This window comes from Cibotium barometz, chromosome 37 (genome assembly GCF_041138505.1).
Source record: "Cibotium barometz isolate CiBa-2024 chromosome 37, ASM4113850v1, whole genome shotgun sequence".
NCBI lineage: Eukaryota > Viridiplantae > Streptophyta > Polypodiopsida > Cyatheales > Cibotiaceae > Cibotium > Cibotium barometz.
The window spans coordinates 5,984,280-6,128,458 of record NC_141082.1 but is presented as its reverse complement, the minus strand read 5'-3'; the positions used below and the strand labels follow the sequence as shown (position 1 = coordinate 6,128,458).

Sequence of the window (144,179 nt, the reverse complement as noted above, 5' to 3'; positions counted from 1 at the left end):
TCTTTTGGGTCTAGATGTAGGTGAGCTAGTGGTGTTAATATAGACAGGGTCATTTCAAAGCGAATGACCACTTACATATATCAGCTATACCATACGCTTGGAGAAGATTTCTTGGGGGATGATCCTAAGTGTTGGGCTATAGTTGGTGACTACATCTCTATTAGCAGGGATTTTTTGGGAGGAATGAAAAATCCAACATACACGAATATTCATGAGCATATGCAGAGGTGCCTGGGCTGCCGCAAGGTTGAGAGTTTGTTAGGAAGGGGAGGGCAACAGATTTTGTGTTTCTGGACCTCCCCTTTGGAGGTGTTCTTCATGGTGCCATGTCTAGGCCTCCATAGGACACTATCACATAGGACCATGTGTGATATAGAATTTCATGGTTGCATCGACACTCTTTGATTTAGGGTGGTTGTGGCATCCATAGGAGGTATTCTATGAACATTCTACCTATTTACTTTGAATTTTTTTTATTTGAAAAGGGAATGTAATGATTGTTTTTGCATTGGGTTGTCAGAGAGACTATTTTTTGGGTAGATCAGTACTGCCATATATCAAATTTGGAGGTATGGTGGTGGCAGATTGTTGGCATGCATCACTCCCCATATGGTCACCATTAGAGTGGTGGATTCCGGATAGAGGTACTATTTCTTGTTTTGCTTGGAACTTTGTGCTTAATGCGCGAATGACGCATTGTCTTTGGTTTTAGAGTTTGTCTTTCTTGATTTGCAGTATGCTTCCTCTATGCTCTTTGTGGCTCGTAGATGAGGTATGGTGCTTCATTTGTTTTTGAGCCTTGGAGAGGAGTGTTACATTTATGGCTTGCTTTCTTGAGTTATTATGTCATCATGGTGGTATTTGCCTTGAGTTGGGATGTGATACTACCCCTATTCTGAAGGCATGTTTGAAGATAGGTCCTATGTGTGCCTCAATGGACAGAGATTAGAGACTTATTGCATCATATGTGTAGCCCTTGCTTCTTTGCTAAGAAGCGGGAAGACATGGAGAGGCTAGTAGTTCACAGGCTATTGACAATGAAATTGACATGCATGTGGGATATAATCCGTACGACTAGTGAGCATTTGAACCTTCTTCTTAGTTTCAATGGGGTGACTATTTGTTTGTGTTTTTTGGATTGTTACTTGTCTTTTAAGGCTTTCACTTGCTATGGATTTCACATTAGGTTTACATTATGGTTTCCTATGATTTTGAATGTTACAATTTTGGTTGTGGATTCCAATGATTATTGTCTCACTTAATGGTCAACATTAGGTTTACATTATGGTTTCCTATGATTTTGAATGTTACAATTTTGGTTGTGGATTCCAATGATTATTGTCTCACTTAATGGTCAACATTGATGGCACAGTTGTGTGAGATAGGGATTGAAATGTTCAAACTTGTTTGTGATGCTTGAAACGTGTTTTTGTTTTGATTTTAATGTGAAGTTGGTTGCCCCGATATGCAAAGGCGATGGAAAGAACAATGGTTGAAGAACCAAGATTTGAGACGGAACATAAGGAGCGACGCCACATCCGCCATTTGTTTATTGATAATGAGTGTGACTCTACGTGACTACCTATCATTGAGCTTCTAGACATTTCCATCCACAGTTTTGCCAGCTACTTCAAAGGTTTCATGTGATTGTTCCCATTCATGAGCTTCCAAGGCCATTTTGGAAGTAGCTAAATTTTATGGCAAATTCTATTACAAAAATTGTATGGTGGCTACATTGGAATTGATTTTGAATGTCACAAATTGAAATTGAATGGAATAATGAGGAACCATTTCTAAATTGGTCTTCTTTTTGGGGTCTCCTTTGCCACGCCTCGCTCGATTTTTTGGTTCGCTCGGAAGAAGTCGCTCGAAGGATGGTAGAACCCATTGTATAGAATTCAAGATGACTTCATTTTTCTAATGATTCTAGGTATTGGGCAATAGTCTCATTTTAGGGAGTTTCTTACCAAAATATGGTTTAAGGATTTCACTATGATTTTCCCTTAATAAGTGATATGTGTTTGTCCTTTTGTCCAAACATGAAGCAAGAATTAGAGCAGCTTGAGGTTCTTTGGGATAAGTGAGGATGTTATTAGATTGGATGCCCCATTGATCCACCATCATAGAGGATCACAACAAGGACCTACTACTACTATTCAGAAGCCAATTATAGTGAATGGGCTATTTAAGAAACTGACAATAAGCTATCTAGGAATGTGACTGGGCTGAGTTGGCTATCTAAGAGACTTAGAACAAGCTATCTAGGAATGTGAATGGGCTGAAAGGCAAGCATTGCTTTGTCAAAGCCTTTTTCATTGCTTTTAGGTAGGTAAGGAGACGGGTAAAAAGCTTAGGCAGAAACCAATCACGCTTCTAGCTCCACATTATTAGGGATTGTTCCTTTAAGTTTGGGAGGGGGTATTCTATTTGGGTTAGGACTTATTCCATCAACTTTTATACTTATTCTATCATCAAGAGAGGTACCATAGGCACCACGTCGCACTCTTCACCTCAAGTGAATTTCTCCAAGTTTAAAGAAGAGCAGAAGGACGATCTGTATATACCTATGAATGTTGCATCATTTGAAACAATATGTATGGCTAATCAAAGGATATTAGAGAGGGAGAAGTTGGAGAAGCTTCCATGCACCTTCAAAGATGTTATAATGAATTTTTATGCTTAGTTTGTGTTAACTTATTTCAACCAATGAGCCTTTGAACAATGTTTTCTTGGAGAAGTTTCAAGCACTTAAAACATCCATACATCTACTTCACAAATTGCTGGCTGGTCCTTGTTAAAAATCAAGCTCAAGAGAGTGTGTGAATAAGTTTAAGACTATGTGGGATTAATATAATAAGTTAGATTTATTTTTAGAAAGGAAAGCGAGGAAAGAGATTTTCTTTTTTATAACTTGTATATATATGTTTGTTAAGTGCATAATAAAACAAGCATAGAAGTTACAAGCTACTCTTCCTCTTTATATAAATAACATTGGTATTAGAGCTAGTCTTGTAGAGCAAAGATCAGACGAGGAGAAGAAGAATGGCTCTATGTGTCATAGACAGTGCATATAAGCACTTTTGTCTGGCTATGTTGATAATGCTTGGTTATCTTGGCTAGCCCATGGACAAGTGATTGCTCTATTGGCCGATGCTTTCAAATCCTGTCTCGATACACTTTGTGCATCGAGACAGGATTGGTTATGGCTTGGTGGTTGGTTCCCATAGTTGGTGGGTGTGCCCACAATGTTGCTTGTAGCAGTGGGTGGGTCTATGTAACTACCATGCACAAATTTAATACGCCAGCTCAGGCCTCAATGTTGATCCACATGGCCGTTTTGTAATCTTTTATATAAATATTAGAAAAAATAATATTTTTAAAAAATATTAAAAATCTAGCAACTTCAAGCCTTATTTAAAAAGCATAAATAAACCTCAAGAAAGCCAGAAAAAGTACTACAAGAGAAGAAGCAACAAAAGCGTCTCACAAGGTGATTTGTTTTGATTTTTTTAAGTAAAGTTTTTTGGACATTTTGTTGCTTTTACATGACAAAATCCAAAATTCAAACCTCGTCAAACCCCTCTCATCCACCCTATAAACTTCTTCTTTAACCTTTCACTTTTATATCTCTCTACCTTGGTTGTTTTATCCTTGTCATCATGGAAAAAGTACAAATTAACACCATTAAAAATCTTGAAAAGAACAACTATCAAGCTTGGAGATTTAAAATCAAAATATTTTTCCAATATTATGATCTATGGGGTATACTCACTGGAGCTAACATAATGCCAAACATGCCTCTAAAGCTACTAGAAGTTAGTAGACGAAAGCCTGAAGAAAGAGATGATCAATTTTGTGAGGTAGACAGTATGAAATTGATGTCAAAGCATGTCAATGAAAGGGGAATAAGATGATGGGTATTATTGCTCAGACATTGAGTCAAGCAATAATTCCACACATCAAACATTATGTGGGAAACACTTTCAAGCATGTTTGAAAGTGTGTCAAAATCTTGCAAGATACAACTTAGAGGAGAGTTGCATACGATTGAGAAGAAGAACTTGTCAATATTGCAAAGATTAGAGGTACATGTGATCAATTGGCCATGATTGGTGAGCCAGTGTTGAGAAGATGAAGAGATATGTATTAAATGTCTTACAAGAGACTTCAAGATGTTTAGATCATCTATCTTGTCTCAAGATCGGTTGAGGAACTTGTGGGAAAGATAATTCTTGAGGAATAAATTCTTGGGGGAAGCTCATCAAAAGCAAATTAGAGTGATGAAAGTTCTCTATACTGGTCATGGGAAAGCTAGAGGAAGAGGCCAAGGACGAGGACGTCAAGCCAAAGAGGTGCAACTTTGGAAGAGGTTGAGGTAACAATATCCATGACAACTCTACAGATAGGGGGAGTCAAAGGAACACTTAAAGAGGACATGGCGAAAGATAATCCTTAAATCAAGGAGCCTATAATACTGAACGAGGAAAAAATAACAATGATTCTTACAACTATTGTGGTAGCAAGATGGGATATTGGGATCGAAATTGCTATTCAAAGAAAAGAGACATTAGGAATGATATTTTGAAAGCAAGGGAATTCTGCTTCAACAGAAGGAGAGAAAAGAGAAGAGGACAAACATAACTTGTTCGCTATGCGTCATTAGTCAATGGTAGAGTCTTTGGAAAAGGACAAATGGTATATAAATTTGGCATATACAAATCACTTGATTAGAAGAGAAGACTTGTTTACATCAAAATAAGAGGTCACTAAGAAGACAAGTGTATCCATGGGAGATGATACATCACATCTTGCTAATCATATTAGAAGTATACCTTTACAAATTCTCGAAGGAGGAGTTCAACATTTAAGTAATGTTCTTTATGTTCCAGGATTAGAAAGAACTTGCTATGTCAGTTGGGCGCCAGATTGTAGAGCAAAATATACAGGTAACAATGAATCCAGATGGATGTGTTGTGCAAGATTATAACACACTCAAGGTTTTAGCAAGAGGTTAAAAAGTTGAAAAGATGTTTATTTTGGATGCTATGCCTACATCAAAGACATGTGCTCATACAAGAAGCTCATCTATGTCAGCAGAAATTGAGCATTGGCACAAGAGACTTGGTCACATAAGTATCATCTCTCGATTGAAGGAGATAGCTTACAAAGATTTGGTAAAGGGATTGCCAACTCTCAAAGGACAAACGTTATTTGGATTATGTGAACCATGTGAAAAAGCAAAGTACTCAAGAAAGATTTTTAACATAAAAGGATATATTCATCAAAATCCTTTGGAGCTTATACATACAAATCTATAGGGTTCAACACAAACACACCAAGCATTGGAGGAGCAAGATTTTACATAACCTTCATTGATGACTATTCAAGGAAGTTTTGGATATATTTTTTGAAAGCTAAAAGTGAAGATTTTGATAAGTGTCAACAATTCAAAACAGGAGAAAAGTAAAGTGGTCTAAAGATCAAAATCTTTAACATAAAAGGATATATTCATCAAACTTGATCCTTTGGAGCTTATACATACAGATCTATAGGGTTCAACACAAACACAAAGCATTGGAGGAGCAAGATTTTACATAACCTTCATTGATGACTATTCAAGGAAGTTTTGGATAAATTTTTTGAAAGCTAAAAGTGAAGATTTTGATAAGTGTCAACAATTCAAAACAGAAGGAGAAAAGTAAAGTGGTCTAAAGATCAAAATCTTTAACATAAAAGGATATATTCATCAAAATCCTTTGGAGCTTATACATACAGATCTATAGGGTTCAACACAAACACAAAGCATTGGAGGAGCAAGATTTTACATAACCTTCATTGATGACTATTCAAGGAAGTTTTGGATAAATTTTTTGAAAGCTAAAAGTGAAGATTTTGATGTGTCAACAATTCAAAACAGAAGGAGAAAAGTAAAGTGGTCTGAAGATCAAAATCTTGAGAAGTGATAGTGGAGGAAAGTAAATATCATGTATAGGTTTCAATAATTCAAAGCAAAAGCAGAAATGCAAAGTGGTCTCAAGATCAAAATTTTGAGAAGTGATAGTGAAGGAGATTATGTGTCATGGGAGTTTAACATTAAAACGACACATATGCTTTGTGATATTTGTGTCCTTTCAATGATATATTTTGTAGCAAAGCTATATGACACTTACAAGTAAGTTGCTACCCTATATGACACTTACAAGTAAGTTGCTACCCTCTATAACTTAGTAAATAATTCTTTCAATATTTTTATGTAAGTTTTATCTTTTAGACAGTGATTGGAGCACCTTCCAAGTAAGCTTCTCATTCCTGTCCTTACAATAGTGATCATGCTTAAGTATTTATGCATAGAATTTCAAATCGTGTTACTATAAATTTTATTTCTTATAAGGTCATAATTTAATCTAACCTTAGTTACATTTGGAAGAATGAGTATATTTCAATCCATTTGCATTGCTTTCTCATTTTTTTCAATGTAGAGCATCATTATAATCGAATATATAAAAGGTATGACTCTTTTACACTTAACTCAACCTTATGATTATTACTAAGTTTCATAATTATTATTCAAGTTTATTTCAACTTCAAATGAAAATTAATCCTTTCATCATCTAGACTTGTTTATTTAATCAAGATTGTTAGAATTGTTACTAGTCATTAATATTTATATTTGTACTTAAACAATAGTGTGATGCGTTGACAATGCTAAGCTTTCAATTGGCTATCTATTTTCAACCAAGTGAAAAAGAAGATAAGGTTGCTATAATTATAATTAGTACTAATGATGGTGTTAATGCTTGCTAATGCTTAGTATTAGGAGTGAAGATGTGGTGCCTTGGCTCTGATACCATGTTGATAGATGTAGATTTGAAGAGAGTACGAGTGCATAACCAAAGAAAGTGAGAGCTATGGTGGATGGAAGATGGAAGAAGACATACTTAGAGCATAGTATTGACACTAATGAAGATAATCAAGATATGAATTAGGGCTAATCACATACTCACGTTTTTGCATTAAGAGAAGAGTTTATTACATCCATTATAGCTCTCATAGAGCTCTTCATTCACATGTTACATGCACCCTTGTGCCATCCATGTGTTCATAAATGCCCACATACCTTGTGCACCCTTGCACCTTCCATGTGCCTACTTTTTAACCATTGACTACCTTTTACATTCATCCATTCACATCTCCTAATAACCTTAGCTTGCATTTATTCTAATTTCATAACATCCTAAGCTCCATCTACCTTGCTCCCACATACCTGACGTGATGGGCACCATATTTCAACAGCTACTAGGGATTCACATAGGATAGGGAATATGTGGTTAAGAGGGTTTTGGAATTTGTGGAGTGGATTGGCAATGCCAAGCTCCACAAATTTGGGCCACAAGCGGGTAGTGAGGATAAGGTTCACTAATGAGGTGATTAGGAGCTAGTAAAATCAAATTAGTGAGATGTGAGACTTAAGCTAGTGAACATTAATGCTAAGCTAAGCACAACCCTAGCTCTCATACCATGTTAAAGTTGACCATAGATCTAGGGCTAGCTTATGCATAACTATGGTGGGTGTGTGTGAGTAGCATTCATCACATGAAGATAGTGGTAATTTTAATGCTTATGCACAACTATGGTAGGTGTGAGTGAGTAGCATTGTCACGACCTTAAGACACTTAGAAAAGGAAACTCTAAGTTCTCAACACAAAAATAAGAGCATAACATATACTTGCACAATTTTTTTTATTTTTTTCAGGACAGACTTTCATTAAGTATGAAAAAAGCATACAAAAATCATGGTTATAAGTCGGAATAGAATAGAATCACCCCAAAATGTAATGTGATCTCAACCTTGAGAAGCATCATGGTGCCATGAAAGACTTGTGGGACTAGAGGAAAAGAAAATGCCATGGTCCCAATCCCGCATAAATACAGCACACTTTGTCTGCGTAGAACGAGAGGACCCCCGAATACAAGCCCAAGTAGCCATGAGAGTATAGATGATATCACCCCATATAGTGCTAATGCACTAAGACTCAAAAATCTAGACACCCTCAATAGCCTCCGTGCAATAGGGGGTGTATAATGTGCTATGCTGTAATACTTACAACAACCTCCCAACTGGTGTTAATCCTCTATCTAGGGGGTGTATAATGTGAGTGAGGCACATCTTGCAACAAACCATGCTGGGCAATACCTTTACAAATGAAAATGGAAGTGTCTGTATCACTGCCCTCGTAGAAAAGCTACAGATGAGACTGGGAAAGCCAAGCAATGTCCCCCAAGTAACATGAATGGTGTGGCTACTCGATTTGCCCAGAAGTTGGGCTATAGAACCCCAAATACGTTGTGTAGTGCTGCATCTCCATAAACAATGTTGTATACTTAGAATTTGCCGCACATCTTGAGTAGATAGGTGCTACATCAAAAAGTGATCTCCACCACCACTGATTGGGGAGACCACCATGTAAAAATAACCAAAAGAAATGAGAGATCTCGCTCCTTCTATATGAATGCCAAAGCCTATGCAGTATCTACGTTGTATCACTGGAGAGATTTCATAACTCTTCCAATGAGGCCTGAGAGTAGGGATCCTATGTATTTGTCGAGTGATGAGAAGCCTGGCATTCCGGACTGTGAAACTGAAAAATGGAAGGCTTTTCAATGGATCAAAGGCATCAATCCACTCCTACTCACCTGGATCCCATTGAAGATATCTGATAGGACTGCCACCATATAGCCACAAACACCAAGAGCCATGAGTCACTATCTAAGGAGAAGGTTCAATGAACCAATGCTTCCCCAAATGACCAACAATTCTCACTGGACTAAGCCTAGTATATCTGGGATATCCCCTCCATAATATATCTCCTCAATCTCTTCCTAGGCATGATAGAATAGATGATGTAATCTATAGCCTCGTGTCCTGGGAGAGTAATGACCTATCCTAAAAAAAACTCCCAACCATCTCGGATGATAATCTCCATGAAAGGTCACAGAGAGCCAGCTACATCAATCTGATCAATATGTATGATATGCGAGAGCCCCTAAGATGTTGAATGGATGCAACTCTCTGATCCAAAGTATAAATCTTAATAAACCAAATAAAATAAACAAGACAGAAATAGAGTAGAGGTCATCACACGAGAGTGGGTTGAATCTCCCCTGGGTAGAGTGTGGCCCTTGTACCACTCACCCATATTTATATGTATTAAAAAAAGCACTTGCTTTCAAAAAAGATAATTCCAAAAGTGCTTTTTGAGTTTATGAGCATGCAATCTCTACAAAAATATAGCAAACATTAATATAAAATCTTGGGTCTACCAAAAGTATAAAATACTATTTGGTATGTACAAAGGTATGAGGATTTAGCTTTACAGAAATATACTGATACCTAAATATGAAACAATAAAAGTTATTCACGTATCTTTCAAAATATCCCATAGTGGTCTAACACATGTTCCACCCACGATTAACACATAATATGCCACTCAATCATTGCCTTTAAAACAATATTAGTCAGAGCACAGAGATGATTAAACACATTAACCCTAACCATATCATACCAGCGCACACGACTTGATTAAACATATTAATCCTGGTAGACATCACACAGCTTGATTAAACACATTAATCATGGTAGCTGATGTAAAAGGTATATCCAAAATAAAATATTCCAAAATAAAATAATGGGCATCCCAATAGAGGTTACATTCCCTCTTGCTCGGGTTGCAATTGGCCTCAATTACATGGATGATATGAGTGGATCAGATTTTGGTAAGAACGAAAAAACTTTTCTAGCATCAATTTGGCATGTTCAATAAAAAGATTCAAGATATTTGACATAAGTGTTTGCCTATACGTGTAGTGATGGTCTCATGGGTGGTCAATGATAAACTCAAGTATAAGATATTCTTCTTGTATAATCTTGGAAGGTCCATAAAATCAATGAGCTAATTTTAGTATATGTTACTTCCTTGTTCATTTGTTCTTTGATTTTTATTATATATTTATATATTTATTTATAGAAGCATATGAGGTGGAAGTATATTTTCAATAAGTTTAGGCATACCTGGATCATCAAAATACCTTGATAGAGAAGTCATCATCGTCATGGTTGACTAAAAGATATCAAAGAAGCATGAAATAAGAATCCTTTGTGCTTGTTGAAACCTTTGATTTATTATGATACCCATTGAGTGAAAAAAAACTTTGTCGTCCCACTTGATGCTGATAAGAAAATAGAATTTTGAAGCCAAGTGTAATTGAAAAATAAGATGTGAAAAATATCTCCTTGTTGGCACTCGGGCTTAGGGTCATTTACATGTGTACTTTTGGGGGTCTTGGGCTATATGACACATAGAGCTCATGGGCATTCAAACCTTTTTGATCATTTTGACTTTACCTTTCTTGGAGCTCTTATGCCCAAGCTTCTATGGTGTTCTTCTCCCTTAGAGATGAAGTTGGTGACTACACCCATGTTATCTACTCCATGTCATGAGTGGGTCTTTTGATTTCTTGCATTGGTATCAATGCTTTGATTTTGATCACTTTCTTGGAATTTTTTTTGAAAATTTCAGAGTTTTCTTGAATTTCTTGATTAAGAAATGGGGATATGGTGATCTTGCTTGAGTTGATTTGATCTTTTTTTATCTATTTCCTAAGCTTTTGGGGGCTATGGGTTATGGTGGACCAATTTTTTTGGGGGTGGCTTCATTAAATTTGAATTTCATGACCAAATTTGGGGAAGAGAGTCATTAATTAAAGTAATCAAGATTAATGTGGTTAATCAAAACATTTTTCTTTCATCCTCACCTTTGCTTGATTCTTGGAGCTATCATGCCTTCACATAGAGCACAATCAAGCTCATATTCATTGCCATTTTCTGGTCATAAGGGCATTTTTTGCAATTGCCGTTTTTTGCATACCTGCACGTTTTCATGAGGAGAATGAGCGCTTATGTGGCTAGTTAATAAAGCTTAGTCAAGCTTAGCTAAATCTAAAGGAAGCAAAATATGCACATTACATCTTGCAATGGAGTAGTTAATTGGCTATTTCTATTGTGAGGTTAACAGAGGGTGACATTCTTGAGCTTTAATGACTCTTAGTCCTTAGCAATGGTGCCACAATCAGGCTACAAGAAGCATTTGGAGGCATTTTTGGTGACTATGGAGCATGATGAGGAAGAGGCAAGCTGAAAAATCAAAGGCCACAAATGTTTAACAATAGGGCTTCTACTTCAACCATTGATAAGCATACAAGTTTCAAGAGACCAATGGTGAGTGGCTATTGACATTAGCTCTTTATCTTTCACATTTCTCCTTGATTTGGGAAGTGATTTAGGGTTTGAGATTTGAAAACCCTAATTCCTTGGCATTAGCCACTTCAACTTGCCATTAGCTTTGTCTAATCATCATTAGGTTCACTAATGGTGCCATTAAACAAGCCAATGCTTCAAATGGACCAATGATCAAGCCATTCTTCTTAAGTTTGGGAGTCATTGATCAATTCCTTATACCATTAGATGCCATTGGAATCATTTGATGCTTCTTCAATCATTGGTATGACATTCAAGCCATCTTTATGCTTTGGGAATGTCAAGATACATGCTAATCCATATGCTATTTGATTCACCTTGATTGTTGCATTGGTGTTGATATTGTTTGGACAATTAAGCTTGGGAAAGGAAAGTATAGCATGAGTACATGCTAATGAAATAATGAATTGAGCATGAGTTCATGATGCAAAGCATTGTAAGTCATCCTACCTACATCTTTGAGTTCAAATCACACCTATCACACCCCTTTGTATCCCACATTTCATCCAATTGAATGTAGAATGTGTGAGGGTACCTTGGTAATTGGTGGAGAAGCCAAGGGGAGCATGTCTTGAATCCGGTGTGCCATTAGTGCCTTGGAAAAATGGTACATTGGAGGATTAGGTACGTGAAGTGAAGACATGGCCTCAACTCTTGTCATTGGATTTTAAACTTTGGTTAGAGGGTGAGAAGGCTTGACTAGGAGATTAGCAAAAAACAAAGCCCTCTATCAACAAACAAAGTTCTTCATCAAAAATCAATCTTCATCGGCACAAAGGTTACATGCAATATGCCATTGGTCAATGTATGATGCAATGAGGATATGCCTTTGATACTATGCCAAATGCTAAGAGAACATTGATTGTGGATTGAGTACATAGGAAATTTGAGATTTGGTCACTAATACAAAGGAGACCATGCCAAATTTTTTCAAAAATTACATGCATGGTTTGGATTGAGGGAATTTGTGGGCACACATAAGGTGCTTTTGGATGCCAAAGTTGCTTGGAAAGCAAGGGTGGAACATGTGGAAAATGCGGAAGGCAAATGGGTACCAAAAGAGCTCTTGAGCAAAATCTGCAGATTCACAAAACCCTAATTCAGTAAAATCACATTACGTCTGGAGTTTTGGTGATTATATAGGCTCTTAGTACTCCCTTACACCTTCCCACAACAAGCCTTAAACCTCTCTGTTATCGACATCATTTGGATCCCCAACTTGCCATTTTTCATTGGAGGTCAAATTTGGACCTAGTAAAAAATAGTGCACTATTTGGATGCACATTATTAGGGTTTTTCAACAATCCATAGTACACACATGAATCTGATGTCGTTTGGAGGGTCAAACCTATATGGTTGACTTTGACTAAAAAGTCAAAACAGAGTATATCTGCACTTTGACTTTGGTTAGACCCTCTTAGGCATAGTTAGTACTTGTCATCACAAGCCCACACACCACATTTCATCTAAATCCAATGACTTTTGAGTATTGTATAGCCTAATTTCTATTTTTAGCAGTGTCGTAAAAAAACCCTAAAACAAAGAATATTAGGGCTATTCAAAAATCTTCTGTTCTTAAATATTTGAATACTACGCTACAAGATTTATCCATAGAGCCCTAGATCATCAAATTCCAACACCATTTAAGCCTTCTACTAGCCATTTTTCATTTTTAGCCATTATGCCAAGGGGGTGTCCATCTAATCAAGCGATGGAACTTCAATAGATAAGGGAAGACAGGGAAATGGTGAATGAGGATCATGTAGAGGAGATTAGTGAAGAGGGTATGAATTTACAAGATGACAACAACATTGCAAATGCGGCACATAAGACAAATCATGTGCAAATTGGGCCAAGTTTTGCAAATGTGGCCAGTACATCAAATCAATTGGGGGTAGCAAATGCACAAGCAATGGCCACTATGATAAATGACATGTCACAAATGATGATGATGAGATGCATAATGAAAAGCATGATTCAAACATTTGTGGAAACCATTATGCAAGAGCTTAGGGACATGTGTAATGAGATGAAGAGCAATGATGAAGACAAGGATGGACCATCTCACAATGTTCAACAAGCTCATGTTGAAGACAAAGAGAATCATCACTCAAGTTTTAATTCTACTTATGGTGCTATGTCCAACCCAATGTTTCCATACACACCCAATGAAGCCAAAGCAAGGGTTGTGCATCTCCCAATTAAGGCTTAAGATTCCCAAGGAGCGATGTTTATATTCCGTTCAAGAGAAATACTCATCGAGGTGGTGCTTCAAGACCTCATGTATTGAGGAAGATTGTCCCGGGATCTAAATTTCTAGGGAGATAGAAATCAAATAAATTTTTTAGTTGGAGCTCATGGCATACCATTGATGCAATGTTTCAACTTTAGCGATGCTATAACCAGTTATAAATTGAGCCATGCTTTAACATGTTGTTAGAAGGGCAAAAAACTAGCATGATTGAAGAGAAAAAAACCAGAATGACTCAAGTGGAAAAAAGACGCCATAGAAAATGAACATCGAGTCGACCGTAGCTTAAGTGAAAAAAAACTCCCTATGTGGAGGCCGCGCCGTACGCTCTCCTACAATGTCTTTTTTTGTGTGCTCTCTCTTCCTTGTTTTTGTTGTAGGTTATATTTTTACATGCTACTATTGCTTCATGTTAAAGACATGTGATCTAATAGAAACATGGCCATGGCTTTAACATGTATGCAAAACTTTTTTTTTTGGTAAAAAATGCCAAGCAAAAACTTAAAAAAATACCAGTAGAATCTTGAAGAAAACACACAACTGATGCCGGAAAAAAATGCGCAATGTTTCTATAATTAAATCGACCAGCAGATCTTGAATTGAAAATAAATGAGCAACATATCTTGAAGAAAAACAAACAAGGTTTCTGTGATTAAAACGACCCGCACCTAGATTGATTAAAATGTGACCCATATAGAGGCCGTGGCGGCACAGCCTCTTGCGTAGCTGTTTTCATTGGAGACAAGATGTAAGAAGAACATAGAAAGCGAACGTGGAAAGCACTTGGACGGAGCTCATGTGGCGGCTTCAACATGATGATGGAGGTCGTGGATCGCTCCGAGTTAAAGTTAGGGTAAGGATGAGCGATTAACGCTGAAGATGAAGCAATAGGGCAGTATATTTTGTTTAAAAAAACACAATAAATTTGTTTTGGCTACTCATGCATGATATTTAGGGGCTACTCATTTTTTGGATTAACTTTCCTTTATCAATGTATCCTCTCCTGTATTTTTTGTGATGATGGAAACGTAATCACGTGTGGTGGAGGTGCCCTGGAATATAGTATCTTTTAAGTTCCCTTGTTTTGTGGTGGGAGGGGTCATTAGTTGGATTAAATTCTCTTGTTTTTAACCAAAATATGCTAGCGTGTGCTTGTTTGGAATGTGATGCTATTCTTTGGAGTTATTTCAAGCACTTAGTGGGAGACGGTGCCATGTGCCAACATAATCCACGGATGTTGTTGATGTGGCTTTTTTGATGGCTTATACGATGGTCCTTTTTGTTATTAGCCTTGACTTGGGATCCATTCATAAACAAGGGGATCCTCACTCACTAGGCCTTTGACATAAACATAAACCTTAAGCTCAATAAATCCCTAAATAATAGATTGTCTGGTTAGAAGAGGTAATTCCTCAACCAACAATAGGTCCATATTAGGACCACGTCATTCTAGGTAAACCTATTACAGGATAAAGCAATATGAGAAAACGAATGGAATAAAGTTGCCAGAGCAAATGGATTAATGCTATTTGGACATAAACATAAACCTTAAGCTCAATAAATCCCTAAATAATAGATTGTCTGGTTAGAAGAGGTAATTCCTCAACCAACAATAGGTCCATATTAGGACCACGTCATTCTAGGTAAACCTATTACAGGATAAAGCAATATGAGAAAACGAATGGAATAAAGTTGCCAGAGCAAATGGATTAATGCTATTTGGGTTATATAATATCATGTTAAAGTATAAACACAAAGATATAGAGACCTGAGAAACTGTGTACTATATTACCATTCTCAACTAACTATAGTACTTAGTGTAGATTATATCTTATAAAGAGTTAAAATGAACAATCACAATGTGCCATTACATGTAGTTAGTCCTACAAATGTTGTATCTTTAAGGAATCTATGCTAATGTAATGGAAATGTGTGATTAAAGAATATTCGGGGATAACATTTGCAAAAAGGAGTTAATGATAGTTCAAGATAAATGAAATTTAGATCTTATACTTGACATGATTAAAGGATGGTTATATAGTTGAGATTAAAACACTATTATTAGGATTGATATCTCAGTATAAGGTATTATTTGAAGAGGTCATCAATGGACTTGAGATCTTGCATGAGTTGGATGAATCTAGAGGGATCAACTCTTTAAGGTAAAAAGTATGCTACATCCCTAGCATGAACATATGTTAATGTCCCATGGGCCAAGGGAGTGTCACACATAAGCAACTGGTTGAGAGAGCTAGATAATTATCCCATATGTATATGGGATAAAAATAGCACCAAAGTCTTATATAAGCATAAGAAGGGCTCATATAATTATCCCATATGTATATTAATAAAATAGCACCAAATTCCTATATAAGCATAAGAAGGGCTCATAACTCAACGTTGAGCATGCCTTTTGTGGATCTAGATCTAGACTAGCCCCTGAGGTAGGTAAACATGCTATCGAACATCTAGGTTGGTACCACAATGGTTTGGAATGCATGTGGTGGGTGGTAGACGAGTTATAAGGTGGTTTAGAGATATGAAGGCCTTATGATAAGGTGGTCTAGAGATAGAGTAGCCCCCAAAGTGGGTAAACATGGTACTGAACATCTAGGTTGGTACCACGATGGTATGGAATGCATGTGGTGGTAGACTAGTTTTATAAGGTGGTTTAGAGATATGAAGGCCTTATGATAAGGTGGTGCATGCATCTACCTCTCCTAAGCTCAGGGGTGGCTTGCTTCCACCTACTACTTTCTTTCTGTGCTTTATGCATGTGTGTGCACTCTGTAGGGATAATTACAGGTTGATGTCACAAGGATATCACACTAAGCTCAAGGGATACAACTCAACTTCTCAACTTGAATACTTTTTCCAACATTAACCATTTATATGTGTTGGGCCACAAGTTCTTTAACTTATAAGAAGGTATGTATATAAAATAAAAATGAGAGAGAATGCTCTACTTCAAATGTACACAAAAACAAAGAGAGAGAGAGGAAACACACTACTTCAAATGCGCATGTAAGCCCTAAAAGAGAGAGAGAGAGAGAGAGAGAGAGAGAGAGAGAGAGAGAGAGAGAGAGAGAGAGAGAGAGAGAGCACTACTTTAAATGTACAACATGGCAGCTATGTGGCCATTTGTAAAGTAATTTTTGGTAATTAGTGAGGGAAAGCTAGTACATCACATGTGACCATTTGTAAAGTAATTTTTGGTAATATATCTTCTATTACGAAAGAGAGAGAGAGAGAGAGAGAACACACTACTTCAACTGTACAACATATAAGCCAAAAAAAACAAGAGAGAGAGAGAGAGAGAGAGAGAGAGAGAGAGAGAGAGAGAGAGAGAGAGAGAGAGAGAGAACACACTACTTCAATTGTACAACATGTAAGCCTAAAAAAACAAAAGAGATAGAGAGAGAGAACACACTACTTCAAATGTACAACATGCAAGTATGAGAGAGAGAGAGAGAGAGAGAGAGAGCACTACTTCAAATGTATAAAAATGTACAACAAAGAGAGAGAAAGAACAAACTACTTTAAATGCACAACATGCAAAACCAAAAAACACATCGGTAATGGTGTTTCATTAACAATTACAACATTGAACAAATATCCAACGAAAGCAGTGTAGTAGTCTATAACATAACACCATGTGACGAGAGATAGCACCCACTTGTTCTGATGGTCATGTCTTTGTTTCCCCTGAATCCCCCTCTTGCCCCTTGCTTTATTAACTTTTTAATTTTCACCATTTCTGACCCTCACATTGCTCACTAACCTTTTCCCTTAAAACTTAAAATACTAGTGATCAATTGCTCCAAAAACACAAATCTACAATACTCATCAGCCCTCAAAAAAACAAAAAAGTAAAACAAAACACTTAAATTTATTAAAAAAAGTAACAGAGACATTAAAAGAGAAGATAAAAAATATTCTCAAAGAAAATGAGTATCAGCAGAGAGGTACAATGCACTTGTCAGTTTTGCATCAAGGCCTACCCTCACATAGATGAATTTAGGAGTACTTGTTTACTAGCACTCTGCTAACCCTTCATTGAAGTAACTTCTTTCCTTCACCACACTAACATCTCCACCCTATCCCTTCCAAAGGGATAATGGACATTTGAATAACTTCTCTCTACATCTGTAGTGCTTATAGTCAAGCCCGTCATCACCACCTCCTTACGGACCACAACTTTAATCCAATCTCGAGGATAGGATTGACATCACAAAGGGGGGCAACTTATCTAGTTTACATGGAGTGCTCAACCCCTTTGTGATGTCAATCTTGAGGATGGGATTGACATCACAAAGGGGGATAACTCATCTAGTTTACATGGAGTGCTCAACCCCTTTGTGATGTCAATCTTGAGGATGGGATTGACATCACAAAGGGGGGCAACTTATCTAGTTTACATGGAGTGCTCAACCCCTTTGTGATGTCAATCTTGAGGATGGGATTGACATCACAAAGGGGGATAACTCATCTAGTTTACATGGAGCGCTCAACTTATGGACATAATTGCCATGTCCCCATCACAATGTCTGGTCTAAATCCACCAAAAACTTCTTCATATGACTTCATTATAATGTAAAAGTGTCTTTACTATCTTGTAAGTGTTCTTGGGATGATCACACATCTTGGGTGTCAACCTTGTAACACAAGGAGATAAAAGGCCAATCATATGAAAAGTTTTAGAACTAGCAATGGTGGGGGCCCTTGAGTCACTTACTCCCAGATAACCTAGTGAGAGAAGACTTGTGAAGAGTATAAGTCAGCTTTCCTCATGTTGTAATAATCTTCCCATTCATGCAATAGATTGAGCGTTCTCTTTACTCTCTCCCTCGTGCAACTCTATACTAGTGTGTGTGTGGATAGGTTGATGCTTTAGAGTTTACACCATCCAATGAATCATGCACTCTTTGTCTTTTCTAGTCTCCTTTTTTCTATTCTTGTAGATATAGGCATTGCTAGCGATGGTGGATTGAGTGCTTCGGCGAGACCACCTAGTTTCACTGATTCATCATACCCATGACATGAGGACTTGGCGTGGTGCAATACTGCATGATGCAAGAGGACCACTTGAGGAGTGAACTCTCGTCAATATGAAGAGGGTGCAAGGGAAAGCACTGTGCAAGGACGTGCAAGAAGGGCAAAGAGGAAAAGGGAGCAAAAGAAACCGCCACAAGTGATTGGTGCCTTATCAATATTCCAAGCCCATTAGCATGTGCATGCCCCGAAAGATGGGATGGCACTATGATCGCTACAAGATGAGGTTGAGGACGAGGGTGCCAAGCAAGCCATTGAGGAAGATTCTGGTGGCGAGGTCATCACCAGTGGCATACATTCATTCCAAGATGCAGAGGAGGGACCATCAGTTGTGTAGGTGCACTGTGCCAGTAGGTGAGCAGCTATGCTATAACGTTACATTAATTAAATTGGTGAATGCAACTTTAAACGTTTTTTTTGTCATGTATTATTCCACATGTCATACTATGCAGGGCTATTTATACCAGGCAGGCTTCTTTTCATTTCAACCTAGAGGCCCATATAAAGCACAGCGGCCACCATATATATTGTCGGTTGTTGTGGCATTCTGCTGCCGTAATTCGAGCCGGGGACCTTTCACCTTCACCTTCACCTTCAAATCCTGCAAGCAAAAGATCTTGTTTCTCAGGATCCGTAAACCTTATCAGATAGTAGGTTGCAGAGAACCGCAACTCGAACCGAAGGCAGACCCGCTACGTGAAGCCCTAACCCTAGACCCATCTTATCACCACTCGGCAGCTTGATCGGAAACCTTACCCTAATTTATCTGCAGTTGCTGCGTTCTGTACACTGTCAGATTTGTTTGTGCATAACCTTTTACTGCTTTCCTGGCATTTAAAGATGGCCGAGATGGTTCTCGAAGGCAGCCAGCCAGTCGATCTTGCAAAGCATCCTTCCGGGATCGTGCCAACACTCCAGTAAGTTCATTCTACACTATGCCCTTCGTATGTGGGCAAAGGGTGCATTTACGGGCTTGGAAGGACTAGGGCTCACATGTGGTCGCTGACATCAGACTTTATGCATGTGGGGTCATCCAGAGGCCTAATGGTTATGAGATTAGGTTCAATATTTGTAATTATGGCAACTCGATTTGACAAGTCTAATGTCGATGACATTAAGCTTAGCTTCTGATTGGGTTTAAATGTTGACATTTGGCACGGGAGTGCATCTAGGTTATTGTTGTTGACATCAGTCCTAACATTTGATTCGTCTAATGTCGATGACACCCGGTTGATATGGAGGTTTAAATTTTGATGTGGCTAGGTAATAGGACTCATGCCAAAGACATTAGGCTGAACAGGTGTATTTCTCAAAGGGATTTGCCCTTTTTTTTTCCTTTTTTTTTTGGTAGGAGAGGCCTAGTTGTAGTTTTTTTTTTTTGTGTTTGGCCTAAAGCACATTTGGACTTGCACATATAGAGTATGGTTTTTCGTCGTAATGTGAGAGACACCACCATAGTTTATCATGGGCCTACATTCTTGTACGAATCTAATTTTTGTGCTGTTGTAAATCTTGGTTGTTTCATCAAGGGAGATAAACTCTTTTTCTGGAGCCTCAAAAGTTCCAGCCAAAATTTGGGAATATAAACCCTGGTTGCTCTACCGATGGAGGGATGAATTGATAAGTCCTTGATAGATGAGTTTACCAATTATTGTAGGAGTGTTTTTTTGTTGGTGAAAGTACATTTACTCCTCATGTGTAGTTTTGTGTAGGTTTGCATAATCTGAGTTCATTCCCCATTTTTCAAGACTTTGGAAACCCCTGTATAATATGCCACTTAAGCCAAGGGTCTTTTCTGACAATCTTTTTGGTGCTGCAGGAATATTGTCTCCACCGTTAACATGGATTGCAGGCTGGATTTGAAGACCATAGCTTTGCATGCAAGGAACGCTGAATACAACCCCAAGGTTGGTTTTTCCCATTTGGAATGCTTTGTTGTTTAATGCTTGCTTTTATCCTGTTGCATTGACTATGCCATCCACTTGATGTAGCGTTTTGCCGCTGTTATTATGCGAATAAGGGAACCGAAGACCACAGCTCTGATATTTGCATCGGGGAAAATGGTAAACATTTCACTGAATGCTGTAAAAGAATACTAAGCTATTTGTAAGAAAGTACAAGCTTGGTTGAAGTTTGATTTTAAGCCTGGAGTTTGACAGATTATTCAGCTGCTTGTTTTTTTGGGACAAAAGGGATTTGCCTGCGAGCTCTTGGAGAAAACATGGAAAAGGTTACGGAGACTTGGACCCATGTTGAGTAGGGGTACACATGACAAAAAGTGTCATCTCACATGCAGTGTTACCTTAAATAGTATTACAGAAATGGCACGAAACATGATGGCCAAGTTGAGGGTGAATATGGAACAGCAGTGTCAGTCACTTCCAGGTTGCTTAAAACTGTTTCGAAGTTGACACAAATTGGTTTTGTAGTGACGTCAAAATTTTCCTGTTGAGATATGGCTTCAAATGCCCAAGGCAAAAGGATGTAGAGGAAAATTAGTTTCTTTCAAGGGTCACCATAGGGCCATAGGAGAGGGGTGTGAGGTCTCAAATGGGAGTTAAGAGGCAGAGACATCTGCTTGTGCTTAAAATTATTTTGAAGTTATTCTTGTATTTCATGAAATGTTATGAGCCACCAAAACAGGTTCCATAGGCACAACTAGGTTTGCTGTCTAAACAAGGGCATTTACTCAGCCACCAGCGACTTCTGTATAGATTGAAATTATACTTTCAAATGTTGTCATCTTTTATATAAAATCAAGTCTCAGATCTCTCTCTCTCTCTCTCTCTCTCTCTTTCACACACGCGCACGCGCACAGAGAGAAGCGACTCCTTTATTTTGACCAGGAGTCATTTTCCATTTAAAATAAACTCTCTCTCTCTCTCTCTCTCTCTCTCTCTCTCTCTCTCTCTCTCTCCCCCTCCGCACGCCAGTCTGCCCCTGCAGGAGTGTTGCGTAGTGGTTTACACTTCGAGCTCCATACCAAGATATCCCCGGTTGAAGCCCCCTTTCCTGCACTTTATATGCATCATTGTGGTCTGATGGGTTGGCTGTGATGTTATAAGACTTGGTCTCATCACACCTCATTCCAGTTAAAACCTTTGTTTTTACAATTGTATATATATAAGTTCTTCTTTTGGCAGGTGTGCACTGGAGCTAAGAGTGAGCAGCAATCAAAGCTTGCAGCAAGGAAGGTATAATGCATACCCAACTATTGACGATGATATTCCAAGGTGCTTTTGTGCTATTGTGTGTTTGTGTGTCTTCATAAGGGAAGTCTTTATGATTGTATCAATATCTTAAAAAGTTTTTATTCCTGAAAGTAACAAATATTTGCTGCCATCCAAAAGCTTTTATATTCCTCTTTGGGCTGGTGTAGATCCAAATGACTGCCTTGACGTATAAAAACACGTGTAAATTGGGAGCCTTCGTTAATTTTAAACCTTAGTGTAAGGGTCAGCTAACCTAACTCTTATTCAATACACTGCTAACCACAGTTCCTTCTAGCCTGCATACAAGACATCAAGATTGTCTCACAATTGTTGAGGTTAAAAGGATGCAAGAGCTTACATTATCATGGCTAGGAACTTGCAGGAGATGCTGAGGAGCAGAGACATTGTCCTTGCTTTTTCAAAGCTTGCTTTGAAAGATGAAAAAGAAAGGTTTTATATATGGACATCGACACATGGAAAAAAGGTCTTGTGAGGCAGTTAGCCAGCCAACCAGTAGGATGTCACCCACCAGAGCAGCCAGACAGCATTAATACTCCCCTTCCCCCCTTTAACTAATTCTCAAATTAGTTAGCTCTGTTCTTGCACTTGGCCTTTGTAAGGCAACAATTCATTGAGTGCAGGTGTTAATACGGAGGTTTAATGCAATGATACAACTACTGCAAGCAAATGCTCTTCATACAATCCTTGAGGCTGAGAATTGAAGAGGAAAAGCCCAAGAACCAATTTCTCTGTGGAATCCAAGTTGACGCTGAGGGAAGAGGGTGAAACTTGCCGATTCCTACTGCATATCAGCACCCTGGAATCATCCTCGTGTAAGTCGGAAGGTGGCCAAGCTCTACATGGACAGGTGGTCTCCTTCAGACAGACAGAGAGAAGAGTGGGTAGCAGGGCAGACAGCAACATGTGAAGTAGTTCCTGCGGACAATTGGACCAATCAGGTGCTAGTAGGCTTGTATAGGCCAGCGGGGTGGTAGGCACTTGCATTTGAACATGGCAGGCCTGCCTGGCCACCTGTTGGACCACAAGATGGAGGGGTGTGTGTCGGCCTTACTCCTCCCTCCAGTTGGCTGTGCTGTTGCCCTACCTTTTGTTCAATTAGGCAAGATAATAAAGATTTTAAATATGCCTATATATAAATAGATAGATGGATTGATTTCAGATATGCCTACCTGTCAGCCATGGACTGTGCGTGTGCATGTAGAGGGTCAAATGGACTTTTTGTGTCGAAAAGTCTTTTTGCATGGGCTTCCTGCGGGGACGTTATTTTGTAGTGTTTGAATCTCTCTATAGTCTTTATCATAGCAGTCTTTTCTCAAGTTACAACTCTCTCTATTTCCGCTCAGGTTGAAGAGGAGGCAGCTTTTTCAGCTATTCAGAGCTTGTTGTGCTGGATTGCCTAAGGAGTGTGGCCGTCTTCTCTAAGTTTTTAAAGCGATGAATGTATGATTGTCACCTTGCATCACACCATTTTACATCACATCACATGGCTGATGGTGTTTCTATTATTGCTGCAAGCAGTGCCAGCATGTGCCCTGTTTTCACTTTGAATGGTTGCTCTAGGCAAATAAACTTGAATATGTAAAGTGATTGCTTTGAGGCCCTTCATTTCGGGGTCTGTGGGTGCACTCTTTGTTGTGTGTGTGTGTGTGTGTGTGAGAGAGAGAGAGAGAGAGAGAGAGAGAGAGAGAGAGAGATTAATACCTATGGCATGCAGTATGCACGTATAATTCAGAAGCTTGGCTTTCCCGCTCAGTTTAAGGTAAGGCACATAACAGCATATTTAGCACTTACATTAGCCCTTATCTTGTTTCAAATTTTCTTATGCGATGGAGTGTTTTTTTGCAGGACTTCAAAATTCAGAATATTGTGGGGTCATGTGATGTGAAGTTTCCCATAAGATTAGAAGGTCTCGCGTATGCCCACGGGCATTTCTCAAGTGTAAGTAATGTGGTGTTCATCCTGATCTTATTTGTATATCTTGCTCAGCACTACATTGCATTGGAGCTATCTTATCGATGATGTCCAGATTGATTGCAGTACGAGCCAGAACTATTTCCTGGACTTATTTATCGGATGAAGCAACCAAAAATTGTGCTGCTCATCTTTGTCTCCGGAAAGATTGTGTTGACAGGTGCAAAGGTATTGAGATGCACCTTTGTGCATGCAGTGTAAAGGCCCCCCCCTATGTAGTTTGATTGTTTTTAGTTGCCTTACAGTTACTGGTTTGAAATGTGTTCCAGATCAGGGATGAAATTTATGATGCATTTGAGAATATTTACCCCGTTTTGACTGAGTTCAGGAAAATTCAGCAATGGTACACCTCCTTAATTCTTTCCCATTGTATTGGGGTGCCGAATAGGACGAGACTTATTTATCTTGTTGGTTTTTCTATTTTTTGGGTGGTAGACCGCGCACTGGCATGGAGTGAACTTGTTACATGCAGTGCCTTGGAGCTGTTCAAGCACTATAAGCGGGTGTAGAAGGGTGGCACTGACGTAACACAGCAGTTGAAAGTGCCCCTATGACACGAGCAGGGAGATGATATCCTGTGGAAGGACATTCATTTTTTCTCTAGGCTTTGTTGCAAGAAGGGAGTTTGCAATTGATCCTACTTTTGCTAAAAACTCAGAAACTACATCGGAAGGTTTCTTTGTGTGGTTGGAACGGTTTGTGAATTATTGGAGTCCCATGCCATTAAAAATTACTCACTTTGTGGCTGTGCTTGTCAGCAAGCGTGTATTTTGTCGGTGAGGCTGTTCCGCATAGATTTTCAACTCATTTAAGAACTTCCAGACTTAAATATGAATGTTAATACACTCAAAATCTGTAAAAGCCCGGAAGTGTTCATGTGAAAACTTAAATTTTTTAACTTAAATTTTTTAAAATATAGTTTCTCAAGTTTTACTCGAAACAAAGATCCAATGAATGATTCAAGTTCCAAGGAAGTATGTAATTGGGGATCATGGAGAGGAAAGTTTAGGTCCAAAGTTTCAATGATTGTTTTAAGCTCTTAAGAAATAGGTAATTGGGGATCATGGAGAGGGATCCAATCAGATGCTATACATTGCAAAATTCTTTATATCTACATGTTGCAAGTTAGTGTGTCTATGAAGCCACACAGCTAGCAATCTAATTCAAGTCATCTGTATGGATGAAGAGTTTCCAATGTTGCAAGAGTTGGTACAATTGTGTATGGTTTCTTCTAGATTATTTACTATTTAGGGCAATGGACCAGTCCCTTGTAAAACTGTGACAAAACTTTTCAAGGTTATTGTCACTACAGATCAGATAGGTTATTGAATTGTATCATTCACTCAATTTCTCCAGATAATTGCTGTGCTTTTCCGAGGTGTTTTCATTCAGTTCTTCCAAACCTGCCTTATATTACAGCTGCTTGCTTCTAAGGTTCTTTGGCCATCACCGTGTCTGATCGACAGATTTTGTGCTCATAATAGAGGTGGTGACAGTGTGTACATACGTCTTGTAAGGACTTTTGCTAGCATGGCATGAAATTTTGTGTTGGTTAAGGAGCAATTGGTGGGGCGGGTAGGACTAATAATTGCCTTAGTGTTGGGAGCATAGGATAGTTGCCTTAGCGTTGGGAGCATAGGACGGTGTCAAGGTCCACGTTACAAGGTTTCCTTGGCACCAACAATGAGATGGTTCTCCTAGCGTTGGCAATGAGCACAAAAATTGTTGTGGTCTTGGCCTTACCATAGCAAGGATGAGCCAACCACAACCAAGACATCCTCACCTATTTTTGCAAAGGCGTATGGTTTGGTTCATAATATTTTGTCAAAATTAAACAAGCACTCATCTATGATCGTGTCCTTGATTGAAATCTATCTTGTGGCAGTTGTGCTCCTTTTCGAGATTTGGATGATGCGTCTCTGGTCTCCTAATTTGGGTGGTTGATTTTTGTGTCATGTCTTGCAAATTGTGTACTAGGTCAATAACCTTGCGAAAACACTAATCAAAGATGTAGTGCCTTGCCTTCATGAAGCCTCGTGCTCTTGAGACTAATCATGAATCGGTCAATGAGTGACTCATCATTGAGACTTTCTTGGGGATCGCATCTCACTTTTTCTTTTGCAATGTAGTCCCAAATGGGTTCTCCTTCATCTTGCTTGACATTATAGATTTGAGCGATGGGGACTCCATTTGGCTCCATGGGGTGAGAATTCAACCATGAAGGTGTTTACTTCTTTTCAAGCGGATTTTGAGACCTAAACCATTGGCATGCTTTGTTTAAGTAAAAGGATAAATGCATAGACCTTGATGGGATCATCAATTAAACTTGGTTGAACTTTTCTATGTATTGAATGGAATTTCCATTTCCATCAAACTAGATTAGTACGGGTCTCTATGCATGGTTGCCTCCCTTCCTACTTCTTTGTGCTATCCTTAGCATGTCTTCAATGTATTCGCACGATAGTGGGGACAATCCTTTTTACCTGTCTCTCTTATGCGTACTTTGTCCATAGTCCCTATATTTGTATATGTCCAATTTTTAACTCTTGTGGTCCATTGCTCTATTTCTAGTCATGTGCTGTGTACGTTGTGTGTGTTGTATTGTGTTGTGTGTGTGTGTGTGACTAACAAAAAAAAAGTGCGTGAGGTGCTATGTACGCTGTGTGTGTTGTGCGTGTGTGTGTGTGACTAAAAAAAGAAAGTGTGTGTGTGCACGCGTGAGAGAGAGAGAGAGAGAGAGAGAGAGAGAGCAATTGTAGTCTCTCCACCACATTTCTCCACTTGTCACTACATCTCTCCTCTCTATGGCTCAATCTTCTATAAGGTAAGTAGGTATAGGCGTGTGCATGAAGTAGCCCTTTCCCATGTTACTACTTGTCATAATATCTTATGAAGTAGGTCCTTTTCACCTTGCCACTTCTCATAATATCTCTATGTTCCATAGTGCATTATGGCCTACTTGAATCTCCTTTGTTCTTTAGTAGTCGACCTTTGCAAAGCAACTCACCAGTCATTTAAGTTTCTTTAAAGTATCCATGGCAGTGTGGTTTGATATGGGTGTATACATTTGTTACGGGACCCTTTAATCTTCTTGAAGAAATAATTAAATACTCACAAAATACATCAAAAAATTAAAACAAACACTTGAATTAAATTGAAATTAATTAACATAGCATAACACAAAAGCAAAGGAAAGAAAATAACATCACCATCACCACTTCCACGACATGAGTATTTAGAGAATTTTATTTCATAAAAATAGTCCAAGGAGCTAAGAATAGGTGAGCGTACAAATTGGGCTTCTTGTTCTCACTTTTGGTGTTGCTTTACACATTTTTAACCATATGAAGTCTCCTAAGGTTTATACATATAAAAATCTTTGCCCAAATAAAATTGGTAGTGGGTCTTGTTACATAAAATGACTATGTGCACATTTACACCTATACATTAATCTTGTGCCCATTTACATATTCCATTAAACTAAATCCTGTGTAAATTAAATTAAACATATTTTTGTAAGATTATTAATTCATAAAAATATGAATAAATATATCCTTCTGTTTGAGGAAGCAATTGTCCTCAATTGCGTAAAAGAAAATGCTACAACAACAAAAAAATCTCGTGCGATACCAAAATTGGTGATGCTTGCATCATCATCAAATCACAAATAATAAAAAATAATATGATATTGACAAGATCCCTTATGTGTAACACACACATTGCTCATCACTTATTTCTGTAAACATATCCCAATATGATACATCGACGATAGGCACAAACACATCATATATTCACCACTTGTTTCACTATGATGAGAGTATCAGGTTTTAGATGATTCACATCAAAAATGTAATTTTACTAATTAGATTATTAATATTTACAGGCCTTCTGATAGTCTGGAAGAATTTTGAAAAAGAGATCATTAAAAATTCAATCATTGGATTTGTAATTTTTACTAACCACCACATTCTACTAATGTCTCAGTGTCTACCCACTCTTTTGATCTACAAGATTGAGGATTTTAAGTGGTAGCTATTGTGGGTACAAAAAGTGGCGTATATTATAACACTTTAAAGACCTTGAAATATTTAAAGAAAATAGACAAATATCTTAAAATTTTTTCAAAAAATCAAGTTAAGCTCCATATTATGTGAAGATCTAAGGTATAAAGTGGGAATCTCATATGAGTTTATATGTAAAAGATATTAGCATTTTATGGAATCAGTTCAAATTTGGGACAGGGTGTATACATTGACTTTGTACCTAAGAAAATGAGGACTTTTGACTATCTAATGCTTAATCAAATTATGCAACTATATTTCCAACTTTGAATATGATGTTCCAACAAAAGAACTTGAAACAAAATTCCTTCATTTACTAGGAGAGATTAGCCACTAAATGTAAACAAATGCCTTTTTTTTACTGTTTACAGGGTGCCTGAGTGGACAAAACTGGGCACCCTGATCTTGCAACCACCCCTTGTTCCTTATTATGTACTAATTCCCTTTGAATTTTCTCCTTTTCCTGTTCCAACTGCGCTTTCAATTATGTATTTTCCTTGATTTTTTGCACCAAAGTTTGACTCAAAACAAGATTATTATTTTCGAGTGTTTGGTATCTAACTTCCTGCTCCTCAGCAACCTTTAAGCTTTTTAGGATTACATCCCTATGTGTTGCTTCTGTTGTTAGATGCTCTTGCAGTGTTTGAACTTACTGGTAGCCTCCTGGACCTGCTTCCATAGCATTGCATTTTTCTCATGAAGCATATGAGTTGTAAGAAGATGGCATTGCCATACTCTCTACTTTTGATCCCAAAGGGAAGCACTTGTGCTGCTGCTTCTTCCAATCCAGAGTGTGGCAATTGCAAGAGCCCTTCCAGGCCTTCCATAGTCTCATAAAAGAATTTTTTATAATCCATGTTATGGAGGAAATATGTCTCTAGAATCTCCTCTGCATCATCCAAACGTTGGCTTTCACTAGGGCTTCGTGTCTCTTCAGTCCTTTGTCGTTTCCCTGTATCTAGTGGCTCTTCGCGGAGTCCTTCTGGGAGTGATGTGGCTTTTTCGTGTCCTTGGTGCTCTACTTTTGGCAACGCTTCTTGTTGAGTCTCTTTATGTAGCTCAACAGAAGCAGGTGTATCTGACATTGTTAAATTTTTAAGAGGGAAAAGATTTTTGAAAATCAGTTGTGCCGAACTTGGAGGGGGGGGGTTTGATGATGTGTTTGTGTTGATGTCCCCCTCTGGAGGTGCTGACAAGATGAGACTTGCTGCTTCATGTTGCCCCAGTACTTCCTGGTATGACGCTATTTCCTGGGATAGCTCAGCCTCGATCCTTTGTGTTTCCTCAGCAACGTCAGGCATAATTCCTTTCATCTTCTTTTCAATCTTCTTATTTCTCCCTTTCTTGAGCTCCTTCATGATTTCTTTTGTTTCCATTAGTATGGCTCGTCCTTCTTGTATTTCTTTAGAGGTAAGTGGTGGTGGTGCTGTCTGTATTGCCAGTTGCATCCTTTCTTCTTTAGAGGTAAATGGTGGTGGTGCTGTCTGTATTGCATCCTTTCTTCTGGTTCCAGATCTAGAAGAGGCCACTGAGCTATGTGATTCAACACCTATGTCATCAAATAAGGGTTGCATATCTTTGACTAGTGTGCCTTTAGATAATTCTCCATTTCTCTATAAATGTAATAAGCCCAGTCATCTTCTTTTTCTTCATGTACTTTAGCTATCCTGTTAAGGGGCACCCTGTTATACCTGTCTTCTGGCTTTACTTGCATTATGAGTGACATTGCTCTGTAGGCCTTTTCTATCACTTCATCCTTGATGTTGTCATACTCGGCCCCATTGGAGTTATAAGAACTTTTCTTCAGCATGGCATTCAGGGGCACCTTTTCATAATTATGAGTGTGTATCTTAAGTGGTGGTGGTAATTGTAGAGCCTCCTGTATCAATTCTTTTGTGATTAAAACCTGCTATGTGGTGTCATTTGCTTTAGTCACCTTTCCCATCTTAGTGGCCTTGTCATATGTCTTGAGGTACTCTACACACAGCTTTGTATCAATTGTTCAGGGAGACATTCTGCCATCCGCCCCCTAGGCCAACTCTCTCTAGTTTTTCCCTGACTTCAGCATCCTCCAAAATATGCAAGCACTCAGGGCTGTGGTATTGCAGACTATCTTTCCATACCCAGTGTGGACATCCTTGCTTATGATTGCGCCATGGAATGCCTATGCATATACTGACCTAGATAGCTCGATTTCGGGTCCCTGTGTAGTGTACTTGTAATGGTGCATCTATGGAAAAATAAATTGGATCACTCTAAGTATGGAAAGATCATTTGTTTATCATTTCATCATATTTTTAATTAATTTTGATTAATTAGACTAATTTATAATAATTTAAGTTATATTAGGTTTATTTAAGGACAAGCGTATTTTCTATTATTTGCTTGATCTCATTTTAATTACCTTGCCCCCCCCCCAAAATTTGCTCTCCAAGCATTGTCCCAGTCGAGCATAAACTGGATAAAACTGGACACCCTGATCTTGCAACAACCCCAAGCAACTATCCAGGCTAAACAACTAAAGGAGCTACAACATACCTCCCAAGCTAAGGAAAAAGAACTACTAGGAAATATAAATTCACTATCCTCAACCTTGAAGGAAGCATAAAAAAGAGTGCTCCAACTCCAACAAGAAAGAGAACAAAGCAATAGAGAAAATGTAGAAAAAATATGAGCACTCAATGAGACCATCAACACAACAACTTAGAAATGCAAATGATGATGGATACACACAAAGAGGCAATGCTGCAAGTTACACATCAACTCCAAGAAAGTGAAGCCTTGGCTGCAAAAAGACTTCACAAGATTACAAAGGCTCAAGGAATAGAGGTTGCAGCTAGACAAGCACAGGAGGCAGCAACAAGGCGATTTGAAGAACTGGATGCCGTAAGGATTGTGCAAGAAACAAGTATATCAAATCTTCTCACCACCAAGGACTCGCACACACAAGAGTTGGAGCACTAGCTGGCATTCTAAGAACGCAGCCAAAGACAAGAACCAACCGACGAGATGCGACTAATCCTTGAGCAAGCCTCAGAGATAGGTTTGTTTGCCAGTAACTCCTCAGGCCCCTCCTTAAACTCTGACTCTCTTTTTGTCTACACTAACCCTCTCTTTACTACAATATGATATCAATATGTCTAATGATCTGAACCTAGGAAGAACTAACACTTATTAAACAATATCAATCTGTCTAATGATCTGAGCCTAACACTTATTAAACAAAATGCAGAGTGTGATGCAGACCCTACTGTCATCATGGGAATTTTTTTGGGGGACCTAGTACTAACTTATCCTAAAGATATTTTCTTCTATCCATTGCACCCCATTGTGCTCAACCTTCGTAGTTAGTGTTGGGTGCTACAAAACTCAAACATCCTGGACAACAGTGTCAATAAATTAGACCTATTTGTTCCAGATGATATTCCTGAAACACCGGCCAATTACAAGGTTGTAGCTCGCAGTTTACCAATGGATCATAAGAAATGGGTGGTTTTAGAAGTATATAATACTCACCAACATTTAAATCTTTGTGAGTGTACATTATATCATCCTTTTGGTATTCTTAAACTATATCAAAATATCCACAAACATCTAGAAGCCATGTTGACCACCGTACTTTACAATTTTGATAAAATATATATTGAGTATCCTAATATATCTCCGAAGGATATCACTGATCTGCAAGAATTTATGAAGCTCCACAAACCGAGCCACCCAACCCCTAGTTTTGGAGAGGGTCAAGAAGAAGCATCAAGTTCATATCACCTAATCCTACTTACCCTGTATATTCAAATGTTGTAAGTAAATTGCTTAATCCATATCCAAGTGCTCCACCTACTGACAAATCTCAGGCCGAGTGTATATTTTCTAGACTTCTTTCTCAACCCTTAGAATTTCCCACTAACACTCTCGCCCCCAAGGAGTTGCCGGCACCAGACCCATCCCCACTATCGCCAACTCAAGAGGTTAGTCACACTATACCACAAGATACACTTGAGCCATTTACTGATGATTCTATTCTTGAGTTTTTGTCTGCTAGCTGCAGAGTACAAAGGTTTAATAAGAACTGGGAATCCTCTACTCAAGCCAAAATTAATGTTCAAAGTGTTACTGCAAATAACACCTTTTGAACCTACTCGGCAGATTCTATGAGAGAAGCCTAATCAGATGTTACACCAACGAAGCAATCGTATGTACCATACCCTCTCTGAGCACCAAGACCAAAATTAGAAGAGCTATTGCCTTTGGCTAGAGAGGGCACGTTGAATGTGGCACGACATACAACGTTGGCAAACCCACACTTGGTAGATCTTCTAGAAATCAGAATTGTTACATTTATGATCAGTTACTGCTTTTCGCAGGTGGAGAAAGGCTAATCCAATCCACACAAGAGGGGGGTTATACAACCATTGTCACGGATGATGCCAACCCCAAACTGGAAGATTTTGGTATACAGCCATATTGGAGGAAAGAGTACCTTACCATTCTAGAATATAGCCATCAATATATGTGTGCACCACCAACACAAAGAGTGGACCCTTTGTACATATGCCACTGAAAAGAAGGTGCACACTGTTGGAATTTCAAGAGGAAAAGCAAATAGATTCACATGTCTACTACAAATTCCCTATATTCTTGCCAGCAACATTTATAGATACAGGAGAGCAAAGAAAGAAATTGCTAACTTGGATACATGCATGGCGCCGCATTCCGGACCCGACAATTGTAGCTAGTGTTCGGTTCCTGAAATTGATCATGTTTCTCCTCATAAATAAACCTAAAGAAAGATATGATGGATATGGTGTTGATCAACTGCAATTCAACATGAATCAAGGACCTAGTGATAGAGGCATGATGTTATATTATCATCGCCTAAGGTGTCTACTAGCATACATGCATGTCACATTCAAGGATATGGTTGACACTAGGTTCTGGAAATCACACGTTGCATTCAGAAGAACCCTTAAAAAGCTTCAGTCATGCCGAAACTTCTATCGTCACTCATCACGAGTTCGATGACCATGTCTTTAGACCTCGGTAACTCTGTGGACAAAACCTACATCAAGTAGGGGGGATGTTAATCCCATTTTGGATTAACAAATATGCTCCTCCATTTGAGGACATTAATAAGTGTCATGCAAAGGCACTATAAAAGCTATACATTATGAGATATTGGCCACCCAAGGCCGTAGTTAAGTTTTGGGTGCCCAAGTGTGAATAAAGGCCAATTGCATATAAGGCATTTTCTCTTAATGAATGGACACAATCCCCCTTTGTGCTATGAGAGTTCTTGCTTTTGTTGATAACCTGCTTAGGTGAGAGCTTTCACACTTATGCCACTGGCATGGTTGGTGAGATTTTGGGTGATACTAGAGTTATGGTATAGTTATAGTGCTAGCTCATGTAATAGGGTTCACCCTATGGACCGACCTTAATAAGAGAGTACTTTCCCTTATAGTTTGTATCTCTTTATATTATGGTTGTAAAGAAGAGAAGAGAGTAGAACAAAATTCAGCCATGTGGATGGCTTGATACTCACAGGTGATTGTGGAAATGATATAGCTAATGTGAAGGTATCATTGAGTAGCCAGTTTAACATAAAAGACTTGGGAGAATTAAGAATTTTTTTCGGCATTGAGGTTATCATGACATCACATAGTATGGTGGGTGCAAAGATAATATGCCTTGGATATATTAGTAAAGTATAGCATGACTGGATGCAAGCCTATGGTGACACCATTGGAGTAAAACATAAAGCTAAGGGCTAATTTTGGTGATGAGTTGGATGATGTTACCATGTATAGGAAGATGGTTGTGGGTAGCTTGATTTACTTGACTATCACTACTAGATCGGATTTATGTTATGTGGTGACTAGTTAGCCAGTTATGCAAAGTCCCAAACAAGAAGCCATGTTTGGATACTATGAGGAGGATTATGAGATATGTGAAGACCACTGTGCATTATAGTCTATTTTATGAGCATGAAAAGGATGTGATTTTGTATGGTTATAGGGATGCAAATTGGGCAGAAAGTGCTTATGATAAGAGTTCTATTATGTATTTAGCTTAGGAAGTGCTACTGTAAGTTGGAGTAGTTAGAAGCAACCCACAATTACATTATCTAGCACGGAGGCACAATATAAAGGAGAAATTATGGCTACACACATGAAGTGGTTTGGCTAAGGAAACCACTTAATGATTTGGTATAACATCATGATGGAGAAGTTGTCATACATTGTAACAACATGAGTAGTATTCAATTAGCTAGTAATCAGGTATATGCGAGGAACAAACACATAGAGGTCCGTTATCATTTCATTAGAGAAAAGGTGTTGGAGGGACACGTTGATTTAGCATATGTGAAGACTAAAGAACATGTTACCAACATCTTCACAAAGTTACTTGAAAGAGAAGTATGAGTACTTCAGAGATAGAGTTGAAAAACTATATGATGAACTTGAGGGGGGAGTGTTGAGATAGTAAGTTCATCCAAATAGTGTCGGTGTGACATGTGTGGTGTACATTAATGGTAGGAGTATGTGGACAATAATTTGCCATACCTAATAGCCAAGTGTATGGACATTTAGTGTTACATTAGTATAGTGTGAACTTATCATTGTGTATGTGTGGATTTTAGAAGATGGAGAGTGTGTGAAGGAGAATCAAATGAAATAATATCTTTTCCTATTCTTGTCTATGGTTGAGTGAGAGGTAATTAGGGTTTATACAAGTGTTATCCCCATTCTATTTACACAAAGAAGGCCTAAAACACGCGTAAATTGTCCGTATACAATAAGGTATTCTTTCTTTACCCAAGAGGATGCCTCAATCTAAGACAATAACTTCCCTATCTACATGTAGCTCTCATACCCAAATGTGTCGCTCTAAAATCAAAGAGGAAAAGAGATATAATTACCCTTACCCATGTGCCACTTCCTTGCTTTCCTCTTGAGCTCTTCACATAAACAGTCGCTCTGGTACCATGAGAAATATAAGGGGGAAAGGATGACCTTGAGCTCTTTGCACGCACACTTACACACAAAAGAGTAGATAAGCACACAAGAGAGATGGATTACTGAATTTTCTTATATTATCTTCTCTTCTCTACAACCATAACATAAAGAGATAAGAGTATACATTATAAGGAAAAGTACTCTCCTACTATAACTTATAAAGGTTGATTCAAGTGTGAAGCTGACTACATGACCTGGCACTATAATTATGCCACAACTCTAGTACACCAAAGTGGCTATCACATAGCCTATAAACCACTAGAGACATATCACCCATATCACCCATAATCTCACCAACCATGCCAATGGCATATGTACGAAAGCTATCACCCAGGTGGGTGATAGCTTATGCCAATGGCATAAGTACAAAAGCTATCACCCGGGCGGGTCATCAATGTCTATGCAACTCAATATCACAAACCCCGTGGTGGCTGGATCGACCCCATACTCTAAGCAGTAAAATAAGAATAAGAGGAGTGTGGTGGGTGACATACTGGCCTACAATTGGGTAGGCCAAGGCTTTCCTTTTCCATCCTATATGATGATAGAAAGTTCTTGTGTAAGAACCTTGTATAAGCATGTTATACAAAATAGAGCATATTTACATGGTGGTTTTCATTTTCCCTACTTGTGTGTATTCTATTATGTGATGAAAATGAATGGAATCAATGCTAATTAAGTTTTTGAAATTATATCCATGTGGATTCTTATGCTATATGCTACCTTAATCTCGGTAAATAGAATTTCAGGACCCAAGTGGAGACAACCCATGCATGACAAATGGTTATGGACCCAAGGGCATGTGGGTTGAGACCTCACTGGAATGGTATGTATCTAGTTTTCACTAAAAGGTGTAATAGGGAGGGATGTGATACATACATAATGTCCTCTTCTCCCTAATGTTTGGAATGATCTCTAGTTCACACACTTGTACCGAAGTGGTTTGAATCTCTCATCCACAGATTCATTCCCAAAGAGGTTACCCTATATCGGCCATGCTTATAAGTCTACTTTTAGAATTTAGGCATCTTTTCATAAATAGAGCTAATATAGGGCCCAATCATGTACCAACTTGGCCTCCCTCATAAAGGTATACCAAGTATGACATTATACAAATTTGGTTGACGCAATAAGTTAATCACTATTATAAACGTATGATGATATCAAAACAAAAAGATTTTTTGTTTAAGTCATGCAAGACTCCCATGGGTCTTACTGATGTTCCATCCCATCTTCATGATAAGTTCCATTTGTCCTAAAGCAGGTTATCCCTATTTTGCGAGTATTTTTTAGGATGATGCTCACTTGCTCCATCATCTAAGATTGCAATTACCTAATATTCGCATTATGGCGGTAGGAATGGAAGCATTTGTATTATCATGTTTGTAGTAATGTCCCAATGGATTTATTGAAATTTGTTTAAATCTAAGAGAATCACTATCTTCTCTTGGTGGTGGTGAAACATCAACCTCTAGTTGTGTTACCTAATTTCTTAGGTTAGCACATGGTGCTGAAGTCCCTTCTAGCCATTCTTTTGTATCCTTCTAAAGGGTAGGGCTGTCATGAAGCAAGGGCCCTATTGGGGCATTTTCACTTCTGATGACAAGAATGACATTAAGCTGACCACATCCCATGGTCTACATGTCTCATTTTCCTCAACCAGATGTTCTATACAAATTTCTCATTAAGCTGGCCACATCCCGTGGTCCACATGTTGTCTCATTTTCCTCGACCAATTTTTCTATACAGTTTTATGATCTAGGATTATAAACCTCATCCCTTGTTTCAAACATTTTGTTTATGAGTTCATCCCCCGTGTGAACGACTCACAAATGGAGCTAAACTCCTCCTCCTCCTCTTTTTCCCGAATTGGCTCTGGAATGTCCAATTTTTTGTCTTGTATATCCTCCTCATGAGGGTACACAATTTCAATGGACTTATAGCTCCTCAACTTTTGCGCAAAACTTCCCCTAACCTTATCTAACTAAGGGCTTTGAAGTTTCCATTTGTTTCTTTTCATTATTGGGATACTCTCCAACTCCCTTAGGGGTATAGACCTTTCCTTCTAGTTATGGGATTCATGTATCAAAAGGTTGTCCTAGATGGACCATATTGACCTTGTTTCTATAGTTTCTTCATATGAGCCATCTTGGATAAGGACTAGTGATTCACCCTTGCCTACCCTCTTTGTCCACCTTCTTCTATTTGCTTTAGAGGTAGAAATCGATAACTAAACATCTACCTTGTCTTTGTTAAATTGATGCGTCTAGGCTTGACTTAAAACATTTAGTGGGGCCACCATTACACTTGCCAAGCAAAGACTTATTGTGGGATTAGTAGAAGTAGTTACTTCTATTATGGTATAAACAATCCTTAATGAGGTGATAAAAAAAAACATACCTGTGAATATAGTGGAGTTGTTATTGCTTACTTTGGAGCTTTTTATTGAGCAGGAGCAATAATTTGGCACTCCGATACCCAATGAGGTTCTTGAATGATAACATTGCACTGGGGGTGGCCCCTCCGAACTATTGCAATCATTCTCACCTCTTCACATTAGATAGAGGTTTGCAATACTGGTACTAGCATAGCTTCTTACATAATATAAAAGTTAGGCACAATACCCTGTGGATTTTATAACATGTCTTCGAATTCCATAGCCATCTTAACAACAAACATCCAATATAACCGGTCTAGACAAGAGACTAGAATTTGCCAAATGGACTTTACAAATTGGAGATGGCTCTATAGACCATCTAAACAATCACGATAGAGTGTTAATTCCACCACAAATTTTGATCCATGGGAACTCCCTAATGAGTTTGGTAGAATGGGTGTACAAAGATCTTCAAAGAGTGGAGGATTATGCATGCTTCTTTAAAGACCGTGCTATTCTTGCACCATGAAATCCAGATGTCGATGAGATCAATAAACCAGCTTTGAGTGCATTACTCGGTCTTGAAAGAGAATACCTCAGTGTAGATTTGGTTGTTTCTTATGAGAATGACAGAGTATTGTATGTGATTGAGTACTTGAATAGTTTGAACTTAGGCAGTGGTTATCCTCCTCATTGATTGCTTCTAAAGATGAATGCCCCTATCGTGCTGCTTCACAATTTAGACCCTCGACAGGGACTTTGTAATGGTACCATAATGATATGTAAGCAATTTCACTCAAAGGTGATAAAAGTAGAAATTATTGGTATGAACATTGGAGATAGGGTTTTTATTCCTAGGATAACATTCATACCACCATCTATGCTTCAATTGCCTTTTGCCCATGAGAAGGAGATAATTTCTTGTGAGGCTAGTTTTTGGTATGTCAATAAATAAGTCCCAAGGACAAACATTGAGTGTGTTGGGACCTTATTTGGCCACACAAGTATTCACACATGGACAATTGTATGTTGCTATGTCACGTGTTAGATCATCAGATGCAATGAAAGTGTGTGTAAAGGGTACTTTGGACCATAAAAGCAACATTGAAGGTACAAACAAAGTCTACATAGCCAATGTTATCTACAAAGAGGTATTGCAAATGGCATGTAGAAGAATGTAAATGTAATCTATGCCCAAAAGGTAGAGAACAAGCTATTGATACAACAGCCTACAAATGCCAGAGGCTACATTCATAGATATCTTTGTATCAATCAAGTAAGCATTTGGAAGGAGAATGTTTGCAAAGATATGACGTGTAATCTATGTTATCTTTCAGTAAGTGTGCATACTTTCAAGTTCATTGATGTTTCTTTTAGAATGATAATTATTATATTGTGATGCAAATACATGAAGTTAAAAAGGAGTTGGATGGCAAAATTCCTTCAATTTATCTCCAACTCTAACGCTACCATTGCCAGTAATATTAAATTGATATATATATATCTACTTACATTATGTGGATTAAATGGTTGACATTAAGGTAAAGCCACCATGTAAATCCACAAGTATGGAGTGTCCCATCTATTGCTCAAGGGGTGGTTTAAATTCTTGAGGTGGCTTGTTAGCCATAGGCTAGCTTGAGCCGTGGGCCCAACGTCAACCAGCGCCACAACACAACAGCCAAATTGCCGCATGTCAGCACTACCAAACTGTCAGGGCGGCCCACCTACTGTCAGGGCCCGCCTACTTTATTGTAGGAAATGGCGCTTGCTTAAACACTGAGCTAGCACATCTCATCATCTCAATACTAGTAGATATTATAAGAAGGCACTATAAAAGGATAAATCCGGAGCCTTGCAAAGGCTAGGTGTCGATTGCAATTTTTTTTTGGATTAATATAAGCAAGATCATCCCTTTTTTCTATCTCTCTCGTATACATTCATCTTCTTGTTACGTTTCTGTATATTTTTAGTTCTGTTGCATAAGTTATAGTTATCTATTAATGTATCGTGTTTCGTCACTGCTTTATCAAGCGGATAGCCCGATAGTGTTCAGTAATCTGTATGATTCTCGTATACATTCATCTTCTTGTTACGTTTCTGTATATTTTTAGTTCTGTTGCATAAGTTATAGTTATCTATTAACGTATCGTGTTTCATCGCTGCTTTATCAAGCGAATAGCCCGATATTGCTTTATCAAGCGGACAGCCCGATAGTGTTCAGTAATCTATATGATTATCGTATACATTCATCTTCTTGTTACGTTTCTGTATATTTTTAGTTCTACTGCATAAGTTATAGTTATCTATTAACGTATCGTGTTTCATCGCTACTTTATCAAGCGGACAGCCCGATAGTGCTTTATCAAGCGGACAGCTCGATAGTGTTCAGTAATCTGTATGATGTGTTTGCTTGTGTTAGATATGCAATTGTCTGGTGTATGCTGCGTGCATAACCAATGAATCTCAGTAGGTTGTTGCAGGAATAAGCGGCCACATGCCCTTGCCAACACTTTGGCGACAACGATGCTTTTTGCACCTTTTTATTGTTGCCTTTTTGCTTACTGCCTGATTGACGTCCTGTTTGAATCTCTTTTCCTTGTTTTCAAACCCGTCCCTCATGTCAACACGTGAAAGGTGCTACTTGGAGCGCAACCAAGCTAGGTAGTTTTTATTCGACAATCCTAAGAAGACGAACCTGTTGTACCTGATCCATAACAATTCCCATCCCACTCAGAAGAAGAACCACTTACCCCTACTTCCCCGACCTCACCAACATGGTTCATACCACCACCACCACCACCACCACCCCTGCAACCTCGCTCCCTCCGCTACCACAATATGTTGCCCCAATCAGCTGTGCCAATGTCAAGTACCCCAAATTTTTTGGAAAATCCTCAGATAATGCAGATGCTCACATCTTGATATTTGACACCACTTGGCGTGTCACGTACCTGGCCCAGTTGATCAATAAAGTATTAGGTTTAATTTCTTACACTTAGAGGTTTATATTCATGTTCAAGTAGGTTGTAAATGTCTCTTTTCTGTGTATTCCTCCTTGCTCTTGATCCCTCTGCCATCCTCTTGATTCTCTATGTGTTCCTCCTTGCTCTTGATTAGTAGAAAAATCTGAATGGAAAGAGAAAGGTGCCAAAATAGTAAAAAGAAGTAAAGAGTCCAACTAATTTGCAAGAAAAACCTTGATTTTAAAGGTATCAATACCTGCAAACTTTGATATGTAATAACTTCGAAATTTGAGGTAAAGTTTCTTGTAGGGAGGGAAGTCAAAAACCTTCAAAATTTGAGGTGAAATTTCTTGCAGGGAGGGAACTCGAACTATTTTTGGATGATCCTTGGTTCAAATTTCAAGAAATATTCTATTTCAGCTTGTACGTAGAGATTTTGAGATATAAGCCATTAAACTTGGAGAATTGACCAATTCATTGTTCACGAAGTAGTACATATAGTACATGAACAGATTGAAGACTTCGAGAACTGGCAATATTCTATCATTTTTATGTACATTTAAGAATAGAAATATATCTTCTATATCTCAAGAAAATACCAAGAGAAAATACGCCAAAATCAATTTCACCTTATTTTTTAGGCTTTTTGGATTATCTCTCTCTAAGCTTAGTTGGCACTTCTTAGAGGGCCCAAAGTTGAGTCCAAAATTCCCCTAATGTGTGTGTGATCTTTTCACACCATCTAATATATACTTTAACGTCTTACCTAAAATTTTACCCCTTTCTACTGATACCCTTTTCAAATCCCGGTCGCCCCTTCACCCTCTTTAATTAATGTTTTTTGCCACCTCTTTCAAATTTTTTGCTCTCTTTTTTGTTTTTTGGACAACTAATATGAGTGTAGTTTGAGGAAAACATTCTGACACCACATAGTATATACTTCAATGTAGCATTTTACCCACATTTTGACCCCCTTTCTCCATACCCTTTTCTTACCCCCCCCCCCAATCTGTAGCTCGTGTGGCTAAAAATATCAACTTTACAAGGCTCTGTAGTTTAGGGGAGGTGTACTAGAACCTTTTAGCATGTAGAGTATTTTTATGGAAGGTATACTTGCACTTGAGTGTGTGTGCATATTTGTGTGGATGTGCTTGGGCGTGTGTGTTCGCAATGTACACGCACATACGATTCGGTGGATGTTTATGGATGCAAGTTTGTAAATTCTTGCAAGGGCATATAAGACCAATATAGCACATGTGTTAGTTACACATGTGTTAGTCAATCACTCATAATATATTCTTGCAAGGGCACATAAGACCAATATAAGCACATGTGTTAGTCAGTCACACATAATATATCCTTGCAAGGACACATAAGACCAAGGGCACATGTGTTAGTCACACATAATACATTACCTTATGAGGAAGTGAGCACGCACCCACACACACACATATACACCCATATATGAGAATTAATAAGGATTCATAAAATGTTTTCTAAGAATAAATTTGAAGATTTATATTTACCATAGGTAAATATTGATATAAGGTTTTTTATTTTAGATTAATATTTATTATAAAAAATATAATATTAACAATATATGTTAATATTTAGTGTATAAAAAGATAAACTATACTTATTAATAAATATTAATTTATAAATATTAGTATAGATATATTAGTGTATAGATATTTTTAAGTTGTGTAAAGATTTATAAAAGGTTTTTTGAGAATTTATACATTACTATTTATTATATATGTAAATATTAATATTTATAGTATAGGTAAATATTAATATTAACAATACACAAGGTTAGTCCCACACGCACACACACACACACATACAAAAATTAATAAGGACTACTAAAAAAATTTATATTTAAAATTTGATATTTTGTATCTTGGTAGTGTTTTATTTTATATATTATTATATAAAAATTTATATTATCTATTTATTCTTTTATTAATCTACAACCACACATATGCACATGAAATAAAGATTGCTAAGGATAAATAAGATTTTGAACATAGTAAAAGTAATAGTTTGGCAGATATGGTTTATGCACAAGAGATGGAAGTTTTTATGTGCGTGTGCGTGTGGGACTATTTTAAATTTTAAATATAAGTTTTTATTATAGTGTTTATAATAGTTTGGCAGATATGGTTTATGCACAAGAGAGCAGAAGTGGTATTGCGTGTATGATGTGGAATAGTATTACCATTAAGTTTTAGTGGTGGGCCATGGCAAATGCATCAACCATATCAAGATGCAATGGCTATTGTCCACTTCAAGGGCAAGTATGATTTATTTTAACACAATCCAAATTGGCAAGAGGTTTTAGATGTTTTACTTTCAGGATGTAGTGCATGTGATCGACCTGATTTGATAGCTAGAGTTTTTTACCAAAAGCACTTAGATATGTTGAGATATATCATTAAGAAATATATTTTTGGTAAAGTAGTTGGGTATGTGTCAGTTGAGTTTCAAAAAAGAGGACTATCGCATTCACACATGTTATTGATATTGGACAATCTCCATAAACCTATGACTACCCAAGACTATGATAGATTAGTGTGTGCTAAGTTGACATGTAAGTCCTTGCTTTGGGTTAGGTTATCTTGCACTGAAATATTCATGGGCCTTGCAAACCATTTAATCCAAATAGTGTTTGTATGAGTGAAGGGAAATGTATAAATAAATATACACGTAGGTTTATAGAAGAGACTCATGTGGATAGTAGTGGTTACCTTGTGTATATGCGTCACAATGATGGTAGAACATTAACGGTGAGAAAATGTAACATTGCTAATAGATGTGTTGTGCCATATAATCCTTTTTTATTAATAGTGACATATAATGTATATATAAATGTGGAAATATGCTCCATAATTTTAGCAATGAAGTATCTATATAAGTAGGCGTGATAGAGCAATAATAAGATTTCAAACTCCACAAAATGGTGATGTTTTTCATGGTGGGGTAGTCATTGATGAGATAGAAAGGTATTTGGATGCACGGTATGCCTCTGAATCAGAGGTATGTTGGAGACTCTTTGAATATGATTTGCATGAAGAGAAACCAGATATACAATGCTTATATGTACACTTACATGGGAGACAAAATGTTATCTTTAGGGATGGTGATAACATTATAGCTGTTATTCAGAAGAAAAATGTAGGAAAGGCTACTCCCACTGAATGGTTTACCTGTAATGAACAACATCTTAAAGCAAATGATACTTTGTATATTGACTTTCCTCAACAATGGGTTTGGAAATCCACCTTGAGGAAACGGACCAAAAGAAAGCAACGGAACACTATAGGGTGCATATACTTTATATCGCCTTCTACTGCTACCAAACCATCAATACTATGTCCGGGTTTACTTCTTACTATATACAAAACATTAATTCATTTGAAGATTTTCTCTCTCTCAATGGTTGTGTGTTTCCTACCTTCAAGGTAGCTTGCATTGCTAGAGGGATATTGGAAGATAATGGAGAATGGGTTGCATGTATGGAGGAAGCATCATCTATACAAGGTGGTTTGCACTTGAGACAACTTTTTGTAACAATATTAGTGTTTTGTGAGCCATCTTCTCCAAGAACAATGTGGGAGAGTTTTTGTACATACTTTGTTATTAAGCATGGATCAATTTGCTTATATTGAATAGTCAGCTAAAACTCATGTACTCTTGCATCTAGAAAAATTATTCATGAGCAAGGATGAACATTACTTGATTTTGATGGAATGCCTCAACTTAATAGAATGTATTTTGAGCTCTTGGGCGGAAATAAATTGCTTTTTGAAGAGAGCTTTTGATATGGTTGAACAATTCAATTTATCATGTGCGATGGATACTTTCTTTTTGGATGGGCCAGGGGGATCAAGAAAGAATTATCTTCAGTGACACAAATGCTTTAGCCCTATCTGAGAGATGTAGGCTTGAAACACTAACATTGTTTACAAGGAGATCTTAGATGCTTTCGGGTGATAATTTCAAGTATCGTATTGAAGTTGCGTGTTCTAATTTTTTGTATGTACCTTTTTGTGTGTGCCTTTTTGTATGTATGTGTATCTTTCTTATTAAGCATACTCCCTTCCCCTGCCATGTGGCAAGAGAAGAATGCATACCAAAAGGAGTCTCCATGGCTCTTTGTGTTGTCTTTTGTATATGTATTCTAAAAAAGTTTATTTTGTTTTAGGAACAAGCATGTATGACATCATATTCACTTTGGATATGTTGGAGTCGAGGGTTGAAGGTTAACAATTTTATATCCATTTTTTTTATTTTGTTCTATTTATTTATTCATAGTATTTTTAATACATGAGATTATATAACTTAATTTATTTACACAGTCACCTCTTTGGTGTGTGCCTCTTCTTTATCAACATATTGATGGGATTATGCTAGACGGTCACAAGGATGGGTACGAAAATTATAAGAAATTATTTATAGGTATTAACATGTATGTTTCTTTATGTAACTTCTTAATTTCTTCTTTGATTTAGGATTCTACTTATGATGGAATTTTTTATGGTTAGAGTTATTGATGAAGACATTGAGAGATTTGGGATTAGTACTCCCGATGAGGATATATTTATATACGAAAAAGTATGGTTCTAACTTTTTTATGACATGGAGAGAGTATGTTTCTAACTTTATCCATGACATGGAGAGATGTGTTGCCTCCTTTGAGAGATATTATATACCAAAAGCTTGGATCTTATTCATGTATATAGAAGCTTCTCCTTTTGATACAAGTTCTTTGTGGCACCTAGCAAAGCTTTATTTCGCTTTTCGTTTTTATTTGTATGATTAATTATATTAAATTTTTAATTATTCTCTCTTTTGTGTATAGGTCCATGAAAGAAGAAGACATCTACACTTCATGATCAGTGTAGTGGAGATGCATCGCTATCGTACCATGGTGAGTGATGACATCATGCATTGCCTGTGGTTGATGACTCTAGAAAGTAAAAGCTTCGCTTTTCTATTGATCACTAGATCGATTGATTGATTCTCATTGCTTTTACTATTTTTAAAAAAATATTCATCTTTTTCATCACTATACATTGAGGATGTTCTCTACATGTTTACTTGGATTTGGATATCGTTACTTATTTGATGATATTAATAATACATACATGTGTTTATGCTTATTTTTCATGATGAGAGAGAGTGAGAGAGAGAGGGAGAGAGACTAGGTGTAGTGATATGTAAGCCAAAGAGTGAACGCTTTTTTTTTGGTACCACAGCAACACGTGGGTTAAAGACTTGTAATACTTAAACTACACTAAGACTTAAAGGATTTCTCAAGGCTGAAGATTGTAGAAACAGCCAGAGTGGCATGGAGAAACCACTGCGAGACAAACCGTCTAGATCGGAATGGGCTGAAGCGTCTAGAACCATCTCTTTTGTGGCAGCCTACAGGTGAAGAGAAGAAGTTGTGAGATGTGCTCTATGTATCTCAAATCAAGAGAAACCTACTATCAGCTACGATATGATAGATCATGGGCTTGAAGTACACTTTAAGAAAATTGACATAGAAATTCTAGATGCTTAGAGGAACGTGTGAATGTCTACTTTGTTTTTTCTAACATCCCCTAACATAAACAAGACACAAGCACATCATACGTGACCTGATCAAACACGTAACTTAAAAGTCCAACACATAACCACATACACAAGTCAAACACGACTCAACATATTACTCAAGCACATGCAAACATATTAAACAATATGCACTCTTCTTCCTATCCTTTGTTTGAAACAAATAGGATTAAATTTCACAAGAGAAATTGCTCTAGGTAATTTCCCCTTACAAGATGCCCAGAACAAAATCTAGTTTTCTTTTGCTTTACTTCAGTGGATAATAGACCATAAAATTTCAACTATAAATCCACTTTCAGATTCTAAGCAGTAGTTTGCAAGCAAGCTTCAATACAGATACCATCAAGCTCATTTTTCCAAAAAAAACCAAGATGTGTAATTGTGGTTTTATTTGATGCCCTAGCCAAAACAAAGTTTAACTTTGAAAGCATTAAATTTATATATTCAAAAAGACCCAAGCCAAATATGCATCCATGAACTGCTACAAGCTCCCTTTCCACATTAATGCCAACATGGATACATAATGCATTGTTTGTCCTATCTGTAACAAGACTTACCAAGATTAAAAATTATCATACCATAACCTTCACTCTTCACAACCAACCCACGAACTATTCACAATGTCAAAACAATTCAAGGCTCTTTAAGTTAGAAAACAAAGGCATGTTGTCTATAAGGCATACCATCAAATATGGACACTCATACTACCTCCTCTCTAAAAAAGAAAGTACAAGTTGTCATTACTGTTTCGATTTTTATGTTAGCTTTAGCTGAGCCCATTCCGAGGCACTAGAGCCATTCAAAGACAACTATACCAGAGGAAAAAAAAAAACAAAGGAACCACCTAAAAGCTGTAGAATATCATTCAAAAATCACTCTGATATATGAGTCAAACATGGCAGATCTTTCTTCAGATTGTCATCTTTCATAAGGCCAAGGATGAGCAAAAGTGGAAAACTCAAAATAACCTCAACCTTGTATATAATTTCCTCAAAAATCTATTCAAAAAATCCAACACTTCCAAAGTTGGAAAAGGTCTTTCTTTTTTAATCTTTTTTGAGAAAGTGGAAGAAAAAGAAATATGATATATATATTGGGGGGTACTCATCCCTTTACATAAATGGTCAAAAACCCATACGTACCAGGCAGCTGCCTTTCAAAAATACAATGCCTTCAGTAAGTTGATGAAGGGTAACAACCTTCAACATGTACTTTCCAAAAGCTTGTTTTCAAGGGTGACCACGATCTTTTACTTTAAAAAATAGCCCACTAGTGTAGCACCAATTATTGAAAAATATCCTGTCTACAGTCAAACTCTTGCTCACATGAACCAAACAACCAACAATTGACATCACCAAGACTGGGTTCTACGCAGTACACGATTGGGTGACTCCTGATTGTGTATTGTTTTTGGAGCACGATCCTCCAAAACCTGAAAAAGGCATACAAACAGTCAAATCATCTACTACATGAAGTCTACCTACAATGAAAAAATGAACAAAAAAACCTAAAAATACTAGATTATTTTTCTTTCTTTTTTGTGGGAGAAGATTAAATACTTCCTCATCTTAATGACACCAACCTGGATTTTTTGTGATGCAATATTTCCTCATTAATGTTTTGCTTAACAAAATCCAAACTAAATTTTCTGATGCAGACTCGAAATTAAAAAACTAATTTTAGCATTTCACAACTGTCTTTATCTCATTAACAAAATAGTATATTGGCACGGCCCTTGATTACACATTCGATCATAGGAGGATACTCAATAGTACACTATGGACTTTTCTATGAGGCCGGAGTAGAAGTACACGTACATGGGTATACATATGCAGATTTGGCTAGTAGTATCGCAAACATGAGATCTACTAGCAGCTTTATGTTTTCTTTTGGGAGTAGTGCTGTCAGTTGGAGCAGTCGCGAGCAGGGGTTGAGTAGCTTGTGAGGGAGAAGGTTGTGAGGTGCATTATCACAAAGGTTCTAGCAGGTGATGTGGATTTGGTGTATATCAACACAGAGGACCAGCTTTCATCTTCACAAAGGAATTGGATACAAAGGTGCATTATCACTTTGTGTGGGAGAAGGTTCTAGCAGGTGATGTGGATTTGGTGTTTGCTTGCTATAGACCACCTCATACCCTAGCTACATTCTTCTATGGATCTGTAAAAGAAGACCAAAGAAAGTGTTCACGGACACGGCATGGTGTTTGCTTGCTATAGACCACCTCATACCCTAGCTACATTCTTCTATGGATCTGTAAAAGAAGACCAAAGAAAGTGTTCACGGACACGGCATGAAGGGCCAAGGGACAAGTGGAATAGATGCACAGATCTACATCAGATTTGGGGTAGATTCAGAGACCTAAGGCAAGGTTTTCAGTGAAAAGGTTGCCAAGAAGGGAAGGATGACGAGTATGGGAGACCATAGGATGACGAGTATGGGAGACAGGGGATGATGACAATCATCCAGAGGGTCAAAAGTTGGAATCCCGTCATCAAGTTTAGCAGGAGGGGATGTCATGTGCATGCACATGGACATGGCTAATCCTACGCTAACCCTTGATTTGCAGCAGAAGATGAAGCATCTATCAGATGTTGTCACAAGCATGGAAGGCATGGTGCGTGGAACAAGACCCTGTAGTGCATGCATGGAACTAGCCGACAACAGGTCAGCCAGTTCACTATTCCTTCTAAGGCCTATAAAAGGCATCACTTGGCTCATAGTGAATCATCTCACCCTCCACAGGGGTTGGGTCATAGTAGATAGGTGGGATAGAGTTTTCCACCTTTTTGGGGCATGCCTATGGTTGCCAGAAATCGTGTACCTTTTTGTACTAGATGAATATACTGAAATACACAGCCATCTCTCTCTCTCGATTCTCTGTCTATGCTGATTGTTCTTGACTACCCAGAGCTTCTGCATGCAACATTGCATCTAGCCTTTTATAGACTCCATGTGCACAGGTCGGCTAGAATACTGCTGTTGGCCAGTTAGATTTTTCTACAACTCTTCAAAAAATGCTCATATAAATCCTGAGGTCAGCCAGCCCTGATGATGCTCACCTTTGAGTAACTGCTTCCTGATGTGATCATGGCCACAATACTCCTGTGTGTGGGCTGGTAGTAGGCTGAGCCATGGTGATGCTTGTGGACTTGCCGTTTCTTCCCTGCTTGAGTCTGCTAGTCCCTCATCCTACCCTAAGACAGTTGCCTAATCAAGGATTAGATATGAGGTTAGCCATGTCCACGTGTGTGCGCACATGACCTTTCTTTGTAGGCAAAGTACTAGCCACCAGGAGTGTACGGTAGGTCACAGGGCTGAATTAACGTTTTCACTCGGCCATATCTCTTGTACAAAGAATTTAGTTGTAATTGTCCTTTTCTTGTACATAATACAACCAATAGTTTTAGGACTCTTGTGTGTGTGTGTTGTGTGATTCTGCCAAACCCTCTTCTTTCTATCTCTAAAAACCCTAGCACACAGGGAAAGTGTTCTACAGTAGTTATCAGAGCCTAGTGAACCTGCAATTTTTTTCTTCTTCTTTTATGGCACCCATGTGCATTGATTGTTGGATAGGGTAGAGTCCCTAGGTTCCAAAAGGGGAAATGTAGCATGCAATAGGTTTACCGTTGTGACACACAACAAAGCCTTCTTTAAACTTGTGAGTTTATGCAATCCACTTTACTTAAGAGAGGAGTTGAGAGAGAAGATAAGAGTCGGCACCACATTGGGTCCCAATTACCCACTAAAGAACCCCCCCCCCCCCCCCCCCCCCCCCCCCCAGGGCGCGCATGCAACAGGTGTATTCGCTTGTATTACTTTGGAGAACCTGTACACTAATGACTTGGGACTACCAAATGCAAGTACGCAGAAGACCAAATGCTAACTCAACCATATGTAGAAGACTCTATGAAGCCACTTATGCAAACTCATATCTACTAGAAAAACCCAGAGGCTTTTCGGCACACATGCTCACTAAATGCTTGATGAACTTCTTGAGAAATGAGATGATTTATGGAATGATCTATGGGCCTCCTTATATAGTACCATATGATGCTGGTCGGCTGCTTCAGGCTGCTGTCGGCCTATTTTAAATGCCTATGACTTGCTAAAATAAGCATTAAATACTACAATTTGCTGGCGCCTTTCACATGTGAGTCAGCTGCCTTTAATGCTGGCCGACTGCTGTTGTAGGGCCTGAAAGGCTGCCGATTGGGTATTAGGGGCTGGCCCATGTATCCATGCTTCTCATGCTTTTAGATGCCTTGTTTTAGTCAGTTAATGGACTGACTTATGCCCTATCTTTAGGTGACTTATATGCTTGTTCTCCAAGTGGGTTAAGGGATTGACCCTAACACCTAAGCATGAGAGACTGATCTATGTAGCTCGTGCTTGACATGTCCCTGACTGGGGCTCACAATGGAGCCACAGCATATAGCAAATATTCCTAAAAGGGTACTAATGATGTACAATGTCATTATATCACAATGAATGCTGAGCCAATGTGTCACATAGCACCTCAGTGCAAGGTGCATGTGACATTCCCTCCTACTTAGCTTGGTGGCAAGTTCATGGCTTCCAAGTAGTCCGACAATATATGCGGGTACTCCTGGAAGAACTCTTCATTTAGCCATACGGTGTCGTGCCATGGCACGTCTATGGTGTGAAACCATGCATGTGAGGCCATTAAATGCAAATCCAGATGCATGGGATTAAGTGCCTGTGTACATATGGAATGTATGGCGTGTGGAGAGTTTTGCTTTGAAATGCGTTGCCAGATGTACAGGGTGATCGGTTTTGCTGTGAGCATGTGCAGGCCTGTCCGGAAGTGGTCTACTGGAGGTTCGCTAGGATGATATCAACTGCTCGGTCTTTGAAGTGTGTGCGCGTCCCAATAACAGTGGGTTGTGTTTGAAGAGTATGTGAAGGCATGGGCAATTAGGAAAGAAAGGATTAGTGTAGCCTTGGGCATTTGGTGTGAAATGAAAATCATAAGGGTGATAGTGGCCATCTTTTAGGCAAAATTTTAAAAAAAAATGATAATTAATGTGGCCATAAAAAAGAAAAGCCACTTGGAGGCTTATAGGGCTGCCAGCGCATCTTCTGGAAAGATGGCGAAGCTGGTGAAGGCGCAAAAGGTGGCGAGGAGAGGAAAAAACGGTGGGAGCCGGGCGGTGCTGTGGAAGCCAGAAAAAAGGCGAGTGTATGCCGCCTGGCAGAGGACCTTGTGTCAAGGGCTCTGATTGGTTTGCAGAGAGGAGGTGGGGAAGAGTCGCCAGGCTGCAGCCAGGTTGAGGGAGGTCGTCTACAAGCGCAGAGTGCAGAGGTTCAGTGAGCTTTGGTGCTGACGGTGACTGAAGCTAAGGGGTAAGAGGGTTACTGCCTGGTGGGGGTGGCGAGCTGGCACAGAAAGCACGAAAAAAGACGGCCGCCGAGTAGAGAAAAAGGGTTCGAATCTGTGTGTGGAGGAAAACCCTTCTTTGCATCAAGCTCAGTTGCTCTTTATGTTTTTCTATACGCTGTCAACTATTTGGTGTTCGATCTGCGTAGCCTTTTTGTGGTGGTGCTGGAGCTACTTGTGATAGTCTGTGCTGAGGCTTTGGCGTGATCGTGGGGTGTGAAGAAGGCTGGGTGTGAGGTGGAAGACAGTGAAAGAGTGGGGACCGCCCTGGGGAAGAGCTGCTCGGGGTTCTGAGGCGCAGTTGGTGTGGGCAAAGCCGGCTGGGATTCGACGGGACCAGAGGCACAGCGCTGAACTCAGGTGTGGAAGAAAGAGCATATAGACAGTCAGGCTGCAGGACTGCGTGGGACTTCTTCTCTTGCTTTTGGAGAGGATGGAGATCTGAGTATATAAGTTTTTTTTTATTCCCTTTTGTAATCTTAATTAACCATGGTTTTGGAGAACTTCTTGGATTTGTGATCTTTGAAAGTTGTAAGCAAAATTCCGGTTTGGAAATTTTAGTGGGCACATGAAGAGAATGAATATGTGTTACATTCTATCTATTGCTTCTTTGTGAGATGATGGAAATTATAAGCAGGTCTTTTCGACAAGTTCAATTTTCGTCTTGAAGTTGTGAAGATGGCAACATGCAAAATATGAGATGTGCAAGTTCACATGTATTGGGAACTTGTCGAAGTCTATGTGATGCCAATATGTGACATGTATATGGCATTTGGATAAAGGGTCAGGAGATCTATGCTTGGATCTGATCATGCTCTTGATACACAATTTATGTGCAATCATCAAGCTAAAAATGGAGATGTCTTATGCTCCTTGAAGAATTATGTGTTTGTGTTTCCTTGCTGGAATTTAAAACTACTCTCACAGCCAGAAGTCTCGCACTTTCCCAGCGATACCGCCCACGTCACGACATCTTTGGTGAACCCGACGTGAAACCGCTGGGGTGAGAGTACGTAGAGATGGCTAGCAAAATGGAGCATTTATATGCAGAGATGAAAGAGCTTGAAGAGCAGTTCAGGAAGATTGAAGAAGAAAAGCGAATTCAGGAAGCGGTGGAAATTGCGGTGCAATTGGTATATGACAGGGTCAATATATTTCATGCTTTCGATCTAGAAAGCTATCTAAGGTGTTACGAGGCAGAGATGAAGAATCAAGGGATTCCAGAAAACATGATGATTGCATCTTTTGCACACCTTATAAGTCCTGATTTAAAAGATGAAGTGCTGGAACTAGCAGAGTATCACTCCAAACGATGGAGTGATTTTGCAGATGCACTTATTTATGCGAGTTCCATGAACCTAAAGCAGGAGCAACTTACTTGGGAAAAGAAAAAGCAAAAGGGTGATGAAATGAGGTATAATGTAAGCTGTGATAGTGTTCCAGCAACAATCCGGGCCAATTTAGAAGCAGTCGTGGAATTATGTCATATGGAGGATAATCAATTGCTATTCAAGACTGATGCAGAGATCATTGAGGCTGTCTATGCTAAATTGGAACTGCAAGTAGCCGTTAGTGAACAGCAAGACATTCACAGTGCTAAAAGGGATGCTTTGCTACAACCTAGAAAGGATACAGTGGGTGAACTCTCATGTAAGCTTTCTAAACTCGAGGATTCTCATGACAAAAGCACCCATTTAAAGGGTATTCCTCAAGTGACATATCGTATGTGCGAAGAGCTACAAGAACCAATGTTTTTTGCTGAAAGCATGATTACAGAGTTTGAAGATCTAGGACAAGAAAAAGATGCTATCATTACTGCATTCTTATCTGGTTATGATGCTTATAAGCAGGATGATGTGAGTGGCTTTTAAGGTCTGGATCAAGATTTTGAACTTGAAGACGAGGGACCAACTACTTTGCTAATTGAAGAGCAGGTTTTAATAGAGGGTATACATGAATATGCATGTGAGGAAAATAAAATATTACAAGATGGGCCACAAGTATGTGTGATTGATTTAGAGGGGGTGAGTAATATGGGTGATTCCAACAGTGATGTTGCTTCTGAAGCTGGTTGCCAAGGTTCTTTGGATTTGGGTTATCCTGGAATGCTAACTGGGTGTTCCAACAATAAACAGGGTGATGCTATGTCATCAGTGTCAGGGTTACCTTGCAACCACATTTGTGAGCAACAATCTCGAGCTTGGAAGCCTGTTTATGACGATGATTTGGAGAGGGAAATTGAATCTGTCCTTTTGGATCATACAGGGTTCAATGACGTACAGATTCAAGGGTACTCGGGTGAGGGACCCATAATTCTAAGCCCATCTGCAGACAGGTATCAAGAAATACTGGGAGATAACATGCAGGATATGCAAAGTGTGGTCACATAGCCTCATGAGGCTGCATATGAGCAACCAAATGGATATAGCTATGGGGGTATGAATGTTCATGATAATCAACATGTGGGATTGCAAGATGATAATGGCTTCAATGCGATTGATCCTGAATTGGATGCTATCCTAGATGATGCATTGGATGATTTCATGATATATAATAGATCCCCATCAGCTTTGGGCTCTTCTATGCTTGATGCTAGTCAACTGTCGGTTGCAAGTGAGGATGTGCAGGTGTTATGTAAGCCAAATGATTGTGATGAGATTGATCCAGAGCTGGAGGCTATTCTCGATGATGCCTTGTTGGATTTTGTATGTGTTGATGGTGTGGATGCTTTGCATACTTTACAACGGCCTAAAGAAGAGGTATATAATAGCATAGAGGAAGCCAATGAAGACCATGCTTTTCCGTCTTTGGATGAGAAGAATGAATGTTTGTCAGTGGGTGAGCTGGATCCGGGCAAGGTAGATTTGGATGGGATGTTACCAAGTGTGTGTTCCATGCTGTTAATGCAGTTGTTACTTGGTGTGGCCATACAATATGTGGTGCAAAGGCTTCAAACATGGCCTGAGGAAAATTTTGAAGGAAATTATTTTGAAGAGCATCCCACTTTGAATGATGAGGGTAATTATGCATATGCAGGGAATCTAAGTGAGGATAGGGCTTCATATGAGCAAAGGATATGGCACATATGCCAAAAGCGATTGGTATTTGATCCAGGTGGGAAAGCAGAACCATTCAGATGTGATTGCTAGGATATAAATATCTTGCAGGCTAGGGGGGTAGGTTAAGATGTCATGCTATGTTTCAACAAAGAATAACCCCTTGTGAGTGGCACTATGTATATTCTTCTACTGTTTCATGTTTACTAGGGTGATACCAACTGGGTCAGGTTTGACAGGGTTTAAGACGCCTAGTTGAATGCTTGTACATATACCAATGTTGGTGTGCAAATAATGCATGGACACTGAATTCCAGGACCTGTGTGGCACATACCGGAGGATGTGCAGATTTAGAGGGGGTGGATGTCGTGCCATGGCACGTCTATGGTGTGAAACCATGCATGTGAGGCCATTAAATGCAAATCCAGATGCATGGGATTAAGTGCCTGTGTACATATGGAATGTATGGCGTGTGGAGAGTTTTGCTTTGAAATGCGTTGCCAGATGTACAGGGTGATCGGTTTTGCTGTGAGCATGTGCAGGCCTGTCCGGAAGTGGTCTACTGGAGGTTCGCTAGGATGATATCAACTGCTCAGTCTTTGAAGTGTGTGCGGGTCCCAATAACAGTGGGTTGTGTTTGAAGAGTATGTGAAGGCATGGGCAATTATGAAATGAAAATCATAAGGGTGATAGTGGCCATCTTTTAGGCAAAATTTTTAAAAAAAATGATAATTAATGTGGCCATAAAAAAGAAAAGCCACTTGGAGGCTTATAGGGCTGCCAGCGCATCTTCTGGAAAGATGGCGAAGCTGGCGAAGGCGCAAAAGGTGGCGAGGAGAGGAAAAAACGGTGGGAGCCGGGCGGTGCTGTGGAAGCCAGAAAAAAGGCGAGTGTATGCCGCCTGGCAGAGGACCTTGTGTCAAGGGCTCTGATTGGTTTGCAGAGACGAGGTGGGGAAGAGTCGCCAGGCTGCAGCCAGGTTGAGGGGGGTCGTCTACAAGCGCAGAGTGCAGAGGTTCAGTGAGCTTTGGTGCTGACGGTGACTGAAGCTAAGGGGTAAGAGGGTTGCTGCCTGGTGGGGGTGGCGAGCTAGCGCAGAAAGCACGAAAAAAGACAGCCGCCGGGTAGAGAAAAAGGGTTCGAATCTGTGTGTGGAGGAAAACCCTTCTTTACATCAAGCTCAGTTGCTCTTTATGTTTTTCTATACGCTGTCAACTGTTTGGTGTTTGATCTGCGTAGCCTTTTTGTGGTGGTGCTGGAGCTACTTGTGATAGTCTGTGCTGAGGCTTTGGCGTGATCGTGGGGTGTGAAGAAGGCTGGGTGTGAGGTGGAAGACAGTGAAAGAGTGGGGACCGCCCTGGGGAAGAGCTGCTGGGGGTTCTGAGGTGCAACTGGTGTGGGCAAAGCCGGCTGGGATTCGACGGGACCAAAGGCACAGCGCTGAACTCAGGTGTGGAAGAAAGAGCATATAGACAGTCAGGCTGCAGGACTGCGTGGGACTTCTTCTCTTGCTTTTGGAGAGGATGGAGATCTGAGTATATAAGTTTTTTTTTATTCCCTTTTGTAATCTTAATTAACCATGGTTTTGGAGAACTTCTTGGATTTGTGATCTTTGAAAGTTGTAAGCAAAATTCCGGTTTGGAAATTTTAGTGGGCACATGAAGAGAATGAATATGTGTTACATTCTATCTATTGCTTCTTTGTGAGATGATGGAAATTATAAGCAGGTCTTTTCGACAAGTTCAATTTTCGTCTTGAAGTTGTTAAGATGGCAACATGCAAAATATGAGATGTGCAAGTTCACATGTATTGGGAACTTGTCAAAGTCTATGTGATGCCAATATGTGACATGTATATGGCATTTGGATAAAGGGTGAGGAGATCTATGCTTGGATCTGATCATGCTCTTGATACACAATTTATGTGCAATCATCAAGCTGAAAATGGAGATGTCTTATGCTCCTTGAAGAATTATGTGTTTGTGTTTCCTTGCTGGAATTTAAAACTACTCTCACAGCCAGAAGTCTCGCACTTTCCCAGCGATACCGCCCACGTCACGACAACGGCTTCTTGAGTGCCTTGGTCCTTGAACTTCGTGTAGATCTACCTTTGTCTGTGATCTAAACCATGCTTCCATCTGTGGAGGAGAATTTGCTCAGGCTCGATGACTTTGGCTTCGTAAACAATCTCAAGCTGTTGCACATCTGAGACCACTTGCAAAGCTGGTCCAACATAGTGCTTCAATCAAGAAACATGGAAGACACTATGCATAGTCCAACTGTCTAGTAGCTTGACCTTCATGGAGACATCACCGATCTTTTTGATGATCAGAAGAGGGTCAAAGCTTCGAAAGAAGAGCTTGGGACAACGCACTTGCCTCAATCTCTCCTTCATGATCTGGAGATACACCCAATCCTCCTCTTTGTAGTTGACAACTCTTCTAGACTTATTGCCTGGTGTATGCTTCATGAGCTTTAGCCAGGCGCTCCTTTACTAACTCAATGATCTCTGAAAATATTTGTGGTCTTGTTAGCCTCCAAGGAAGGTGAAACCACCCTCGTGAGAAGTGATGAGAAACGACGGCCAAAAGCTGCCTCATAGGGAGTCCGATTAATACTGGATGAATGAGTATCATTCAAGATTACTTGTATCAAAGGAAGACAATGCTCCCACTTCGATTGCTGATCATGGCAATACGACTTGAGAACATCAAATGCTAGCTGATTGTATATTTCTTGGGTATCAATGGCGAAGAAACAAGCGAGAAAATTTTTGTTGTGGCCGTTTGCTTTCACAGAATGAGCATGCAAAACTTACTGAGCCGATCAACAATCATCATGCATTGTGTGTCCCTAGATCCGAATGCTAATGGACAGGAACCCACAAAATCCATGTTGATATCTTGGAAGGTCCTTCTGAAACTGGCAAAGGTTGTAGCAACCCTGCCTACTTCGTATGAGAAACCTTAACCTTTTGGCAAATCTAACATGACTTGACATCCCTTCTCAATTTGGGCCAATAAAATAAACGCTCTTAACTTCTCCAATGTACTGTTGATACTGCGATGACCACCGACAAGAGAGTCATGGACATCATGAAGAAGTGCCTTTTACTTTTCTCTTAGTATGCATAGCCGGTTCTCGTAGGACCAACCAGCCATCTTGGATGGTATAGTGACCCAATTTTGGTAGAACGACCAGCCATCCTGGATGGTATAGTCGGTTCTAACTGAAGAGCCATCCTGGATGGTATAGTCGGTTCTAACTGAAGAGCCAATCTATATTGACTCCCAAATTCCAAAGAATCCTCGTACTGTGTCTTAAACCTTTATACTATCCAAATCCTCTCCCTATATCTCAAGCACAATGGACTTCTACAGAGTTTGAATGGTACCTTTGCGACTTATGGCATCGACAACGAGGTTGTTTTTACCAAGCATGTATTCAATCATGTCTCCAAATTGCTGAAATTTTTGACTCCATTTGGCTTGTCTTGTCACTCCATTGGACAATAGGCATGGTTTGCATCCATTTAAGTGCCCGATGATCCGTCTTAACTCTGGATTCCCTCCCATAAAGGAAAGGTTTCCAATGCTTACGAGCCGTCATCACTCCCAATAACACTATTGTACATTGAATAGTTTTTCTCTGCGTCATTCCATTTCCGGCTATTAGAACCCATTGGGTGCCCTTCACGCTAGAGGACAGCTCTTGTGGCTAAATTGTTGGCATCGGTAATCACCTCCAAAGGATCATCCCATGAAGCCAACTTGAGAGGCAACTTTCTTCATTGCATGGAATGCCTGGAGTGCTTTGCCCATAATGGACACCTTCTAACGACGCATGTTCACACCCTTGAGCAAGCTATAAGTGGTGTTGCAAGGTTGGAAAATTTGTCCATGTGGAAATTGTATGCTTAACAGAGACCTACAAAAAAGCGGATCTCCTGAGCATTCTTGGGAACTCCCCATTCGAGAATTGCCCTTACCTTTTCAAGATCAAGGCTAATCTCGTCTGCACTGATATGACATATTCCAGAGAGTGGATCTCTGCTACTCCAAACTCGCTCTTCTTTGCATTAATAAAGAGCTCATTGTCCCACAATAGTTGCAAGACCTTTTCAACATCCCGCTCATGCTGCTCTACAGTGGCAGAAAGGATGAGTATATCATCTAAAAAGATGAAAACACACCTTCCCAATGAGCTCCACAAAGACCCTAGATATCATCTTATCGAATGTCACCGGTGCATTGGTGAGTCCGAATGGCATCACCATTGTTTTTGGAATGTCAGGCGTAAAGATCCGAACCTGATGATAGCCACTTTTGAGATCTATCTCTGAAAAGAACTCTTGATGGGCGTTTTTTGGGACTCTTGCTTGCTTGCCTTGAGGCTTGAGGCTTGAGGCTTGAGGCTCTTGCTCTCCCTATTATCTATATAATAGGCCCTCCCCCAACCCCATCCTCACAAGTTCTCATTGCTCAACCCTCCCCTCACAAGTGCTCAAGTCTATCCTCTCCCTTGAGTCCCCTCTAGGCTCTCTCCCTCTTCCTCCCCCTCAAGGCTCAAGCCTCTCCCTCTTCCTCAACTTTCAAGCCTCTAGGCTCTCCCTCTTGATTCTTGAGTCTTCCTCAAGCCTCCCCCTCTTCCTCAAGCCTCTCCCTCCCTCTCCCTCTTCCTCAAGCCTCTCCCTACCTCTCCCTTTCCTTCTCCTGGGACCCTTCTCTCCTCTTTCACCATGAGAGAAAAGCACAAAGCATTTACTTTGCATGCCATTACCCATGAGAAGAACGAGGGGAAGTCGGAGGCATGGAAGTGGACTTGCAAGTATTGTGGCAAGGCCTAACACTAGTAGTGCCACTAGGCTTCTTGCACATCTCTCCAAGATGGGGGGCAAATTGCACCTTGTAAGATGATCCCTCAAGACATTTCCGATGGCATTGTGAAGAAGTACTCCTTGCTTGGCAAAGCAAGTGATAGTGGAAGAGTCCCTCCCCGCCGTTGCCGCCGCTCAAGACGAAGTCATCCCGCCGACAAGGGATACATCCTCTTCATCATTCTCCGCATACTTCTCCCCCTTCACCAACTCCAACCCCTCATCAAAGAGGCCAAGCGAGTTTGAGGTTCCACACAAGAGGCAAGCCACTCTTGGAGGCTCCATTGGAGCAAATGTGTCCTCTCTCTCTTGGGTCCGAGAAAAGCAACAAGACGCAAATGTGGAGATTGCATGCACAGTCATTGAGTGCAATCTCGCATTTCGTGTCCTCAAAACTCCTCAATGGCAAAGGATGGTGAGGGCCATTGCCGAAGTAGGACCATGCCGTGGCCCTTGGCATGGTATCATCTACATCAATATGCGCACGAAGGCACTTGATGAAGAAAAGGAGAGAATCCCGTCCGAGCGGGATGGGTGTAGTATGGGTGTTCCATCCTCTCCGACAGATGGACAAATAGAAAGAAGAGGGGCATCCTCAACATTCTAGTATCTTGCCCTCTTGGCACGTACTTCTTGTGGGCTGTGGATGCCGGAAAGGCGGGGAAGAAAACCTCAGCGAGGTCATCTATCGCCACATTCGACAAGCCATAATCGAGGTGAGATACAATTTTAATTTTTGAGTTTGAAGCTTGAAAGTTTAGCCTTTGCCTTTTACTCAACTTTCAAGTCTTATTTATTTTTCTTTTTCATGCATCCATGATCCATCATCCTTGTAGGTTGGCCCCGAAAATGTGGTTCAAGTGGTTACGGACAATGTGTCCAATTGCCGCAAGATGGGCTGCTTGCTTGAGGAGGAGTTTAAGTCCATAGTATGGACTCCTTGTGCCTCTCACTGCCTTGACTTGCTTATGAAGGACATAGGCAAGTTAGAGCGGGTGAAGAGTGTGGTGACACAAGTCACTAAAATTGTCACTTTTTTCAGTCAAAAAGTCCAGGCCCTTGCTATCTTCCGCCATCACAGCGACTTGGAGATGAAGAAGCCATCCTCGACGCGCTTTGCCTACATGTGGCTTCTTCTAGAGCGCCTTTATGTTGTCATGCCTAAGCTCCAAGTAACAGTGATTTCACCGGAGTGGCAGGAATGGATACAAGGTGAGATACCTTCGCGTGTCGATGAGGCAAGAGCCATTCAACGGCTATGCTTGAGAGAGGAGTTCTGGCGCCAGATCCGCGCCCTGGTCATTGTGGTTACTCCCTTGTATAGGGTTTTACGCATGACAGACATGAAGGGAACTACTATGGGGCTCCTCACTCACTTTATTAGAGAGGCCATTGCGGAGATTACCCGCACCACAGTCCTTGATGAGCTTGATTGATCCAGAGTATATGCTAACAAGGTAAATAAGATTCAACTTTTCAAGAATAAGTAATAAACTAAAATAAAATGTTGAATCTAAATACTTGTTCTTTCGTTTTTCTCATATAAGATATTGTCCCCTTTATTTTAAAATTCACAGTGATCCCCTTTAGGCTACTCCTCGACGCGATGCTATCTTGGCACTCGTGGAGAAGAGATGGAAGTGGATGAAGAGACCTATCCATGGCCTTGCTGCTTTGTTGCATTTTGCCTACAAAGCACTTCCACTTTTCACTGATCAAGAGTTGCTTTCAGCTAGGGATGCTTTCTTATCGAAAGCATTACCCGATGATGAGAATGGACAATTTCAGTTCTTACAGGAGCTCATCAACTATAATGATCAGAGGGGCCCCGCATTCGCCAATGCGGTATGTTGGAGGAGGGATTCTATGGTGAAGCTTCTCTTTTGGTGGGAGTCATTTGCTTACCAACAACCTCACCTACAAAGAGTGGTTTTGAGAATTCTAGCGCAGGTAACCACTTGGCACCAAATTACTAAATTATGGTTTTGAGAATCCTGAACATTGTTTATTTTTATTGTGGATTAGGATTGCTCTTTGGGTGCATGTGAGAGGAACTGGAGTTCCTACTCACTTATACACACAAAGTTACACAATCGACTGAGCACAAGACAGTTAGAGCAGCTTGTCTATTGCCGCAATAACTTGCGCATGGTGCATGAAATGCACGATATGAGTCAAGCTAGACAGGTATATTATTATGTAACATGTTAGACTTACATAACTTTCAATGTTTTATTATTTAGCCCCTAATCAATTATAAAACTTGTAGGTAAACGTCGACGAATTCAAGTTGATGGTGCACACTCTTAAAAGTGTCCACAAGGAGCGTAATGAAGAAGAGGAGGCCATATATGCAGAGCTCTACGAAGAGCTAGAGGAGATTGATAGACGAGTTTCTCACACTCGTCGTGGCTGCCGAGCTAGAGGTGGAGTACAGGTTCGGCCTATTCTTACCTTTGGCTCTCGAGGCTCTGATCGCCTAGTTGCTACCTATGTAAGACGTGGCTCTCGGAGCTCTACCTCCGCAACGATTAGAGTTGAGGATGCTTCCATTGCGGAGTCTTCTTCGGCGGTTCATGGTGATATTAGGGAGCCCGAATATGATGATGAGGGCAACGTTCTTAGCGATGGGGATTTTGGTGGGAGCTCTGAGGTGTCCTCTAGTGAGGATATTGAAGAGCCTAGCGATAGCTCTGAATCCTGACTCTTGACATAGATGGTGACAAAGGCTTTTAGCCTCTATAGTCCTCTATGGGCTTTTTGCATTTTTGTACTCACATTTTTGTACTTGCCCATGCGACATGCGGACTTTTGCGGCTTTATATATTCATGACTCTTTGACATGTCACATGTACATTTGTCTACTTTCATTTTCTATGCAACTTGCAAGTCGCTGCAACATTCTAAATTTTTATGTTTTGGGTAAGTTATAAGTTGTAAGTTGTAACTTCTCTAAGTTTTGCATCTATATTTATATTTTTAAGTATTTTTTAATGGACCGTACCTCCACTGTATTTTTATTTTTAAAATTTGGCGGTGCGTTCCGAGACCGTATTTAAACGTACCGTACCGAATCAAACTTTTCGTACCTGACAACTATGGTATGGACTAGATACTACGACATCCCCACTAACATCATCAATGCCCAATAGTGGGTGTAGAACTCTGTATCAAGATATGCTCTCACACACACACATACACATAAGAGCATATATTCACACAAAGCCCTTCGCACTGAGTTTCTGTCAAACCTCTGGAGATGCAAGGCGGACTCAGCCATAATGAAGCCTAGCACTAAGGGAAGTAGCAAATAGAAAGAATTAGTACAACAAATAAGTAGTTGATAGGGCAAATGTACCGCTAAAGATAGAAAGAATCAGCACAATATCAACTGGCCGCACCTCAGACGAAAACTTCACGATGTGAAATATGCATTTCTGCTAATACAGTTGAATTATATACCTAGATGAATCCAGGAACATGCCTAAATTCACCTTTTAGGAACGTGCATGTTATATACTCACGGTAGTCAACCCAAAGTAACACGCGGAAGCTCTGGGAGTCTTCTTTCAGCCCTAAACACCACTTAGAACATGCTGATGCAAAAACGCAGACAGAAGGGAGAGTACAGAGAGAGAGAGATAGCTGGAAGTTCAGTATATTCATATGGTACAAAAACGCAAACAGAAGGGAGAGTACAGAGAGAGATAGCTGGAAGTTCAATATATTCATATGGTACAAAAGGTACCCTAAATCTACAGCCATAGGCTGCCTTTTCATAAAAGGTGAAACACCCAAAATACTCCTAGTACTTGACCCACTCCCTAGTGGAGTGAATGATTAACACAATGAGCACATGTGCCTTTTATAGGCTCTTAAACCCCTTGGAGTGCTGGCCGACTGCTGGTCGGCCAGCCGACTGGTCATAAATCCATGAATATGGATGCGCTGCAGCAGCTGCCTTCCTTCTGGTACAACCGACAGCACTCTCATTCAGCCAACAAAGTTACAAACCCCTTTCATGCAACTGACCGCCAAAACAACCGCAGTCCTGTACCAAGCCCCAACCAGGGAAGGGTAATTCGTCTTCTAAAGACGCTAAGATAGACAACAGTAATAGCTCTAGTTCAGGGGGTAAGGAACCCAAGCCTAAGAAAACCCCTAAGGAAAAGGCTAAAGCAAGCATCACTGAGGCTATCTTCCTCCAGAGGAGAAAAGGAAGTATAAGTCCGAAAACCGATGTTTTTATTGTCATCCCATTGGGCATGGTAAGAAGGATTGTCAGAAATGGCAAGTGGAGCAAGCCTCCAAAGAGCCTTCTGCCATAGTTGCCGCAATATCTCCCACTCCTCTAGACCCGCTTGCTACCACCAATAGGGTTCAAATCTTACCTTCTATGCATCCCATGCCATCCATGGTGCTTGATGCTATGCAAGAGGGTGAGGCTACAACCAAACAACTATGAATGCAACGAAACTCAATGTGATGATCCTCAGGATGACTAGATGGGGCGGGAGATCGTCCTTGAACATAATATCTTGATATTGTGCGAGGAGACCTTCCATCCTTTGGTTCAAAGGAGTTGCTAGTTGAGCAACGGTCTGCTGGCTATGGACATATATCAAAGCACATTCGGCTCATTTTTTGATGGCTCTTTGGGCCTAGATATGGGAGATAAGTGGGACACCGAGAATGTTATGACAGGTGCCATCCTCTTGTGGTGTTATGTCCACCTTAGGTACCACTCTCTAATTTGCTAGGATGATTGCCAAAAGGCAGTCTTGAAGTAGTTTATTCTTGTGGACTATTACTGTGAGAGCTATAGCGGCAATGGGATCGCTTTGCCCAGAAGTAGGGTGAGCAGGTAACCGACTACTTTGGCACGTTTCTAGAAGTTTCTGCTCATGCTATTGAGGACCATCCGCGACGGTCAGAGCAAGTTGAGTGCTTTGTGGACGGTTTGAAACCGTCCTTGCACATAGATGTTGTGCACATCAGGCCCATTATCTTTCAAATGTAGTTTGTCTTGATGTGGCCTTGCAGACACAAGAGAATTCCAAGTCTAGAACTCTATATAAAGTCTAGCAACAGAAGAGCAAGGAGATTCCTAAAGATGGAGCTGGTCAGGCCATGGACATAGCAACAATTCTAATGGGGGAGAGTCACGGGCATGACTCTCTCAGAAGGAGTTCCGAACCAAGCAACTGGCTGGTCAATATTTCAAGTGTGACTCCATCGAGCACATCGTGAAGGATTATCTGAATAACTTGGAGGAGCAATCCGAGGAGTGGGGTGCTTCAGATCCAGAGGAGCAGTCGGAGGAGGCTTCTTCATAATCGGAGGAGTGTGAAGGAGATGCATGTATGCACCTCTAAGCTTTTTTCATTTCTTGGGTTCAACACACACCTAGGGCGCTTCATTGCATCAGGCTATAGGTATGAATAGAGGAAGTTTTCATCAGTAGTCTTCATAGTCGCCGTTTACACTACTAGGGATGTATAGAGGAAATTTTCATCAGCGAGGTCTCTGAGGAAGAGTCTTCATAGTTTCCATTTGCACTACTACGTGGAGAATCTTCAACTTCAATGGCAGTCGCTTCAGTTTCTAAGGTCGTTCAAGAGGACTCTTCTCACGTGCCGCGTTTGCATTGGATGGAGCATCTGCAATGCCTAATGTCATGGAGGCACCACTAGAAAACATATCATCATATTTGTCTTCGTTGTAAGACCCCTTCTGAAGAATCATTTGATACACAGGCTAAACACACAAGGTTAGAACAACATAGAAGGGTGCAGGCAAACTCACAACCATAGATTCCATTCAAGATCTCCCCCGAGCTAGGGGCTAAGATTCCACTCCCCACAGGCCAAGCCAATCAGCCTGGCATCCCATACCACTAGAGCTTGTCCTAAGGGACCTTGGGCAAGACTGCATGTGCGTCCCATACTACCAGAGGCTATCGTAAGGGACCCTCGGCAAGACCACTTGTAAACCACCATGTCCATGGCAAGAGTAAGATTGCTTTAGTCCAAGCACATACCAACTGTCTAGTATGACAATATGACCTCAATAACCCTAAGACACTCATATAGTGACTACTATCGCCATAAATAACCATCCAGTCCAAAATAGCCAGTAATCATGGATTATCGATTATAATTGTAACATGCGGAAGCTTCGGGGGAGATCAGTAACTTCAATGCTCAGAAAATCAACACACTTTTCGCGACGGAATTAACGCACAAAACTGAATGATGATGTGCAGAAAATAGAGAGAGAGGGGAGGAGAGAGGAGAGGACACAATATTTGGTCCCAAATACCCTCTGTAGGGCCCCCACCACAAATGGTGTATTTGCTTTATTAGAATGATGTAAATCTGAAAAGAAAATACAAGAAAACTTGACCTTTCTTGGCTAAGATAACTCTGCCCTTCACCTGCAGTCCTTCACCCCTTTGCGTTAGCAACTTCTTGGTTGTCCTGGCCCTCGTTTGCCTTGGCTCTTGGTGAATTATATGAGATAACACAACGGTTTGTGGGCCTTGGCATTTATACTACCAAATAACAGCAGTCGGCTAGCTATAATCCCAGTCGGCTATCTCTTACTCTGCCCACAACTGAATAATCAACATTAAATGCTAAATAAAATCCATAAACTACTACGCATGCTCTCCCTTGGCTGGCTGGCACTAGGCGCACGAGCACAAAGGGCTGGGCACTGATTGCCCATGGTTCTGAAGGCTGGGCAGCCTGTATGGGCTGCCCCCATACTTGCCCTACAGTCCCCTAGGGCTGGATAACCAATTGGTTCCCCTTGCAAGAGCCCTGGGACTGTCCTAAAGCACTCCTATGGCCCTCCCATGGCTAGTGGGTACAGCCAGGGCCTTCCTGGCCCTCATGGGGGTGGTTTACCCTGTCCGTATGCCCACACACGAACTTGGGGTAGCCCTATGGGCTGGCCCCTTTCCGTAAGCAAACCCTAACTTATCTACACAATGATATGGCATGCAGTACCATACCAAATACACAGAATCACTGACATCATTCCACTGGGAGACTCACAGCGCGGACTGGCACTGTTTCATGTGCAGGACAGTGCACACCTGACCTTGGACTCATGTGCAGGACAATGCACACCTGACCTTGGACGACTGGGATGGATCCCTGGCTGACTCGTCCCGGACTGGGCTCACATGGGACCAGTTTACCATCCTAGGTCTTGCACCTTCTGTACAGATATGTCTACGTGGCATCCAAGTGCGGAATGCACGTGACATCCCCTTCTGCTAAACTTGACGGAAGCTGCATAGCCTCCAAATAATCCGTCAATAACGCCGGATAGTCCTCGAAAAACTCTTTGTCAAGCCATACCGCTTCGTGGGTCCCTCGGTCCTGAAACTTCGTGAAGAATTGTCTGTGTCTTCGGCCTGAGCCATGCTTGAAACGGTGCAAAAGGATCTGTTCTGGAACCATAACTTCTACTTCATCAATAATATCTGGTTCCGCCTCGTCTTTAACTTCTGAAGAGATAGGATCTGTATATGGCTTTAACCAACTGACGTGAAACACATCGTGCATAGTCCAACTCGGAGATAGCTTTAATTGCATGGAAACCTCATTGATCTTTTTCTAGGTGGGAAAGGGTCCGAAGCTCCTAAAAGACAACTTTGGGCATCACTTGCCCACCTGCTTCAACCTTTGCTTCATAATCCGAAGATAAACCCAATCCCCTTTCGAAAACTTCATATCCCTTCGGTCTTTATTGGCCCTCCTAGCTCTATTTCATATGATGAAACCCATGCCCGGACACCAGAAACGTGGAAGAAGACATGGAGATAGGGTCCATAAGGTTTGATTAAGAAAAAGCACCATTCTTGGTCAATGGGTAGGAAAAAGCAAAAAGTCGAATAGGGTTGACCACGAGCCAAGGGCACCGTTAGAAAGAGGAGACCAAGCCGAACAAAAAAGCTAAAAGCCGCTTTTTCAAAAAGCAGCTCCAAGGCCTTGAAGCTAGAAAAGCAAAACAAGAACTTTTGACTAAAGTTGAGTAATATTTTACGATTAAAAAGGCAGAAGCAAAGCAAAAGCATCACTTTTTGGCAAAAAGCAACGCTTCCCCAAGTATAAAAGAAGCATGAGCCTCTCTTCTGAGCATCAAGTTAAAGAAGAACCTCTTCATCGCGTTGCCATCTTCATTGAAGCACGGAGATCATCTTCTCCATCATCATCTATGAAACAAATCATGGAGTTTTTCATCGTTGCCCGCTGATTTCAGAGCGCCTTTATCGGCTGCAGTTCCACGTCATCATCTGTCCGTATGACTGTACAGATCCGTACGTACTGTACAGACTAAAAATTTCAGAAACCCTAAAACTATGCCAAAAACCCTAAACACTGCTTTTTTGGAGGTTTTTATTGCCCGAAAACCATTAAGATAGGTTTTATATCAGTTTTCTTGCCAAAAAGAGCTTTTCCATGGTTTTCTTCATCGACAAGGCTGTAGGAGTTGTGGAGATTACTCATGGGATGTGCGAGTGATACTTGGACTTGGATTGGAACTAGAACTTGGATCTGGAACTTGGACTTGGACTTGGATCTCGAACTTGGAACTTGGACTTGAACTTGGACTTGGATTTGGATCTAGATATTGGATCTGGTACTAGCCCACTGAGAGATTCTTGTGGGTCATCCCTATGGTGTGCTCAGCATCAGAGATCTCGTGCCTCAACACCGACTTCGACTTAGGGATTCTACGTCGGCATATTTGTTTGCTTTTGTATTCATTGATTGTATTGATCTTGGCTAGCGTGCCCGTGGATTGTTCTTGAATAAATTCCTGAAAGGGGACGGGGCATGTTCCCCGCTCAGTGTGGTGTACAATGCAAGATCCCTATTCCCTTCTCTCTCTCCCCTCTCTCTCCCCTCTCTCTCTATATCTTTTATCTCTTGGACACAGGGTTGAGTCTATCATTGCACGCCCCGCTGGGCTTACAGTGGTATCAGAGCAAGATTTCTCTTGAAGAAACTTGCTTGGGGTGACAGAGCCATGTCGAGAGCAGAGGGAGACCAAGGGCCTACTGAAGAGAAATACTATGAGGCCAATACAAGACTTCAAAATGGGACCCAAGATCACATGAAAACGCGGCCATGACATCAAAAGAGTACCATGACTTTCAGCAGTTCAGATGACCTCTCAGAGACGAAGAATTTCTTTCTTGGAGAACCAAGAGAGAACAGGACCAAAGAAGGGCTCAAATGTTTGCAGATTTCATCAAGGATCAAGCCACCAAAGCTGAAGGAGTTGAAGCTACTAAAGCCTTATCTTCGTGCCAAAGGAGTCACCATCGCAGAAGAATCTACAACTACCCGTTCCATTTCTCGTTAAGGAAACGGGGAGGCCATTCCTAGGCCTGCTATCTTAGATGCAGCATCTTCAGGACAAGACAACAAGGAAGCAAATGCATTATCTCGAGCCATGCGGTTTCTATGGGTTACCATATGGATTTCACTTTGATGAAGGATCCTTACGCTACCAAAGAGGATTTCAAAGATGTTTTGGAACAGATTGCAGATTAGAGGTTTGGTGACTTTTCTTTATGTCATCAAGAAGGGTTTCTCATGATGCAAAACCAAGTTATGTGTGACACAAGGAATTGAGACCAAAGTAATGGAAGAGTGTCATGCTCCTCCCTACATGGGGCATAGAGACACCTTGATTACACTTCAAGCTTTGGGGAGCTACTTCTGTTGGCCTACTATGAGAAAGGTCATTGAACTTGATGATTCGAGAATGTTTGGTTTGTCATAAGGTCAAGTTTGATTGACAAACACCAGCAGGGCTATGCACATATTGAATGCTCTATGGGAGAATATTGCTATGGATTTTTATCTTTGGATTGCCAAAGTCAAGGAATGATGGTATATGGACGATACCAAGAAGATCAACCATGTATGCCATTGGTTGGACCTTTCAGATCATTGGAGGATATATAATGTTTTCCATGACAGTTTATTGAAACCATGTACAGGTTACCCCCAGAGGAACTTGTTTTGAAGTGTCCACCAAGGGTGGAAGAGTCATAACAAATTGAGTTTCATTTTGTGAGAAAAAGAGGAAAGACAATGGTCAGAAAGTTCCTCTTGGAATTTGAGAATTATTTGCTATTGAATGGATCCCAGAGAAGTACTTCAAGAACTATGTACTTCGAGCTTATGAGGAAGTGGTTGGTTCAGATATATTTGAAGTACAGGTATATCAACGTCTTGTGATCAAGATAGTTGAGGATCTCTCTCTCTCTCTCTCTCTCTCTCTCTCTCTCTCTATGGACCCAACTCTCAGCAAACCTCCTCCAAACCTCCTAAGCCATAACCTTCAAACCAACAATTAAGAGGGAGGGATTGTACCTCTAGCCCTCTTCATTGTATATATATTGGACTAGAATTGATCACTATTCTGCTTATATAATGATTATTTGGACATGCTCTAATTTGGGTGGCAACAATGCCCATAGCCATTTGTATTTGGGTGCCAACTCAAAGATCTTCGTCAAGCTAGCCTCCTAGGTGCGCCAGCAAAGATCACACATATTCATCCTTTGGGACGTGGCTACTACCAGGTTGAGTTCGACTCACCAACGGCGTCTGATCTTGTCATGCAGTTGAGCCCATTGCATTGTGTACGGCCCAGGCCTTCTTTGCACGATGGCAGCACGGCTTTGACGCGGCATCTGACCCATTAGCTGGAGTTTCAGGCTTTCTCGTGACAGTCTACTTTCCAGGCCTCAAGAAGGAATACCTTCCTCTTCTCCCAGTGATTGGCGGTGCCATCGCGAGAGTGATGGAAATCCCCCCCCCCAACCGCTGCCTCGACCCTCGCACGAGGAGCGGGATTCCATCTCTCCGCATTTGTATTGCCCCGCTGGATTCTGTGCCTCACATGATATCTATTCCCAATCTTCAGGGCGATCCCATTATGCAGCGAGTGGAGTATTCCGGCCTCCAGGCCAATGCTTTATTTGCAGACAGATGGGTCATCTGGCCAGAGTTTGCCCTCAGCGGCAGACTAGGCGACCGCCCCCGGTGGTTCCCCCTCCTACTTCCCACTTAGATCCTCATCACGCCGAAGGAGGAGCACGTTCCCAAGCCGTGGTGCACCAAGTTCCGACCATGGATGACCCATCAGCCGGAGAGTGGCAAACGGTTGGCCCCCGCCCCGGTCGCCAATCAAGCACCAAAGTTAAGCGTCCCGCCATGTGTCAGGCTAGCAACATGCAAGAGGATTCGGTTTTGTCAAAGAACCGTTTCGAGCACTTATCACAGCACCCCCCCCGCAGACAACACGCCCCATCCAGTCACGGAGAGGGTCCCCCCCCCCCAAGGTGGCGGCCGATTCCTCGTCACGACTTCTCTTTTGGCCTTCAGTGCCCAGTGGGGCAGGTTGACCCCACCCTTGCTTCGTCGAGCCTTCCCCAGTAGCCTTCCTCTTCAATGGATACCTCTCAGCAGCATCCCTCTCTAGCCTCTCCGCCTTCCCACTCCCCCTCGCCTCCTTCCCCGCCGCCTCCCCCCCCCCTCCCCTCCGATTCTTCCTGCAGTCGCTCCATTTGCCCCTTCCTCTTTCTCCGTGCCTACGATCCCCCCCCCCCTTCTGCCTCTCCAAAGCATTCCCGTCGGCCCCCTACAACCCCTGACTCGGAGAGGAGACAGCCGGCGATTACCGTTCGCCACCTGATTCATCGTTTCTCAGAGCCAGTGGAGATAACTAGTGAGGACTCTCCCACCTAAGTCTCCAGGCGGGCCCCCCAGGATCTTGGGGCAGCCTATGGATTATAGTTTCTTCTGGTGTCTTCCAACAGAAGGGACAAACAGGTTCGAGGAGACCGTAGCCCCTATTTGGGTATGTGTGGTCTTCCACCACTCTAGACCCTCTACGCTAGAGAATGGTGCGATGATCTTCTCTTTCCCCTTGAGCGCAGCCCCCGAGATAGAGTGGGATCCAGAGTCGATGGCCGCTACCATACAGGATCAGGCAGTTGAGCTATCGCATCATCAGCAAGATCTCCGGATCACCGACATTCTTACTCATCTATGGCCTTTGGCCAAGATGGAGCTTGGTGGATCAGCCCACAAAGACCAAGGAGGGGAGATGGTGACCTCCAGCTTGAAGGCGCTGCTTTTTGTGTTTATGCATACCTCTCGCAATACCTCTCCCCCCCTTCTTACAGATACCTCCATTGTGAGCGATTGAGCACGGAGTATGCATACTCTTGCGCTCGGGCAGAGTGGCAGTACATGGAGGGCAAGATCCACGCCCACTTGGCGTGACTCCGCACCAAGACAGATTGTGACTATTCCCCGTCTAAGCCCGCGCCCAAGACTCTTGGAGTGGAGGGCAGTTCCAGTAGTTCCGGCTCACACAAAGATTGATATGAGGATTGTCTCATGGAACATTCAGGGCTTAGGGGGGCCTCAGTGCTTTTCAGAGACGAGAAGTCCTTAGAGGAGAGCTGCATCGAGCTATGGTGGGGAGATCTATCGACATTCTTTTCCTTCAGGAGCACCATCTTACCGAGGGGCATACCTACCGCTGCGGGAAGATTCTACCATGCAGGAGTCATACTTTTTGGTCTCCATCCTTCGGCCCTTCAGGGACGCACGGAGGAGTGTCTCTCTCTGTCAGTGAGCAGCTTCTGCCGTCTGTGACAGGATCAGGAGTCATAGTTCCAGGACGTGCTCAGTGGGTTACCATTCTGATTGGAGAGGATAGTGTTGGCTTCCTCTAACATTTATGCCCCAAATACGGCTGCAGATAGAGCTATCTTTTGGAGCACTATCCAACAGGCCCTTCCCCAGGCTGATTTTTGGTGCATGGACGGTGACTTCAACATGATAGAGACAGCATAGGACAAGCTTGGAGGTGGCACGGCCACTGTCTCAGGGGTGGAGTACTCTGCATGGGAGGAGATGATACTGATTCTTAGGGGACAGGACCCTTGGCATTTTCCAGAGTTTGGGCACAACCCCGGGAGTCTTAGCTTTTCTCGATCTGATAGGCAGAGCACTAGCCCCAACCTCTCTCGGCTAGACAGGTTTTATGTTGTCGAGTGGGCTTGCAACCGTGGAGGCATGGTTGGTATTCTGGCAGGCACTACATTTTCAGATCATGCCCCAGTTATTCTGTCCCTAGAGGACCCATGTAGGCATGACAGACATGCGAGCTCCAAGATTCCAGACAGCCTCACTCAGGACCCCGAGATTTGTAGCCGGATTGTTCAGATATGGGCGGATCTAGATTTTTCCTCAGGATCTGCAGCGTGCACTTTGGATGAGGGCCTTGGGGAGGTAAGTATTTTCATACAAGAGGCAGGCCAGAGGAGATTGGAGGGATTTCCGGGAGGAGAGGAATCTGAGGAGGGGCCTAGCCTCTTTACAGCGTCTTCAAGAGAGTTCCCCGGACAGCTCATGGATTGAGAGTCAGATCGCTGCTGCCCGCACGGAGATTCAGTCCATTGAGGAGAGGAGGGTGGAGTATAGATACCATGCCAGGGCCTCATTCTGGACTCAGGCCGGTGACAGAGTTACTGGAGACTTCTTTGAGATAGCCGGCCCTCACAGGAGGAGACACGGTATTCGCACGCTACGTGGCCAAGATGGAGTTATTGTTTTCGATCCCCTCGTAGGTGAAAGCCATCGCCACGGATTTCTTACGGTCTCTTCTCACTCGTGCCCCATTATCCCCCCAGGTGATGGATGCGCGCGAGAGAGTCTGGAGACACACGAGAGAGGTGGTTCCCCCCTCCCTTCGGTCTTTCTTATTGACCCCTTTCACTGCAGAGGAGCTAGCGAAGGCGGTGAAGGCATTACCCAGGAGCAAATGCCCGGGGGCGGATGGGCTTCTTGCTTCTTGCTTTCTTTGCCATTGGGACCTCATGGAAGGTGGCCTTCACGCTGCCTTCAATGAGATTATGCTCACAGGTGCCATGCTAGAGAGGCTCACAAAGGGCTTGATACATTTGATTCCCAAGGAGGGTGGTGATAGATTGGAGATCCAATAGTGGAGACCTATCACCCTTCTAGGGATGGCCTACAAGATTTTGGCCAAGGCCATCAACAAGCGACTTTAGCCTTCCCTGATCCATGACACTCAAATTGGTTTTTTTCAGGATCAGAGTATTCTGGACAACATCTTTACCTTTTGGGAGGCGACAGCTTCAGCCAGGATGCGACAGCAGGACCTCATTGTGCTACTCCTTGACTTTGAGAAAGCTTATGATAGGGTGGATTGGAGCTTTCTAGAGGGCACTATGAGCCGAATGGGATTCCCCATGGAATGGATTCGTGGAGTCTTAGGACTTTATTCAGCATCTCACAGCCATGTTCTCATTCAAGGAGCCCGAGGCCACAGATTCCCCCTTACCTGCTTGGTTCGACAGGGCTGTCCTCTAGCACCATACATCTTTCTATTTGTTGCCGAGGCCATGAGTAGTTTTCTCTCCGCCCAGGAGACCAGTCTTCAGGGATTGCACCTTCCCCTCCGCACGCAGGAGGAGCTGTTGGACTTAGAGTTTGCAGACGACACAACAGCCTACCTTGCTGGAGATGTTGGGAATCTCCAAAGATTCACACAGGCGATAGAGATTTTCTGCTGTGCATGAGGAGCACAGATCAACTAGCACAAGTCGTGTGGTTTTTGGGTAGGCTCAACACCCACCCCAACTTGGTGACCAGTTGAGGCTTTCCAGTGGGTCCAGTCCGATACCTCGACTGCCAAGTTGGCATTGATATCTCTCCCGAGCAGCAGCTCGCTCCGCTTCTGCTGTGTCCCCTCCCCCTGTATGAGATACCCTTCTCCTCATAGAGCGGCCAACCGGAGGAGAAGCATCTCTCCCCCTCATGATCGATCACTTGTTTCCTACCCTTATATGAGCCCTTCGTGGTTGTACTGAGCCCTTTGTGGCTGTTTTCTCTTTAACTAATTGAAGGATCTTTTTCCCGGGAAAAAAAAAAAAAGATGACCCATTGGACGGCAATGATGCCAAAACGAGATTTGTAAATGGGAGGCAACGACCAGATGACCCATTAGACGACAACGATGCCAGATAACTTGGACTTCGCAGTCGGGCGGTCATTGCGACCAGATGGTCCACGTGACCGTATTGGATTTCACAGTCAGGCAGTCATTGCGACCAGATGGCCCAGGTGACTGTATTGGATTTCGTAGTCAGGCGGTCATCACAACTAGATGGCCCAAATGATTGTATTGGATTTCGCAGTCCGGTGGTCATTGCGACCAGATGGCCTAGATGACTGTATTGGATCTCATAGTCGGGCGGTCAATGCGACCAGATGGCCCAGATAACTATGGAAGAATGCTCGCGCGGTCCTAGTGACCAGATGCCCTTGAGGATAGTCTGAGTGGTCCTAGCGGTCAGATGGCTCAGCATGGTTTCAATGAAACCAGACAGGACAATCCATGAACAGGAGGATCATTCCTTATGCATTGCATACTGTTGACTAGCTTGTGTCTAGTATGCATTTATTACATCTAACACATGTGACAAACCATGAAGAATTACCATCAAGAATACAGTTATTGGTCAAAGAAAAGGCATTGAGATGTTGCCAAATGAGCAAATGACACCACATATATGGGGAAAGACCAGATGCACAAGCTCACCATAGCCCTGAGAGGGGCTTAACATACATAGCCGGATATATGAGTGGGAGTCAGCTTTCCAAGGTGAGACCCGCACATCAAGAGGATTACATGGCTCTGGAGGGATACCTGCCCTTTTTAGATCCCATCTTTGACAGATTCTCAGCATCGTCCGGAAGCACGGTGTCATGACGTGGGCGGTATCGCTGGGCAAGTGCGAGACTTCTGGCTGTGAGAGTAGCTTCAAATCCCAGCAAGGAAACAGAATATTTATCTCTTCAAGGGGAACCACCAGCAGAGGCTGGAACCATAGTATTTACATACCAAATCTCAGCAAGACATATGAGTTATACCAAAATCCATCATAAGCTTCATGGCTCAAACCAAAATCCAAGGTTATAACTTCTTCGTCTGTCTGCAGAACCCAGGGCTTCACTCTCTCGCCTCTGTAGACTCTCGAACCTTCCTTTTTCCAAACTAGAGTAACCACTCACCATGTACTCAAAAAAGGAGCACCCCCCCCTTGTAAGGCAAGGGACCTAATACAACCCATAAGAGCATCAATGGAGCAACTGCCAAACTGTTGATACATATATTTATTGGGTAGCATCATGCTTGAATAACAACTTTAATCCATCAAAGCATCATAGATCCAACTCGTTAAGTCCCAACAAGTGATCCACAGCCAGCTTCGACCATAATAAAGGAGCTGGATTATGAAAAAGGGTGTGAAGAAGACCCAAAATACCACACCAACTTAAAGCGCAACCTGCACCTTAACCATGAACAAACCTTGCTCGAAACACATCTTTTCATTTCTCTTCCCCATGATTAAGTGTTTCCTTGATAGGTTCATCTTAAAGTTTCTCCATTCTCTGATCAAACCGGCAAGATTTCTGTAGCATCTCTTTAGTTTTTTGCCAAGCCTTTTACATATCGCATACCTCCTCTGGTTGTTGCAGGTGACTCCTCGGCTTCAGTCAACGCCAGCAGCAGCTTATACTCACAAACGGCAGTCTCTGCTTCCTCACGATTACCCAGGCATCTCTCCAAGGCTTCAGCTCTTCGTCCTTTGCATGAAATCGGCAGCGGATCACTTCATTTTTCGAAATTTTCAGGAAGCGTATCACTGGATGAAGCTTCAATTACTCTCTAATTCAAACCCCTACAAGGCTTGAACAGAAGTTATCTTCCCTAAACGAGACGTTCTGCAAAATTCAGCTCTGGTTTTTCCTCTCCTCACCTTTCTGCATATCCCCCCCCCCTTCCTATCTGCGTTTTTCTTGTTAGTGCCTAGCCAATTTCGAGAGACAACGTTTTGACCCGTCTACCTTCAACAACAGCAGCCACCTCATTCTCTGCAAGCGTGCAGCATGCCTGAAGGGCAATTACAAAAGTTCTCTCACTAGGATTTATGCCTTCCTTTTGCATCTGTCTATATAGCTGTACAGCTTTCTCTCCCTCGCCTTATTCAACATATGCTGAGAGCATCACATTCCATGATACCATGTCACGCTCAAACAATCCTTCAAACACATCTTCTGCTTCAGAAATATATCCACACTTGCCCAACATTTTCATGAGGGTGTATATGGACGGCCTCACTCTGAAACCGTGATACCTCTCCATGGGTATAGCTGTTACACTAGTAAAACAGCATTGATACAGCCATCATTCTCAGGGTTATTTATGACTTGTGCGTACTTGCCCCACACCACTTTACCAGTCGGAGTTACTAGACCAAGCTCACTCACATTCATCTCTATCACGGTTCCTTTTGTCATTACACCAAGAGATGTGTACATAAGACCATTGGGATTCTTTCTCAGCCCGATTATCTCCAAATTGAATGTGCACTTTAGTTCAGGATGAGTGACATGTGCTTTGGTGAAGCGTAGCCCAGAAGAAACGTTCATGATGCCATTTTGCATGGATGCATCTTCAACCATATTATCTACTCCCTCTCTAGAAGTGATCAGTTGCTGGTCCTTCAGTCTTTCTTATGCCTCCATCAAGATCAAAAACTGCAACTAATCCTTCTTTCTTGTTAGCCCCATAAGAAAGTGACGCTGCTTTTGGTTCATTGATAATTCGTACTACCTCAAGGTTCACCATAAGCATAAAAAAAAAACTCCATGATTCACACCACACTTATGTACAAAGGCTTCGAGACCTGGCTCAGCCTCAGCTCGTCTTATTGAACCTCATTTACAATATGAACATATGTACTTAGGCATCATATAATGACTCAAGTCATGGCACTTAATCCCATGCATCTGGATTTGCATTTAACGGCCTCATATGCATGGTTTCACACCATAGACGTGCCATGGCACGACATCCACCCCCTCTAAACCTGCACATCCTCTGGTATGTGCCAAATCATCATCAAGATCCACATATATCTGGATGTCGTCTTCATCTTCTACATTACCAGGAAGATCGTCCTCTTCCTCTTCAACCATATCCATGCTATCACTATCAAGCCTCTCATTTTGAGTCCCCTGTGAATCAAAAGGATCACTGTCATGCCTTCTTTTAAACATCTTGATCCTTTTGCCTGCTACAAGATTCTTTATCTCTGTTCCATCAAAGCTCACACAGGGTATACGTGGTATTTCCATGCACATGCTTGACAATGTAAGGACCAAACCATCTTTTTGCAAACTTCCTTTGCACAGTGAACTGGTTGTCAAGACTACTATCATACATTAGGACCCAATCACCTTCTTCAATAGGCTTTGGCCGGAGTCTGTGTCTTCTATCAAATCTTTCTTTATTTTTCAACCTTGCATCTTTCAAACGAGCTTTAGCAAGCTCTACATCTTCAGGCCTCCTCTCCAGCTGCCTTATTCGCAGTGCAAGGAGGTCTTCCCTATTCAATTCTTCCACCCAAGGTAATACATTCCAAGTTGGAACTACTTCTTCAACTGGCATTACTGGCTTCTGACCATACATTAATTCTGCAGGCATGTATCCTGTCACTGAGCTATGAGTTGTACGGTCAGCCCACAAAGCATATGGTAGCAGCCTTGGCCACTCGCATTCTTCCTCTGCATGCCTTAGCCAAAGCTTTAATGATTGGAGGATGTCCTCGCTCACTTTTACCATTGCCCTCAGGGTTGTAAGCACATGTTAGGGCCAATTTGATGCCAATTCTAGAGAAGAATTCCCTTGCTTCTTCAACATCTAGCTCACCCCTGTCAGCTGTTATTTTCCCAACACAACCATACCGGCAAATCACATCTTCCAAGAGAAATTTGCATACTGTTTCCGTACTCTTTGTTCTAAGAGCACGCCCTTCCACCTGATTTGTCAAATCTTCTCTTGCAAGTGCTATGTACCGCATCTGCCGAATTCCCAAAGACATTGTAACTAGATCCACTACCCATTTGTAGTGCATGGCAAGTGGGTAGGTTGGTTGCAAGCCATCACGATGTCGCACATTTGAGTACATTTGGCATATCATGCATGTTTCCACATATTGGGAAACATCCTTGTACATTCCTTTCCACCAATATCTTTCCTTTATTTTGGTAAAGGTGGCCCACACACTTCGATGTCCAGCCCAGAGACTCTCATGGAATTCTTTCATGAGCTTCCCTTGAGTCTCTTTATCACATATGACTCTCTGTGGCATAGCATTTCTCTGCTTAGGATGCTTCCACAGGTACCCATCCTTTAGAAAATACCCATATGCTTTTCTGCGGATCCTCTTAAATTCTGAGTCAGACCAATTTTCCTGTCTTGTCAAAGTACTCAAGTATTGACCAATAAGCAACCAATCTCCTTCATACATTTCCTCAGTAAAAGACTCAAGTGCATTTGATAAGCAAGTATGGTCCCCTTTTGTATATGCAGTAGTATAGAATTTTGTACCTACATCATCAATGTCACTAATCATCCCTTCTTCATCTTCATACCTGGCTCTTGATAGCATATCTGCAACTGGGTTATCTTTTCCTGCAATATGCTCAAACTCAGGATTTAGTGACTTGATATAGGCAATCCACCTAAGCATAGCGATATCTGGAGTGGTGCAGCTTGCAATCATTCCAAGGAGTGGCAAGCAATCAGTTTCCACAAGTACAGATGTCCCAATAAGATATTCTTTTTCACATTTTAGAGCAGTGACTATTCCCCATAACTCCCTCTTGATCTGCGGATAATTTCGCTGACGAATGCTTAATACCTTTGCTCCAAATCTGATTACATACCTGTGATCATCCTCATCATCTTGCCCTACTGCCCATCCTATCCCAGTAGGACTAGTATCAACTGTAACAATCACAGGCCTGCCACACTCATAATCTGCCTTCCTTAGAGTAGGTGATGATTGGAGTAGACATTTCAGCTTCCGCATAGCTTTAATATGTACTGCACTCCACAAAAATTTTTGATTTTTCCTCAAAAGTTGATAAAGAGGATCTGCTACATGTGCATAATGTGGGATCCATATAACATAAAAGACACATGCACCAAGAAATCTCCTCAGCTCTGTAACATTAATGCATATCTCTTTCATTCTTTGTATTGCATCTATCTTGGCTGGACAAGGTCAGCGTCCATTAGTACTACAAAGATGCCCCACGATTAGCACTTCACCAACCCCAAACACTGATGTCAATCCAGACAAAGTAAGATTCACCTCTTCAAGCCTGGATAGAATCATATCACAATCTTTTATATGATTTACCACAAACTTGCGGCACCCCCTCGAATCCAAATCCCCATCTTTATCTTTCTCATCACAGCCTTTTATTGGCACATCATCCAGAAAAGGCATAGTTATTTGTGGTATGAAGTCTCGCAAAACTTTATTCATTCCATTCATCATATGCGCCACGGAGTTGGTGGCTCCCTGTGGTAAGGTACACATCCTTACCAATCCCAAAGGAGTTTTCATTGTGGTCAAGTCCCTGCTTTGTATATCCAGCTGGAACTGATCATATCCCGAATACAGATCACCCATAGAGTATATAGCTTTCCCTGCAAATGCTTCTGCAAACTCGTCCACAATCGGACCTGCTCCCACATTCCTGATTGTGACCTTGTTTACAGGTTGCATGTCTTGAATGAAGCGCAATGCTCCATTTTTCTTTGGCACGGTAAACCATCCGTTGGAGTATGGAGCGCATGATGGCTCCGAAATTCCCATCCTGATCTTTTCTTTTAGTAATTCCATCAGCTTTGGCAAGAGAGCCTTTGGTACTGGAATCGGCCGCAGGTTCCAGGGCACATGTGGAACAGTGAAGATCACCATTGGCGCTATTACGCTTGGATCAACACAGCCTATCTCATGCGGCTGAAAAGCAAAGGCTTTCCCATGTTTTACAAGCATCTCCTCAAAGCATTCCTTTTCAACTGGCAACAGAAAATCCTTTTCACCAATTTTCAGCTCTTTTAGGGTTTCCTGTGTAAACTTATGCCCAATTTTCTTCGGATCTCTGAGATTCGGTTGCATAGAGGCTTCATCTATTTTCTCCTTGCTTCCTGGTGGCAAGGGCAAGGCAACTGGTTTCACCTTCTTTGCAACCGTTTTATACTTTGTATCAACACGAGCATCCATCTCACAATACATGTTTTTACATTCCATTCCTTCAAATTCCCGGATTATATCATACATCCCCACAGATGACACCTTTATCATCTCATTCCCACCCTGTAAGCATGCTCTTTCCATAGCAAAAAGCACATCCATAGTATCCACAAATGACACCTCATCAAGCACCCCTGAAATAAACTCATTCTTCTCCAAAAGACCACACTGCTCAAGACTTTTTTGTTCATTTTGTACATGTCGACGCATGCCACGCTTCAAATCCTTGCTTTTTACAAAGACTAGTGACCCATAGCTGGAAAATCCCTGAAAATTTGCTAAAAAGTTATTTACATTGATTGAGTCCTGCGAGAACTCATTTTCCCTTGTACCATTGGAATCCCGCTTTACAATGGCACCTGGCCAAAATCCCTCATCTCCCTGTAGTTCATGAATTCTCTCTTTATCTTTGGGAGTGACTGTGCTCGAAGAGACTCACGGTTCCTTTCATGGTTAATGCAAACTGTCAAGAACTGAACAGCTTTCTTGCCATCTTTACTCCTTATTCTTGCATATGCCGAGCCATCATCCAAAACTTTTGTTTCCATCCTCACAGCTGTAATGTAGGGTTGCCCAAGGATGAGGGGATACGATGACATCTCCTGGACAAAGAAGTTCTGATCATCTTTCACATCCCCTATAGTTACCCTTACATTTGGACAGGCTGCATAGAGCTCTCCAGATGAGTTATTAGCTGCTTTAATCATCCACCCATGATCTACATCCATTGGCCACTTACATTTGTTGTAGAGATTTTTAGCCATAAGATTTATTTCAGACCCATGGTCGATTAGAGCGACATACGGCTCTTCCAAGTCACCTATCTTGACAAGGGTTTCAGTGTTGGCCCTTGCCCAATGGCTCCTGGAGTAATGACTCTTTGTAAGAACTTCTTTTTCATCATCCTCATCCACAAAGCGCACTTGTCGTGCCCCTTCAGCAGAGTGATTACATTCCACCACATTCTCTCTCTCTTCCTTTTGTTGTACCTGTACTCCATGAGTCTTGGAAGTGCTTGTCTCCCCTTGTGATGGAATAGATTCAATTATGGACTGCCTTTTCCTTCGTATAATATCAATTATCTCATCATGGAATTCTTTCTTTGCAATCCCCAAGACTTCCCCTAGTGTAAATTCCACCCTACTGTTTAGAATCCTCTCTTCAAGCACCTTTTTGAGGTCTGTTGCGGCTTCAATATCAGATTGAAGCTTGTAGAGTGGACTTTTCCCTTTACCCTTCTCCTTCTCATGCTTCATTTTTGCTGGCACTTCTTCCATTGATACTTCCTGTGGAGGTTTGCTATGCGGCGGAGGCATATGTGATGGCCCAGGATCCTTCTTTTCACTACCACGGGTGACCCTTTTTGATGGCCCTCCTTCCTCATTTTCCCTCTTACGCTTTTCCTCTACCTGTGCCTCATTATTCTGGCATTTTGCAATGTAGGCATGAACAGATAAAGAATCCACAGGCTCTTCCCAGCCAGTCTCAAGACGTATACAGTCACCTGCCTCATGCAAAGCCTGTTTAGACACCTTCTTTGAAGCAATTAGCTCCATTGTTAATGGCCAAAAATCTTCATTCTCATAATCTTCATCATTCTCAAATTCCTGCTTCGATTGACCAACCTTTAATCCATAGGTTGCTGCCTCAACCATAGAGATGGCATGTCCAGCAACCATGTCTTCAACCAGCTTTTTCATCCCTCCTTTTCCAAAGTTTGTGCTTAATGGAAGACCAGTCTCTGTAAGGTGGATTTTCCCATCTTTGAAAAACACAAGTTGATTTCTGAGGGCTTCCTTATAGCTAGCACAGTCTTTCTTTGCATGTTCTGGGTCATCACACCATATACATCTGAATGTAAACCCTTCTTTGCTTTGAGGCCTTTGCATAGAAGCCTACCCTAATGGTAGCCCTTTTTCTTCAATCCTAGACATCTTCAATTTTAGGTCTCGCATGCCCTTAATAAGCTCTTCCATCGGCCCTTCTACCTTTAGGATTGCAGCAGCTGGTTTTGGTAGATTCTCAGGGGTAACAGCAGTTATAGGAGTTGCCGAGCTCATCACCATTTTATCCCTCCTTCGCTGCCGCTTTGCTAGCATGGTGACCGCATCCTCGACATCATTCCAATCATTCTTTAGCCCCTGCTCCGTATTCTTATCCTCAAGGAGTGTAAGAAGAGCTCTGTTTTTTCCCTGTCCAAGGTTGTGCGCTTAATCCTTGACAGCTGGGCATAGCGCTTCTCAAACTCTCTTAGCAACTCTGTGGCAGAAATTCCCATTTTGGGTTTTGTGACCCATTCCAAGAAAGTTCGCTTGGTCACCCGCTCAGAATCCTCCATGAAATAATCATCCTTCAAAGCAAGCATGAACTCCTCCCAACTTCTGCCACCATGTGCTGCCTGCAATCCTCTTATGCGTTCTCTTATTTCAGGAACACATACAGCTCAAAGCTTCGAACCATATCCTCTTCAGTCACCCTGTTTAACTCCATTTCCTTTGTGTAATTGCGCAGGTACTTTGTGAGGTCTTTACCATCAAATTGATCCACCTTCTTCACAATTGATTGCAGTCCTTTAGTTGTAGAAATTTGCCCCCTTTCAGCCGCTTGCTGCTGTTGCATATACATGGTAAACATCTGAAACATTTGCATAACTCCGGGGTCAAAATGAACCCCCTGACCCTCAGGATTCTCAGCCATAGCTCCCCTGTGTATTCCACCACACTCTCACCCCAGCAGTTTCACGTCGGGTTCACCAAAGCTGTCGTGACGTGGACGGTATCGCTGGGCAAGTGCGAGACTTCTGGCTGTGAGAGTAGCTTCAAATCCCAGCAAGGAAACAAAATATTTATCTCTTCAAGGGGAACCACCAGCAGAGGCTGGAACCATAGTATTTACATACCAAATCTCAGCAAGACATATGAGTTATACCAAAAACCATCATAAGCTTCATGGCTCAAACCAAAATCCAAGGTTATAACTTCTTCGTCTGTCTGCAGAACCCAGGGCTTCACTCTCTCGCCTCTGTAGACTCTCGAACCTTCCTTTTTCCAAACTAGAGTAACCACTCACCATGTACTCAAAAAAGGAGCACCCCCCCCTTGTAAGGCAAGGGACCTAATACAACCCATAAGAGCATCAATGGAGCAACTGCCAAACTGTTGATACATATATTTATTGGGTAGCATCATGCTTGAATAACAACTTTAATCCATCAAAGCATCATAGATCCAACTCGTTAAGTCCCAACAAGTGATCCACAGCCAGCTTCGACCATAATAAAGGAGCTGGATTATGAAAAAGGGTGTGAAGAAGACCCAAAATACCACACCAACTTAAAGCGCAACCTGCACCTTAACCATGAACAAACCTTGCTCGAAACACATCTTTTCATTTCTCTTCCCCATGATTAAGTGTTTCCTTGATAGGTTCATCTTAAAGTTTCTCCATTCTCTGATCAAACCGGCAAGATTTCTGTAGCATCTCTTTAGTTTTTTGCCAAGCCTTTTACATATCGCATACCTCCTCTGGTTGTTGCAGGTGACTCCTCGGCTTCAGTCAACGCCAGCAGCAGCTTATACTCACAAACGGCAGTCTCTGCTTCCTCACGATTACCCAGGCATCTCTCCAAGGCTTCAGCTCTTCGTCCTTTGCCTGAAATCGGCAACGGATCACTTCATTTTTCGAAATTTTCAGGAAGCGTATCACTGGATGAAGCTTCAATTACTCTCTAATTCAAACCCCTACAAGGCTTGAACAGAAGTTATCTTCCCTAAACGAGACGTTCTGCAAAATTCAGCTCTGGTTTTTCCTCTCCTCACCTTTCTGCATATCCCCCCCCCTTCCTATCTGCATTTTTCTTGTTATTTCTCATTTTTCCCCGCAAGAGATTCGGGCTCCATTCGCTTTTGCAGCCAAAAACTCGGATTTCCTCATTTGAAATACACTGCGCCTCCTTTTTTTTTGCTTAAAATTCGGATATTCCTTTTTTTTAAAACCTTCGTAATTTCCCATGCAAGATGCCACCTTCGAATACGTCTGCAGCTGCTGCCTCTGCTAGGCGGTCTTCTAGTCCCGTCGCCTCGTTCAAGGTATGCTGAAAGCATCACTGTCCATGCCACCACATCACACTGAGACAACCCACAAAACACATTCTCTGCTTCCAAAATGCTCCCACATTTTCCATACATACCTATGAGAGTACAACCAACAAAGACATCTGAATCACAGCCCTTCCTCCAAGCATCAGCATGTAGTGCCTGGCCAATTTCGAGAGAGAACGTTTTGACCCGTCTACCTTCAACAACAGCAGCCACCTCATTCTCTGCAAGCATGCAGCATGCCTGAAGGGCAATTACAAAAGTTCTCTCACTAGGATTTATGCCTTCCTTTTGCATCTGTCTATATAGCTGTACAGCTTTCTCTCCCTCGCCTTATTCAACATATGCTGAGAGCATCACATTCCATGATACCATGTCACGCTCAAACAATCCTTCAAACACATCTTCTGCTTCAGAAATATATCCACACTTGCCCAACATTTTCACGAGGGTGTATATGGACGGCCTCACTGTGAAACCGTGATACCTCTCCATGGGTATAGCTGTTACACTAGTAAAACAGCATTGATACAGCCATCATTCTCAAGGTTATTTATGACTTGTGCGTACTTGCCCCACACCACTTTACCAGTCAGAGTTACTAGACCAAGCTCACTCATTCATCTCTATCACGGTTCCTTTTGTCATTACACCAAGAGATGTGTACATGGGACCATTGGGATTCTTTCTCAGCCCGATTATCTCCAAATTGAATGTGCACTTTAGTTCAGGATGAGTGACATGTGCTTTGGTGAAGCGTAGCCCAGAAGAAACGTTCATGATGCCATTTTGCATGGATGCATCTTCAACCATATTATCTACTCCCTCTCTAGAAGTGATCAGTTGCTGGTCCTTCAGTCTTTCTTATGCCTCCATCAAGATCAAAAACTGCAACTAATCCTTCTTTCTTGTTAGCCCCATAAGAAAGTGATGCTGCTTTTGGTTCATTGATAATTCGTACTACCTCAAGGTTCACCATAAGCATAAAAAAAAAACTCCATGATTCACACCACACTTATGTACAGAGGCTTCGAGACCTGGCTCAGCCTCAGCTCGTCTTATTGAACCTCATTTACAATATGAACATATGTACTTAGGCATCATATAATGACTCAAGTCATGGCACTTAATCCCATGCATCTGGATTTGCATTTAATGGCCTCATATGCATGGTTTCACACCATAGACGTGCCATGGCATGACAACGGTATCTTTTGGTGCGGCTACAACTTAGCAGTGACAAAGTCGTCCACATTGTTGTGTGTTATTTTAACCAAGCCGCACAGCATGGCCAGTCACCGTACTTACCATTATATGGGGATATTATGGAGTTCTCATAACTGGGGGAAGTCCTTCTTCTCGGTGATTTCAACGCCAAGACAGGAAGTCAGCAGGTCCCACTTCTTAATCTGGACGACCCTATCAGACTACAGGAGCTGGACATCATTGACACAGGGCTGCAGAGATCATCACAGGACCGTGAGGAGATCATGGTGTATGGGAGATATTTCTTAAGAGCTCGGAGCTGCACATGGTCTCATTATCTATGATGGGATGTCCCGATGGCCCTCCTCCGACGCCCTCACCTCCTTCCCTCACTCAGGAGGTACTAGCACCGTGGACTACCTTATGGGATCACCGGCTTTGGCACACCTTCTCCCCGACTTCTCCATCCCGCCCCCTTTGAAGCTGACCATGCTTGCCTCTCTTTCACTCTTATCTGCACACCACTCGTCCCTCCATCACCACCCCCCATCTCACATTACACCCAAATCCTTTTTTATCACAAGCTTGATCTTGTTTACTCCAATAAGAGGGGATCCTGTGGAGATTGTCTCATCCTATGTCTACCTTGGTGTCACTTTTAGTGGCCCACGCTTCACCATGCTTCCCGCAGCACATGCCAAAGTGACAAGGGGATATGTAACCTTGAGCTTACTTGGGCGGCAACGCTTCCCGGCACATTTCCTGGAGCCTAGGACAAAGGGTTGGCTTTTTGACACCCTGGTCACACTAGCCTTGATGTATGGAGCAGCTTCTGGGGGCCAGATTTATCCAACGAGGATTGGCAACGAGTTGAGAGGCCCCAGGTCATGATGTTCTCTCGTATGATCTGCAGCAAACCATCAGTCCCACACCAAATTATCGAGGCAAAGTTTGTTGCAGCCCTGATGGTAGTGGATGCACTCTTCCAGACAGTCACATACCTCCATCACATCAGTCACATGGATCCCCACAGGTACCCGAGGCTTGCCGTGGAGTCCTCGAGACAACTAGCACTTGAGGGCCACTCTAGAGTATGGTATGCATTAGTTTCCACTTGGTTCTGAGTATATGGGCTCCGCATGGACCACCTACCCCCCCTTCAGTACAGTTTGGACTCCCCTTTTCTCCGGCTCTCTCACAAGGATACCAACCCGGTTATCCGGTTAGATCTTCTCAACCTCTACACCCATTGCACATGGATCACACCTCCGGAGCTCCCAACGAAGATGCACTTCTATAGAGATCACTTCCTCATGCTCATTGAGGATGGACTCATCCAGCAGACGGACTACTTGAGTGTTCACATGTCCCATGCCATGCAGATTGCAATTGGTCAAATACGGGTTTCATCCCACCACCTCAAAGTGGAGACAAGTAGAGCTAAGCGCATCTTCAGAGCCGGGAAGCTCATACGAAGACCCACAGAGGAGAGGATCTGCCGATTATGCCGCACACAGGCTAAGACGGAGGAGCATTACATATGCCGCTGCCCAATATACTATGAGATCCATGGGAGGTTTCATTGTTTGTTTCATGAGGGATTTGGTCCACACTCCAAGATCATTGACTTCCAGGATTAGCGTTGCCTAGGCCTCTTCCTGCTTGAGCTCCGCAGACACAGGGACACTTTCTTGAGAGAGCTTCGGCCCCAACTACCCCGCCCCCTCCCTCGCCAACCAACCATCACCAGTTTTTTCCGGACCCAGTAGGTGGAGGACACCGATATAGAGGATCTTGTGGACCCTCCTCGAGCTGCTCCGGACCTACCTCGCCCGAGAGGAGTTACCTCAAACCAAGCCTCCACACTCCAACGTGCCCAACACCCCCAGCCCCCCAGCCGTCGGCCATGATCCCCTCATCACCTCCAGATCCAAGACATGCTCCACCAGCTACCTTTCCACATGACATAGCTAAGGGAGATGTGACATAGCTGAGGGAGACCTCTCGGCCATACTCATTAGCCCCATGCTTTGATATTTTGGAGAGTGGTATACCATCTACTGGGAGCTGTTGCTCTCGTGTTTCTATGTTCTTAGTATTCCATGATGAGTTTCCATGGACAGTTTTGTATCACCCCAGTGAGATAGCTATGTTTCTGTTTTATTTTCCATTCCATGATGAGATATGCCATGGACATTATTGTATCACTTTGGTCTCATAGGCCCATTGGGTCTTTAGTAGACGCTCTCTCTCTCTCTCTCTCTCTCTCTCTCTCTCTCTCTCTCTCTCTCTCTATGTATCTATGTATCTATGTATCTATTAATCCACATACAAAATGAACAACTCGTATATTCCACATTTGTTGATTCACAAATTTACCATTCATTCATGACAAACTGATTGCTTGTGTTCTCGTTTTTAGCAAGTTGAATGTACTCCTAGACTTTTTTTGAAAATTCAAACATTCGTTAATCAAGCAAAGACATGGAGTAAGTTGGAGGCAGGTTACAAATGGCATATTGTAGAAAACAGAATCCCAGTACGAATCCATAAAACAACTTGAGGGCACCTGTAGCTTCTTCAGTCGTGCATTCTCCTCCTTCAATTGAGTTACTTCAGCTTCCAACTCCACTGTGTAAGCCTGAGATTTACGGAAGTACACATACTAAACTTGAGCAGAGTATGCAAAACGTTACAATATTCAAGCAAAGCTATACCTTTTCCATACACGGATATATCACCTGTCTTCTAGCCCTGGATCTAGCTGCGGACTCTCTATTCTTTATCATCCGCTTTTGTCTTCTTTGTTGCATGGACTCCTCCACTACGTGAAAGGCAGCACCACGTTTTCTGGACAGCATGGGACAATCTGAAACAGAGGGAATGAATGCCAAACCACCTGGACCTGAACCTGCACCATCATGATAACCTGGCAACATCAGATTGGCTCCCCTTGCGACAGCGGGGGTCACCTCAGCTAGTCGCAAATGCTGGTGTTGCTGTTGAGAAGCATTGTTTATCATCCAATCTGCTTGAACGTCGGAAGCCTGAAGGACTGCAGGGTGCAGATTAGGGTTTCCAGGGTAAAGACAAAAATCTACCTTAGCATCGTTGTCTTCCTTTACAACTCCGGCCTTCAGAAGGAAATCTTCAAGGGTCATTTCCCCCATAGTCCCTAGCCGACGCTGCTGCTGCTGTGCAGGATTATGTTGCTTGTTGTCTATGGCCCTGCTTCTTGGCTGAATCTGCTTCCATATTTCTTCCATACTCTTGCCGCTCACAGTCCGAAGAAAAGAAAGATTGCTATGAGGATCCATGGCTGCATGCGCTATAGCCTTCCCTCCCTCTTCTGCTGTCCAGACATTCTTCCCAAAATCTTCCATGCCAAAGCTTTTCCCTGCCGATTTCTGAAGCTCCTCTGCAGAGAAACCATAAATCGAAGGCTGCCGCGCTATGGAGGACAAAGAGGCTCCTGCATTTCCCGTGCCAGAAGAACAAGACGAACGCATAGCCTTCTGCGAGGGCATGGCGGCAAACCGAACGCATCGAGAGATAGAGTGGGAAAGATAAAACTAGAGGCCCAAAGCATCTCGAAGAGCGACAAGAATGCGTGGTTCAAAATGCCTCTCTTACGGGATCGCCATAGACAAGCAGCTTCTAAGCTTCTCGCTTTCAAACAGAGAAACCGAAGCTAAGCTAGCATGCCAACCACTTAAGTACTGTTAACTATTTGTCCGCGTTTAATCTTTTAAAATTTGGAAAAAATGCTTTCGGCTTCTTTCATGCAACAATATATATTTGTCGAGGTATTGTTCATCTTCCATCAAATTTATTACTTTTTTCAAACCTTCAGGGTTAACTTAGTTTATCTTCCATCAAATTTATTACTTTTTTAAAGCTTGAGCGGTAACTTGGTTTAAATCTTTGAAGGGTAGGTGTATCCACACACATGCTCAAACAACCTGAAACAAGGCCACGCGGTGGCTTGTATGGGAACAAACCCAAAGACCTGGGTTTTTTTCCATCTCATTGAATAATTTCTTTTGTTTTCCATGTTTCTTATTACTAGTGGCATGACCCGTCTCTCTGATGGACAAGAGTATTCTTGCATGCATAAAAACACACACTCGAACACGAGGGAGAGTAGAGAGAGAGGCCTTATATTTGAAGCCATATATGTCCATGTAGGAGCTCTTAAAGCATTTACTTTCCTTTGAATAAAGCACCAAACTTGGCACATATATACATCTAGCATTCCAACCCAATGTAGTCGTGAGACAATCTTAACACACGTAAGCAAAGCATTATAACAATCTTACAACTTGATTATCTCTCCTTGGAAGCCTATACTCCTTGCCTCCATCTGTTCAAAAATATATATATAAGAACATTAGCTATTGTAAGATATAATTTTTAAAGAAAAAAAGCTGAAAGATAAAACTTTACAAAACTCATTTAGCGGATCAATATTTGAGATGATAGCGTTTGAACACGCTTATAGACAGAAAATTCTATAATGTCCAATGACTACGTACATAAAATCTAATTTATTAGGCTTTTCATAGTCTACAAACATTACATGTACATGAAGCTGATCAACAATCTTAGATAGTAAATTCCAAGGAGCCCAAAGCTCTCGTTGTAAGTGTCTGGAGGACCATACAAACCTAGCAATAGTCTAAACTCAAAAAATAAAGATATTCCATGTCCCTGTAGTATCAATAATAATTTATACTTACAATTAAACGTAAAAACTATATAAAAAGCAAGTTTTTATATCGTAATACATTTGTGCTCTCTAATAGTTCAATTATTAGAAATGATGTTGCTTGTCCTTCCCAAGACGGGGGGTCTACAATGGAGCCATGAAGATTAGATAGATTATGGTAAACAATGATAACTATATTATAGCAAACGTCAAGACAAATACCTTCAATATCTTGTCCATCGCCATAAATGAATGAAAATGATCTCCTTGCCACATCTATCCTAAGCAATATTACCTGTGATATCAAATACGACACTACACTTCACTAATCATTTACGTAATATTTTGAGACCACTCTCTCTCTCTCTCTCTCTCTCTCTCTCTCTCTCTCTCTCTCTCTCTCTCTCTCTCTATGGATGGTAAGTATTTCAACCCAAGCAAGAAAAATTAACAATGCCACTGTAAATGAAAGCAAGTCAAAAGCAAAACATTTGCTTATCCAAATGTTATAAAAACAAAGATGAACTCACCGTGTCTCTATAGCCATGTTGGCAAACAAGCACAGCATATCTAACGCAAACAAGCACGGCATACAAATTATTGAACACTATTGAGCTGCCTTGATAAAATAGTGATGAAACACGATACATTAACAGATAACTATAATGTATGCAGTAGAACTAAAAATATATAGAAACATAACAATAAGATGAATGTACATGAGAGAGAGAGAGCAAAAAGGGATGATCTTGCTTATATCAATCCAAAATAAAAATGACACAGTCGATAGCCAGCCTTTGCAAGGCTCTAAATTTATCCTTTTGTAGTGCCTTCTTATAGTATCTACCAGTACTAAGATGATAAGATGCGCCGGCGGGCTGAGTGTTTAAGGAAGCGATGTTTCCTACAATAAAGTAGGTGGGCCTCGACAGTTGGCAATGTTGACATGCGACCGTTTGGCTACCTACTGCAGCACTGGTTGACGCTGGGCTAGCCTATGTCTAACACTTGGCACACCCAGGTGGGTCGGATTCCTGATCCGACGACGACTAGAACCCACAAAAGTGTCGTCTTTTTTTTTGGGCGAGTTTTGATTAACGTTTGTGATGATCTTTGGTTCGGCGCTTTTAGAGGCCGGGGATCCGAATGTTGTGGTAGTAGGCACATCTTGGACAAGTTGATCTAGAAGGCAGAGGATGATGAATGCCTTCCACGATATGAATTCTAGGGATTACTTCCTGGAAGTCGACTTCCAGAAGAAAAATTTTGGGATAGTTCTTACTTCTTCCCAGCGTACTTGCCTTGAGTTCCTTGATGTGAGCGAGGATCTCAACGGTGTTGTGGTTGTCAATTTGCTACTGGCCTTTGTCAGGCATTATCATGGTGATTAGCCAATCATGCAACTGGTGGTAGTTCTTCTAGATAGCAGTGGAGTAATCCTTCAGCACTTCCAATAGCTGCAGCCTTTCTATGTTGATAGGTGCCTGTGGATTTAGTGCTGGCAGGTTCTGTGGGGGTATCTCCACTTCTGCTGCTTTTGCCATTTTGCTATCTTGACCACTTACTTCAGAGAGCGCAAGGTGATGCTCTAAGGTGAGGATGGGTCTGTCTCTTCTAGTGCTATTTTCGGCGACCTCGAGTAGGAGCACAGAGATAGGAGGTAGAGGAGTTGCCCATGATCCTTGAATATGAGCCCTTGTGTTTGCATGTTCCTCCATGTTACTACTAATGTCAGTAACTTTAGAATCATATTTGCATGTTCCTCCATGTTTGCATGTTCCTCCATGAGTGTCAGTAACTTTAGAATCATATTGTTGTCTTGTAGATGGTCTTTTGGTGTCATTGTTGTTGTATTTCCACCAAAGTAACTATCTTTATCATCAGAGTTATGAGTACCGTGTGCTAGCTATTGGCATAGCTAGGATTGAGATTTGGGAACCCATTCTTTGATTTCCAGTGTTGCGAAGAAGGTGATTCTCTTTTTAGCTGTCCTCGACTTCTCCCTTTGCTATAAAGATCTTGACTAGTGACACCAGAACACTGGCCTTCATGAGATGGAAACTTCTACAAGGGCCAGGACTGCCAGTGTAAGTGGTGGCTTCTTTTCCAGGGTGATGGTGACTACGGGTTATGCAGTTAGAGACAAAAGAAGGAACTAAGGGTTGTTGGATTTTGGGAGTATGTTGTGCCTCATGAGATGTGGATGTATAAATGGGTGATACTTCAGTTTTGGATATGGGGGTTGGGTTTTCTAAGGTTAGAAGTTTGGCTTTGGGTATGTATATGGTGTTCTTTATGGCTATATGCAGAACATGTGTAAGGCAAGACGAAGTGTAGAAGGTTGTTGTAGGCAAAGGGCTATGGCTTGAGGCAAGAAGGGGTGCTGCATTTAAACAGATAGATACACCCATATTAGTTGAATTTAGGGGGGGTTAAAAAGAGTCACCATGTAGCATTGGCATGCAGTAATTGAAATTTTTTTATTAGACTGCATCATGTCGCTGAGCACTTGAGGCAAATCTTTCATGATTGTTTGGAGGGGTGTCATCTCATGATGGTGATCGATGCTCGGGTAGTGGATTGGTGGTTCTTTCGCCTTAATGAAGTGATTTGGTGGCATCGGCGCGTGGTAGGGTCGCAAGTGATAGCCATTGACTGGCTTCTAAAAATTTTCACCGTTGAGTGTGTCGAGAAGGAAAGTGCCATCATAGAACTTTTCCATGATCCAGAATGGTCCTGTCCATTGGAGCCTCAGTTTAGTTTTTCGAGATGTGGACCCATATGAGACTGAAATAGTAGGACTGGATCTTCTTCTTTGAACATCTAGAATTTGGAGCGAAGGTCAACCCATTTCGTCCTTCTTTTCTGAATGACTGTGGTGACGTAGAAACTCTTAAGACGAACTTCATCCAATGCTAGGAGCTGATCCAAGTGATGTTGAAGGGACTCTTCCGGGCTTAGCTTTTCTGCAATAGCAATGCGAAGACTTGGCACTAGGAATTCCATTCGTACAACTGCTTCAGTGCCATATACTAATTTGAATGGGGTCATTCCAGTGGAGGCTATGCGGAATGCCCATAAAGCTGAATAAAGCTTTTCATCCCAGCCATTGTGATTTGGATTGACCAACTTTGTGAGGATTTTGTTAGTTGATTCAGCTTGACCATTGGCTTGGGGATAGTATATTGTGAAGTGTTTATGAATGGTGAGTTGTTGGGTGACCAGTTCTTTGATGACATCATTGACAAAGTGCTTGCCTTGGTCACTAATCAACTCGATCAAGCATCCGAAAACAAGTGATTATCATCTTGTACAGGAATTTGGCAGTTGATTGTGCCATGTTATGCTGGAGAGCACGGGCTTCTACCCATTTGGTGCTGTAGTCTGTTTTGCTACTAAGATATACTTATGACCAATGAAACGGGATGGATGCTTAAATGGGCCAAGAAAGTCAAGGGCCCATTTTTGGAATGGTTCTCAGGGAAGGATTGGGTTGTGTGGCATCATGTCTCTGTCTATTAGCTGGCCGAGACATCGGCATATGTCACACAGTTTGGCCCATTTGCAACATCACCAAGTACTATCCTACTTGGAGGATTTTCCTCCTGGTGATTTCTCTAGCAAAGTTTCCTCCATTGATTCCTTGGTGAGCTTCTCTGAGGATAGCTTCCTGCTCATGTGGTGGGATACACCTCCAGAGGATTTGGTCAATCCCCTTCTTGTATAGCTGGCCAACTATGACTTGAAAGTACCAGCTGTTGGTGGATTGCAAGCTGCTTCTGCTGATCTCTGGACAGATTATCCTCCATCAAACCTGTGACAACAAATGTTACCATTTCATCATACCACGTTTGGGGGATGGGAGTGATTGTATGAGTTGTGAATAGTTCAGCATCCAGTAGGTCATCTGCCACTCCGGTTGGGGCTTCTCTAGACTCAAGCCGGGATAAATAATCTGCCACTGTATGATTGGCACCTAGGGTGTGCACCATTGTGAACTCAAATTCTTGGAGTATTAATATCCATCTAGCTAGCTTTCCTACTAGACTTTGCTTATCTACCAAATATAGCAAGGCGGAGTGATCTACATGAAAAGTAAATTTATTTCCCAATAGGTAGTGCCGAAACTTGGTTACTGAGTAGATCATGCCAAGGGCTTCTCTATGTGTAGTTGATTAGTTCTTCTCAGCTTTAGAGAGCCTTTGACTGGTGTATTAGATAGGTCGAAACCATTTCTTCTCGATTGCTTGCATCAGCGCACTACCAATTGTGACATCAAAGGCATCTACAAAGACATGAAAGGGCAGGTCCCAGTTTGGAGGTTGGACCACCGGTGCTTTTGACAGCATGAGCTTAAGATGCCAGAATACGATGTCGCATTCCTCCATCCAATTGAAATTTTCCTATCTTAACTGCTTCGTCAGAGGTTTTTTGATCTGGTACCTTTCTTTGATGCAAAGGGGTTGGTACATGGACGAGGTGCATTCAACGGTGCCATCTGACTTGTCCCAAAAATCTTCTCAGCTCTTTCTCATTTGTTGGATGTGGGGATTTCCGGATTACCTCAACCTTGGCCGGGTTGACTGCTATTCCTTCTTTGGAAATGACGTGGCCTAGTAGCATTTCGCTTTAGACAACAAAGGTACATTTGGCTGGATATAGACTTAATCTAGAGAGTCTGCATTTGGCCAAGCACAGCTGTAGATACATCAAATAGTGAGATGTCTTACCAAAAACATTGAAGTCATCAATGAATACTCACATGAAGGAGGTTAGGAAAAGAGCAAAAAGTTATTGAACCATGTGCTGAAATGTGGCAGGAGCATTCTTGAGGCCAAAGGACATGATGTTTGAATGCAAAAGCTCCCCATTCTCTGATGAAAACTGTTTTGTGCCGATCTTCCGGGGCCATTTGTACCTGATTATATCCACTAAAGCCATCTAGAAATGAATACATTTCATGGCTTTGCTACAACATCAAACATGGAGTCTGTTGAATGGCAGGGGAAAAGGATCTGAGATGGTTGTTGCATTTAGCTTCTGGTAATCTATACAGACCCTCAAATTTTTATTTTTCTTGGGCACTATTACGATTGGGGACAACCATGTTGCCTGATTGATCAGATATATGAATTCGACTTGTAGCAACTTATCTATTTCTTCCTTCACCCTTTTGGCATAAGTTTGGTTCATTCGGTATCTTTGTTGTCGGATAGGAATGGCATCTTCCTTTAGATTGATCTGGTGTTGGTAAAAGATGGAATCAATTCCTTTCATTTCGGTGTAGCTCCAAGCAAAGACATCTTTGAAAGAAGTGAGCAACACATGGACCTCTTCTCAGAACTCAGTGTTCAGCTTTGCACACTAACCCGGACCATTTTGGGGTAATTATCAGTTCTGAGGTTCATTTCCATGAGTTCATCCTCTTTAACTCTTGGACTGCCTTAGATCTTTGTCAAAATCTTCTTCTGGTGCAATGAGTTGCTGCAAGCTTGGAGTAGTGCCTTCCTTAGCCAGAGTCTCATAAAAATCTTCTTCTGTTTTGGGACTGTGTTTCTCTATCCATGGGGCGGACTGATCCTTAAGAACCTCATCCTTGTGGGGTACTACTTGGTTGATATCTGTCCATTATCTGGACTACATCAACCTCAAACAGGCTAATCAAATGAGCATTTTGATTAGAGATACTCCTCCTCCTCATCGAGGTCTAGCCCTTCGAGCATGTTGACTCCTTCAACTACTTCTAGCTAGGCTAGTTTTCCCACCTTCCACCTGGCAGAGATCTTAATTTTCTTTTTACCACACCAGTCCCAATCTTGCTGGATCCGTGCTTGGCGGAGCCAAGGTCTGCCGAGAAAAATTGGATAAGCACCTTTGATATCTTCCATCCGGAGCACCACAACTAGAAGTTGCATCCGGAGACCTCCAATGTGAGCTCCTGGATTAATCCAAGTGGTTGTACTCGCCGTTGATCCACCATTTTGAAAGCGAATGGTGTCGGCTCCTAACTACTCAACCCGAGCATGCTGCATGTGGCATTTGATAAGATATTAACTCCGGAACCTCCATCTAGCAGAACTTTTGCTATATCCACTCTGGCCAACTTGACCTTAATCATTGGGATGGCTTCATCATAAATGGGGGCTTTCCTTAGTGGGATATCTTCCCTTTCAATATTCAGGGCTGCAAGGGTGGCGTTTTCTCTCCCTGATGTTTCAGGCGACCAATCAGCTACTCCCTAAAACTAGGCTTCAATATAAGCAACTGTTCCATCGACATGTCCATTGGCTATCATTTCAAATCTTCCCATAGATCATACGGCTGGTGTTTTGCTTCTGTGAGCCTTCTTGGGTAATCCACTTGCGTCTGTGCTTTTGCACATTCTTTCGGCCCTAGTGTCTCTGCACCTTTCATTGGCTGGTGTGTCTTGTCTAGCGAGGCCACTTCGCCTTGTTTTCCTTCCGAGCTCATCTTTGAAAAACTGAGTTGTGGTTCCAAGTGACAGATAGGCTTCTACTTTTCCGGGTGCTTTTTTCACAGCGCATCTTTGGCCTACTACTCTTCCACCCAAGTAGATACTTTTGTTCTTACCAAGTGACTCCTTTCTACTTGCCCTTCTTATTCGGGGTGGGTACTTGCATTGCCTCTAGACTCTTGGGTTGCATGGATCTGGTCACTGCCATGGCTTATGATTCAGTCGCCTGTGTGGTCGGCTTGGGCGGGTTGACCAGATATGGAGGCCTAGGCTCCGTCTAATTCTGCTTTATGCTTTTTCCATAATTCACACTCTGACTTCCGGTGGCCTTGATTGTGGCAGTAAAAACATATGAGGATAGGTCTCAGGGAACCAGCCGCGTCCCAAGAAGGAAAGTTTCCGGGGTCTACAGAACTGGTCACGTGGGCAGAACTAGGGTCTACAGAACTGGTCGGGTGTGGCCGTGGGCTGGATGGCTTGGATTGCAGCCACCCTTGGTTGGATTACCGATTACAAAGGGGCTCTCATGCCATTGTAGCAACAAGCTTCTATTGTATGGGTAGCCGTCCTATACAGATGGCGCACCAGAGTTCATTCAAGCCACATTCATCAACTATGTCCATAATTGCAACACTTCACACACCAGATGTCTGACCGGATGGAAGGAGTGGCCTTCGCACCAGGAGCAAGAAGGCAGGACAACCAAGGAACTTGAAGTTACTCCTTAAGAATGTGATGGTGTCCTCAAATTTGTGCTAAGCTTGATGAGTGTCAAATTGTGAAGAAGAGAAAGTTAGAAAGGGTTACCATCACATTGATGAACAGGGCACTTGATACATCTATTCTAAAAGATGATCCTAGATGGTTTAGTGTTCAATCTGAAAACAATATATTGTCGTTGGGATTGTTTGAGGTAAAATTTATTAGACTCGGATATGTTTGTGGAAAAAAAAATTACATATAAAAAACACTAATGGGTATTGCATTCCTATGTTTCTTATGTATTGTAAGTAGAATCAGAGAATTTTGATGTTCTGCATTGGGTCTTTCATAAGACATCGATACCCGAGATCATCAGCACGACGATTAGAGAAATGGTAAAATCTTGGATGTGGAAGGCATGGGACAATATAAGGTGGAGTGGCATATGGTGGGTGATCTTAAAACTCTGAAATGTATGCACAATGTGTCAAAAGGGTGCTAATTCAAAAAGTCCCTGCTTATATTGCATCTGTAGTACAAAGGTGTTTGATAAGAGGTATTGGAAGAAGGCACCGGATAGGCACTTGAAAGACCCAAACTTCAAGCCAATTCTCTATATTCCATTGTCAAGTATCCACATTTGTCCAATGCATGCCCTTTGCAGAATCATTGAAAAAACTCTTGTTTTTATACATATATTTTGCATGGACTCTACAGCCCAATACAGCAAAGGTTACATCCATCAAAGCACTAGAGAAAGTTCTATCAGATATTGGTTTGCATGGTGGACATGCAAAAATTGAACAAGATGAAAAAAGGTCTAAGGATGGAAAGAATGTACCTAACACAGAAAGCCAAGGTGTGGAAATCTCTAGACACTATGTTTAAGTTCTGTGACAAGAAAGTGTGGATGAAGGAGGACCATGAGATATTTCAAACAGTGCTAGATGAGTTCAAGAGATCAATGATTGATGCATGGACGGATCAACACATCACCCACTATATGGTATTAGATTGATTATGCATTGAACTAGTTTTTATACTGTATATAAAAAAATATACTAATTAATGTATTCTTTTATTCTCTTGAAGCATATTATATACCATCATACCCCTTGATTTGCAAAGAAGTATGATAGTTTATCAATATGGTCAACCCAGGGAATGGAGAAAACACATTATCAAGCACGCTCAGGGTATTTCAATCATACAAGACATGGTGGAGGAGCAGAAAAAGCTAACAGTTTAGAGGAATTACATCAGTGGCCATATAGGAAGCTTCTACACAAAGCCAAAAAGAAGCAGCAGTTCAAAGCATCCCAAATTAATCAAACAGTAAAACTTGTGAATAAAGAAAGAAAACAAGATATATGGAGGAGATCTAATGCAAGTATTAAGCATGCAGAATGGCGAGTAACAAAACAAAGAAATGGGAAGATTTGGATACCCATAGATCCATGGATTAACATTTCAAATTCAGAAATGATCATATGCAAAACTGTCATGACATTACATGAGAGAGAATATTATTACAAGAGATAGGAATATACTAGTACTCCTTAACCTGCTCACTAACATCCTTGGGTGCATGAAGCCTTGCCCTTTTTGAAGATGGCTCTGCAACATCCTGTATCTGGCAAATTGGAGGAACCCTCGGTTTTGTGAATCTCAGAAGCTCCCTTTTGCCATAATCACTTAGCATATTGGGATCCTTAATCCCACACGCCAATCCATATTGGGCTAAGTAATATTTACTCCTTAGTGCATAGACTCCAGGGCCCTGCCCAAAGATTCGCAATGCTAGCTGCTTCTCCAAAAGCATGACTTTGTCTGCATTCCACCTGACGGGATATGTCCCAAGGTATCTGGATAATGTCTTGATTGCAAACAAAGGAAATTCTACATTGTCTTTCGAGAATGTCTTGTGGAATATAATGAATTGTGGAAACTTCAATCGGTTTATGTACTCTCCCAGTGCTGAGTCCATTCCGAGTCCTCCCATGTGTTTGCATGCTCCCCGTGATCGAGAAACTCATCCTCAAACACAACCAGTTGCAAAACAATATTGTCGATGAGCCAACAAAACAAATAGAATAAGCTACTCATCAGCACGATAAAAAGTAATTAACAAGTAAACACGCCTTTTGATTTTCATTATTAACAAGTAAATCATTTGTCCATATATTGATTGTTGAGTTAGTGTCTTGGACCATCGATGAGGACGTCCCTTCCCTTCCCATGTGTGAAATATTAAGTCTTTGCTGAATAGCCTGAAATTCCCCTTCAGTGGGAAGGTTGGATTCATAGCTTTTTGCATCCTTGTACATCATGGTTGGATAATGTGTCGACAGCAGAATGGAACTCACTGTCCTTGACATTTGAATCCAATAAGAGATACTTATCCAAATCTGGATCCACAAAATCTTCATCTTCCTCAAGATTTTGTGCAATGATGGCCAGACAGTAGTCTTCTCTTATGTCAAAGAGAGCTTGAATATCTGTAATTAACAAATATTCTTTGTTACCAATAGGAAATGTGGGGAGTAGTGGGGTTGGAATGTCCCCTACTTCCTCTATCATAGAGGGTTGCTCGTCACCTGTAACCACTAAGGTGTCTTCTCTTCTGAGCCTGCTCACTTAAGTCCCTCTCTATAGCCAAGTTTATCTCCTCCACAATCTCTTGAACTTCATCTTCTTCTCTTGGAGGTTCGTCTGGCTTCTCCTGAATTTTTTCATTTGCAACTTCTTCATCCTCAAGCAGCACATGCAGGTAGCAGATAAATCCATAGTGGTAAGCAACGAGATGACACTTGCGATTGTGAATGGGGCACTTACTGTGTGTCTTCTTCTTATCATCTGGCACCTTTAAAACATCCCTGTTCAACTTTTGTCTCAGGGTTGTTGAAGGTACGATATCATTCACGTGCACGTACTGGATGCTGTCAAACATGACTGTACCACTCAAAGTGGTCTGCTGAAATTGCTGCCCTTTCTCCTCAAGATACAAATGAGCAGAAACGATCATGTCTTGGATGGAGAAATTGAAATTAAACATGCGTGAGATTTTAGGATAGCGATGATGCTGTTGAACTTTATACAGGAAGTCGAACAACTTTTCATTTAGGGTTTCTTTAAGGCCAGCATCAGACTCAACCTCAATCCCGAAAGGTTCCATCTACTACAAGCCAGGAAATATGTCAGGACGACGAAAGTTCTGCGTAAGATAATAAAGGATTAGCCAAGATCAGTATAACGTGATAAGCGTTGGAGAAATCTCACCAACATCTCTAGTCGCGTTGTAGTAATTTGATGAAATATTAGTGAGAAAATAAAATTGCAAGGAAAAATGTGCCAAAATCACTGCAACACGATACGTGTGGGAGAATTCCCAAGGAGCCCTCTCTTCACGTTATAGTGATTTGATGCAATATTTCAAAGGCAATGACGATTGTAAGAAAAATCACTACAAGAACGATAGTAGGACAAATCACTATAATGCGATATGGGTGGGAGAGTTCTCACTGACTCCCCTCTTCGCACTGTAGTAATTTGATCAATTATTTGCAAGGAAAAAATTAATTTCTTAAAAATCTAAACGATGAAATCTTTGAAAAAGTAAAAAAAAGAACGACAGTAGGGACAAATCACTATAACGCGATATGCTTAAGAGAGTTCGCACCAAGACCTCTTCTCGCGTTGTAGTGCTTTTTCAAGAAATTTATGCAAGCAAATTACCATTGTGGGCAAAATCACTACAACGCGATATGGATACGTTAGTTCTCACCGAGATCCCTCTTCGCGTTGTAGTGATTTGATGACATATTTGGGAGAAATAAGTTAAATTCTTTAAAATCTAAAAGCAACAATCTTTGATGGAATATTTATAAAACAATTATACAACTTCGGCCAAATTGAAACACAAAAATATTCGAAAACATACCGCAAAATTCACTAGGAGAGTAAGAAGCAACCAACGAAGTTGACTTTAGGAGAGTAAGAAGCAGAGTGAAGGTGATGACTGCGAGAAAAATTGCACGACGTGATTGCGAGAAAAATTACACGAGAGCAAGAAGTAATGAATAATGAATGTTGGTCACCTTTATCCACAAAAACTAATGGTCTATACACGTGGCAGACATGCATGATGGCACACCACGTGCTCTGCACACATATGATGACACGTGTCAAAATTTGATTGATCGTAATCATCATGAGTATGGCCCGCGTAATTCTTTGGTGACTTATCTAGCAATCACTCCTGGTCTTAAATACTATATTCAATCATATATATCATGTTTTACCTACGTTCATTAGATATTGGGTCAAACGAAAGGTAATGTCTGACAAGTCACCACGACGCGAAGAATGAATTACGATTTTTTCTGATGTAGCCATATCGCGTTATAGTGTTTTGGACATACTTTCTTGTCCTATACATTGTTCTGTGTCATGTATGTTTTCTATTACTTATTTTCATCACCTACTTTGTAAAATGAAAGGCTCTGTGCAAGAAATCACTACAGCGCATTGAGGGTATGACGATTAGGTCTGATATGCCTTTATCGCGATGTAGTTTATTTGGACCTATTTTATCGTCATAGGTGTTGTTAGGTGTATTGTTCTTGTGTTATTTTTTCAAATGAAAGGGTCTCTTTGAGAAATCAATACAACACGAGGAGTTGATGTAGATTTTGTCTAAAGTATCCATATCACGTTGTAGTGATTTGAAGCTAATTCGTTATCTAAGTTAACTTTTTCAGTAGTTTTTGTATTATTGTCCTATGTATTTATTAAGAAGCTTATCATGTAACATTATGACTATTTTCAGATGGCGCGTACGAAGAAGACTGCAAGGCTCTCATCTACAGATGATCCTCAATTAGGTAGAGAAGCTAGTTCAGAAAAGGAAATTTCTGCACTGTGCTCAATGAGGAGACGCAGATACGACCAACATAGATCCGTTCTTCTTGAACTAAGGAAGGTGGAGAAACATATGCATTGCGTGGTTCCAAAGTTGCCATTCCAGCATGTAGTCCGGTCTATATGCGAGAATTTTGGCATTAATATGCGTTGGCAGGCCTCTGCCCTAGGACGTTTGCAAGAGGCTGCAGAAGACTAGCTTGTCGAGTTTTTTCAAGATAGCTATGTCCTTGCTGCACATGCACACAGAGTCACTGTGATGCCGAAAGACACGAACTTGCTTCGTTTTGCTGAGGTTCAGATATGACCGTACGCTGGAGCTTGCCCTACTTAGTGACAAGAGAATGAAGGGAATTTTGGAAATCCCGCCTTTGATGAAGAAAGTTAAGATCACAGAAGTGACAGAGGCTAGTCATTCACGTGATGACACAAGGCTCAACGCACAAAGGATTGGCGACCAAGCCAGGATGCAGGAGCTCCAAGAATTGCGGTTAAAGAAATCGGCTATTCGGGAAATGCATAAGTCGAATGTCAAAGCTTTGAGTTATTTTGTCCCCTTGTTTCACGTTAGACTTCCGGTGTGAGGCACCGCACAATTTTTCCCTTTCGATGTGGAGGAGATTGATGTTTTGTCCAATGTTTTGAGGGAGGTCAACGATAGAATTATCATAACAGTTCTAAGGTTTGCTACGTCCTTTTCATCATTGTGATTGTAAAGTGGGTTGCTTGTCCAAAGTAACTAATATAATGTAATCTTGTGCAGCTTGGTTGTATCAAATCTCCCATTCGATGTTTAAAATCGTGTATATATTGTAGATTCCCTTCTTTCCTCGGTTCTTACTGCACAACATACTTCATTGGTTGATGTATGTCTGTGGTTTAGTTCGATAAATTTCGATGTAGCTCAAATAATCCTAATGGCATACAATGAAGAGTAAGTGACATGCAATCTCATTTATAGTCTTAGTATTGTGACCTATATTTACTATATATTTTTTATGTTACTTCTGATACTCCTAATTGCATGTTGTAGTTCACACTGGAGTTTGATTCTTTACGATATGGAATCCAAGACTTGTTACTTGGCCAATTCAGGTGAAGAATTCCATGGCACCGTGAGACAGTAAGTCCATACATTCAGTATTTATATATCGTAACGAGTTGGAGAGAGAGAGAGAGAGAGAGAGAGAGAGAGAGAGAGAGAGAGAGAGAGAAGGAGAAGTAGTTAGAGAACTTTCAGTATTGACAACAGTATTGTTTTGTGCAGATCGGTTAGAAAGCTAATAAATGCTCTCGAGGCCATAATCCAGGACACACTACTAGAACACACAAGGACTGTGAGATGCAGAGTCCCGCAGCAATGGGATGGCCATAGTTGCGGTTGGAGGGTGTGCTACAACGCAAAGTTGCTGCTACATTTAGTTCTCGTTACCCGCAGAAAATGTAGGCATGCTCCTTTTTTTTTAATGATATGTTACTTTCCTTCCTCATTCTTTGACAGCACATGTCTATTTTTTTTGGCTTTTTGTAGAATCCACGATTATTAAAATACTCCGATGTGGATTTAGGGTTGTTCAGGGAAGAGGCCATTTGAGCATATTATTGTCAACATTCATAGCATGCCGCCTAATATCCTTGTTGCGTTTGTGCCCCCTCCACCATGGCCGCAACCAGGACCACCGCCATGGTAGTACACCCGAACACAAGTCGACAGGTTTGTTGTCGAGCTTCCAGAATCTGATGAATCTGAAGACGTCAATTTGGAAGCTTCAACCTCGCAACAACAGCAAGCTTCAGTTCTAGAAGAGCAACCACCCCAAGAGCATCCGAAAGAGTAACTACCCCAAGAGCGTCCCGAAGAGCAACCAACCCAAGAGCGTCCCGAAGAGCAAGCACCCTCTCAACGACAAGCCTCACCGCCCCAACAACAAGAATCATCCCACACACAATAGCACGCTTCGTAGGAAAAAATGAGAACATGCTATCAATGCTTTAAACATCCAATAAGAAAATGTAGAATATTTGTCTTAGTTTCTATTGCTCTAAGAAATACAAAATGTTGTCATGATTGATGTAACTATATGCTGTCAAAAATACATTTATCTCCATTTATCTCTATGTGATGGTCATTTGCACCACGAAAACTTGCTTCCTTGTAATGTCTTTACATTGAATGGTCCTTTCTTTTCTCTTTGGTACCTATTTCCAAAAATCCCAGTAATGTATATAAGTAATAATGATTATGGCATAGTTTTGGAATGAATACTTTTTCGAGGTTAGATTGAATAACATACCTTTCGAGGTTAGATTGAATAACATACCTTATGGCCGTTGCACTTGAACACATAATCATCAGGCACTTGTAGGTCATCCTCATTTGCCAAGTCTGTTCTCACTTGACGCAGTGAGATTTTTGACCTTATATTGAGTACTGTCAAGATCTCATGTTCAAACCATACCTCTAATAACATCAATGGATTTTCAATGTCATCCTCCAAGTCCTGATCAATTGCTACAAGTTTTCCATTGACATAATGCCATCTCATATAATGAAAGGCCAAAATAAAATTATGGGAGCCAATCATATATTTACAGACAATAGATTTCCTATGGATTTTGCAGGTAATCCCATTTAATTCTTTCACATCCCAATTTTGACCTAAGAAATCCAAACATTTCTGTGATTTACAGATAAACATTGACAATGTTTTTTTGACCTCCTCGTCATAGAAGAAGTCGACAAAAACATGCAATGGCATAATGACAATGATTTTCACCTGACAATTTGCTACATTTGGTCTTATACACCTTTGCGCGTCTTGGTATATCTTTAATCTAAAGCACTCACTTGTTTCTGCTGTTGGTATGGGCCATTCTGGACTATCGAATGAGGGCAGTGGTGGTAATGCTTTCAAAGATCCATAACCTGTAACACTATGAGGTGCCGTGTAAAATTCATTATAAAAGAAAACTCCTCTCTCTGCCAAAGACCTGCTGGATGTTTCTTTGTATAGCTGCTCACCAATAAATGCATGAAAAACATCGAAGATTCCCACAATACTATCTATAGGCTGCCAGTCAACCAAGTTTGGAGGATGTATATCTATACAGACGAATATAAGAGAACCATAAGTATAGAAATGAAACACATTACATAAACATAATGTAAAAACATTTACTTACAGTTTGGTCTATGGAGTGGGATTCCATCAGGCAAATGTTTTTACAGATGCAGTTCTAAGTGCATGTAAGCATGTTGTATAAGGACTTCCTTAATGCTCCTACCTATGTCAGAGAGTTTGAAGTCTTGAACTCTGCCTTTGTAAGTGTTGATGAACTCATTCTTTGTTTTTTTTTGCTTCCTAGTCTGCAACATAATCCAACTACCACAATAGAGATTGTGGTAGGAATCCACCTTTGATTATCCATATCAAAAATTTTGTATACTATAATAGCTCTAGTAGAGGAGCAGGGACACCTAGGACATCTAGTTTCCATGGAAGCAAATAGAAAATAAAAGCAAATGTAAGAAGATGGAAGAAGATGAGATGGCAGAAGAGATAACCTCCAAAACGTGTAAAATTTTTAGAGGGGAATCCATTCATTAAAGGAGCTGACAACACTCTATTTTTCATATATATTAAAGAACTGACATTATAAAGTGTGCACAAATGCATTTCGTATTTCTTTTAATAACAATATATTCATATAAAGAATATATGAAAAACGTCTAATTATCAAAAGTTCTGTTACGTTGGTCGAAAGCCTTTCTCTCTCTAGAGAAAAAAGGCCCAAAGTTGAGTCCAAAATTCGCCTAATGTGTAGGAAATACGTCTAAATTCGGGACACATGGAGCTTATCGTATGTGGGCTAGGAATGAATTTTTAAAAATACTCAAAACCACAAGTTGGCTTAGTATTCTAAGAATCTACCCCGTGCTTAACATTGGTAGCATTCTATGAGGTAGGTAAGTAGAAAAAATTTAGGTGTGTGTGTGGGTGTCATAATGCTATATAAGGGGTCGAAATGCTTCATTTTATTGCATCCAACCCATATTTCATCAACATACAAATCTTAAATGACTTATTATAATTATAATTAGACTATCAATTTATACTCTAATAGTGTGTAAGGTTTTACTCCACAACCTTAGATTCAGGGAGCAGGCAAAGAGAGACTTGTTCTCAAAAGAGAGGCCTTTTGACCACATCTTCTTCTTGCTCAAATCTCTTTCTATGGTATTCTAAGTTCTCCTTTTTTGTTGGTATTGAGCCCATAATAGTGATGTTCATTTAACCACCACCATAGCTCCATTCAAGGCATCATGCCCCACCATGTGCTCCTCTCGCAAGCCTTGCCTTCTTGCACACCAACTCTCCTTGCTTGCACATATAACCTTGTAATGTATTGCAATTTACCCCTAATGCTCTTGGCCATGTAATCCCATCGATTCCTAGCCATAAAGCTCCACTAGCTCCAATGCTAAGCCTTATTCGTGCCCTCTGCTTAGCCTAAACTTTGTTGCCCACACCTATGTATGTATGAGTGTATATATTTAAGGATTTTTTTTTCCCCAAATTGAAAGTAACCTTGGTGCTCTAGGCCACCTAACCCCATCGGTTCCTAGCCATGAAGCCTAGCTAGCTCCAATGCTTAAGCCTCGTTCATGTCCTATGCTTAGCCTCGACTTCATTACACTCACACCACTCTGGCGTTTTGTCAAGCGCCGCATATGCTATGTGTGCACTTGGTGGTGCTTATTTTCTTTGCTTAATTAAAGCTTGCCTACAAAACCATCATGCGCAACATACGCTTTATTCCTCCAATGCATATTAGGCTCCTATTGAGCCTCGCTAACAATCACGTGTCATGTCGGAAGATAGACTCCGATGTGTCATGTTAGGAGATAGCCTCCGACATGCAACTAGGTGTCCTTGAGGAGATAATTGCCATAATTGACAAATATATATATAGATAGATGTATGTATATATGAGTGTGTATAAATATATGTATGCATGTATATATTAAATGATTTTTTTTCTTCCAAATTTGAAGGTTCTTTTTCATCCTCTTAAACATGGTTAATTTCTTGGCATTTAAAGCACCACTATTAATCAAGAATGCACTGAGATTTTTGGTAAACCGAGGCTAGGATCCTCAAATATGTTCGCCCACATTCGTGTGAATTGCAACTACAATTTGTTACCATATTATAGTAGTGATGTGTGTGAACACACTTAGGACCGCCGGGGCACTTTTTCCCTCACTAGGAGGTTTTTTCCCCCGTGCATTGTATATACGCCCATTATCTTCTAGGGCTTGTTATCTTTCATTTTTGGCACTCATAATACACTACTGTGTTGTGCTCAAGCTTCCTCATCTTCTTGAAGTTGTGTGTGCATTCCTGCAACCCTAATTCCAACAATTGGTATCAGAGCAGGCTTCCTCCTCCCGGGCAGCATCACCGGCACCTGTCGCTTCATCTCCTCCGATTGCAACGAGGTTTCACGAGCGTCTGCAGGTTAGTATATGCCGTGGGAGAGCCCGTATGGCTCGGTCGTTTCAGAATTTTGATCTGAAGTCATTTCGCCCTCCGTTTTTGCATTCCAAGTACTGCGCAGGCAAAATCGTCCTACTGTGCAGATTTTCTGTCAAGATTAAAATCTGCTGGACAGGTGCCCATTCGTCTGTTTTGGGCTGTGCTATATAGCACAGGTCGATTTTATACAGGTTTACCTCTTGCAGACAGCATTTACATCTAGTAGTACAGTCATTGGCCATGGCTGACAACAATGATGTATTCCGCATGTTGGCTGCTGAGGATAAGTTGGATGGCACCAACTATCCATTGTGGGCATATATGATGCGACATGTATTGGTAGCAAAGGGGTTATGGAATATTGTGCAGGGTATTGATGCACGTCCTATGGTGGCTGGAAATGCTGCAAACACATCAGAAACAGGTACTGTTGATGATGGTGCAGGCACAAGTGCTGTAGCAGCTGTTCGAGAACCACCACTTTCAGCAGAGCAGATTCGTTGGGATGGTAGAGATGCGCAGGCTCATGCCTTGATTGCGCTGTCTGTCAAACGTACCATTATCCCACATATTCGCTCCTGCAGGACTTCTAAGGATGCTTGGGATGTACTTGCCACATTGTATCAGGCAAGAAATGAGGCTCGTGTTGCTTATCTCCGAAAACAGTTGGAGAATGAGCATATGAACGAAGGTGATTCTATGGATAGCTTTTTGACAAAGATCAAGGATTTCAAAGAGCAGCTCATTTCTGCAGATGAAATCCTGTCAGACAGTTCACTTGTGCAGACTGTTTTGAATGGTCTACCAGATTCTTATCAGGGTTTTGCTTCCACTCTTCGCTTGATGATGAAAGGCAATCCCAATGCCTTATCATTTGAGGAGTTAGTTTCTGTTTTGCTGCAAGAAGACCAGTCAAGGCAAAACAGGAATAGTATGCGTGTCGCAGATCAAGCTTTCGGTGCTAGTCAGAGAAGCGGGAAAGGTAAAGCTGGCTTTTCTTCTAGTAAGCAGAAATCTGCAAATGCTGCGCAACCAAAGAAGGAAGACAAAGATGAGAAGAAGGGTGACAAACAGAAGACATTTTGCAAGTACTGTAAGGGAAATGATCATGTCATCAAAGCGTGTCCTAAGCTGGCTGCGAAAGAGGCTAAGAAGAAAGAGGCTGGTATGGCTGTTGCAGATGCCTCTCCTTCTAACAATGAATCTGCTAATGTTGTGCTAGATACAGAATGGGCATTCAATGCGCAGTGCAGTTATGACCCATCTTTGCATGACACATGTATGTCTGCAGTAGATTCAGATGTATGGTACTTTGACAGTGGTGCCACTAAGCATATCACCTCGCAGCGCAGTTTATTCACTTTCCTTGAGTCTGCTCCCACAGGGAATACTGTCACTTGTGCCAATAACTCCTCTTATCCCGTTAAAGGAGTTGGACAGATTGTGCTGAATGTTGCAAATGGCAACACCTTTACACTTTTTGATGCATTGTATGTGCCAGGGATCAAAAAGAATCTGCTGTCAGTCTCCGCATTTGCCAAAACAGGTTTGGTTGTAAAATTTGTGGATGACAGATGTACTGTTCATGATCTCTCTTGTGGTGACATCATTGTAGCATCTGGTTCACTATGTCGAGGGCTGTATAAGCTCAATATGGATGGCAAATGTGTAGAGGATTCAGCATGTGCTATTATGGATACGCAGGCTATTTCAAATGCAAAACTGTGGCATGCACGTTTTGGTCATCTGAATTTTGCAAGTTTGCTGCGCCTGCAGAAATCTGAAATGGTGTCTTCTTTGCCTAAGCTTGAGGCACCTGTCAAGCATGTTTGTGAGGGCTGCATATTGGGTAAAATGCAGCGTGCTTCCTTTCCCAAAGATGGATCAGTGAGAGCTGAACGCAGATTGCAGCTTGTTCACAGTGATGTTTGTGGTCCCATGCAAACTCCATCATTTGGAAACTACCTTTACTTCGTGACTTTCATTGATGATTTTACCAGGCATGCATGGGTATATCCTTTGAAGGCAAAGTCCGAAGTGTTTTTGTGCTTCAAACAGTTTCTGGTTATGGCTGAAAATGTGTCAGAAAGTAAGATGGGCACCCTCCGTTCAGATCGAGGGGGGGAGTATATGTCTTCAGAATTTAATGCATTTCTGGCTGAGCGTGGGATAAAACACCAATGTACAGTGCCGTATACACCACAGCAAAATGGTGTGGCTGAGAGAAAAAACAGGTCTCTCATGGAAATGGCAAGATGTATGGTTAAGAGTCAAAGTCTACCACATGGTTTTTGGCTTGAGGCTGTCATGTGTGCCACTTATGTACTAAACAGGTGTCCCACCAAAGCATTACAGGTTGTCACTCCATATGAGGCTTGGCATGGCCGCAAGCCATCTGTTGGCCATTTACGTGTTTTTGGTTGCCTGGCATATGCATTAGTGCCTGTGCAACATCGCAGAAAATTGGATGACAAAGCTGTCAAATGTATTTTTGTTGGATATAGTGCTGAGAGCAAAGGCTATCGTTTGTATCATCCACAGACAAAGCGCATTTTGGTTAGCCGTGATGTTGTATTTGTGGAAGATGCAGTTCAGCCCTTGGTTTCATGTACTAAGGAGACAGATATCAGCTCACGTGATGTCTATGATACATTGTTGCCTCTTTTCAGTGGTGCACAGTCAAGTGCAATACCTCATGAGGCAGTTTTTCAGCCTATGCAGGTTTTAAATGATGGCACAGATCAGCCTATATCTGATGCAGATGTGCATGATGCACTTGAGGATGAGAGACAAGAGATTGAGGGCTCTAGGAATATGCCTAGATGGCTGGTGCAGACTTTGCGTGACAGCAAGTTGGATGCCCCTTTGTCTAGTCGCACTCGTTCTGGCTCTCATGGTGCCTCTTATGCGTCAGATTGTTATGCATTGGCTGTTTCTAGTATGTGCGATGAAAGTGAGCCTGTTTCATTTGATGAGGCACAAAGTTCAGAAAATTGGATGGCTGCTATGCAAGCAGAATACGATGCTATTATGAAGAATGGTACATGGTCTTTATGTGACTTGCCCCCTGGCAAGAAGGCCATTGGCACTAAGTGGGTATACAAATTGAAGCGTAAGCCTGATGGCACAGTGGATCGCCATAAGGCTAGGCTTGTTGCAAAAGGTTATGCTCAAGAGAAGGGCATTGATTTTGATGAGACTTTTGCTCCCACATGTCGTATGACCACTGTTCGTAGCATCTGTGCATTAGCAGCTCATAATGGTTGGAATGTACATCAGCTGGACATAAAGACTGCGTTCTTAAATGGAGATTTGCATGAGGAGGTGTATGTATCGCAGCCTCGTGGTTTTGTTCAAAGAGGGCAGGAAAACAAAGTGTGCAGGTTAAAAAAGGCTTTATATGGTTTAAAGCAAGCTCCACGAGCTTGGTATGAAAAAATACATGCATATTTGACTGCACATGGGTTTCAGAATAGTCCAACAGAAAGCACTTTGTATGTTAAACGTGTGGATGGTGTACATCTAATCATTGCTCTCTATGTCGATGACATGCTGCTCACAGGACCAAATGAGAGTCATATTGCTGATTTTAAGGCTGATTTGAATGCCTCTTTTGAGATGTCAGATTTGGGGCATTTGCATCATTATTTGGGGATACAATTTAAGCAGTGTGATGGAGGTATTGCTTTGTGTCAGACAAAGTATATTGAAACATTGTTGCGGAGATTTGGCCTTGAAGACTGCAAGCCTATTGCTACTCCAATGGAGACAGGTTTGAAGTTGAGTCTTCATGATGCTGGAGATCACTTTGATGTCACACTCTATCAGACAGCTGTTGGTTGCCTCATTTATGTATGCATTACGAGGCCAGACATTCAGTTTGCAGTCTCACAGGTGAGTAGATTTATGCATAGCCCAGGCATTAAGCATTGGCAGGCAGTGAAGCGTATCTTTCGCTATTTGAGTGGTACTCGGCATCTTGGGTTGTTTTATCCCAAGGGGGGATCATTGCCGCCAGATTTACATGCTTTTTCAGATTCTGACTGGGCTGGTTGTTATGACACACGCGTGTCCACGAGTGGTTTTTGCTTCATGCTTGGAAGCTCATGCATATCATGGTTGAGCAAGAAGCAGCCTACTGTGGCCACTTCTAGTTGTGAAGCTGAGTACAGGGCAGCTTTCACAGCTACGGTTGAGTGTGTGTGGCTCAGACGCCTTATGGCTGATTTGGGTGTTGGGCAGTCATCTGCCACCACCATCTTCACTGACAGTCAGAGCGCATTGGCAGTTGCGCGGAACCCAGTGTTCCATGCTCGTACGAAGCACATTGAGGTGCACTACCATTATGTCAGGGAGAGACTCTCTGCAGGAGAGATCAGTTTGGCTTATGTGCCAACACAGGATAACCTTGCAGACCTTTTCACAAAGGCTCTGCCTCGTGAGAAGTTCGAAGCTTTTCGCAAAGCTTTGGGCTTACTCCCTTTTGTGGATTCGTCCACATAGCTAGACACTTCCCTATACATGAGTGCTAGCTCTTGTTCACCGCATCACTCCAGGGGGGATTTGTTACCATATTATAGTAGTGATGTGTGTGAACACACTTAGGACCGCCGGGGCACTTTTTCCCTCACTAGGAGGTTTTTTCCCCCGTGCATTGTATATACGCCCATTATCTTCTAGGGCTTGTTATCTTTCATTTTTGGCACTCATAATACACTACTGTGTTGTGCTCAAGCTTCCTCATCTTCTTGAAGTTGTGTGTGCATTCCTGCAACCCTAATTCCAACACAATTACCGTGGTCCTCCTTTAAATGCTTATCAACACACCAATTTTAATTACCGTGGTCCTCCTTTAAATGCTTATCAACACACCAAAAAATTGGCCTCTCTCTCTTTCTCTCTCTCTCTCTCTCTCTCTCTCTCTCTCTCTCTCTCATAAATATATAAATATAGAATACACATCTGTCAAGGCCATGAGAGAGAGAGAGAGCTCTCTCTCATAAATATATAAATATAGAATACACATCTATCAAGGCCATGAGAGAAAGAGAGAGAGCATGCTGATCATTGATGTGACTAGAGCGCCTTCCCCACTTGGGGCATGAGAGAGAGAGAGAGAGAGAGAGAGAGAGAGAGAGAGAGAGAGAGAGAGAGAGAGAGAGAGAGATTCATGCTTCCCAGCTGGACCATGATCGATGTGCCACTAGAGAGCGTGAAGGCTAGCTGGACCATGATCGATGTGCCACTAGAGAGCGTGAAGGCCTACTGGACATGATGATCTAAAGTGGTGAGCATGAAGCGACCTTGGGGAGATGACACGTGGCTAGCTGAGAATCCGACACATGGCTAGTTTAGGAACTTATATGTAAATAGATTAGAACTTGTTTATAAAGTGGCAAGTTTGAAGCGACCTTGGGGAGATGACAAGTGGCTAGCTGAGAATCTGACACGTGGCTAGTTCAAGAACTTGTCCGTAAATAGATTAGAACTTTTCTGTAAAGTGGCGAGTGTGAAGTGACCTTGGGGAGATGACATGTGGCTAGTTGAGATGACATGTGGCTAGTTTGAGAAGTGACCTTGGGGAGATGACATGTGGCTAGTTGAGAATCTGACACATGGCTAGTTTAGGAACTTTTTCGTAAATAGATTAGATGTAAACATGTCATCTATCATTTTTTTAATGTCATGTGGTTATGAGCCAAGTTCTATGTGTGCGTGTGTGTGTGTGCTAGCTTGTATATTAGTCTGTAAGACATATATTATTAATTATTCAGATAAATTATTTGATATGTATTAATTAAATGCCATTAATGTGTCATTTAATTAATACAACCTTAGAAGATGAGTTTCCCCAACCCTTACCTCTCCTCCTTTTATCTCTCCCTCCCTCTACTCGTTGAGTGAGCCCTTTGAGGCTGCCATTAATGTGTCATTTAATTAATACAACCTTAGAAGATGAGTTTCCCCAACCCTTCCCTCTCCTCCTTTTATCTCTCCCTCCCTCTACTCGTTGAGTGAGCCCTTTGAGGCTGCCATTAATGTGTCATTTAATTAATACAACCTTAGAAGATGAGTTTCCCCAACCCTTCCCTCTCCTCCTTTTATCTCTCCCTCCCTCTACTCGTTGAGTGAGCCCGTTAGATAAACTATTTGATATGTATTAATTAAATGCCATTAATGTGTCATTTAATTAATACAACCTTAGAAGATGAGTTTCCCCAACCCTTTCCTCTCCTTTTATCTCTCCCTCCCTCTACTCGTTGAGTGAGCCCTTAGAGAATTGTGAACCTTAAATAGAATATGGGTGAATGCATGCAAATAGAAATGATATGGGGGGGTCATCATTTTATTGCCTTAAATAGATAGGATTGTAAATAGAAAGCATATGGGTGAATGTATGCAAATAGAAATGATAAGGGGGGGTCATCATTTTATTGCCTTAAATAGAGAGGATATGGGGTCATCATTTCATTGACTTTTTCAAGCATTAATCATTACATACTAAAATGAAACCTTTGAAAAAAACTCTTATTCTTGAAAACCTCACATAATATATTTAATGGAAATGCAAAAAATATTTTGGTACCATATTTGTAAAATTTAATTCATTCGAATTCCTTGCTAGTTACGTGAGCACAAATTGGGAATAGAAAAAAAATGAATACTTTTATAATCTAGATATTTTATGTTGTACTTATCACATTATAGTTGTGTCTACATATGTTATATCAGCTTTCTTGCTCTAGCACCTAAACATTAATACACTTGCATGCTATTTACTTCAAGTCTTGGAATGTTTCACTTGTAAATTTAAAAGTTTCAACTTTTGATTGTAATTTCTTACACAGCCCCATAAACAAGTCAACACTTCTAAGTCTAAGAGTTCTTGTAAAACCTAAACTGAAGGAAATTCAATCTCGACCAAAATCTTTTCCCTTGCAACATTATTGTGGAAAAATCTTGCTTAATATAAGGAATAAGAACAAAATGCTATTATTTTATGAGGAAAGGTCATGTTTAAGATTAGCATTTAAAAGAAGGCTTAGAAAGGTTGAGTTGTGCATGGGGGCACTATGGGGAATCATTCAAGGCCTTGTACTTAACCAAAGAATGATTAAATGTACATTGGGCTTTGTAAATTCACTTAGTATTAATGACAAAATTTGAATTTTGTAGGATGATCCATAAAATCTAGAGGGTGGTTTTTTAAGATGTAGCCATATTTTTACTTGCATGGGTTCCATCTAATTTGGGCTCTCCTACACTTTGCCAAGGGTTATGGGCTAATGAAGCTTGAGCCCTATTTTTACTTGCATTTCCTCCATCTAATTTGGGCTCTCCTACACTTTGTTAAGGATTATGGGCTCATGAAGCTTTGAATATTTCTCACATGAGACATGTGCTCACAAGTCTTTTTTTTCCCCCTAAAACTTTGGATTTGCAAACATATTAGGGAACATCAATGATGGCCAAAGGCTCTTCTCTATCCAAAAGCTGCTTATACCACTTGGGGAATGCTTACCCCTTTGTTGTCACATGTTAGGGTTTTTCTTTTTCTTTAGAGTCCATTTTTGAAAGAAAGGGTATGGATTTCTCTCTATGAGGATGTGAGGAAACGTTGGTGAAGTAGGCAAAGGTTGTATTTTGGTGATTTTGTTACTATACGATGACTTTGATAGGACCTTAAGATACTTGGAGAAGGAAACTCTAATTTCTCAACATAAAAACTAGAGCATAACATATATTTACACAAATTAAAAGCATAAACCTTAATAAACCAACTTAAGTAAAAAAGAAAGATAGAGAATAGAGTAGAGATCACCATTGACATAAGATTGGGTTGAATCTCCCTTGGGTAAAGTGTGGCCCTTGTACCACTCTCCCATATTTATATGTATTTGAAAAGCGGTTGCTTTTCAAAAAAATCATTCTAAAAACAAAGCACAAGCAAGTGCTTTTGAGTTTATGAGCGTTGAAGCTCTACAAAAATATAGCAATTAATTTAAAGTCTTGAGCCTACCAAAAGTATAAAATATTGTTTGGTATGTACAAAGGTATGAGGCCTTAGTCTTACAAAAATATTGATGCTGAAATATGAAACCATAAAAGGTGTTCACATATCTTCCAAAATATCTTATAGTTGTCCAACACATGTTCCACCTGCCACTCATTCTTTGCCTACATCCAAAATAATAATAGTCAGTGCATACAACTGATTAAATAAATTAATTTTGACCATGTTATACTAGCACACACAATTGATTAAACATATTAATCCTAGTAGATATCATAGTAGCACACACAGCTTGATTAAACACATTAATCATAGTAGAGGATATAAATAAAAGGTGTATCCAAAATAAAATATCCCAAAAAATTAAATAATGGGCGTCCCTAAAGAGGTTATGACTAACATTCCCTCTTGCTCGAGTTGCAATTGACCTTAATTGCATAGATGATATGAGAGGATGAGATTTTGGTAAGAATGGAAAAACTTTTCTGGCATCCATTTAGTATCTTCAATAGGATGGTTCTTAAAAGCTGTAAGATACTTAAGATAAGTGTTACTCGTGCGTGTAGTGGTAGTCTCATGGTCGATAATAGACTCAAGAACAATAAGTTCTTCTTGATTGATCTGGATCATCAAAAATATTTCTATGTTCGGAATTACCCTCTTGCTCAAGAGAATAATCGTGGTTGACTGGTGAATTTATGCTTGAACCCTTGATGATGTACTGTCATTAAAAGCCTTGATTTAATCTACAAAAAGCACATCTTAACAAAACTATGAGATGTTGATTTTATAGGATTTTGATGTTAAACCTTGGATAAAGCATTGAAAAGCTTTTAAGGCTCTTTAAGATAGGAAAGCTTCAAGCTTTTTACAGCCTTCTAAAGCTTTTAATGATTAAGCATAGGGAAATGAAGATGCTTGAAGCTTTGAATAGGTGCTGTTAAATCTTTATAAAATAGGCTTTACATGGGGAATGTTAGTTGTAACCTCTTTGGAGATCCCATTATTTTATTTTTTGTGATACTTTATTTTGGATACGCCTTTTATTTATATCATCTACCAGGATTAATGTGTTTAATCAAACTATGTGCGTTGGTATGATGTTTGCTAGGAGTAATGTGTTTAATCAGTTGTGTGCATTGGTATGACATGGTTAGGATTAATGTGTTTAATCAGCTGTGTGTGCATTGACTATTATTATTTTGGATGTAGGCAAAGAATGAGTAGCAGTTTATGTGTTAATTAGGGGTGGAACATGTGTTGGACCACTATAAGATATTTTGAAACATATGTCAACAAATTTAATGGTTTCATATTTAGGCATCAATATTTTTGTAAGACTAAGTCCTTATAACTTTGTACATATCAAATAGTATTCTATACTTTTGGTAGGCCCAAGACTTTATATTAATGCTTGCTATATTTTTGTAGAGCTTGAATGCTCATAAACTTAAAATCACTTGCTTGTGCTTTTTTTTTTGGAATTATCTTTTTGGAAAGCAAGCACTTTTTCTAATACATATAAATATGGGAGATTGATACAAGGGCCACACTCTACCCACCAGGGGAGATTCAACCCAATCTTGTGTCAACGGTGATCTCTACTCTATTCTCCATTTTTCTTGTTTATTTTATTTGGTTTATCAAGGTTTATGCTTTTAATTTGTGCAAATATATGTTATGCTCTAATTTTTGAGTTAAGAAATTAGAGTTTCCTTCTCCAAGGGTCTTAAAGGTCTTGACAGAATTAGTGGAGAAACTTCTCTATTTAACATGATTGTTCCATAGCTTAGCTCATAGGTCTCTAGAGGTTGTGTTATTTTGGTTTTTTCCTTGCTATTTGATGACTTAAGGGGAGCTATTTGCTCCACATCTTAGCTCATAGCTTATATGAATGAGAATCATAGAACTGATATTCCTTTGACTCCATACTATGATCCAATAACATCCACACTAAAGATTTTCAAGTGTGGAATTACCCATCATGCAAGGGTTTACCTAAACTATGAGAAAATGATGGAAAATATTCAACGAGGTTACCTTTTACATTTTAAGTGTGTAATTACCCATCATGCAAGATTTTACCTAAACTATGAGAAATTAATAGAAAATATTCAACGAGATTACCTTTTAGATTTTTGATAGAGTTTACATATTAAGATTCCCATATCTCTAATGCCATAGCATGCTATTTTCTACATTGGCTTGGGCTACAAACTATGAGAGCTTGTATAAGTTATTTGTTTAAATACCCTTCACAAGGCCCTTATCGCTAGTATCAAGAATGGCAACTCCATCTTGGTCACAATAATGAACCTCCAAATCACAATCAATGATGTGCAAAAATTGTCATAATTGCTTGGCAACTTAAGCACTAACGAAGCCATGGTTGAAGAGGGTATACTCACATTAATTACATATCTTTGAGTCTAGTACCTTTATTGCTTCTTTGTTATTAAACTTTAGATCACATTAATTATTTGGTCTTATAATTAATTATAATTATTTGGTCTTACATATCTTTGATTATACTAAGGAATTCCTCCATTGCTTCTTCTTCATTAAACTTCTCCTATTTTGAATCCTTAAAATATTTGTGGTCTTGTATGAAATTTGTATTATATCCCAACCTTTTGTAGCTATGGAGACATATTAAATGATAATCAACACACCATCTTCATAATGAGCATCTATACAAAATCCCCTGCGATGCCATGCCCATCGATCTTCTTGCATCTAGCACACATGCATGCATAGAGCACACAAGGAAAGCAGATAGGTGATGGATTTGCCTTCCAGCTAGGCTCACTTCTTCACCGAGCCACCCCACGATAGACCCATGCACCACCATAGCACGAGTTTAGATCATGACACCACCTTGCACTCATAGTAGACCATTGTTATGGCCCACTCTTTCTCTCTCTAACTATCTACTCTCTCTCTTTCATAGAGAAAACAAGAACAAGAATCAACAAATTGTGGGGAACTTACTGCCCCACAATGGATGCAACTCTCTTCTTCAGAGAGATCTATGTCATCGTACTCCTCTCGATCCATTGTTATCATACCAGGTTGATCCACTATAGCCACACACTCCTCTATCTCACACATGTGGTAGCTACAAAAGCATAAGGATTGAGTAGAGAAGCAAGATCAAGAGTCAATTTCATAGAGAGTGTCTTATATTATGAGAGAAATCTAACTTATATATAAGGCAATAATTGTTCAGCTTAATCAAGAGTCAATTTCATAATGAGAGAGTGTCTTATATTATGAGAGAAATCTAACTTATATATAAGGTAATAATTGTTCAGCTTAAACTTTGGTCAATTAAGTGCCCAAGTCTTGTAAATGGCCTATTGCTTATATAATGCTTAATCTCATGATACATGTGTAAAGTATATTCATAAGGAACCCCATTCTAGCTTGCTACCATATGCCCTTGGAGTGGGAAATTGCCATAAGCATTCCTTCATACCATTATGGGCACTCATCCGAGTTATAGATTTGGATACCTTTGCTTCATATGCTTCATCATACATCTGTTTAATGTGTCTATATTTGGTCTTTGATGTAGGGTATTAGTGGCAACATCTATTAATCCAAGAATGGGTTAACATTCCCCCCTAATTGAGTAAAAGACTTTGTTGTGGGGAGAACTGAGAAGCTTCTTGATGTTGTCTTGGTACTCAACGACGGTCATTGTTTTTTGCCGAAAAGAACGATAAAGGTTGGTTAGAAAATGAAAAAGACAGTGTTTGGCCGAGTGTTTGGCCGAGGTACCTAAACAATAGGGTGGGGACCTCTTCAAGTGATCACATTTTTCTTTTTGTGAGATTTTGTTTTTGTTTTTGTTTTTTAAATTTTGCTCACTTCCTCTGTTGTTGGTAATCACAAGTATGGTTGCAATGTATTATTAGCAAGAATATAAGGCTTGTTTTAGCAATGGAGGAGAAGAGATAGGGGGTTTGGAGGAACATACACAGTCATCAGAATGAGAGAGTGAATCTTAGCTCCTCATTTGATACATTGAAGTTATGTAAGGTAATAACTTCTTTGATTTGATGCTTTTCCAATGTAGTAGGAATGTTGTAAAATGAACTTGAGGAGGACCTATCCCTGCTTTCTTTGTCCTATGTGCTTTTTTATTGTTAAGTGTATTTAGGTGCTCTTACAAGCAGATATACAATGAAGTGCATGAAGGTGTGTTATTCAGACTCTTGATGTAGCCACTAGAGAGGCTAATAAAAAATTCAATCGACTTGAGAGGCAATGGAGAACTTTTTCACTATTTTTGAGAGTGGAATGTGGGGTTCTATGGCAAATATTTTTTGTTGGCATCTGCCTACCATAACAATCCCAACCTCTCTACCATTCCTTCTCTCCCATATTTTTCCTTTCTCTTAGGTGTTTCTCTCTCGAAAATATCGAGCTCAACTACTATTATATGGACATTGATGACTCGCCTAGGTGATATATTCCACACTTATGCCACTAGTAGGGTTGATGAGATTATGGGAGACATGCTACTAGTGGTTTTTATAGGCTGTGTGACAAACCACTTTGGTGTACTAGAGTTATGGCATAGTTATAGCGCTGGTTCATGTAGTCGGGTTCACACTATGGGCCAAACTTTGTAAGGTATAGTGAGAGAGTACTTTCCCTAATAGTATGTAATCTATCTCTTTATGTTATAGTTATAGATAAGGGAAGAGAAGAAAATTCAATCGTCCATCTCTCTTGTGTACTTGTCTACTCTTGTGTGTGTGTGTGTGTGTGTGTGTGTGTGTTTGCTTGAAGGAGTGCAAGCTCATCCTCTCCCTTGCATTCTTCTCATGGTATCAGAGCACAAACTCATGTGAAGAGCTTTAGAGACAAGAAAGAGACAAGGAAAGGAAGAGGAACATGGGTAAGGGTAATTCCATCTCTTTACCTCTTTGATTTTGGAGCAACACCTTTGGGTAGTTGTGAGAGAGCTACAAACAGACCAGAAAGTCACTATCTCAGATTGATACAGTCTCCTAGATGAAGGAAGAAGAACCTGTTATATGCTCAGTTAACTTTGCAAAGGAAAATTTTATGCATTTTGGGTGCATTTTAAGCCCCGTTTTGGCTCTACAAGTTTTTTGCAGGCACTCCAAGAAAGTGTCGAGTTGATTGTGTATGATTTTTTTTGGTTTGGATCAAATTTGAGACATAAATTTGGTTGCATAAGAGTATGTGTAGAGAATGTGAGATTTACAGGTTATTGGTGGATGTATGATTTTTTTTGGTTTGGATCAAATTTGAGACATAAATTTGGTTGCATAAGAGTATGTGTAGAGAATGTGAGATTTCCAAGTTATTGGTGGATGTATGTTTAGGTGACTGTTTCATATACAATTGTACTATATAACATGTGTATGGTACTGCTCTATTGGAGTGCTCTATTGGAGATTGCAAGGCTATTTTAAGTGCAAAAGAATTTATGAGGCTACGGTGTAGGCCAATTTGGAAACCAAAAACATGGGTAGCACAACTAGAGAAATTTAATTTACAAACAGGTGGAAGAGGCCACTCTAGAGGCATGGGGAGCCACTCTACAGCGAGAAAGACCGAGATGGTTAGCAAAGAATTTGAAACGCAAATAGCATGGAGTTTTATTACTATGGCAAACTAGGGCACATTTTAAAAGATTGCTATAAAAAAGCAAAATGATATCAAAAGTGGAAAGTTACAACAACAAGGCAACTATGCATGATCAAGTAAACATGGTGATGATAGAAGTGAGCAACTGTTTGGATGCAGCATGCTCAATTCCATAATAAGAGATGTGTTAAGATCGGGGAGATATTAGTCGATATGTGGATTCTGGCACATCTAGCCACATGAAAGATCCCTGCCCTCTCCGCGCAACGAAATCGGGGGTGCTAGCAGCGGAAGTAGCACTTCTTGCGCAGGGCAGAGCCTCTCACTCGGGGCCTCGCCCATGGATATCCGGTCAAGAGGCTAATCCCTCGGTTCTTCCAAAACCGAACCCGAAAGAATTTCCCTTGCCCAGAAAGCATGGGCGATTCCTCCAGGATATTTTTATTCTAACGTAGTCAAGAGCCTTAAACTAACCAAACTGATCCAACCGAACCCGTAAGTCACATGATCAGATCAAAGAAAAGACTTGCACTTGGATCATAGAGACCAACACTTTTTTCCTCATCAAGAGGCATAGCCATTGATTCTTTTCCATAGAACAAAGACTATCTTGGATTTTCATCTATCGTACCATAACAGAATTGAGTCTCATTTTAGGGATCCATCAGTCGAGCCTAACCCCATCCAACAGTCCCATGGGTTAGCCAACTGCCCAACCACTGTAGTGATAGAATCCATTTAGGAATTTAGTTATGTTTTGCCTCGGGTACCAGGGAGGAAAAGAGTTCCCAGGCCCCCTAGCCGGCGCTTCAAGCAAAGTTCAAGATAGTCACACCACTTACACACCCCAATATGAAATTGCCTTTTTCACAGATTCAGCTGTCTTTAAAACAATCTTTTAATGAAACCATAGTATCATTGATCATAATCCTCCAAAATATCTGGTTGAATTCTAATTTCCAATCATTCCTTCATCGGTATACGCATGGCATCATTGGCAACCAGAACGCTCACCACCTGTTCACTCAGGGGCCTTTTCAATAGTTCCTAGCTCATAGTACCCAGAAATATATTCACTTATAAAATTCCTTTGGACTCTCCGTTGAAGATCAGCAAGATTAACCAACAGATCCATATAAAAGAGCCATGGACTCATCCGTTGAGGACCAGCAAGGCCAATCAACCAGATCCATGCCCAAGTTCAGAAAACAGCTCTAACTCCTTGTTCCATTTTCTTCCTCGACGTACGCGTGGGTATCTTCGATGACCCCAGAGCCCGAGCACCGTATGGTCAGCACCCTCTAGGATCTTTTGCAGGTCACCTAGTGCTTCACTCATAGGCCGCTTCCTTGGTCCCTCATCCACCGTACCGGAAGCTCACCATTTAAATCAAACCGAGGCTGGTCAAGACCTCGGCCGACCTTGTTACGTGAGACGTCCTCCATTGACTCTTCGTCAGCTATTGCAACTTTATCAATTTGGTCTCCACGACCTCATTCACAAGATGGTCAAAATGCTTTCCCAGCATTCTTAACATAAAACAGTCATTTAAAAACAGGTCATAATTCCAATTTCTAACGAACTCTCATCTTTCCACATTGCTTCACATCATTTCTTGTTATTCCACATTCCTCTACATCAATTCACATTGCTTAATCCACATCCAATCATATGTATTCCCATCGTCCTTCATCCATTCTCATCCAATCACATCATATTACATCTCATCACATCTATCCACATCTATCCTCATCATATCTCATCCATTCTCATCTACCCATATCCACATCACATCCATTCACATCTCATCTCATCCATTCACATCTACCCCGATCCACATCACATCCATTCTCATCACATCTCATCCATTCACATCTATCTCGATTCACATCACATCACATCACATCCATTCACATCACATCCATTCACATCACATCTCATCCATTCACATCTATCTCGATTCACATCACATCACATCTCATCCATTCACATCTATCCCGATTCACATCACATCTCATCCATTCACATCTACCTCGATTCACATCACATCACATCACATCACATCTCATCCATTCACATCTATCCCGATTCACATCACATCACATCCATTCACATCACATCTCATCCATTCACATCTACCCCGATCCACATCACATCACATCACATCTCATCCATTCACATCTGTTTACATCACGTCACATTCACATACATTCACATCTCATCGCATCTATTCACATGCATCACATTCATTGCATCCCCACCCCATCACATTCATTGCATCCCCACCCCATCACATACATTCTATCCCCATTACATCACGTCCACATCTATCCACATCACATCTCATTCATTCCATCCACATTACATCACGTCCACATCTATCCACATGATATCTCATTCATTCCATCCACATTACCTCACATCCACATCTATTCTCATTCATTCCATCCATATTACATCACGTCCACATCTATCCACATCTTATCACATCTATACACATCCCATCTCATTCATCCACATCCATCCAATCATTCACATGCACGTCTATCCACATCCATCCATTCATTCACATTCACATCTATCACTTCACATCTTATTCTCATCCATTTACATCACATCACACCCATACATATCATCACATCTCATTCACATCTATTCACATTCACATCCACATATATTCACATCACATCACATTTCATCCACATCTCATCACCTTCACATCCACATCCCTTTACATCACATCACATCTCATCCACATCCACATCTATTTATATCACATCACATCTTATCACATCCATTTACATCACATCACATCCTTTCACATATCCTCACATCTCATTCTCATCTCTTCATTCACATCCACATCCATTTACATCACCTCACATCCCATCCACATTCATTTACATCACACCACATCTTATCACATCCATATCCACATCCATTTACATCACACACATCTTATCACATCCACTCACATCTTATCAGATCGCATTCACATCTTATTCACATCGCATTCACATCTTATTTACATTTAGTAACATTTTCTATTTTCGATACCGATGGGACTTTTCTAAATTTCTGCCAATTGCTTGGCCTAGTTAAAGGTACTTTTTCTCGATGGATATTTTCATATTCTTTCTCAAATTTCTCAAGTGAAATATATTCAATATTCTTCTTTTGAGTAAAAGATTCATGGGATTTACAAAAATCAATTCTACCCATATGTCCCACAATAATGCTCAAAATTCCACTTTTGATAAATACTCATAATTTGATATATGCTAAAAATTTCTCTTTTTCCATTTAAATTCTTAGATCTCAAATATCATGGGAATTCCTCTTTTTGCATTTAAATGATTGAATTCCAAATGTCATGGGAATTCCTCTTTTATCATAAAATAAATTTATCTAAAGTTCCTCTTTTCTTTAATAAAAATATCCATTATTTCAAATATTTCAAGAATTCCACTTTTACTATTTAAATGATTGAATTCCAAATGTCATGGAAATTCCTCTTTTATCATTTAATTTTTCTCATACATAAAATAAATTTATTTAAAATTTCTCTTTAAATAAAAATATTCATTATTTTAATATACCAAAAATTCTCTTTTTCCATTTAATTACATGGATCTCCATTATCATGGGAATTCCTCTTTTTGCATAAAAATAAAATTACAAAAAATTCATCTTTTCTTTAATTAATTATTTATGCATAAATACTAAAAATTAGTTTTCCATGAATTTGATGAAAATCATTCTTTTAGCATAGGATGTCCAATCCTAGAATATGGTAGGAAGTCCTCTTTTAGCATTATGCATAAAAATGAGTTATGTATTAATTTCTAAAAATTTTACCATAGCTTCGCTCTACTATAAATTAACAGATATTACTAAAAAAATGAGATTTAATTCAAAAAAATTGTGATATTTTTATCTCTCCTCTCTCCTGGATCAAACCAAATCAAAAAGGGAGCCAAACTGATCCAAATCTTGTCCAAATTGAGCCAAACTGAACCTGGAAAATTCTAGAACCCAGTTGTTAAAAAATCTGTGAACTATACCATGCCAGTATTACATTAAAATAATGATATTTTCTATTATCCCTTAAAAATCCTCTACTTTTGGAGAGCTTGGAGCTTCTCTCTCTCTTCAACAGTCCTTGGAGCTTTCTTCTCAACATACTAAACCAATTGATTTGTTGGGGGCTTCCTTCTAGGATAAAGAAGCAAGCCAAACCTAAGGGTAAGAAGAAATTCATGGTTTTTTATAATATTCTCAATGATTTCACTTCTCAACCCCTCTCAAGCTTGAGAAGTTTCTATTTAGTTATTTTTGATGCAAATCAAGCTTTCTCTAAGAGTTTTAATGATTAATCACAAAAAAGTTAATCTTTATGCAGAATGCTTTTTATGTATATCTCTCTCTCCCAAAAGAATAGTCATTCATATGACTAATTCTTAAGCAAATGAATGCTTGTCATTAATAAATTCTTAATTCAAAATCAATCTCTAAGCTTGTTAAGCTAGAGGTTAAGAAAATGACTTTTTAAATTTACTCATTTTTGGGTATTTTCGTTTATTCTTGAGTAGTCATACCTATTTCTTTACCATCATTGAATAACCAAAAGTGGTTCATCTCTGACCACCTCACAATTGAAAGTTTCAACACAAGCTATATGTTGACATCCATGCCTCCATGAAATTCACCTATGTCACACAAAGAGTTAATTGGGGACGGTTCATTCCTCTTCATGTTTTATTTTCTATTTTCTCTAAATATGGAGTGTACAAACATGAGCACCACTATTGGGATTTGCATGGATATAACTAGTGAGTTGTTTAATAGTTTACTTCCAAAAGGTTGGGATACAAAGGAGGATGAAGGAGACTCGCTCAAGTGTTTAATGGTGGTCAAGGAGAAAACCATTGTGGGTTTTCACATAAGATGGAAAAATCTCACAGTGGTGTTTCCTTAGGTGATGGAAGTATTCTATGAATGAATGTGGGAACCCCTAGATTCTAATAATAGATTATCATGATACCATCACCAGATAAAAGGTTGTGCTTCCAATCATGTTGTATGAAATTGACATATATCACATTGTAGTAAATGATGATTGGAACCTTTCAACCCTAAGAGAATACTTACTTTTGCATTTTATTTTAGATGGTATTTTCACCTTCATGGTCAACGATAGAACGATACAGTGGGCAAAAAAATCAATGGCTTGCATTGACCTCATGTACTCTTAATCAAGCATGGATAGGGTTATGCAAATGTAATAAATGGATTTGTATTATGTTTACAATAGTTTTTATGATCCAAGTTACATGAGTCATAAGTTTTTTACACGACAAAACCCAAGTTCGCTATGTAATAATTTTTAAAATGATTTAGATTTTATACATGAAGTTTTATCTTATCCACCAATTGAAGTGCATGATAAGTGTTTATAATCCAAGTTTTATTTATAGTTGTAAGTTTTTTAAAATAACTAAGTTTTTAAACTCAATAATAAGTGGTTAAATATCTAAAAGTTATTAGTTTTCAAAAGTTATGTTATACTTATAAGGCATTACCTTCATAAAAGTTTCATTATAAGACTTCATAAGTTGAATGGTTAATTTTTAGTTTTGCTTTGGTCATTCCCTCATGTAGGTTGTCTCCATGCAACTATGAAAACCAAAAATCGTATCCACCAATTGAAGTGCATGATTTTATACATGAAGTTTTATCTTATCCACCAATTGAAGTGCATGATAAGTGTTTATAATCCAAGTTTTATTTACAGTTGTAAGTTTTTTAAAATAACCAAGTTTTTAAACTCAATAATAAGTGGTTAAATATCTAAAAGTTATTAGTTTTCAAAAGTTATGTTATACTTATAAGGCATTACCTTCATAAAAGTTTCATTATAAGACTTCATAAGTTGAATGGTTAATTTTTAGTTTTGCTTTGGTCATTCCCTCATGTAGGTTGTCTCCATGCAACTATGGAAACCAAAAATCCTAAGTTTCAAGAGAGGTCTTGGCAATAGGGAGAACAAGCTAGCACCGATCTTTTGTGGAAGCGCAACAAACTTTGGTGTGCGTAAAAAAATTTATTCTAGAAGATCAGTTTTCAGTACATTGAAAACACCATTCAAAACATAATAATAATTATAAATTTTAGAAGTTCAAAAACTTTCCCTTGAGCGTACGACATCGGCGGAGAAAGAGTAGTCGCTTTCAACGATGTTCCCATGCCAATGCTGATGAAAACTTTGTTGTGGAAGGTAACAATGCCATAATATAGATGCTTGGACCTTTCATGGCACTAAAGAAGTTCCAATTTAGTTTAGGAGGCTTGAATTTTCATATTTGAGAAAAACCCTTAGTCCCCTTTCACATGATGCCTATTGTTGTAAATGAATGTAGGGAGTGACTTTAGGCACTGCAAACTTAATTATATATTGACCAAGATGCATACACAAGATGGTGTGAAGGGCTAATTCGTAGACCGACCAGACGTCCTCTTGGTAGCTCTCGAGCCTTACGGTTTTCTCCTTTAGGCTAAGAACATGTGAATTTTTATATAAACACTACTATGGGCCGAATTAGACCTGATTTGGAGTTGAGATGACTTCATTTTGTTGAGTGTTTTGTTGCCCAAGTAGGCTACCTTATTACACTAAAGATGAGTGCATTTTTATTGATTTGACCCCTGGATGTGCTACATTTTTGTTCTACAAGTTATAGGTGCTTGCGTTTTTCTCTAGGGCATAGTTAGAACAACAGATGGACCTCTTCTTCCTTAGTTGAATGTTGCAAAAATGGTGAGAGACATGGTTGTGGACTATGGATATCAAACATCTCATGAAGAGGTACACAGGGCACCACACACATTCAAAAAAGAATATGCAAAGTTAAATTGAGAAAAATGCATTGCTTCATATAGAAAAAAAATGTATGATCGCTTATGAGTCTCAAAAATTAAGACCTTATGAAAGGAACTATGTTGTTCATGACCTTGAATTGCTTGCAATAATGCACACCTACTGCTGACACTATCTTCTTCTTGGATAGAAGTTTACTTTGGTTATAGATCATAAGAGTTCAAAGTGGGTTTTCACTCAGAGTGATTTTAACATGAGGCAAAGAAGGTGGATGCAGATGCTTCAAGAGTTTGATTTTGAGATTAAGTTCAAATTAGGCAAGGAGAATGCAGTCACAAATGCGCTTAGCAAGAAGGCTTCCTTACAGTAATTTCTAACCCTCTACTTGGCTGAGATAAAGAAAAAGATATCATTACATAAGACTTTTACTCCTGTTATCGCATTACTTCTTAAGCAAGAGAGCAAGACCACTCAAGAAAGTTCAATAATTCAAAATTGGAGAAGGATGCATATACTTCAATAATCGATTTTGTGTTCCTAAAGATAGTGATCTTAAGAGAAGAATTTTAAATGAAGCTCATGATGTCCTTATTGATGACACCATGGCTATGTGGATGAAGACTTTCATAGCTATAAAGAAGAGTTTCTTTTGGAATGGACTTACGAGAGACATACTACAACATGTTCATCAATGCTTAGTCTACCAAGAGATAAAGGCTAAGAAGATAAAAATGCCAAATAAAAAATTGCATCCCTTAGATATTTTGCAGATGAAGTGGGAGGGCATAAGCATGAACTTCATTATTGGATTACCTTCAGTTAATATTGGATATGATTCCATGACCTCCTCCAAAGGAAAAGATTTTAATCAAGTAAAAATCAAGGTTTTAGAATAAAGTCTAGAGATAGAAAAGGATCAAGATTTTAGAGAGAGAAAAGGACTTTAGGTCGATAAAGATCTTAGATCAATTAAAAGTATTTAGTGAAATATTTAGAATTCTTTTTGAACATTAATGTAAAGAATTCTAAAGAGTCACAACAATGATCCAAGAGTATTCAAACTCATTTGCGTGTCTCATCCTAGCCTAAGGTTCACAATTGAGATTTATGTTGATTGAGATGACATTGATGCACTACTTCGATATTTATTATGTCATGTAATATATGCATGTCCTGAAAAGAATAGTGTGATATATATTTATATATTTTCTTTGAAAGAACTATTTTTTTAGTGTGTTAACTTTGATTTTTGCTAGTGATGCAAGTAAAATGACAATTTAATTATGGATATGTGAGTTTAGTTCAGCTCTATAGGTCCATGGGATTAGACAAGACTAGGCTGAGCCTGTGGATCTAGTCAAAGTAAAAAAAGATATTAAACATTGAAAAGTAGGCGATTGGTGGACCCGAGAAGATACTACTTTCCAAAATGAAACAAATCTGTGTCTTTCAGAGCAAGAAAAACCTAGAACGAGTAGCTTGTTACAAATCATGAACCCGGCAGATAATAGATGAATTGCTTTCATAATGGAGAAGTCAAGATATCTTGTTGAGCCTGAAGGAGCCGCTCAATACGACTTACTCGTGAAAATTAAAAAAGAGAATACACTGGAGAAACCATTCACCTTTCTTACATAAGGATTATTCTAGTTGGTCTGAGAGGAACTAATGGGATAGCCAAGCATTAAGACATTGTAATATGAGGCCCCAAGTGATTAACGTAATTCAGCAGCCCTATATGAGGATTAGGAGTCTCACATCATCAGGGGAATTTCTATATTCCATCACCCTATCAACCCCTCATCCGAAAGCTATCTGAGAACTCAAGCTGTCCATTCATCACTGTTGTGTCTCAAAAGTGTTGGGAATTCGGCTCATTTTCCTCAATCAAAGTTTGACAGCTCATTGCTCCAAGAAATGTAGGTATGACAGAAAAGTACTCCTGGCTGTTCCCTGATGAGACCGGGTTGAAACATGCCATAACAACTTACACAAAAACGTCTACTTACAAAGTCCACAATTGGATGGCATCAGTCAGATAAATGAAGATAACAGTGTCAATTTTAAAAAAATATAAAAAGCAGATACCAGCCCTTGAATTTAAAAACTTCATAAATTGGATACAAGTTTGGAACTCCTTTCGTGTACACATTTTTATGCAAAACCCAATGCATCTTCAAGAATGCTTATAAGGTATAAACTGTGCCAAAGCTATTCTGAAAAAGTCAAGGTCTCACCAAAAGTCTAGAAAAGACACATTATATAAGCCCTCGTCTGAAGCCCCTATATCATAATCCCTTACAGGACAATATACAAAAAGCTACTTAAAATCTACACAAGACTAACAGCTTATGCATAAGAAGCCATATTAACACCACTCTCCCCCCTGTTGTATGTTTTCTGCCAACCGTTTTCTCGGGCTTTGCCATAGCAGAGATAGTAAGCAGTGCTCAGAATAAATGTGAAGAATGTGAATGCTACTCCAGCAGCAAATGTATCTTTCCGTATTGCTTCACAACTCAGTGTGGTGGTATTAGAGTTAAGATACGACGACCAGAATCGAATGTGTTTAGCGTTCTGCACAGAACCAGCCAGGAGGCATGCTACTGCAATAATGAAGGACAGCCTGCAATCAACCACCCAACAACCAATAACCAAAAAGAAAGCAGATGAGATCAATTGAAAGGGCATACATAACACTGCCTAACGCCATCAATATTACAAACACCTTACATGTCCAAGGGCAACCATTCACTCCTCACGATAATGCATAATATTATACTATCAATGGTATGGAGTGGTGGAAGGGTCAGAATGTGGTGATGTACCAATTCAGAATGAAGAAGATAATAGCAAAAGCACGCGCTGCACTCGGCCTTAGCGAGCTCCCACAGCATAGGCATCGAGTAGCAGCTGTTATTAAAGCCTGACTGGCTAGAAGGAACAAAAGAGCTCCAGTGGCTAAGCCAGTTGCAATATCTGAGCTGTAATAACACCACTGAGAACCTTGGCCATCTGTCTGATACTTACCCTGCAATTGACAACCATGAAACCATGAAAATGGCATCTGACAACCTGACAAGTGATAGCTCAACTAGTGCACACATATATATGTAGGCAAAAACACCTGGCATCCTCTTCTCTCGGATCAAAAAGGCCCTGTGACTTATGCCAACTCTTTTATCTTGAGGCGTCTTTGGTGGACATCAAACTCAGATTATAGCCTAGAGGGGTCTTTCACCACGTAAAAGCTACGAAGATGTGCCAGGACTGCTTTATAAGCCATGGGTTTGAGGGAGGTCTGGCCTAGGCCTTTCACTCCCAGTACTCACATTCTATCATTGGAAGTATTAGGAACAGAAAGGAAAAAAATGTCCTCCTCATCAGCCATTAATATATACTCTTGAGTCCTGACACAATCCACCATCCCCCCCACCAAAAAAAAAAGAAGAAGAAGGAAAAATCCCACAGCCCGCATGTCTCTCTCCCTAAGCCATAGTCCATACTCTGATCATTGATGCTCAATTAGGATCATCTTCTTTATATATATATATATATATATATATATATATATACACACACACAAAAAAGAACAAGATAAAATGCTGGGATCTGTTGAAAGAAGAGTACCGTAGCACGGCGCTGTTCGGCGCCGATGCCAAGACCGAAGGCGATGAGGTCCAGGACAAAAACCGCCACGATGAGAATCAGAGAGGCCCCCATGACTTCTCTCAGACACACGCCCAAATGAACTGACACCAATAGCGTTGCCAAGACACTGAGGCCTTGCAGGATCTTCTTGAGCGAGCTCTGAAAATAAGCGTACACATGAAAGAAACACAAAAGGGCTGCTTCCTCCAACCGAAAGTAAAATAAAGAGGGTTTGTTTACCTTGCAGGTGGTGCTGCAGCCGCCTTAGCCTTAGCCTTAGCCTTGTGACAGAAGGGGAATATATTGAGGCGCGCTGGTTGTAGGAGGTGGTGCTGTTGGTTTGTTGCAGAGTAGGTAAACTAGCTGTGTGAGCTTTGGACGAGGGTAATTAAAATTTCAAAACCCCCCGTCCCCCCTGCCCTATTTATTATTATTCCTCTTTAGGGTGAATTATATATATAAGTGTCGATTCGGTAAAGTAGGTGCCACGCACAACTCCACCATCGACTTTTCACATTTCAAGTTACCCACTTTTCTAGAGCACAAGTTACAACATGCCTCGTGCTCCCATGAATAAAAAATACTCTCTCTCTTAAGCATTTTTTACTCTCTCTCTTAAGCAAACTTTGTCATTTATTTGTTCTGGCTCTCTCTCATTGTTGGTTCTACTCAAGGGTTGATTTTTTACACTCGCCTCCTTATTCTTTTTTTTAAAGGGGGAACAATAGTTAATTCAAAAAACAACTTTACATCTTTACATCTAGCAGCTACAAGTTCCTCCACAAACTCTACATCTCCATGTTAAGTAAACTACATATTAAACTCCACCTATCAGCTTGCTCCGAGCACAAAAGAAGACTGCCCTTAGGAGATCTGATATCCCAGCTGTATACATGCCTCAATCATAACTTTAGTTGTGCAACCTTTGGGAGACTATCTCTCCAATGCATCCGGGAGACTATCTCTCCAATGCAACCTTTGGGAGACTACCTCTCCAATGCATCCCCTTTCTTTTTGGTCCATACTTTTGCAACTGGTTTGGTTCCCACAAGACTCTCAATGAAAGCCACATCGGTGTAGACAGTTTGCTTCACTTTAAGGTACCACCTCTTTGTTTTTGGCCCAAACTTCACAGGTTTTGATTTCAGATCCAACCCTATATAGCCATGAAACATAAAAAGAACATGTAAAGTTTACCTAGTATGCATGAGAGTCACCCAAGAAGATATAAAGGCCAAGCTATGCCATTTTGCAGAGCCTGAATTAGCTGTGCCATCTCTTCCTTAATCAGCTTGTTCACATAATACACATACCAACACATGTATATACATTTGTGCATCAACTCTATCACATCCAACCCTAGAGTGGTTTCTTTCTGAAAGACTATACTGTTTTTGGTATTCCATATCTCCCACAAACTGCAAAACCTGATTATGTTGAAGATTAAATCAACAACTCCATCACTAGCTGCCCATCTCCCTAAGATCTAGTCCCCCCCCCACCAGCCTTATATTCCTATACTATAACAGACCCATTTCCCAATTCTGCCCTAAGCCTCTCTAGTTGGGCAGTCCCAAAAGGTATGTTTCCCATCTGCTAGAGCAGTCTTGAAACTAGGATATCATCCACTACTAAAGTTTCTCTGAAGTAGCTTGATCCCAATGCATATCCTCCATAAGAAAACCTAAGATTTTACAGAGATACATGTCTCCCATATTGATTTCCATCTCCTCCTTCAGCTATTTGGACTCTAGTTTACCCTCCAAATTTTATTATAGCAGTCTACATTCACCTCACTTTTCCTTAACTCCTTGTATAAGTCCCTAGTTGACCCTTTATCTAGTTTTACGCCATTATACTAGGTCCAATCCTTAATCCAACAGGATTCATCAAAAGTTGTAGATGTTCAGCCCTTCTGTACCTCATCCAGTACCTGCCTAACCAATTGCCCTTCCCTTGGAGAAAGTCCAAACTCCTCTAGCTGTTCAAGCTCCTTTCGCCCCACTCCTAACCAATCCCAACAATCTGCCAGCTTCCTTAGCCCTTTATTATTCAAATTTTTAATAGAGCTAATATCCTAGAGGGCTAAGGGAGGGTTAAACTTGTGAGTCCACCATATCCTGAGGCTTAACAAAGAATTCCCGGATGCTCTATGACATCCATCCTAGATCATCAGTCCCCAAAGCATCCTTCCATTTGCTGCATAGCATCCTATAGAGGGGTGAACGTGTGACTTTTAGGGGGGCATAAGAAAGCAGCTTATCCTTCCATTCTAGTCCCTGCCACATGTCTTTTGAGTACTCATTACTTTTTTTGAGAGTAGATAATGACAATGTGCCACAAGCTTTGTCTATTATTCAGGGATTTATAGAAGCTTTTGGGTCCAGGTGTCCAATATACATAAGTCTAAGATCATAAGCTTGTCTCTGAGGATGATGATTTTAACTTAGAAAAATGGGGATGTGAGGTTATTAAGAGGGGACAGATTGTTAGAGACCTAGGGGTTCCCTTTGGGGTAGAGGTTACAAATAAACAATTGACTAACTAGGCTTTAGAGAGGTTTTGCTTGAAGCTGAAAAATGGGAGGGCATTAGAATTCCATTTCAAATAGGATAGCTATCTGCAATACTGTGCTAAATGCCTACATTATGTTCTTGTGTCTTGTGTTAGAGTTTGGGAAATGTCATTGGCAGCAGAAGATTGTGGGCCCCATAAGGGATTTCCTGTGGAGGAATGGGAAACCTAATTAAAAAACTTCAACCTGGCTTGCCTCGGACAAGCTATGTTCACCAAGATTGAATCCCTTTTACATTCCATGTGCAACCACTAACTTCCATTGACTTACTCATGTTAAGGTTATTTCTGGAACCATGTTGATCTCCTCATCATCACCTTTATCAGCAGCATCTTTTTGCATCTCCTTCCAAGCCTCTTCCACCTTCCAATTGAACCTTTGTAGAGAGGATGTCCCACTATCCACATCCCTCAGAGGCGCTAAAAGGGTTTGAGTATACTAGAGGACTCAGATTGCTTTGGGACTTACTCCCTCTAGTTTCTCTCACAACCAATTTGTTATGGGCCTTTCTTGCCTCTTCCCTAGCTTGCCTAAGATTAGCTTTCCCCTTAGTTTTTATCCAGGCTTCCTCAACCTGATCCCCCCCCGTCATCACTAGCCAAGACTTCTTTCCCTTTCCCTTCTTTTAACACCTTTGTGCTTACCTCTCTACCTTTAGCAATACTATCCCCATAGGTTTCACCTCCTCACTTACTGGTTTTGCATGCACCCCCCTCGTACAATTCTTGGCTATATGCCCAAAGACACCATCTAAAACACGCTCTTGGAAACTGACCAAACTTCAGGCTCTTTCCTAATTCCCGTAAGTCCACCTCTAAGGTTTTAGGGGTTTCCATCATGGTGTTTCATGTGATGCCCTCATCTTTTGGAAGGTACATAACTTGCCCAAGTGCACGTACAATCTCACTCAACGACACGGGTCTAAGCTTGGGAGGAAAGCCCATAATTTTTACCTAGGCAAGAAGGCCTGTTTCTTGTGAGCTTTTATTCACATCAAAAAGGGGGTCAAAGGGAATAGCATGTACAATCCTATGCCCCATAAATAGTGGTTCTTTTGAAAATAACTTAGAGACAACTTACCCTTTAGTGAGAACAGTACATTGAAAAACCCCTTGCCTAACTAAAACACCTACGAGACTATCTTGTCATGAAAGATGTCTTTTTACAACCACTTGCCAATATCAGCTTTGGATGGGAGCTTGCGAGAACAAAAAAAAATCACACTACACATAGAGAAAAGGCCTACCTAACTCCTAATAAGCTTTGGGGAGACTCTCATGCATACCTTACACTCCCTCTGCTGCTGCTGAGCTTGCTGCATCTGGCGCTGAGCCTCATTGCAATCCAGTCAGGAAAAGTCTTCTTTCTCTCCCGCTCCCCGTTTTCTCCACCATACAGGCACTTCATATCTTCAAGGTCCTCCTCCAGCTCCCAGCCCCCCCAATCGCTAGAATTTTTTGCCACCTCCTGCGCCTATTCCCTCTCCATTTGGGTCGCTAGCATGCATGCATGTGCTAGATGTCACCCGCCCAACGTACGGGGGCATGCACCTCACACGTGTTAAGTAAATGACCATATCCCCATGTCGCCACACTCACACATCCCCACTCATTGTAATTCTACACTCGCCTTGTTCTTATCAAATGTAGTCGTTAAAAATGTTTATAAATGTAAAAATACAGCCAATTGGTAGGGTAGAACATAAAAAATCAGCCCTGGTTCTACTACATGGGTCACACATATGTCATATCTTAAATTTTACCTATGACCACATCCCATCACCGTGGCATTTTACCCACATTTTGATTATTTTCATAATGACTATTGGTTAAGCTTATAACATGGTTTTGAATGCTCCCAAATGAACCAAAAAAAAAAACAAGGATCAATATGAAAGATGAGTATTTCCTTTGTCAGTTTATACAAGAGAGCATTAAATTCCATTATTTACCTATTTCTTAAAATCCTCCATGACCCTTGCTATTTTCGTCATGCCAAAGATCACTTAGCTTCATATTTCTCTATAAGTATAACTCTATCAATATTTAAGGGACAATAGGCCAATCTAGATACCTTATAACTACCTTAAGTGCTAGTAATGAAGCCTCAAGATTGTCGGAGTATTTACAATAAAAAATGGCAAGGACTTATTTGTTCATTGTACTAATATAATTGTTGAAATAGCAAGTGATGCTGGGTAATGTTTGCAGAGCAAGGGGTAGTGGTATGACCCTCAAACAGTTGCGTAAGCATAGACTATGACTATGGTTCAAAGATTCAAAGGGAGCCCAAAGATGGAAGAATATGTGGAGGAATGGCTAGCCCATGTGGAGGCCAAAAGTAGGTACCTAGAAGAAGTGGGAAAAGATGCCAAATGGGTGCTCACTTCTTCAACAAGGGATATGGGGCTCAAATCTAGAAAAGATTAGGAAGGATTTAAGTCATAAAATATGGTCCAAAGGGTCAAAGGGAGCGCAAAGATGGAAGAATATGTGGAATGGCCACCCATGTGGAGGCCAAAAGTAGGAACCTAGAAGAAGTAGGAAAAGATGCCAAATGGGTGCTCACTTCAAGGGATATGGTACTCAAATCTAGGAAAGATTAGGAAGTACTTAATCAAGCTTATGGGTCATGATTAATGGCTAATGAAAATGTACTCAAGCCTATAAAAAAGTACTCAAGCTTATGGGCCATGATTAATGGCTAATGGAGATCTACTCAAGCCTATAAAAAGGTACTCTATCTAATGGATCAAAACATATGAGCTTTTGTGCTAAACCTCTTACCTTGTCATTATGCTTCATTTTTATCATTAGTGTTAGTATTAGTGTTAAGCTCTTTCTTGCATTTCTAGCACTCAACTGCTTTCTTTAACTATCTTTGTTGCTTTCTTTGACATTTTCTCAACAACAGCTTGGGGAGTCGAGGTTATTAGATTGTTGAGGCATGGCAACGGACTTTGGCTATAGTTGCGATGGAGCAAGGTAGCCTCTGTGAGAGATTTGGCATTAGTGAGAGTGTTTGGGGATAGAGGCAATGTGGATTAAAGGGTGGTAGGTCCGAAGAAGAGGATATGAAAGGTTCCTACTAATTTGAGAAAGGTCCAGGTGATGGATTGTACCATGGGCTAGGCTTGTGCCTACCAATATCCCTCCATCCAGAAACGTACCTACATAGTTGTCGACGATGAGGCATAAAAAGAAGCTCAAGCTCAGAGGCTTAGGACCTTTCCTAGTCATTGAGATAACATCACAAGGCACAGTAGTACGCATCGAAACGCTTGATGAGGTAGAAATGGCTGGTTATTTCAATGGTAGCAAACCTAAATGCTACTAAGGCCCTCTCACTAAGGCTACCTTAAGATCAATCCATGATAAAAAGCAGCGCAAGAAAGACCATGAGGATATGGTTCTTGAGAGATCATTGCCTATTGATGTGTCTATTAGACGTAAAGCCTCTGTGTGGTGTATGTGCATGGCCCCGTGTGAAATCTCCTTCTGATGAAAACTGTTAAAATGAGTGATGCTAGAGTACCAACTCACCTTGTCAAATTATCCCATATGAGTTATCAAAGCTTTGTTGTACATCCCTCATATAAAAGGAGTCATTTTTAATCATGGAAACAAGCAAGCTCTCAAGCCTCTTTATGAGTACAAGTCTTAATCTTGTAACCTAATTGTGCTTGAGTCTAAAGCTTAATTAGCTTAGCACATTCATCATGATTGTTCATAGGCATCATCGGGCAGTCCCATTCTCCGAGCAACCTTCTCCGAGCGAGTTGAAAATTAGAGCCAAACTTGGCAATAAACCCCAAATTTTTTGGTATTTTTTAGACTATATTTCACAATGCAAATGCAATTAGAAAATAGTGCTTCACTTTTCGCCACTCCTATGAGCATAAGATATATGCACTTACATAATACCTCTCCATTAACCAATCAAAAGACACCAAAATTCCATGAACCACCAACACACAAAACCGTTCTATATCATAGTGCATATATAATTGACCTTTCTTACATAGCCACAACTACATTGGAAGATCCCAAAATTGCATGAACCACCAACACACAAAACCAATCCATAATAAAGGTAGAGAAAACATTGTAACCACCCAAAACTGAACCACACAAAACATTCTAACGATCCCATGTCCTGCAGACCCCAAAAAGGCATAAACATCCAATGAAACATAACCACATTCAGACGCGCTCTTTCAAGGTGCGACATTTGATCGCCTACCTCTAAGTGCTTGAAACAACTCAATTTTTGTTAGAGCTGCCTGGTCATGAGTATTCACATCCAAACCAAGGACCTGTAAGTAAAGAAAGTACATGTGCTTGCATGGAATAGCGGTAGATCACTTTCTCTCTCTTTTCTAAAAATCTTCACATGCGCATCTTGGAAAGTTGTTGATCATAAATGGAGTAGTTCACTCCCAACGCTCTAGATCCATCAGTGCTTACGTAGAAGATATGAGACTCATTTGCATACCACTATGGCGTCATGGATTACTTGTCCATCCAAGTTTCGGCCCTTATCAATGTTCTCATTAAATTCTTTTGTTAACCTTGTCCTCCATCTCATAATTTTCTCGTCACGAAATTGTGGACAAAAAACACTAGACACTGCACCATTTGCAACTGTATCATCCCGTGTGCTTTGCGGAACAGCAATCCTTTTTTGCAAGACAAATCCATTTCTTTCAAGCATCTGCACCTCATGACAATCCAAATTTGTACCTTCCTCCACAGGCCAAACCTCGGGCGCCGGTCCTGGTGGTGTGTCTATCACATGATCCTCATCAACAGCCCAAGAGTTTGCCGAAGACGAATTGCACAACCACACATACCCCCCAACAACTCCACCGGGATACTTTTGTGACCCCAAAAACATGGAGCCGGCACTCCATTGTTTTTTTCCAACCCCACATCAATAATTTGAGAGCTACATCTGACATTCTATCCTAGCAATTGCCTAAAACAAGTTACTTTGCTACCAGGAGTAGTTCTGCGAATTGACCACATTGTTTTAGGCATTTTAGTATCCACACATGCACTTGTCTCCACACTCTTTGCATTCTGCATTCTACCATAGGGGCGGTCTATTGTCACAGTCACATACTCTTGCCGATGACTATCTTCATCCAAGATCTCGCTTGGATCCACACACATTGGATGCTTTTGGCGTACACTTTGCTAACCTCTCTTGTCACATTGCATCCCAAGAGAGTCAATACCCATCTCTTGCATAGTTGTGTGAGCCAAGTCTTTTGCCAGAAGTTGTTTTTTCACCTACAGTCATAAATCTGAGCCATGTCCCCCATTTTTGGGCTTGTGCCAGAGTGCACACCTTTCAAGTAAGAATTATACTTCACACTTTGCAAAATAGCCAATGCCATGTCTGCAGTTGTGGCCTCAAACAAGCTAATCTGACTTTTATAACCTACAGATGCTCTCATACTAGCATGCTTCGCCTCATCAAGGTTTGTCCTTGGAACAAAAACACCAGAGTCCTCTCCTGAGTAACAAACCAAGAGCCCCAGTGATTGAAAAGCCCTAATATTCCACCAAGCTAGCCATGTCTCTAATGAAAGAATCTCTCCCTGCATAGCATGGCTTGGAAACCAAAACTTTTGAATCTCATTTTTACAAGCCTCAGCAGCTATCTCTGAAGGTGCATTTTTCTATTTTCTACACAGAGATTGTGTTCCTTAATGAAAGATGGTCGAATACACTTACGTGAGTGCCGCACCATACTTTTCTCCCAATGAAAAATACAACTTCTCTCTTTCTTGGGCAATATTTTCTTCGCCCCTCCAAAATAAACAGTATAAGTTAGCGATTAAATTAGCATTTTAAATCCACGGAACTTAGGTTTATCAAAGCCATTTTGCTGAACCATTGTATTCAACATTTTCCAAAATTCTATTTGTGCATGATGCCAATCCTCAACTCTAAATTTGCACATAGCTATGGTGACCAGTTCACGGATGAATGGATTGTATACATGGGCAGACATAGTGGGCCATTCAGACACCCTGTTGAACATGGTCAAAACGGACCCACATAAATTGTTGTTGCAAAATACCACCTAGCCTCACCTTGTTAACCAAGTCTAATCCACTACTAGGACCCTCGTAGACATCTTAAAAACATGGGGTTGATGTTTATCCCCTAACTGGCTAGGAAAGAGCACACTTTAAAGAAAAGGGTATCAACACTTGTTCTTGAGTTCAAATATTGCCTCAAAACTAGTATTGAAATATTTTTATTCCGCTTGGCATATTCCAAACACCTCTTAATGTGTTTCTTATTGGACAAAGGAGTAACATACTCCAACATTTGTGCAAACTCATAATCCCCAATATCTAAGTAACCATGTGCATCATCCTTCATTAGCATGTCAAATATAACATTTTGGGCCACTGTTGCTTGCAACTGCTTTGCTATAGTGAAAGGATTAAGAGCGACCCTACTATTCACCTTCTCTTCCAAATTTTTATCAATGCGTGTACTTATGCCTTCTTTGTAAGGATGCGCATGATTACCCATATGTATAGAACATCTACTTGTATTCTGATGATATCTTGGTAGACAGTAATAGATAACAGTTGGGCATGTTTTCACACATTCAGGCATTTGATCACAATCTTTGCAGGAAATATTACCAAACTCTGAACCAACCATTCCCTTTGGCAACTTATTTTTAATTAGCCTTTCCATTGTGTCTCATTATGCAAGTGAATCCTTGTGTAATAATAAGGACAATCTACATTCACACAACGTAAATGGATTAAGCATCTATCGAATCGAACAGCACCGTCAAAACAACCAGAACTGCTTGTCACATACTCAACCCATGAGTGACCATCTTACGTTTGTTCTATACCATACATTGTAGAAGCATTGCCACATGGCGGTAGCTCATAAGCAACATATCCATCAAATGATGGGGGCAACTTATCCACTTTATGTATATTGATGGCACTATGTAATGCAACATGCAAACTGCTCTATTAAGAGGAAGAGCCCTAATAGCATCTAACACACTCGAAACATTTTTTTGGAGCATTATTTTTATCCTTGTCAACAAAAAGCTTATAAAACTAAAACATATTTGCATCAATCTCAAAACCCATTTCACCTGTATATTTAGCCAAACGGGGTCCAGTTTCAAATGCTCAGAGCTTAGAGAAAGGGGCTTTAGTGCAATCGGAAGTTTAGCCTGATCAAAATATTCACAGACTGTAGATAATCTCAACTCAAAAATCTCTCATTAGAGACCATGCATAGTTTTTGTCTTGGGCTGGAGCCATACACAATAATATTCTTGCTCATTGTATCATTCACAATCACAACAAACAATGGGAGAAAAAATGGCACATAACAGACTCAAAGAAGCTCTACCTAGATTTTCGAACTAGGCTGATTCTCTCCTTGTAGTACCACTAATAGAAAATAACGGTTTTTATTAAAATATCCATTCTATTTACAAACAATTGATTACAGAAAATCTCTATATATTCTTTAATTTATGAACACGTAGTGGTGTCATCAAAGTAGTTACCGGTAATGATCATGATAGCTCTAAAAAGATACTTTATATTACTAGGACCGTTTATTTCTCATTAAACACTAAAGGGAGTAGAGTTAGTAGCCACTAGTTGGCCACCTAGTACATTTTTAACCTTCCCAAGAATCGAATTTTTAACCTTACACATGTTTAAACCTATAACTTTAAAAATGTATGGAGTAGAGAATCTGATTGGTGGCTTGGGTCACCAGTTAAGTAATGCACATGGTGAAAGTAATTCTACAAGAGAATCTATTACTTCTATTGAAACTCAAACTAAGTAGATTATGGAAGAGGTACACCTCTATATGTTAGATTCTTGTTGAGGTTTTTGAGAAGGATTAGGTCTTTGTGATGTTGGTTGTAAAAGGACTTCTTTAAGTATTAATGTGTTGATGTCATCTAGATTCTAAAATCTCTTAGTTTGAATGTGTGGTTTGAGAGAAAGATACAGAGAGAATATTGAAAAACATATATCCCTTTTTATCTTTAATAAACTTCTTTACGTATTGAAGTGGTGATGTCTTTTAGATTTTACAGTCTTTTTGATTGAAGCCACCAATCATATGCAAGATGCTTTCCTTTCAAAGGAAGGTCATTATTTTCCAAGAAGAAAGAGCACATGAATTTACCTATTAAACTACTTAAGGAAGGGTATGTTTTTTGCTAAAGGATGATTATGAATATTGCTATCAACCAAGGTCTAAGGAAAGAAAGGCACATACCCAACTAAAGATTAGGGACATTATAATCAACCAAAGGGTAGATCTAAAGACCAACTAAAAATTATGGATGTCCAAGGTCTAAATAAAGAAGGGCACATAACTAGTTTTAGATTATGGATATTGTGAACAACCAAAGGGTAGGTATATAGAAAAAAAGAAGGGTAGGGAGATAAAGATAGAGAGAGAGGGGAGTGCTCTGCTCAACAAGGGTAGGCTGGAGGAAGTCGTGGGAGGAAGCGAAGACGGACAGCGGCATGTGCCAACCACCCACCAATGCCTAGGTAAGGTCTCTTTATTGGTTTTCTTCTTCCCCTTCTCTTCTTACGCATCTTCGAAGAGAAAAAAAACCCTAGAAATAGGTCGTGCGCCGGTCTCTTTATTGGTTTTCTTCTTCCCCTTTTCTTCTTGCGTATCTTCAAAGAGAAAAAAAAATCCCAGAAACAGGTTGCATCGGCATGGCTTGTTTCTAGGGTTTTTTTAATGGTTTTACAACTTCCAAGATAGTCTTATTTGTGCTTCCGACAAGCTCTTATTAGTGCTTCAAAGTTGCTCTAAAAAAAAAGGTTTTATTTCTTCTAAGGAGCTCTTATGCTGGGCCAAAGGAGTATTTATGGAGTTGCTTGGCATATTTCAAAAAAAAAATCCCAACAGGTTGCACCGGCATGGCCTATTTTTGGGGTTTTTTTAATGTTTATTTAAGATCTTCAAGCATAAGCTTCTTCGAGCATACTCGAGCTTCTTCAAGCATAAGCTTCAATATACGGCATGCATACAATAAATATCTAACGTTACTATTTATCTAATGCATATAATATCTAATGTGTAAGCTTCTAGCGTGGCCTGTTTTTGGGGTTTTTTTTCTCTTCTAAGTTTAAGAATAAGAGCATGCATACACTATCTAAAGTATAAGATATCTATTGTATTATGCTCTTATTAGTGCTCTTATGCTTACTTTTATGCAACACATAGTAGCTATGCATAAGAGCATGCATATGTATAGATCTTATATATTTTTAGATCTTATGTGTATGTATATCTTATATATGC

At 40.6% G+C, this 144,179-nt stretch overlaps 5 protein-coding genes across 7 annotated transcripts; 2 read left to right on the top strand and 3 right to left on the bottom strand.

Moving 5' to 3' along the window:
* Positions 1–19,103: 19,103 nt before the first annotated feature.
* On the top strand, positions 19,104–24,705 carry LOC147616864 (TATA-box-binding protein 2). Of its 2 annotated transcripts, XM_086776508.1 has the most exons (9): positions 19,104–19,534; positions 20,437–20,524; positions 20,609–20,680; positions 21,761–21,811; positions 23,565–23,609; positions 23,696–23,788; positions 23,888–23,989; positions 24,091–24,164; positions 24,257–24,705. In XM_086776508.1, coding segments are annotated over exons 1-9 (603 nt in total). In that variant the 5' UTR covers positions 19,104–19,457; the 3' UTR covers positions 24,258–24,705. The 2 variants fall into 2 exon arrangements, with proteins under 2 accessions (XP_086632634.1, XP_086632635.1); XM_086776509.1 differs by lacking the exons at positions 21,761–21,811; positions 23,565–23,609; positions 23,696–23,788; ... (1 more) ...; positions 24,091–24,164; positions 24,257–24,705 and adding an exon at positions 20,777–21,177.
* A 22,209-nt stretch (positions 24,706–46,914) lies between these two features.
* Positions 46,915–89,451, bottom strand: LOC147616862 (ABSCISIC ACID-INSENSITIVE 5-like protein 2). 2 transcript variants are annotated; one of them, XM_086776506.1, is made up of 3 exons: positions 88,460–89,451; positions 88,312–88,383; positions 46,915–47,286 (listed from the first exon to the last, which is right to left on the bottom strand). In XM_086776506.1, the coding sequence occupies exons 1-3, from the start codon at positions 89,267–89,269 to the stop codon at positions 47,206–47,208; spliced, it is 963 nt and encodes a 320-aa protein (XP_086632632.1). In that variant the 5' UTR covers positions 89,270–89,451; the 3' UTR covers positions 46,915–47,205. The 2 variants fall into 2 exon arrangements, with proteins under 2 accessions (XP_086632632.1, XP_086632633.1); XM_086776507.1 differs by having other exon boundaries at positions 46,917–47,286; positions 88,484–89,451.
* Positions 60,774–61,890, top strand: LOC147616863 (uncharacterized). Its single transcript, XM_086776301.1, has 3 exons — positions 60,774–61,136; positions 61,212–61,373; positions 61,456–61,890. The coding sequence occupies exons 1-3, from the start codon at positions 60,831–60,833 to the stop codon at positions 61,888–61,890; spliced, it is 903 nt and encodes a 300-aa protein (XP_086632427.1). The 5' UTR covers positions 60,774–60,830.
* Positions 89,452–104,159: 14,708 nt separating the features above from the next.
* On the bottom strand, positions 104,160–106,984 carry LOC147616861 (uncharacterized). Its single transcript, XM_086776280.1, has 3 exons — positions 106,906–106,984; positions 104,885–105,650; positions 104,160–104,346 (listed from the first exon to the last, which is right to left on the bottom strand). The coding sequence occupies exons 1-3, from the start codon at positions 106,982–106,984 to the stop codon at positions 104,160–104,162; spliced, it is 1,032 nt and encodes a 343-aa protein (XP_086632406.1).
* Positions 106,985–130,705: 23,721 nt separating this feature from the next.
* On the bottom strand, positions 130,706–132,679 carry LOC147616860 (uncharacterized). Its single transcript, XM_086776504.1, has 4 exons — positions 132,498–132,679; positions 132,237–132,416; positions 131,435–131,637; positions 130,706–131,232 (listed from the first exon to the last, which is right to left on the bottom strand). The coding sequence occupies exons 2-4, from the start codon at positions 132,327–132,329 to the stop codon at positions 130,956–130,958; spliced, it is 573 nt and encodes a 190-aa protein (XP_086632630.1). The 5' UTR covers positions 132,330–132,416; positions 132,498–132,679; the 3' UTR covers positions 130,706–130,955.
* Positions 132,680–144,179: the final 11,500 nt, after the last annotated feature.

Bases quoted from the DNA above. Each gene is read 5' to 3' on its own strand.
- LOC147616864 (XM_086776508.1), top strand. From the start codon at position 19,458: ATGGCCGAGATGGTTCTCGAAGGCAGCCAGCCAGTCGATCTTGCAAAG. The intron at 21,812-23,564 runs GTATAATGCATA...TATGGCATGCAG, and splicing joins CAAAGCTTGCAGCAAGGAAG to TATGCACGTATAATTCAGAA. The intron at 23,610-23,695 runs GTAAGGCACATA...GTTTTTTTGCAG, and splicing joins GCTTTCCCGCTCAGTTTAAG to GACTTCAAAATTCAGAATAT.
- LOC147616863 (XM_086776301.1), top strand. From the start codon at position 60,831: ATGAAGAGACCTATCCATGGCCTTGCTGCTTTGTTGCATTTTGCCTAC. The intron at 61,137-61,211 runs GTAACCACTTGG...ATTGTGGATTAG, and splicing joins TTTTGAGAATTCTAGCGCAG to GATTGCTCTTTGGGTGCATG. The intron at 61,374-61,455 runs GTATATTATTAT...TAAAACTTGTAG, and splicing joins ATATGAGTCAAGCTAGACAG to GTAAACGTCGACGAATTCAA.
- LOC147616862 (XM_086776506.1), bottom strand. From the start codon at position 89,269: ATGCCCTCGCAGAAGGCTATGCGTTCGTCTTGTTCTTCTGGCACGGGA. The intron at 88,384-88,459 runs GTATAGCTTTGC...CGTAAATCTCAG, and splicing joins TATATCCGTGTATGGAAAAG to GCTTACACAGTGGAGTTGGA. The intron at 47,287-88,311 runs GTGCCCTCAAGT...TGCCTTTTTCAG, and splicing joins CACGACTGAAGAAGCTACAG to GTTTTGGAGGATCGTGCTCC.
- LOC147616861 (XM_086776280.1), bottom strand. From the start codon at position 106,984: ATGGCCAAGAGCATTAGGGGTAAATTGCAATACATTACAAGGTTATAT. The intron at 105,651-106,905 runs GCAAGGCTTGCG...TCGTCTGTATAG, and splicing joins GAGAGTTGGTGTGCAAGAAG to ATATACATCCTCCAAACTTG. The intron at 104,347-104,884 runs GTGCAACGGCCA...TTGCTCTTCTAG, and splicing joins CCTGATGATTATGTGTTCAA to AACTGAAGCTTGCTGTTGTT.
- LOC147616860 (XM_086776504.1), bottom strand. From the start codon at position 132,329: ATGGGGGCCTCTCTGATTCTCATCGTGGCGGTTTTTGTCCTGGACCTC. The intron at 131,638-132,236 runs GTACTCTTCTTT...TGTCAATTGCAG, and splicing joins CCGAACAGCGCCGTGCTACG to GGTAAGTATCAGACAGATGG. The intron at 131,233-131,434 runs GTACATCACCAC...GGTTGATTGCAG, and splicing joins ATCTTCTTCATTCTGAATTG to GCTGTCCTTCATTATTGCAG.